The 130,907-nt window shown below is 36.5% G+C and overlaps 4 protein-coding genes and 2 pseudogenes across 4 annotated transcripts; 5 read left to right on the forward strand and 1 right to left on the reverse strand.

Annotated features, from left to right (window-relative positions):
- Window positions 1-7,958: 7,958 nt before the first annotated feature.
- LOC127966341 (leucine-rich repeat transmembrane neuronal protein 4-like) lies at window positions 7,959-48,385 on the forward strand. The gene is made up of 3 exons (XM_052567253.1): window positions 7,959-8,549; window positions 20,721-22,366; window positions 47,299-48,385. The coding sequence occupies exons 1-3, from the start codon at window positions 8,546-8,548 to the stop codon at window positions 47,362-47,364; spliced, it is 1,716 nt and encodes a 571-aa protein (XP_052423213.1). The 5' UTR covers window positions 7,959-8,545; the 3' UTR covers window positions 47,365-48,385.
- Window positions 48,386-58,820: 10,435 nt separating this feature from the next.
- LOC127966092 (probable flavin-containing monoamine oxidase A) lies at window positions 58,821-95,446 on the reverse strand (annotated as a pseudogene).
- On the forward strand, window positions 81,302-83,707 carry LOC127966349 (uncharacterized). The gene is made up of 2 exons (XM_052567265.1): window positions 81,302-81,928; window positions 82,642-83,707. The coding sequence occupies exons 1-2, from the start codon at window positions 81,371-81,373 to the stop codon at window positions 82,765-82,767; spliced, it is 684 nt and encodes a 227-aa protein (XP_052423225.1). The 5' UTR covers window positions 81,302-81,370; the 3' UTR covers window positions 82,768-83,707.
- Window positions 95,447-100,798: 5,352 nt separating the features above from the next.
- On the forward strand, window positions 100,799-102,931 carry LOC127966093 (coxsackievirus and adenovirus receptor-like; annotated as a pseudogene).
- A 748-nt stretch (window positions 102,932-103,679) lies between these two features.
- LOC127966342 (V-type proton ATPase subunit B, brain isoform) lies at window positions 103,680-118,526 on the forward strand. Its single transcript, XM_052567254.1, has 14 exons — window positions 103,680-103,880; window positions 106,403-106,458; window positions 106,781-106,879; window positions 106,983-107,076; window positions 107,159-107,236; window positions 107,346-107,485; window positions 113,176-113,277; window positions 113,359-113,456; window positions 113,574-113,697; window positions 114,239-114,389; window positions 114,483-114,565; window positions 114,666-114,770; window positions 115,257-115,386; window positions 117,472-118,526. Exons 1-14 carry the CDS (start codon window positions 103,748-103,750, stop codon window positions 117,606-117,608), a joined length of 1,530 nt encoding a protein of 509 aa, XP_052423214.1. The 5' UTR covers window positions 103,680-103,747; the 3' UTR covers window positions 117,609-118,526.
- Window positions 118,527-122,808: 4,282 nt separating this feature from the next.
- LOC127966338 (uncharacterized) lies at window positions 122,809-126,048 on the forward strand. The gene is made up of 3 exons (XM_052567249.1): window positions 122,809-122,936; window positions 123,026-123,078; window positions 123,164-126,048. Exons 1-3 carry the CDS (start codon window positions 122,917-122,919, stop codon window positions 125,977-125,979), a joined length of 2,889 nt encoding a protein of 962 aa, XP_052423209.1. The 5' UTR covers window positions 122,809-122,916; the 3' UTR covers window positions 125,980-126,048.
- Window positions 126,049-130,907: the final 4,859 nt, after the last annotated feature.

Here is a 130,907-nt window from a genome sequence, read left to right on the forward strand (position 1 = left end):
TTTTTACATTTGACCAAATAAATGCAGCCTTGGCATAAGAGAGCAGCAAAGGACATTTATTTCATATATATATATATATATATATATATATATATATATATATATATATATATATATATATAAAAGCCTTACTGCGCCCAAACTTTAAAGACATATAGGTTAATATGCATCTGAAACCACACTACTGACACAATAACTATTGTTAGTAGCCTAAAGTACAACACTAAAGCTTGACTAGTTAGTTAACTATAGCTTGTAGATTGCACAGCAAACTATTTTATTTCCATAAAAAAAAAAAAAAAAACTGAATATCCATCAAGAAAAAAAAAATCCAATAAAATGTAGGGTGGGACTTTTATCCACTGGAATAAACTGAATTGTAAATAGTGCATGTTACTAAATACACACTAAAGATGGATGAATGGGAGGACTGACATTTCAATTAAAGGTTACTAAGACAAAACATTTATTTTTTATTTGAAACAACATACTCTGCCTGATGAATTATGCACTATAAGACCACAAACGTGCATTAAGGACATTAACAGAGTCATTTCGATGTCATGCTGACAATCAGAAAGGCTGCTTGAATCTCACGGGGATGTACTGTAAGTGTTCAGAGACATGTGGAGAGCGGCTCCTTAGAGTTAATGTCTTTATCACACATGGCGTCTGCTAAGATCCATATCTGTAATTAAGTCCTTTTGCCAGATGAAGGGTCGAGCCCCAGTGCCGTTACTCTTTGTGCACCTGCCGTGGATTTAGAGATGGTACACGGCTCTGAAGTCACGTGTGTACAGTAGATCACTGCGGCTGGTCCCTGGGGTATTAATGTAATAGCTGAGAGTGCAGACAGCGTGTGTTTCTCAGTCTTTGTATCTCAGCGTGATGTGCTTTTTAAATTCCTCCTCAAGCTTCATGTCTAGCTTTGCTGTTGCCTTTTAATAAGCTCAAACTCAAGGACAAGCTCTATATAACTTTCAATTGTTGGCACCAAACAAAAATGGCCGGTACGGTTTATTGTATTTTTTTCAATTCATCACACCGATTTTATCATATAACATTCCTGTTTTTGATTGTGATACATTTGTGTATTTTTTTTTAAATACTGTCATAAACTGAGACATAAACACTTTCCTTACCTTTCCTATAGTTGTGTTATATATGTTATTTGTGAAGCATATATATATATGTATATGTATATGTGTGTGTGTGTGTGTGTGTGTGGATGACCCTGAGTCTTCTGAATACTGTGGAATGTACAAGAATAAAATAATAGCAATAATGTATTTGACCATTTTTTTATTTTTTTACATAGTGTGTTTTTTTCAGTTCAATAAAGTTAGATTTCTTAAGGCTCATATGACACTGAAGACTGCAGTAATGATGCTGACATATTTGAAATAATTACCATTTTTACTGTATTTTAAAATCAAATAAATGCAGCCTTGGTAAGTATAGAAGATTTCTTTCAAAAACAGTGTGAACTTGCTGAACTCAAACTTTTTGAACAGTAGTGTGAGTGATCTCATTAAAAGTGGACAGATACATTTATATTAGGTTTAATATAGATATCCTCTTTAAAAATTTGTCTACTTCGTCACTATTCCTTTCAGCTTCTTAACTATTGATTTTAAGGCACAAAGTGGCTGACCCAAACTTAAAATCATTGCTAAGACTGATGTGCTCTTTTAAACATAAGATAGATCCAAATGCCAAATGGGTTCATTCAGCTCAGATCTTGCAGAAGTGAGACCAGTCTGAGGGCATAACCCATCCCTTTAGAAAATACAAAAAAACTATTTTATCTCAGTGATATGAGCAAAAAGATTTTTGATCTGTATTTGGGAAGAAAGTGGCCTGTAATGTGCCTGACTTAACATCTAACCGATATGACTTTGTGTAATGTGAGATAAAATGTATGGTAGGAAATGTATATTGAAGTTATGTGATTCATGACTATTTTACAGCATGTAGGCTTCTAAACCTTCTAAACAATTAATTTCCACAATCGTTCCATGACTCTTTCATGACTTTATAGTTGCCTGTGATAACAAGCCGAAGAGCTAAAGACCTGATAAATGACTACAGAAATGTTCAGGATTTGTCCAAAGCATTTTTTGATTGTTTGAGAATTTATTAATTGTAATTACTGTTCCAATTCTGGAAATAACACTTTTGAAATTCCCTGATACCTTAAGGCTCCAACATAACATATCAAATAATTAGACACATTGTTGGCTACATAAATGTGAACATGCTGAACTGTGGCATAGGTTCACTTAAGAAATAATAATAATAAATCTCTATTAAAAACACTTTATGCATGATATATTCCCCTGTAGTTTGTAAGAAAAAGAAAAAAAAATGTTGCATAGGCTTTTTTGCATACAATATTAATAAAAAAGCAAGAAGCTAAACAAATTCTGTGATGCCCATTGAATGTCTTGATGTTTAATAGTGACTCTTTAATAATGAATGTTGTTCTAAATTATTTACCTTTTTTGTCTTGGCAGAATGCTTACAGCATGGTGTACTGTGTTTGTGTTTGACAGCTAAGTTTGCTTTTAATTGGCCAGTCCAGTTCCAAACTGTTGACAAAAAAAAAAAAAAAAATGTTTCAACTGTACTCGCTTCAAGAGAACAGAAATCAACCAACTTTAAAACGTCCAAAACAGCAACTATTAGCAATCCCAAGCTCTTTCCTCGTTCAAGTCACAAGTTAATAAAAAAATCATGTGCTTGGCACCACCAGAAGACAACTGTTAAATGGGTTTCCATGTTTGTTAGAAGTCAGGTTTTCTTTTGATATAAATAACTGCGACTTGTGTCCATTGGAAGGTCACATGCTGGCCTCTCCTGCTCTCAATATTAATGCATTCACCTTTAATCGAACAGACCCATTCGAGCAGCACACTCCAGAGAACTACTACCATCTTCAAGAAGATGGCATTAGTGATTAAGTCTTTGACAGGTGACTATTAGGCTGTGTGTACTAGTGCTGCCTCTTTGCTCTCTTTGGATTTGTTTTCCATCCTTATATCTCTTCTCCTATTATTTGATTAGCATCCGAGTTATTGTGCTCACAGTGTGGTGTAGTGGGTGTTATGTTTGGTTGATCAATACATACAAGACAGCTACAGAGCAATGCAATTAATGCCTTCCCTGCTTTTTCAGCAAGCTGTTGAGAGCTGTAAATATCCTCCTTTTTCCATTGCCAAGTTTAGTTACACTTCACCGCCCGTGTTAATTTGTGCGTGAGCTTGTAGCATGTGCATGTTTGTAAGTTTAGGTGTCTGTGCTTGAAATGTTCTTATATGAAATGCATAGTGCAGAGTATAGACTGTTATGCAGTACATATCCTGAATTATATATTCTTATACAGTTATTTCAAATTTGATTGGTTGGGTGTCATTCCAAGAGTGCTGATATAAGATTGCATTGCATCACTCTTGTCTTTGTTTGCAGTTCCCACATTCTGTGCATTAGCAATGGAAATTATGACTGTTGAGTGAGTCATTGAATTATTCACTCAATCAGACTGATTCATTTATCAGTGCCACAACTGTTTTTGTTGCCAAATGTTAACAACACCTGTTTGGTGTTCTTGTAAGGCCCATTAGCAGTGTTGGGGGTGGGTCGTCATGATTTTGCCAATACATGTTCCTGAGCAATATCTTTAGTCGATCCTGGATCAACATTAGTGTCCAAAAATATAGACTTAACCCAATCCCTACCCCTAAACCTATCCCTACCCATAATTTATTTCTAAAATAAGTGGGAAATGATAGCTAATCGACCTGATCATAAGCCTAAAACAGATATTTCCTGAAAAGTTATCTCTTACAGCTGGTGTATATGGTAATACAGTACATCAGGCAGGAAATCCAAACTCTAGACTATCATTCATTAACCTCAAATATGGCTCATCATATGTAATATATAAGTAGCAGCAAGTTTACATGGCCGCTCAATCTAATGTTATCCAAGAGAAATTTGTGCTGTTCAAGTGTCTGTGTGGAGTGTGTAAGCTGAACAATAGCTCTCACTGCAGGACAGATGGAGGCGCTGCTGCAGTCATTTGCTATTAAAGAAAAACGCTACTGTTTTTCCATATTCCACTATGTTATTCCATCAACTTAGACGATTTGATACGTACCTCTCACATCTCAGTGTGCACTCAATCGCTGTAGCACACGGCACCACTTTGCAAGCATTTAGCTTAGCAACATTCATTCATTAGGATCGAAACAGGGATGAAGCCACCAAACACTTCCATGTTTTTTCGATTTAAAGATGGTTACATGAGTAGTTACACAAATAAGTATGGTGACACAAAATAAAATGTGGTGATTTTCTAAGTGGACAAAAAATTATAACTACAGTGTATGGCGGATGAGCAATTCTCCGCACTTTGACTTCGGCACAATAATATCATCACTCCTGAAAAAAAGTTACAAGTTATGTAATAAGATTACTTTTTCAAGTAACTTGTAAAGTAACGCATTTCTTTTAATTTTACAAGGAAATATCTGAGTTACTATTTCAAATAAGTAATTCAAGCTACTTTGTTTTACCATTTATAAACTGCACCTATCATGTTCCCATGTTCAGAAAAATTGGAAGTGAGGTGCAGAGGCAAACGCACTTCCTTCAGCCTGAGGCTTATTCAATTACATTTTGGTGTAAAAGGGCTTTGCAGTTATCTAAATACAACTTTGGTTTTTCTTTTAATAAAAATAAATAAACAAGCCCAGATTAGGTGACAAAAAGTAACACAAAGTAATGCATTACTTCCATGAAAAGTAACTGAGTAACACAATTCGTTACTTTGAATGGAGTAACGTAATATTGTAATCTACTGTATTATTAAAATTAACTTTTCCCAACACTGCCTGTGGTTAATGAAAGTATTAAAACTATTGATACAGATATCTAATTTCTGTTTGATTCCAGGTCCAAATCTGTCTTGGTTCAGATTCCGATTCCAATTTATTTGGGTTATGATGTCCATTTTGCTTACATATGAACCATTTTTTTGCTAATGCTAATGGTGTATTTATAAAGGGCGGTGTTGATACTTATTCAAGAAATGTTTGAATGGAAAGAAGTAGCAACAAATATTCGCATCCATATATTTGCAACTTGGTTCTAAGATTGTTGATCAGATTTTAAAATGCGGGCGTGGCATTCAAAAATAAATGCAGATAAACACAAAACTGCAGAGGAACTATGGTTAAGCAGTCAAAATGAGTGGAGAAATTTAGCATACATCACCAGAGAGACATCTGTCTGTTCGTAGAAAGACTGGGTGAATAATAATTTCATGAGGACTTTAACAGATCCAGCTCCTAAAGGTAATTTGCTTCAAGAATTATACTGTTTGTCATGCTGTATGTTTCTGATTCATGCTGTATTTTATTTTTATTCTGAAAATAACTCATAATCATCATTTGTTCATTCATTTGTTCATAAATCTGTCTGAATAGCATTGTCTGCTTTCAATTCACAAAAAAAGAACCAGTTATAAAGATTTGTTATGGGAATCGAGCTACACTGGTCATGCTATGGTTTTGATTGTGAAAAAAAAAAACAACAGGCACAAAAGTTATTATTAGGTCTGTATCTTTTCGAAAGTTACAAATTTGCACCGTTTAGGTACCAATATGTAACCTTTGGGGATAAATTGGGTACAGAGGTGTACCTTTTGAAAGGTACAGCCTCAGTGACAACTTTTGTCCTTTTTTTTTTTTCTGAGAGAGTTTCATATATGAAAACTTGACTTTCACTTGTGATGAGCTGTTGAGCCTGGTAAAACAGCAGATTCCCTCCAGACAGAAGACTATTAAAGGCAATCAATAGAAAGACAACTAAGCCCGAGCCATGTTAAAGTTCTAAATCACTCAAACGGAGCAGGCAGAAATGACCAGTTATGAGACATTTCCTTTATTACTCTTAAAATGTCACATGCTTATTGAAGATATTCCCAAGGGAACGCCTTTCATTTATTTTATTCTTTTTTTCAAAACAAAGAAAATCACACACGGCTAGAACTTTTTGTGAAGCTCACCATGCTATTTAATTTGTGAACTTCAATCCAGAATGCCTGTTATGACGTCTCATAATCATGAAATATTTATGATGCCCTGAGAGAGATATTGAGAGCCATGTAATTGGCTTACATCAGCATAGCAGAAGCTCTTGGTGTTGTTTCAAGATAAATGGGTGACAATTGGTTTCCTGTCTGGGCTCAGATTATTTTTATCAATTTTTTTATTATTATTATTTTTGCCAATGATTATCACATTCCTCATTCACTCTCTCTACTTACTTAAAAGACAATCTGCTTTTTAACTACTATATTTGAGAAGGATTTTTCATTTTGGGGTAATCTGTTAGTTTAACCATTAATACATTTAATGACTCAAATATTTAAGAAACTCTCATTACAAATCCTTCTGTTCATTTAAAGTCTTGCTAATGTCAGTGGTTTAGTTAATAAATAAATAAAAATTCTACACAGCATCTAAAACAATGCTGAATTAAGATATGCTGCTAGCAGTGACCTTGTTTTGCTGTCGTCCATCCTTACATTGCCATGGGCTACTGCCTGTTTGTGCATGCCTAACTATTGCACTGCTTAAACTGGATAATCCTCTGCTAAAATATATTCCATTGCTTAAAATTATCTGCATGTCTTCAATGCGGCAAGAGATCAAATGAAGCCATAGCATCCTTAATCCACTCATATCAAGACTGCCAATGTGTAAGTTCCAAGAATTTTTTTTTTTTTATTGTCAAAATCTTGTATAAGACAGCCAAGATGGAACTGAGTTAAGAGAAAAATGGCTGTTCTAGTGAAATAAGCACAACATATTGTCTTTTTAGATAATTTGCCAGTTTGAAACGCATCAAGAACTGTAGTTGCACCTTGTTAACAGAGCTTGTGACAAAATAATTTACTTATGGAGCGTAAAATTAGATGGATTCACAGGTAAAGACCGGAAGAAAACTCATCAACATGTACGCATTTTATGTTCCCAAAACAGCTTCAAGTAATTTATATTTATCCACAAGGGTGGCTAAAAAAACAGCAAAAAAGAAAAACATTCCTACAGTACCATGACATTCCTATCAAAAGTAAATGAAGCTGGTATTTCTTTGTGGCTTTTAACTATTTGCATTGCTTTGAAGCATAGACATCAGGTCAGGCAGAGCACAAGAATAGCTTGTAACAAACCTGTTTTTCAAACCAGAAGATGAATCAGAATAATTGGTTTATACAGATTATATGATTTTTTTTTTTTCTTAGTTCAGCTGCTACTCTCTCTGTGTTTTTTTTTTTGTTTGTTTTGTTTTTTTTTTACAGTAAGTGCTCATACTAATCAAGACTTGAATAAATGATTGTGTCAAAGAACATCAAGAAGAAAAAAGAAAGAAAAAAAGGATCTGGACATAAAAAAACTGAAATATTTTTCATATGCCTAAATGAACCTGAATATATATCTCATAAAATATTGAAATATTTACTTTTTAAATATGTTATGTATGGTTAAAACGTTTCAACAGCGACAAGCATCTATTTCAATTCATTCTGTGGAGTATGGTCTGGCTGAATCTTCCTAAATCATAAATCTTTCTGTCAGACAATAATTCCAGACATTAGAATATGAAATGTAATTGAACAATTTGGAACTAGAATCTTATTAATGGAATATATATATATATATATATATATATATATATATATATATATATATATATATATATATATATATATGTATATATATATATATATATATATATAGTGTTATAGTATAGTATATTATAAAATTAGTCAAACAGTCGTTGTTGGTGACCAGACCTTTAATGGTGATCTCTCTTGCTATTGTGTAATGATTAGCAGGGTGTCATTTACATTCTTCAACAGTCTTGGTTGGTAGGGGGGTGTTCTGGCATTCTGCTAGTGTTTACTGCAGCAGGTTTGCCTTCGGGTCACCTTTATTATGACTGTAGAGAGGACCTGAGGGCGGGAGCGCGCAATCATCACGGTCTGTGATATTTCTTAGGGACGGAGCAGCTCTTATAGACTCTCTACTGCGGCGGCGAGCACGGCTTTCCTCTCACACAAAGACTCAAGACTCAGTCTTTTCTGGCTTTGCTTACCTCTGTTACCTCTGGTCGATAAGCTCCGCATGATTTAAACATCATTGTTCCAGTTATGCGTCCCAGAACAACTTTTGCCCTCATCTTCAGTCAGTTGCTCGCTGCGTAACGAGAATTCATTCATATTCCGTTTGAACGACGGATGGCAATCATGTTAATTGCTGTTGGATGTATCCTGGTTTGCCGTGCTGTTGGATTAAACGGGGCACGCAGCACGTTCTAAAGTGTCTTGCGACATGGAGTCGAATCGATAATGATTTTAGTTGGGCTGTAATACTGCTCGGACTAAAGGTAAAAGTCTTCGTTTGAGTGGATCCTGAGAGACTGTGCAGTAACCGCGCGGATAAAACGCGAGTGGAATCAAAAGCGCGCGGCTGACATGGGTGAGTTCTTGTCATTCTGGGCTAAAGTTTATCCGTTAGTATAGATGAGGATTCATTCATTTTATATTTCAAATAGATGTTATATCATTTGCAGAGTGAAAACATTTAGTCGGTCCATTTGTGTAAAATGAAATAGGGCTATAAAATGCGCTCTTAAATCTTAAAATCCCAAATTAGGAAATTACACATTTAATTCTTCTGCATTTGTTAGACAGGTATTATTAATGGAAATATGAAAATCATCCCAGGCACAGGTATTATAGCGTCGCATGTCAAATAAATGTTGGATTGTCTGTCAAATATGTGATGGGAAGTTCGATTTTCTTGAATCGGTTCAAGCTGTTCGAAAAACTGCTTTTACGTAAGCACGTGGTATCTGACAGTATGGTTTAGCCTATTGCAACAAAAAGATCAATCTCTTTTTATGCACATATTGAATTTTTGTTAATATGTGTATTTATTTTTATATCTTGTCAGAGTTTAACTTGCAGCAAAAAATACCCTAATAGTATGTTTTATTGTAAATTTTATTGTTTAATTAGCAATAAACTGTAACAAAAATAGTCTTCTATGAAAAAAGTTATAAGTCGTTACAAACCCATAATAGCTTTGCTCGTCTTCGGAACACAATTTAAGATATTTTGGATGAAAACCGGGAGGCTTGTGACTGTCCTATTGACTTGCTAAGTAAATTACACTATCAAGGTCCAGAGAAGTATGAAAAGCATCATCAGAATAGTCCATCTGCCATCAGTGGTTTAATTGTAACGTTATGAAGCGACGAGAAGACTGTTTTTGTATATGAAGAAAACTAAAATAATGACTTTATTCAACAATTCGTCTCCTCTGCTTCACCTTAGCACCATTTTAAAGCAAATCTGCTGAATGCAAACTACGTACGCTATTGTGTTAGCTGCGACACAAGAATACGTTTTCTACATGTGTTTACACTTTGATTTGAAAGAAAATGTGGATGACACATAAAAGCATATGCAGGAAATAAACTGTTGAACAAAGCGTTTTTTTTTTTTCTTTCTTTTTTTCTTCACGTACAAAAAGTATTCGCTTCGCTCTATCATTTTACAGTAGAACCATTAATGGCAGAAGGACTATTCTGATTATGTCTTTAATACTTTTGTGGACCTTGACAGTGTAATTAACTTGGCAGTGAATGGGACAGTCACAAGCCTCCCTGTTTTCATCCAAAATAACTTAAATTGTGTTCCGAAGACCAAAGTTTTTATGGGTTTGAAACATTATTAAGTGATTAATTAAAATATGTTCATTTTGGGGTGGAGTACACCTTAAACCTGATCACTGGAGTCAGATAGTCCAAAATATCCGATGTGACCAGTGATCTTACTGATTCAGTTCGTGGTCAGACCGATTTTGTCCACTGTCTAAACGGTTAATTGAAAGATCTAGCTATGAAAACAATCCGTTCACAAATCTGACATTTAATGTGTAGTTGACAGATGATGAAATGTAGGTAATAAAGCAAAAAAATAAAGAAAGAAATAAAGAAATAAATATAATTATAATTAAATATAGTAGCCTAAGCTCACCACCACCTTTCCTTTTTAAATAGAAGAAATGTCCTAAATGTGTTTAATAGTTCAGAGGAGCTTGCCGTTATTAAAGGAAGATATTAGTCTGGTCCATTCGCTCTTCATTTTCTAAACTTTTTTTTGCCCTAAGTGTGATATCTTAGTGTGACTTTAAAAATATTAATATTTCATGAATGTATCTTTTAATGTAGATTTAGATATAGATTACCTGGCAAAACTATGTTTTCACACTACAGGGCAGAGCTGGGGCTAGTTGTCACACTTTATACACAAGTGATTATTTCTCATGGCAAGTTTATTCTTTAAAAAGACAAGTTGTGAATAGTTGCTTTAGAGCCGGAGCCACACACACACACAAAAAATATATATATATAAAAAATAAAAAAAACAACCTACAACAACCAACCTTCAACATTTCCACTGTTATTGCCCAGAAATAAAACACCCCCGACACACTGTAAAGACTCACTGACCTTTGCCAAATAGTAGCCTATACATTTATAACATAAAACACATCTTGCCTGATTTGACATTTATGAAAAATAACTTGTCCTGAGTTCCCAGTTCAGCCTTCTATATTTGAGTGCTTTGTTTACTGTAGTTGATCTTTGTTTGAATATATGTCAACGTGGTTTTATTTATACATAATCTGTTAACTTAATGAGATATAGACCTTTAAAGAACTTTCTTGTACTGTATGTCTATATGCATATTATATAAATTAAATTTTATTATGGCTTGTAATGCTTTTACAGTGAGATTAGCGACTCTTACATGGTTCTTCATGTTTAAAACATTCTAATTCTCTATCTATTTCAGTATTTGATCCCAGAGTCCCAAACTATACTAACCAAGCTAACATGATTTCCCATTTATTCCTGCTGAGTGAAGAGTAGAGATGGGCCATGGCGGGCTCGGGATGATGGATTGCACTTAGAAATTGCCAGTTGTCATGAAAATCTACTACGTCTACTAGAATCAGACCCATTCTTGAGGCCATTATGTTGATAACTAGCTCTACATACATACTTCAAAAGCCTACAGGGAAGGTTAATATTAACACTACAGTGCTTTATCACTTTACCATACTGATATGATTTTTTAATATGCCAGCCCATGCATTCTGTGTAGATCCAAGTATTTTAATCCAACTGTAGACTAAAGATCTCGTGTCGAACATAAGAAAAACCTTTAGGTATGTAAAGTGATTTGCATTTGTACTTTGCTCTTATTACACAGACAGACACTGTTCCTTTCTTGGCTGGTATTTCTAGCTTGATTTGGTTTTCAATGAAGGCACAAATATTTTAATTTCACTTGGTTACATCATCATACTTATTTATCCCTTTAATACAATACCTTAAGCTAATATAACTGAGAAAGGGGGTTAAAATTTGTGCAAGCCTTGCTAAACATAAAGGGACAGTTAACCTAATAATGAAGATCCTGTCATTGTATACTCATCCACATAAGGTTCCAAACCTGTATGAATTACTTTCTTCAGTGGAACAAAAAAAAGATGCCTCATTAAAAATAATGTTGTCCATACAATCAAAGTCAATGGGGTCTGTTGTTTAAGTCCCCAATGAATTTCACTATATGAACAAAAATAGTGAAAACAAGAAGAAAAGATGTCATGGAAGTTTGGAAAAATGACAGAATTTTCACTTTTGGTTGAATCATCCCTCACAACAAAGTGTACAGCTGCACAGACAGTGAAGTTTCTCTTCTTAATATAGAAAGATGACTGGTCTCTGCATGCTTGCCTTTACAGTCCTGAGCTTCTTTGTAATCTTATCGGAGCATGTTTAAATTATTTGTGAACAGTCGCCACCAAGCTTTTAGCATTTTTAATCCTGAGCACCATGGTGAAACCTGTTACTTACTGTGTAGAATTCAGATGTACAGTAGGCCTATATCTGTCTCATAGCATTGGATTAATTGGATTTTTCAACCACAATTATGCTGTAAATAGTGCTTGAAGTATAAATCACACTTTTGTTTGGCGCTCCACATCCTGACTGAGGCACAGACACAGCACTCTTCAATCTCACAATTAATGTGTGTTGAATAATGTGCCTTAAGTATGCAGGAGGTCCATCATTTCATTATTGCAGCTTTGGTTTGACCGGGTGAGTTATGCGCTTGAGCTGTAGTCTCATATGGATTGAATCCATTATCCCAGCTCTGGAATTAGTTGAGAGTTGCTGTCCCTTGTTAAATACTGGATGTATCCCATCCTGCTGAGTGATCTCTTATTTAACCACCCTGAAATTTCATTATCCTAAAACTTTTTATGATCTTAAACACATTATGCAGGTGCTTAACATTGTTATAGAAGAGCCACTGTGTGCTCCTTCCAAATAAAATTGGAGTCCCTCTCGAGATGTTGTTTTGGAATCGGTTCAGGAATTCTTTGGGTGCAGAACATATGCATTTTTGTCTTAAAGCATATCCTGCAGTACTTCCCCTGCCGTTACAAAAAATATACTATTTTATTGGATTTTCTTTCTTCTTTTTTCAATTATATTCTCACTCACCCCTAAAACTACTTGTAGGACCAAAAACGAATACCTCATATACATTAAACATGTTTCACAGCCTGTCTAGTCCTGGTACTCAAGAATCAGTGTAATGAAAGGATCATCACTGGACTTTGACTGTTTAGTCTTTCTATGTTTGTATATTTTTTATAATTAGAACCCAATCATGCTCAAGAGAGGGATCCTGTAGAGAGGCAAACAACTTAATAAGGGCTCAAACCCATTATGCAGCAGCTGTGTGTCATATTTAATCATACTTATACTACGAGGGGAAGCTTTGTAAGGAAAATAACCATTATTTTGCATTCCAATAATAGACATTTGCATGTCCTGTGGCCACTTTGGTTTCAGGTAAGTTATTAATATTGTATTTGCACTTAATCTGCTCAAAGTTTAGTGTAGAGAGATATAAGTGCAGATTTTCATTAAACATTTACCCAGTCTATCTATCATACAGCTGACGTGCCTTTTAAAATTAGTGTTGATTTGACAGCAGAGTTTGATGCAAGCAGCAGGAAGCCGGCTATCGATTTTTTTTCTTTCTTTTTTTTTCTTTTTTGAAGTATTAGTCTACTGAATATGATATAAAAAGGCAAACTTATGCGTCAAAACCATTTGATTCCATTCAGTTACAAAAGTTCACGTTTAATCCAGGTTTTGCCATTATCTTGGCACTTTGGGTAATAGCCTTAGCTTCACCATGGCATTTATATTAATATCAGGCTTGTCACAGTGCCAAGGAATACGGCAGCTGACTGTGCTGTATGTGCCAGCGTCTTCCTAGCATTTTGAATAGGAGCCTGCCACAGTTGTACAATGTTTTAAATGAGTGGCTTTTAAATGAACTAACCTTGGATGAGCTATGGCGCATGGACCTTCAAAGTATTTTAGTTCGCTGAGTAAAAAAGTGGTGTCTGGATCGATTTTTTTCTGCAGTATTACTCACAGGTGGCAGACTCGCCACCACTGTCTGCCATAGATCTCTGATTCGTTCAACACCAAATGACATTTGCAGTCAAACACTACTGTGCCGCTGCATCTGTAAGTGGCTCGTTCGTTGTTCTCTTGATTTGAGTTGGATCAAAGACAGAGTCTGAGGGTTGGTTTAGGAGGGGTATTGCAAATATTTCCACTTGAGTGCCATTGATTGACACTACCTTGGTAGATGAGGATTACATATAAGAGACTCACTGCAATCAGCTGGCAGTGTGTTGGGTTGAATATCAAATGTCACACAGTGACTTGCTGGTTAGCACTGTTGTCTTACTGCAAGAAGGTCCCCGGGTCGTGTCCCGGCAGAGATAGGAGGGCTTTCTGTGTGGAGTTTACATGATCTCCCTGTGTCTGAGTGGGTTTATGCCGAGTGTTGCAGTTTCCTCCCACAGCCCAAAGACAGGCAGGTTAGGTTAACTGAGCATTTTAATAAATGGTCCCTTGATGTGTGTGTAAAGACAAGACTTGTGTATGGATGAATATAGCTATAGATGCTGGATTGGCAAACAAAATCAAATTTCACAACTACAATATGAAAATATTTGATACCAAATTGCTGCAAAATGTGAAATGGAGACCAAGATGATTTTTGCATTGCAACATTAAACTCAGGCTTATGTAATCATCAAGATTGGTAAAAATGTAGTATCGCAATATTAAATACATATACTGCCAGAAGTTTAAAATAGTTAAGAAGTTTTTATGCTTTTTAGTTTCTCTTATGCTCACCAAGGCTGCATTTATTTGACTTATTAATGGTAATAATTGTGAAAATGTAAAATAAATGATTTTTGTTTAAATATATTTTAAAAATTAATTAATTTTGAGCATCCTAACAGTCTTCAGTGTCACATGGACCTCTAGAAAAGATTCTAATAAGCACCAAATTAGCATATTAGAATGATTTCTGAAGGTACAATAATAAATGGTAATCATTTTTCACATTGTTAGAGTTTTAACTTTATTTTTGATCAAATGAATGCAGCCTTGGTGAATATTATTTATTTATTTTTGCAATAAATTATTTATCAGTATTTTGTTATTATTCAATAAAAGAATAGCCTATACCAGTCATCTGTCATGAATCAAACTACAATGCTCCTTGCAAGGATATCTCAGTAAAAAGACAAAGTCCTTCTTTTGTCTTGCAGTACAATGTCTTTTTTAATCTTATTGCATTTAATTCAACTCACATTTCACAACTTATGTAATTTATGATTTATTTTGCTGTTAAACTAAAGAAATCAGGAGAAATAGGTTCTTTTGCAGCCAGATGGTCTAGTAAGGGCACGTACGAGCCGAAGATAACAGGGCCATGCTTTCAAGCAAAACTCTGACCCCTTGGGTTAATAATGTCCATAACTGTAGGAAGCACACAAACAGGTAATTCCTACACTTTTTCATTTGTACTTAGAGTTTTTCCTGGACTTTGAAGCTGGGTATTTTAGGACTACATTAGTTTTCTTCTTCCTGCAGTATGTGGACATGTCAGTGTGTTTGTAGGGAACCATTGTGAAGGTTAATCTGCTCTTGTTTGGCTTACATGGACACTCAAGGAAATGTGACCCAAACATAGTGTCACTTCACAAATGTGTGTCCTTGTAGAGAGGGATATTATATGTGTAATGGCTACCAGTGAAGCATAGAATTGATAATAGATAACAAGTCATTTGGAAACACAGAGAAAAGGCCCTGGGTCCATTTTTATCTCCTCAAAAAGCCTCAGAGGACAGTTAATATAGCTGGTATGATGGCTTTCATTGTCATCCATATGTTTACTTGGAAAGAGTCACTGCATGCTAACTACAATGAAATACAATTATGTGATTCATTGTTCAGACACTGAATTGTTTTTTATTTTTTTCTTAACCTTAAAAAGACGGCACTGTTTGAAGCTAAAATGACCGTGATCTCTAGGTATTTTTCTCCATTCTTCCTCTGAAATGTTCTTAACAGCATCAGTGGGATTCTAGTCTGGTAAAACTGATGACTCTGTAATTTGCTGTGTATGCTTGGATGGCCTCCGTCCTCCTTTTTTACTGTAGACAATGAGTTCACGGTACACGCAGTGCAGATCTTCAACTGAAAGCTTATACATTAAAACTCTGATCAATTTTTTTCTTCTTTGTTCTGCATTTTGCTGTATTCTCTTTCCTGGCAAAGAAAACTCCTGTTGCACTTAAAACGTATGAGATGCAAAAGATGGTAATGAAATTGTCCATTTTGCATCATCTTTTCTGGCATGGATAACACAATATGAAACACATTTCAGACAGGAGAAGGTAATAGCTTCAGAGTAATTATGTTTGACGTAATGATTCAGCTCCAAATTGACTAATCAATTTCTATAGAACAGTATAAAATATGGTATTAAAGATATTACTGGACATTAGTCACATCTTAAAGTTGATTAGTGCATAGGTGATGATTACTTTAAAAAAAAAGCTTTAAAAATGGCCCCTAGTAAATTAATCCAAATGACTCTCTTGAGACTCCTTATGTAATTCTAGTGTAATTCAAAAGCGAGTGCCAAAGGCTAAATAACAGATTTATAGTGATTATAGAGCTGTGAGCTGTAGAACTTCTAAATCCTGGTTGTTATGTTACTGAATAATATATGTGCAGATGTCATGACAACTGGATGTGTACAACATTGGTCCCTTTGAGGTCTTTCTAGAATATGAGATCATAATGAGATCTATATGATCCTATATTCCTATAGAATATAAATATGTGATCTCATATTTTGAGACAGATGTCAGATGAATGCAATTCAGATGTATAAGAGGCTGAGCTGTGTGTGATAATCTTGACGGGGAGTGGGAAGGTTTTATTCATGATAATGAATTAATCTATTACCTCTCAGTTTGAAGAGACAGACAAACCGCAAATGCAAATTATGCCATCAACCAATCCTGCAATAAATAGCAAAAAAAAACATTTTGTATTTATGAAGAGAATAAAGATATAATATTTAAGTATATAAATATATTTATGCTGTTATATTTAATGTATATGCTATAATATATATATATATATATATATATATATATATATATATATATATATATATATATATATATGTATATTTATATATATATATATATATATATATATATATATATATATATATATATATATATATATATATTTGTTCTCTCTCTTTTTCATTTAATAAAATATATATTTATTTGGTGAGTAGCCATCATGTACAATCAGCTTCTCACAAATCTGCAATACACTAAAATAAAAAAAAAATTCCTATCAATGACCATTTTTCTTAACTACTATTACCATTAAAGTGATAGTTCACCCAAAAATGAAAATTCTGCCATTACTTCTTAACCCTCATGCTGGTTCAGATACATAAGACCTTCATTCATTTTCATCTCAAATTAAGATATTTTGAAAGAAATCTGAGAGCTTTCTGACCCTGCATAGACAGCAATGCACCTGACATGTTCAAGGACCGGAAAGGTAGTAATGGCATTGTTTAAACATCTTTTTTTATTATTATCATTGTTTCATAAATATGATAAAATACAATAGAAGGAAAAATGACAGCCGACATAATAGAAGGTAACAAAACGACAACAACAATAAAAACGGACAGATACATAGCAACAGAGAGAGATAGATATAGACACATTTGTTATGACATTGAGTGCTTAGAAATATTTCCAGTGGATTTGGTAAATGCAGAGAAGAGAGAGAGAGAGAGAGAGAGAGAAAGGATTAAAAAATGAAGCAGAAGGATCACAAACAATGATGTATGGAATATAGTGTTTCAAAAAATATAAGAGGATTATTAAATATTAGAGATGATGACAGACAGGAGATACATTTCCTCACTTGAATATTTATATAAAGTTAAAAAAAATAATTAATTATTGTTGACATTGGTGTTGCGTTGATGTTCTTTAAAAACAAGAAAAAAACAAGCAAACAAATAATAAAAAAATAAATTTCAATGAATGGGGGGTCTAAATAATTACAAAGCAATGGATGTTGAGATGAGAGAGAGAGAGAAGGGAGAGAGAGGAAAGTTAAATTAAAAATGGATTATTTAATTATAAAAAGGATATAAAGAAAGGGAGGTGGAGTATGTGGAATGATGATGGAAGGGGGAGAGAAATATTGAGATACCGATGGTTTGACAAACTGATGATGGAGAGAGATGGAGAAAGGCATAGTTTAAATACCATTCAACCGTAATGTTATGAAGCTATGAGAATACAAAGAAAACAAAAATAAGAACTTTATTCAACAATTACAGTGGACAAAAACTATTTAAATATGCATTGTGTGAATTTGAATTATTGACAAGTGTCATTTAATAAAACTGAATATTAATAATATAGTTCCGAATTAATTTCTTTAAACTTGAATATTTAACATTTTAAATGTAACACAATTAAAGTTTTAGTTTTATATACATGTATTTTCAAAAAGCATGTTTTGTTTTGAATACTTAGACTGCAAATGTCCCATTTTATATAATACAGCTTCAAGTTTTCAAGATAAAGAGGACATTCAGAACTTTAAATGTAATATTCTAAAATTCAACAAAGCATTTTGGCCAACTAGTAGTTTTCTGGCATGAGCGTAGGGTGCAAGATCTACCTGATCATGAATCGGCCAGAAATAGCCTAATCTTAAACATTTATGATTTATATTTATATGTTAGGTTAGCATTCTCAGCATGTGAAACATCTAAGCCAATAGTTCCAAACCTTTGTACTCCAAGGTCCCCCTCCTCTCCAATACTGCAAACATACTTTACAAAAATGTCACTGCAGATATTCTTGACAACTTAACAGTTCTAAAGCTCAATTATACAGTAACTTTACCAAAAAAAAGCAAGTCAACCTGCCATAACAAACAAGACCACAGGGAGATGACAAAGGACTGCATAAACCACTATGAGGATCCATTCAGAATCAGTAAACATACCAAAACACAAATGAAAAATGACAACATTCTGAATGTGTGGAAACACAGCGATCGTTCCTCTTGTCAGAACAAGCTATTTTGGAGCGTTTGATGCCCATATGTACATAAACACCACTGATCCTCACAAACTTCTCCAAAGCACGCAAGCATCCATTCTACAACAATTGCTGTACACTATTTTTGAAAACTACATGAATATACAGCACTGTGTTCAATCACATAAGTTAATCTGTGCAACTTTTGTTTGCGAATCAATCAAAAACACGGCTTCAGCTGCTCTCAAACACGGAATACGTCCAAGTTAGGTGGTGGTTTTATTTATTTTATTTTTTTATTGTAATTGGTCTAAACAGTCTCTGGTGTTTGTTTTAAAGTACTTTTGGTTTGAGAGTGATTAGCATGCCACACAGGATGCAAACAAAAGCAAAAAATACAGACGAGCCCATTTATTAATCAGTGATAGTCTATTACCTACACTGGATGCGGCGCAGAGCAACACCAGGTCTATTCTTTATGCGATTACAAAGAACTAAACAGGACTGCAGAAAGCATGAACCCACCATACAGCCTATATAAGTTTATGTCTATGATATTGAGTGGAAATAAATGGTCTATACTGTAATCGTGACTCCAAGTTACAGGTGTATCTAAATAATTATTCACGATGCCACGATGCTAAAAACACAGTCTAACAAACATCAGAGTGGAGTACTATCACGGAATGAATGCAGCAGAAATAAGAGTTACATATGACGCTACACCATGTCTACAATGGAGGCGAGCGGTGCAGTGCGACACAACAAAAGACAGACATTATAATTAATACTGTCTACACTGAATGCGAAATTCCCAACAGCAAACAGATTCGCCGTTCTATTTCTGACGAAGTACAAGCTCTTTGCAATGGCTGCTTTGTCGCCTCAAGCTTCAAAATACGCTGTGCCGCATCGAGTATAGGGAATATCACTGATTATAATGAATGTTCTACTGTCTACTTTGCTTTCACTCGCATCATGCAGGCTATAGCAGGATGGCATGCTAATCACTTTCACACCAAATGTACTTTAAAACAAACAACAGAGTGCTCAGACAAATGTTTCACATGCTGATTGCTAACCTAACATAAAAATATAAATCATAAATGTTTAAGAATCACTTAGACTACCTCTGGGTGATTCATGATCAGGTAGATATTGAACCACACATTCATGCCAGAAAACTACTAATTGGTCAAAATGCTTTGTTCTATTTTTCTGAGATCATCTACTCTTCTATGTGGATGGCCTCTGACCTACTTTCTGTGAGATCTGAATTTCAACATACTGAATTTTAGAATATTCAATTTATAGTTCCGAATTCCCTCTTCATCTTGAAAACTTGAAGCTGTATTTTTAAAAACAGATTTTTTGCAGGCTAATAATTCAGAGCACGAAATCTGCTGTTTGAAAATATATGTATATAAAACTAACAATTAAAACTGTTAAATTTCAAATGTTCAATATTAAAGTAAAAACATACAAAATCTAATTCAAAACTGTGTTAAATGCCACAAAATATTCAGTTTTGTTAAATAACAGTGGCAATAATTAAAATTTACATTATACAAATTCAAATAGTTTTGCCATATTATAAGCACCATAAATGTCCACACTGTATGCATTACACCACAGCATGGTCGTTGCATTGTTGCCTATGCAGGGTCAAAAAGCTCTCTGATTTCATCAAAAAATCTTAAATTGTGACGAAGATGAATGAAGGTCTTTTGGGTTTGGAACAACATGAGGGTGAGCAATTAATGACTTTCTTTCTTTGGGTGAACTATCCCTTTAACAGTTTTGTAAATGACAGCATTCCAGTCCTGGGAGATATTTGACTTGAAATTGTTGTTTCACTTGAATGCTTATTAAATTTCACCAAGATTGCAGATGAGTCAAATAGAAGAGTATCAGACAGTTATGTCAAATTAGATAATGACCTCTTGACCTAAGAAAAATATTATAGGTGTGGATGGTAGCAGCAATTTTATCATGTGAGCCTCGACAGCTGAATATTTTGCTAAGTAAATTGGTCTTGTTGAACATGATAAGCTGATGTTGTGCTCTCTCCCTCTGCAGGTTCTGTTATTTGTGACAAGAGATTAGCGGGCCTCTTCCTCCTTCAAGCCTCCTCCCTCCTGCTGTTCAGTTCAGGGGAAAGGATGTGCCCCTATAGCTGCCGTTGCGAGGGAAAGATTGTCCATTGTGAGTCAGCTGGCTTCCAAGATGTCCCAGAAAATATTTCAGTTAGTTGTCAAGGTCTATCCCTGCGTTACAATGACCTGCACACAATGCTCCCTTACCAGTTTGCCCATCTTAACCAGCTACTGTGGCTGTACCTGGACCACAATCAAATCATGTTTGTGGATAGTCGTGCTTTTCAAGGGGTGCGGCGATTGAAGGAATTGATCTTGAGCTCCAATAGTATTTCACAGCTTCATAATGTCACTTTTCACGGAGTACCTAACCTACGTAGTCTTGACCTCTCCTACAACAAGTTACAGGAGCTGCAGCCAGGCCAGTTTTTTGGTCTTCGAAAACTGCAGAATCTGCACTTGCGCTCCAACGGGCTGACAACAATCCCTGTCCGGGCATTTCTAGAGTGCAGAAGCTTGGAGTTTCTAGACTTGAGCTATAACCGGCTTCGGGTTCTTACTCGTACAGCATTCCTGGGTTTGTCTCGACTGATGGAGCTCCACCTGGAGCATAATCAGTTTTCACGAATAAACTTCTTTCTGTTTCCTCGCCTTGCTAACCTTCGTGCCCTGTATCTACAATGGAACCGTATTCGAGCTGTCAACCAAGGCCTTCCATGGAGCTGGTACACCTTGCAAAAGCTTGATATCTCTGGCAATGAGATTCAGGTACTAGATCATGTAGTATTTCAATGCCTCCCCAATCTTCAGGTCCTTAACCTAGAGTCTAACAAACTGGCCAATGTGTCTCAGGAGGTTGTGGCTGCCTGGATTTCCCTAACAACCATTAGCCTTGCAGGCAACATGTGGGATTGCGGGCCAGGTATTTGTCCTCTTGTTGTTTGGCTCAAGAATTTCAGAGGCACCAAGGACACTAGTATAATCTGCAGTAGTCCTAAGCACCTTCAAGGAGAGAAGGTTATGGAAGCTTCAAAGACCTACATTGACTGTGATGACTACGAAATTACTGCTCAATCACCTTTGTATCTGCAGACCTTTGATCCAAATTTTGACCTTGCCCTTGAACCGACTGACTCGACAATGGCTCCTACAACACCGCCTCCACCCTTGCCTTCACCTGCCTCTGAGGCGCCATTTCCACCTCCCCATCCTCAACCACCTCAACGCCCCACCTTCCCCAGCCATGCAAATCCAGATCCCAGAGACTCCCATCAATGGACACCCTCATCATCTGACAGCCTATTAGTCACACCAGCTCCTGAGCAAGACAACGTGTCGTTTCACAAAGTGGTGATGGGTGGGGTGGCACTGTTCTTCTCAGTGTCCCTTGTCTTGTCTGTAATTTATCTCTCCTGGAAACGTTACCCTGGTGCCACCCGGCTTTTGCAGCAGAGTACAGTGGGCCGTAAGCGGAGGAAAAAGAGTCAGGAGCCAGAACAGAACCTGAGCTCCCAGCTCCAGGAATATTACATGAGCTACAACCCTGCAGCCACACCAGAAGCCTTGGAGGTGCTGGGCAATGGGACAGGTACCTGTACCTGCACCATATCCGGCTCCCGGGAATGTGAGGTATGACATGTGAAAGCAGCCTAAAATCAAATCAGATCAAAACAAATGAACGACTCAGGAAATAGAGGTAATTCTTCATTGTGCATGGTGCAAATTTCCATCAGAGCAAGGGTAAGCACCCTTGACTCCTAAGGTTTTTGAAATTTCTCATTTAGCCTACTTTCCTTGACTCCACTTTTTTAATTAATAGACACAATGTCTTGATATACACTTATTTGGGCATTTCTGGTTGATACCAATAATTATTTATATTTTGAAGCTGATAAATGTTATATTGGATGATATTAGCTAATGGTTGACATCTAACGTTCAAGATCCAGACATCTGCATGCTTAAATTGATACCAAACAGTCACATTTATTGAGTGATACCAGTATGACCACAGAAACATTGTGCATCCCTAATGTTGTCATACAATGTAAACCCCTAAACCAGGAGTCAATGGTTTCTTTACCAAAAAGCACTGCCCTGCAGCACACATCTGCATCTTGGTTTTGGCCTCATTATTTCACTTGCGAAAGGCTTATTCATTTTGTTTGTCCTAATGATTATGATTAGTATGCTTTGTGTTTGGGACACTGATATTCACTTGAGATGCAAAAGGGTTTTTGAAAACCTCTGATTTGATTATTATTATTATTATTTACTTGCAGACAGTCAAAATCCAGCATGTTGCATTGGGAATGGGTTTGCATCATCTAGCTTCTGAGAGTACAGCAGAAAGAACTTTTAAAAAAGACATCTGCCGATAATTAAAATTGCAGCGCAGGATAAATGATGTATTCATTGTCACAACCCATTAGAGCATGCAAAATGGCTCCTACTTTACTCTCTTAATGTCATGTGTTTAAAAGCATCTTTCTCCATGATTGGTTTTTATTCAGCTCTTTTGAAAGATTTTGAAGGCTGCATTTTAATTTGGGATATATTTAATGTGCAAAGCAATGACTGTTATCTTTTAATCATACTGGGATGACATAGGTGATGAAAGGGAGGGAAATAATAAAGTTTGTCACCAACGTTCGTAGTATGAGGTGAACATGCTGTTATAAAACAGTCATGCAAAATCCTATGATGTGGATCTGCTTCAGGTCAGCCAGAAATAGTCTGTAAAAATCTGTAAAAACACAATTTCTGTCTCCCCCCCCCCCCCCCTTTGATGTTGTAAAGAATGTCTCACCGCAAAGAGATCAATCTTATCAATGGACATGCACAGCATGTTTGAACAAAAAAAGGTTTATTTGCCCTTATACAGAGGATCTGTATATGGCAAGGAAGCCAAAATACTCAACTGGAAGTAATCTACTTATTCAAATTAGCTAATGGAAGAAACCAAACATCAGTGAATGAGAAAAGCTATTAAACTCTGTAAATGTTTCGTTTGAGCAATGAAATCACTGAGTTGAATTAATGAGACAATGAACATCCTTAACAGAACAAACAGTAAGAAGTGCTAATACAATACCACACAATACAAGTTTGCTTTTAACAGATGCTTCAGAATTTTTCAGTTTTCAGTGTTATTTTTGAGATTCTGTGTAAAACACCACCTCCATAACAAGGTGGGTGGTTGCATGGCAGATTCATTTGCACCTTGTCAATGCACTTGGTGTTACCCCAAGAAGATATGTCTTGTTTTGAATTGTGAGAAAGCAAGAGAACATTTTATTGATCCCAAAAAGGTAGTTCAGTTATTTCAGCAGCTATACTTCTTTCTAAACATATTCATCTGAGAGAGTTGCACACCTTAGTGGCAGCAGGGAAGAAGGCACTGGAGCCCCATGATATGAAAGCTTTCAACCTTCAACCACCACCTGTAGAAGAATGAGGTTTGGTCTTGGACTGAGGTACCTTTCTTGATTAAGACTTGTGCCACTTCCTGCCTAGGTACTGCAACCCCTTCTTATATAAGGAGTTTGTTTTTGCATGCAGGCCAATTCCACCCCAATGTCTTTTCCTCACAATGTCTCCTACCCGTTCCTTAGTTTAAGACTTAGAAGAAGATTTTAAATAGAGGCAATGGATTCCCATGGAGCTATTCACAATGAATATGATCTATGAGATCTATCAGACACTGACAAACTGAAGTCTTTTTGTTTAGTTTTTTCCTTTGGTGGTGTTATTTTTTTTTTTTTTTTTTTACTTGTTCAACATTGAAATGCATCAGGCATTAGGATGTCCTCTCACGGATGAATGCCATGCACAAACAGAACCAAAACAACATAAAATCCAGGCCTGGTCCTCTCTCATCTTGAACTGTCGTCATTCTTTCTTTTATCCTTGCGGGGATCCACCATGGGACTAGAGACTGGAGAGTGGCGCAGGTGTCACTCATTATCGTTTACTCCACCGACCTCGCTTCGCTCCCACAGCCCTCGCCCCCCGCCCCACTCGTAACAAAGTCATTTTCACAGTGCAGAACCAGAGCCAGAACATCTTAGCCTTAATTTTTTTTAATTGTTTTATTTTACTTGATAAAACCTCTTCTTCCACGCCTCATAGTCCAGTGCCTCCTGGCCCACATCACTTTGATCCAAATATCCATTTATTAATAAAGAGTCTTTCTACAGAATAAAAGAAAACATGATCCAACCTGAATTATTTGGCCAAAATAAAAAATATATAGTCGCTGCAGGGTAACCAGTGCATTAGAGCTACTATTAGCATCATAATACAGAAGCCAATTTGTAAGATAAATACTATGCTTTTACTCAAAACTCACTTTAAACACATTATTGAGTGTTTGTAATATCTTCCGGTTGCGATCTAATGCAACCTTTGGTCATGTAATGGTGTTAAAATGTTATTAGGAGCCTTTCATAATCAGCTAATCACTACACCTGCTTAGTATTTCTCTCATAAACATCCTTTATTGTAATGAAAATACCCCAAATTGCATGAAAATCGTATACAAATCACATACTATCATAATCATGTGTTTATTAGCTTATTAAGGGTTAGTTCCCCCCAAAATTAAAATTAGACGTTGTTTTACTCACCCTCAAGGTATCCTAGGTGTAAATGACTTTCTTCTTTTCAGACGAATCCAGTCAGTTAAATAAAAATTTGTCCTAGCTCTGAGATATGCTAGTATTGCAAGTTTGTTTATAGGAGCAAAGGAAGCTACTTTTTCTTACTTTAGCGAAGGAAAACCAGTCTCCTCTTGGTTTACATCGAAATAATGATGAGCTTGGAATAGCCAGGACAAATTGTAATATAACTTTGACTGGATTAGTCTGAAAGAAGAAAGTCATACACTTCTAGGATGCGTTGAGGGTGAGTAAAACACAAGCTATTTCAATTTTTGGGTGAATTAACCCTTTAATGTTTCACATACATTTCTCTCGGTTTGTTATATATGAAACAACATGGAAGTTCAACGTGGAAGAGAAAGGGGGTTACAAACACATAATATGAGTGGCGTGAACAGCAAATTATCTTCATCTGAGTCATAACAGCGATAGTGGAAGAGAAAACAGGCAGACAGCACTAGAAGCCGCTAATGCTCATCAGATCACAACATTAAATGGAAAATGAACAGAAATTATGATTCTGTCTAAAGAAATATGAGATAAACTTATTTTTTTTTCAAGTGTGCAAACTTTTGGAATAAAAGCCCTAATGGATATTGTCCAGTGCAGCTTGTCTCTGTATTGTCAACAGCTTCTGTTAGCGCCTCATAATTTTCTATGCAGGAAAAACTATGTGTTTTATTAAATAAAAACAAGAGCTGTCACAAGTTATTTTAGTCTGTAAAATATCACACTAAATCCAGCCTTGTTTATTTTATACTTAAACACTTCTAAACTATACTAACTCAAAAAGTGGTAAACTTAGTCATGTTAGTCATGTATGGAGTAATGTTGCCAGTTATTGCTACAGTAGCAAACAACCCCCTACCCCCCCACCCCACAAAACAAATTGCATTACTCAAAATAAATTCAAGATAAATAAATAACTAACCCTGTAACTGTAACTTCCCACTTTAAGTTTCTGAAGCATCAAATTAAGTGAAAAAACAAAACAAAAATAACTGGATCTGGCAACGTAGCCATGACGTAGTTCTTTATTGCCTAACTTTAGCTTTTTACTTCTACTGATTGTACTTAGGCATTAAAAATCATAAAAGTTTAACAGAATTTGGAGGGTTTTTTTTTTTTTTTTTTTTTTTTTGCAGCTTACTTTGCCTTATGTTTAGTCTTTAAGTCTTAGTCCAGGTGCCATCTTCTGGTTGGATGTCTTCATTCTTACAACATCTCATTATGACTCAATAATAAACATACTGTAACCTCAACAAGAACAGTAAAACTTTTAAGGAATGCAGCATTATAAGGAATATAGCAGCATCACTTACTAGATTGTTAAGGTTCTTAGTCTCAGTAAAACTGTTGTTTTTGTTATTGCACTGGTTTCTTGCAATGTTTAATAATACAAGAGCAGGCGTCTATTCTGCTTATGTGAGCACAGTGTTGCTGTGTCGGGTTCAAAGCTTTTCATTTCAGGCCATGCACAGTGTAGGCTGTCCCTGTGGATGCTGGTATGACGTGCTGATCATGAGCAGTACCCATGTATCACAGTGGGCTGAAGCTTTTGGTCTGTAATAGAGTCTGCAGTGGCGAGCAGGAAGGGGAGAAGGAATGAAAACCCAGGCAGCTCTTTGGACTTGAATGAGCTTATTCATCTCTTCCTTTCCCACAGAATGCATTAGTAAGATTTACTGTAAATATGCTAGCTGTGAATTTTCACTACGTGAAAATAAATTCACAGTGTGGATGGGGAACATGGTTCAGTTATCTCTGGGATACATTCAGCTGCTCTTTAGGTTCCTGCATGATTTAATAAAATGTGCCGTAGGATTTTTGGTGAAACATTAAGTTAGATGTTGCATTTTGAAGCACAAAGACTGAAATATTCTGCATAAGCTCATCAGAAATGCATGCCTCTAAATAAATGTCAAATGTCAGCAAAAAAAAAAAAAAAAAAAAGTACCTGCTCTATACATATGAATCACCGCAGATTCCAGTTGATAAATTTTATATATATATATTTATATATAACACTAGTGGCAGTAAAACTCAGACAACTTTTATTAGTTTTCACACAAAGTATGATTTGCAGGTTCACAGTTTCGATTAATACAGCTTAATTTAACAAATACTGCTGAAAACTTACTTTTGAATGTTAACCTCCCATATCTAGCTTCATATGTGTGGGTTTTTATATTCAGTAAGTTTGTTCAGTAGCTCACGTAGTATAGAGTTCTACTTGAGAGGTGAAGAGCTTGGGTACAAGTATCTGGGATATAGAGTACCATCAAGACAGAGCATTAAAAAAGGCCTTTATTCATGCCTTGGAGTGTGTGAGACATATTATTATGGATGTGTGCACTTTATTTGACGTCTTGTGGACTGTTCAATTGAAACACTCGCTCACTGCAATGAAAGACAGAAGCATAGAAAAGCCAGGACAAATTTGAATAATCTGATAGAAAAATAGTGCATTGCTTTTTAATTTACAAGAAAATATTTTTTCAGAAAAGTAATGCTAGTTACTTTGTTTTCCCATTTATTAACTGCCAAGTCTCCTGTCCCCATATTGGGAGAAATTGTAAGTAGAGAGGCGTTGTGTGCGCTGGGTGAACACGATGTAGTTCTAGACTAAATGTGAATGTGCATTAATTCATCCCACTCACAAAAAAACTGATTTAGTATTAATCAAAATTAATTAAAAACAATGAAATGTAAACTCAGAATATGACGCAACCTGTAATAATTAAATATGATAAATAACTCAAATGTACCTAATCTCATTGTATTAACTAATGTCTTTACTGCTGACTTTTAAACAAAGTGATGTACAATAGAGGAATATACACAATTTATAACAAATCCAAGCCAACAGTGCCTTGTTTAATGGAAGCTGTTTCATACAGCTAGTTTATTTTCTGATTTAACAGTCACTCACCCAACCTTTTCCATACATATTTAAGATGAAAATTGCATAGATACACTTGTCTATAATACTTGTTGATAATACTCGGGTTATAGGTGGTGTACTGAACTCACTGTACCTCACATCTATTGTGTGTTTAAATTCAGTCCTTGGGAGACAGTCTGCCCAATAACATGCAAGGTCACTGGCATATTTTTCTCGCTCAAAATCATGGACTACTGAATAAATAGACTACATGAACAAAAGATATAGCTAAGTCAGTAATAAGGACAAATCCTTACAAAAACATGGCCATGATGTGATAAATAGACATCTGCCTTGTCCAAAAACCCACACTTGTGGTCTTGGCCACTTGAGAGCATGTGTGCGTGACAAGAAATAAGTGCACAAGACTGTCCAGATCTTAAAGGGGGGGTGAAATGCTATTTCATGCATACTGAGTTTTGGTCACACTTTATTTTAGGGTCCAATTCTCACTATTAACTAACCATTAACTATGACTTTTGCCTCAATTAACTCCTTATTTGCTGCTTATCAATAGTTTATAAGGTAATTGTTAAGTTTAGGGTATTATGTAGGATTATGGATGTCATGCATTATATGTACTTTATAAGCACTAATAAACAGCCAATATGTAAATAATAGACATGCTAATAAGCAATTAGTTATTGGTGTGAATTGGACCCTATACTAAAGTGTTACCTGAGTTTTTTACACTGTTAAAGAGTTGGATTCCCATGCTAAACATGGATAAAGTTTCAAAAATTAAGTTGTACGTTTGAAGGAGTATTTCTGTTCCAAAAATACTCCTTCCGGTTTGTCACAAGTTTCGGAAAGTTTTTTTTTTTTCGAGTATGGCTCTGTGTGACGTTAGATGGAGCGGAATTTCCTTATATGGGTCCTGAGGGCACGTTTGCCGGAAGAGCGCGCGCTCCCGTATAGCAGAGCAGAGAGAGGCTGTGCACAGACAATCACTGTTCAGCGCGAGAGCGTCGCGAAATGTCACAAAAGGAGTGTGTTTTTGGTTGCCAGGGCAAGACAACCCTGCACAAATTACCAAAGAAAAAACAGCATTAAGGGACCAGTGGATGGAGTTTATTTTTACAGAGCATCAACGGAGTTGTGCAAGTGTTTGTGTTTGTTCCCTGCATTTCTAAAATGGTTGTTTTACAAACAAAGCCCAGTTTGACGACGGATTTGCGTATCGTTTATTTCTTAAGGATGATGCAATCCCAACGAAAAAGGGTCACGATTGTGTGTTGGAACCGCAGGCGGTGAGTAAAACTGCTTCAAATATCTCTGCCTCCTTGTTAGTGCGTCCGCCTCCCATCGGAGACCCGGGTTCGAGCCCCGCTCGGAGCGAGTCCTTGCTGCTGCTGCTCTCGTTCAGTTTCAGCCTTCACAGCTGTCACAGCTTCCACATGCTGTCAACGCAACTGGCGCTCGTGATTCTTTAGCTCCGCCCACACGTCACGCCTCCAGGCACTCGTGTTTTTCCGGGAAAAATCGGTACAGACTATCTTTCTCTTATGAATATAATAAAACTAAATACTTTTTGGAGTTATGAAGGATGCAGTACTACTCTATAGGTACTCAAGATTAACAGGAGATTGAGTGAAAACGAGCATTTCACCCCCCCCCCCTTTAAAAACACCAAAGCGCAGTGCCCTTAACACATACTAAATCCTCACTATCTCGAATAATGCTTTTGCATCATGCATCATGTTCTGTAAATAAATCGTGAGATTTTTTGGCAAATTTGTGCAAGAGAGCACAGAAACCTTTGCAATGTAAGTTAAATATTAATAATACTAATAATGAGATATTACATTTAATTACTCTAAAATAAAGTGTTACCCATTTTATTTTTTTATTTTTTTGCTGCAAAGATTAGTATATTTATTCGTAGAACATTTGGAACTGCTTTTTATCACTTAATTAGAAGCACCCCAAATGAAAATTATGTCACGTCATAGGGACTACTGATAAGACATTTAGAAGTTGATTTTATATTTAAAAATGCAAAGTATTTAAAATTAAAATAAAGCTATGCAAACACTTGCATTTTAACAAAACTATAAGTGTGTCCCATCAGGCAATGAAAAGTTCTACACGCACTTGTAGTCTTCATCCTCACTTAAACACTTGGGCCAAATACAGAAAATATGTCATACAAGTAATCGAGTGCAAAGATCGCAAGTATGGGTATTTGGACAAGGCGTTTCTGTCAGACTCTGTTCCATGTCTTGTGTTGTGTTTTCTCCCCCCACGTGCTCCATATTTATGATTGTGCCCATATTTGGTTTTCCTGTTCCTGTTCCCATTCGAGTTCCATTAGTTTCAGCTGTGTCCCATTTAATCACCATGTTAATTCATTGATTAGCTTCTTTACTTAATGCACTTTAATTCAAGTCCAACTAAAGATATTATGAAGTATATTTGATTGTGCTAAAGTCGAACTATTGCAAGTATACTTCAGGTACACTTTAAATATCTTGCATTTAAAGACCAATTGTATTCAAATATCATACAATCATTTTCATTTCATTTCATTTATTTATTTTAGGACAGTGCACATTAATCAACATTACTGTAAATGTGCCAGTGTTAGCCAGCAGGCTAATTTTCAACTGTAGTCCATTGGCAAGATGTTAGCTATACTAGGCACAAGATAACTGACAAATAACATATTAAGGCACACAACAATTGATATACAACAATAAAACATAATGCCATAGCACTGGCTACATCAAAACATAAAATCATAAAACATAAAACATATAACCATACAGCCATACAGCTGTTTGGAATTTATAAAGAACCATGTATCCATCTATCTATCATACATATACCATAGGTTATCATCATCAATAGTGACATTAAAACACATCTTAGGATAAATAATAAGAAATTAGTTCTCCAAATAAATTGTTATGATCATTTTTATCAGTAAATAAGTGATGTGTCAGTAAATGTGTTAATATATTTTAATTATACTTAGGATGAAATAAATGTATTTTAAATATATTACTTTTTCCACTATGTACTGTAGAAATATTTTCAAACTATTGAGACAATAGTGACATACTTTATCATTCATCTCTCTACTGTAAGGCATTTTTTTTTACATCATATGAACCAGAAACTGCAAGAGCACATTGATTCTCATTTTCTCATCAGACTAAAATGTCCATTAAATACTTAATGCCTCTAGATGTCAAAACAGGGCGTCATTATGAATGTTACAAAATTAATGATTCACATTTGTTATATTTGTAAAAGCTTTTCTATTAAGATCAGTTTCCTTTCACACCTCCCCAAATTACCCATTGATGTGTTAATCGATCATCTGTGGAGATTAATAGTAGACTGGATTTTTAAGACGCTTGAGACAGTAAAAGCAATTGAAGAAAGAGTAAAAATAGTTCAAAGTTCAAAGGTAACTAGAGAAGTAGAACATGTCTTTCAAACTTCTGTATCCTTTTCCTTCTCCCCTTAAACAGATGTCTCTTCAAAAATAAATACAAAACTAGGACACGTGGTAAGTCAGGTGTAGGAAATTATTATGTGTAGGATGAATTTAACAAATTAGGCCAAACATAAATACTTTTCCACTTCTAGTGAACCAAGCGTGAAAGTCTTATATCATCTTGTTTGTACATTGAAAATTACTGTAGGCTTGCCCCAAATGGACATTTTATTGTACAAAAGGTCTTGCGTTTTATTAAAAGCCCCAGCTGGAACCATGTACAGTCCTCAGGCGAAGACAACAGGGGAGTCTGATTTTCTTTTTCTTGGTAGAGCTTTAAAATAAATGTGAGACAGCAGCGACTTCAGAGAAAGAGATGCTCTTGATCTACTGCGGTGGCAGAATAAACAGACAAATTAGTGAACTGACATGCTGCTTTTACTCTGGGCATGTTGAAATATTTATAATCTTTCAAAATGTCATTCACATTTTCATTTGACAAGTTCACAGATGGAGGATGCACACGTTAGCACCATCATCATGCCAATCTAACAATCCGTTGCAGCTTTGTTGATATAGTGGAGCCTCTGGCCCATACATATTTCTTATTAAATACAGGAATCATATTTAATCATTGACTTCTTTTATCTTCTGTTGGTACATTTCCTAGCAAACTTTCATTTGAACAGGACAGTGAAATCTGATGGCTGCACAGTTGGATTTTTGATATCTTGGTTTTCTGGATTTCAAGTTATATAGCTTCCAACCATGAGTTCACAGACTGAAGGCCTGTTCACAAATGAAAATCTTTCCCAATATTAAAGAATGGCAGAGTCTACACCACAGCTATAATGATGAAGCTGATGAATGATAAAAACATTGGCTACTTTTACATGCAACCAAAAAATCCATTTGTAAGTGGATTGATAGCTCAGTCGGACTGAAAAGCCTTCATGTAAACACCTTTATCGATCCGATGGAGCTCGATCAGGATGAATTTTCGATCGGATTGAAGGGGGCGGTTTATTCCTTTTCTAATATGATTGATAGTGCATGTGAACACTCGATCGGATTGAACAACGAAACTGAAAGAACTGCGCATGTGCAATGACGCAGAAATAGTAATTACGTATGACATTCGGAACGAGCAGCTCTTACTTTTGAATAAAGTGCTGTATGAATGTGTGTCCTGTCTTTATAAAACTTTTCACTATGCAACTGTGTACTGGAGCAGGACAACTTCCCAAGGTCCCACCAGTCCTTGCTTTGGATTCTCATTCACAGGCAACCCGTTTTGGGCTTGGGGAGGGGCATTTTTACTGCGTGATAAATATGAGCAGCATGGCATAGTGGTTTATATGTATATTTATCCATAAATGCCCATAAATGGATAAATATTAATTCTACAGTTAAAAACAAATAAAGAAAAAACGTATTGAAGAGCGGTTATTATGTGCAAACGGTGAGAAACTCTATATATGTGCAGTGCATATTTGTGTCAATTTGAAGCTTGTGACATATAAATGTGCATTTAAATTAACCCGATCACTCTAATTAGTGTTCATGTAAACATTACCGCTGACAGCCAGTCAGAATCTATCCTGCTGTAACGAGCTCAAGAATTTAAAGCGGCAGATGAGCGAGCACTTAGAATAAACAGACGATATCGTTCACTGGTGTGGACGCTAACATCGTTATCTTTATAGTTATCATTCTTGGTGTAAACAGGGCTTTAATCCTTACCAAAGAGCTTCAGTGAACGTGCGAGGATGGAATACAGAGAGAGTGAAAAAGATCTCTAATCTCTGTAGACTTGGGTTTACTTTAGTGCAATTGAAATTGTGTGGAGTGGTTGCTCTACCATGTAAAAGTCTCAGCTTTTGTCTTGAGTACAGAGTACAAATCAGCTGATCTGTGCATCATTCTCATGGACAAGATTCAGTTTTTACAAACAAACACATGTCCCATTGAATGACAACTAAAACAAGAACCTTTGAACTGAACTTATTACATAGTCTATATTCCTCGATTCAGTCAATATACAACTTGCAATTTTTATTTTATTTTATTTCTATAAGATATTTAATAGATTTATAGATTCATCTTTTATTTACTCATTTCATATAGCTTAACATAAAGAATAAATGAATTTTAGGAAATGTATAGTTATTTCTTTAGTTGAAAAAAAAAAAAAGATTATTAGTCATATATTATATGATTATTATTAGTCATAAGATTATATTAGTCATAGAGCTACATTTTATCAACTTTTTTCACAAATCATTGAATTATTTAAGGCCGATGAGCGGTGAAAAGATGGTTGAAGAGATGCTTTTTTATTGCCCGTGGGTGCATGTATGCATGTTTCACATATGGAGGCTGCAGTCCAGTGAAATGAAACAATCCACATTCTCTCTCTCTCTCTCTACCTCTTTTCATATTGTGCCACAAGGGACAGAAGTACTTTTTATGAAATAGTTTCTTTTTCCGGCTCTTCTCACACTGAATGTGATTCAAACACAGTTGAAAAGACTAATTGGAAATAATCCACACTCTTTCCGTAGCTGTATGACATTGGTCTTTAGGGGTTCATTACTGTATATGTGTATTTGTGAGAGTCGTTCAGCTGTATTTTACTTTAATGTTTATCTGAAGGTTTTAATTTGGGAAAGCCAATTACTGTTCTCGAAGTCAGATTTTATGCTCTTTTATTCTCTTTGATACAGTACGTGCAGCAAGTATTGCTTTTGATTTGGTCTCCAGTCAATCTGGTCAAGAATGTTCAGTCAGAAAGTATTTTCAGATAAGTGATTTAAAATAAGTTCAAGAAAGGAGCTGAAGAAAGGCTTTTTTTTTTCATGTATTGAAAAATGTTGGATTGCTCAGAGACACAAATACTGTCCCCAATATTTTAACACATTAAAATATATAACATTATGGCAAGATTTGTAGAAAAGCACACTAGTCTGCATGTTATTATCAGAGCAGGGTAATTTGAGAATCCCCTACCACTGTAAAATAAGATTGTTCCATGATGCAGCTGACCAAGAAAATAGCATTTGATGGAAACCATGACACATAATTCAACTTATTAGCATCACTATTATTAGTGGAAGAAAATGTGTCCAGTTGATATCATAATAACCCTCTCTACTGAATTTCAATATTGCATTTCTCAAGATTAGGAAAGAAAGATTAGCGATATCCGTCTTCTGGTGAATAATGTGCCAGTGCGCTCAGATGTGGCTCAGCAGTAATGAGCTCAATAATGCAAAAATATATAAACACAGCCCCAGGGTTCAAACCGACCGCTGCTGTCCTTGGATCAGAGAGATCAGAGAGTGGAAATGCCCTGTGTAATGTGATTTGTCATAGATAGTGAATGAGTCCAAGGGCACAAGAGCAGAACGAAGACTGAACAATTTCTCCCTCTTATAAGACACTATAGGGCTGTGAGTGATCAACTGAAAATTCAGGATATATTCATATATTTGGCCATTAAGTTTCTTAAAGAGAGATTGATTTGGTTAGTTTCATTATTCTTCCTGATTTAAACTTCAGTGTCCAAAAGTTTGATTCATTTCTGATAATTATTAGGAACTAATCTTTTCAAAACTTTGAGTCAATAATAAAGCTCGTAAATACATAAAGAGAGTTTAATTAGATTAACTTTATGATCCTTAAACTTAATTGGTAAAAAAAAATCAATCAATCAATCAGTTGATAAGTTTGATTAATTTCTACGATTTATTTTAAATGCATTGATTAAAAACAAGTTTAATGTGTAATGTAAATATGATTACATATTATTTTACTGATTTAAACTTCAGTAGCCAAAATGCTGTTTAGAGTTGGTAATTTCGGTCCATTTTAGTCAATCATTTCAACAAATCAATTAAAAATTTCAGTAATTCAGTAGGCTAATTCAGCTCTCAAATAATTTATTTGATCATTAAGAAATGTTCATGCAAGGCGCCACTTGATTTGGTGTTATTAACTAAACTAAACTAAAACTTTTAGAACTAAACTGAAGTAATTTCCAGTAGCTATATATATATATATATATATATATATATATATATATATATATATATATATATATATATATATATATTAGGGGTGTAACGGTACGCAAAAATCACGGTTCGGTACGTACCTCGGTTTTAAAGTCACGGTTCGGTTAATTTTCGGTACAGTAAGGGAAAGAAATGCAAACATTAAACTGCAGGTTGTTTATTACTATACACTTTTTTATATACTTTTTAATAAAATATATATCAAATAAAAAAAGAATAAGAAATAAAATACTGCTGCAAAGTTATCCACTAAATAAAATGCTCTTAGTCTCAAACCAATATCATATAATAAAATATAATGAATAATATAAATAAATAACTAATATATATATAAATTAGAAATGTGGGCTTAATTTGCAAATTTTGTCACTTTTTTTATTAAATAACATACATAACAAAAGTACATAAAATGATTAAATGTAATACAAAATAGATAAGTATATTGACAAAAAGCAAATAAAATTATTATATGTAAAACCAAAAAAAAGCTAATTCAAAATAGCAATAAATACCAAAGTTGTATTAAATAATACTAAAATAACAATGCCCGTTATATTTACCTAATTGTCTTATTGAAATTTTTACTTATATATGTAAATAATTATTGCTGTGTATTACTATGTATTTTATACTTTTATTGGACCATATAAATTTACAATTACATTTAGTAAAACAGTGTCTTAGTTATGTTTATTAACTACATTGTTAAAGTGATTTTACTTCTTGAATTAAACAATTTGAATGTAACTGGCTCAACCTGACTCTTTGATTGAAATGATACTTATTCAAGTTTCAGGATTTTAAGTTTTTCTGACAAGTCACATACATAAAACCTACACATCTATTTGAAAAATCAACAAATGATCACACATCTTGATTTTTATTAAATAACATACATAACAAAAGTACATAAAATGATTAAATGTAATACAAAATAGATAAGTATATTGACAAAAAGCAAATAAAATTATTATATGTAAAACCAAAAAAAAGCTAATTCAAAATAGCAATAAATACCAAAGTTGTATTAAATAATACTAAAATAACAATGCCCGTTATATTTACCTAATTGTCTTATTGAAATTTTTACTTATATATGTAAATAATTATTGCTGTGTATTACTATGTATTTTATACTTTTATTGGACCATATAAATTTACAATTACATTTAGTAAAACAGTGTCTTAGTTATGTTTATTAACTACATTGTTAAAGTGATTTTACTTCTTGAATTAAACAATTTGAATGTAACTGGCTCAACCTGACTCTTTGATTGAAATGATACTTATTCAAGTTTCAGGATTTTAAGTTTTTCTGACAAGTCACATACATAAAACCTACACATCTATTTGAAAAATCAACAAATGATCACACATCCAGTCATCAGAGCCTCAGTTCAAAGGCATCAGTTCAACAAGAGCAAAACTCACTGTAAGGTTGGAGCACTTTTCAAAGGCAACCTTTCTCCTCATTCTAAAACTTCTCTCATTTGCTCACTATTTCATGTTTGCGAAAAAGGGAAGCAGGAGACCCTGTACACAGCAGCTGACCTCCCGTTGTTTATGAGACACAATGGTATAATTGGAGCCTTGGGCTGGAAACTAGTTGAGAAACAGCAAGGTTTTACTGACAGGTTTAGTCTGACATATGTCTCACTTAGCGCTTCATACTCCTGACACAATACAAGCTTATTACTACATATTTCTGCTCCTAATTAAACCTCACTAATATGATCTAATTACTGCTCTGCCCATGAGGAAGTGAGGTAATTTTATTTTCCTAAATAAAGACTGAACGCAGTCTAGTTAATCACCCTGGCCTACAAAGTGGAAGTTTAAGTGATCATCCATTATTTAACTTGGCTTAAACCGCATGTGTTGGGATAATTGGAGGTGCTGAGGGTTCAGCCAGGCAAAACTTATTAGCACACTAATTAGTTAAGTCAGCATTACCACAGGGGGTTTCTGTGTGTCTCTTTGTTGGAATTTCCAGTCATGCTCATCTCCGTGTTAAATGTCTTTCACCTTGTCTGATTTATCGCATCTTTGCCGCGTAATTTTGGATTGGTGACTGGTCTGTTGTCAGTAATGACAGGACTGTGCTGTCATTGTTACTGCTATCATAACAGTACATATGTTTCCAGTCGCGTGCTACCGTATTGCTATTATTATTTCTGCATTGTGAAGCATGTATACTATGCATTAGTAAACAATAACTATTTTAATATTTGATTCATTTGTTGACTGTGTCTTTGATAAACTGAACAATTAATTTTTCCATATTGAAGTCTGTAATTTGTGCTGTATCGTGTGCTGAAATAATAAAATGAAGGGGTGTAATGGTACGCAAAAATCATGGTTCGGTACGTACCTCGGTTTTAAAGTCACGGTTCGGTTAATTTTCGGTACAGTAAGGGCAGAGATGTATAGTAACGAAGTAGAACTACTTCACTACTGTACTTAAGTACTAAAAGGCGGTATCTGTACTTTACTAGAGTATTATTTTTTTCCCCTACTTCCACTTTTACTTCAGTACATATTTTCGATGAGTTTAATACTTTTACTCCGTTATTTTTGTTATGTGCTGCATCGTTACTCGTTACCCACATTACCACTGCCAGAACTGTAGATGGCAGGTTTGATGAAGCTGGCACATCATTGAGCGAATCAAGCGATTAAGAAGACTGTGCGTGCTGACTGAACTGCTGTGAAGAGAGAGATGAACACCGAAAAGGAGACAGATAATGAATTGTTCACGAGCCAAGAACCTGTTGCATCGGTTTACGGATAACCAGTAGTTCTTTCTGACAGTTCGATTCAATAAACCGGTTGAAGAAAACAGTTCACCGGTTCTTTTGCGCTCGACGTAATGACGTCATTGGCGATGATTGCAAGCCTTCGGTTTACCTGGGCTTCGGTTTACCTGGGTAACGATTTACTCAAACAGTACACTGTCTGAACTGATGTGAAGAGAGAACTGAAGATGAACACCGAGCCGAGCCAGATAACGAACAAAAGACTGACTCGTTCACGAGTCAAGAACCATTTACGAATTCGTGTCCGATTCGAGAACCGAGGAGCTGATGATACTGCGCATGTGTGATTCAGCGTGAAGCAAACCGACACACAGAGCGATGGACCGAACTGATTCTTTTGGTGATTGATTCTGAACTGATTCTGTGCTGATGTTATGAGCCCAGGTAAACCGAAGGCTTGCAATCATCGCCAATGACGTCATTACGTGGGGCGCAAAAGAACCGGTGAACTGTTTGCTTCAACCGGTTTATTGAATCTAACTGTCAGAAAGAACTGGGCATCCGGAAACCGATGCAACCGGTTCTTGACTCGTGAACGAGTCATTATCTGTCTCGGCTCGGTGTTCATCTCTCTCTTCACAGCAGTTCAGTCAGCACGCGCAGTCTTCTTAATCACTTGATTCGCTCAATGATGTGCCAGCTTCATCAAACCTGCCATCTACAGTTCTGGCAGTGGTAATGTGGGTAACGAGTAACGATGCAGCACATAACAAAAATAACGGAGTAAAAGTATTAAACTCATCGAAAATATGTACTGAAGTAAAAGTGGAAGTAGGGGAAAAAAATAATACTCTACTAGTAAAGTACAGATACCGACTTTTAGTACTTAAGTACAGTAGTGAAGTAGTTCTACTTCGTTACTATACATCTCTGCGTTACACCTCTAATAAAAAGTAATATAAAAGTCAGTTCAGATTAAATTGCAGTTTAATGACTACAGCAAATTTCAGTCACTTCATTAATTTGCTTAAAATGCTCACAATGTAAGAATATAACTGTAAAAAAATAGTCTTTGTCATAGAAATATGCGTAGTGCAAAGACCTTAATAATTGCTAATAAAACTTGTTGATTGTAATCATTATGGATTATTACAATTTAAAAAAAAATGAATTACCATACTTTATCCCACAATGCATTGTGTTTCACTTTTTCTTCATTTGTGACTTTTTGTTACTTTTTTTGTTATTAGTGGACTAGCGTTAAACATGAAATTGGATTTCACGGTTTTTATTTTTGCAAGTAAATAAATGAACAGTGCTTGCTGAATTAAACATGCAAAAGGTTTCACATTGCAGTTTAAAATGCTTATTAGGGCTGCATGATTTGGGGTTTTAAAATTGTCTTTAAAAAACACAGTAGATCAGTAGATCCTTCCTCAGAGGAATCTTCCGGGGAGGGGCTGTTGCGAGGAGCACTAGTTTGGTGAATCATGTCTGAGGGGCCCAATATGGCGCTACAAGCATAGCCTACTCCCCGACCTCTTTGACCTTGCACAGCATATGTGTAAGAAGGATCATTGGGAGAAACTCATATTTGCGAGGCCCCCGCAACCAGCTGTGTGCCAATGTGTCCATGCCAAGTGTTCCCTCGGTCAGGGAGTAGAACACCTGTCAGTGAGAGGTCACTGGAGAGGCAAACAGGTCTACCTGAGCAGCTTCGTAACATCTCCAAATCAGATGGACCATATGGGGATGGAGTCACCACTTTCCCGGGAGCGTAGCTCATGACAGCTCATCAGCAATACAGTTAAGCAGGCCCGGAATGTGAATGGCATGAAGTGACCTCAGGGAGCGCAGACCACCTTGTCGACTGATGTATGCAATGGTTGCTGTGTTGTCTGTTCAGACCAGTCTGTCCTTGCCTCGAAAGTGCCTTTTGAGATGCTCCAAGGCAAGACATACTGCTAATTGTTATACTGCTAGGCAGTTGATATGCCAGTGCAGATGGGGGCCCATCTATCAAACTACAGAAATGGTCTGTAGCACAAAAGGATCGACACATGAAACTGTGTCCTTCAGGATGATTGCTGCAAACCAATCTCAGGGACGGACTCACTCTGCGGGGCAGCGAGGTGGAATGCAGGGACCCAACTCAGGCGGCTTGTGAGCAGACCAAAGAAGGGTCTGAGTGTGCTGTGCAATTCTTACCTGTTTCCACAGGTTGACTGAGGGTTCGTGAGTAGGGCCTTTGTTGATGGTGTTGGGACGTCTGCAACTCTCCTTGCCCTCCTGGGACCCAGAGATAGAGAAAACCGCTCTCATGTCAAGATTTTCCAGATTCTCCACCCGGCCCTCATCTGAGGAAAGGGGAGGTGCCTTCACCATCAATCAATGAGAAGCTTCCTCCCTCTCTGGGTCACCTGTCCCGGGACCTCTCGCTCTTCCGCTTGCTGCCAGATTTGAAGGGGGGCAGGATGAGTAGGGTGGCCTGTCTATGCCCAGCTCCATGGTAGAAGCAGGGGCAGCCACCACAATGAACTCTAGATCGCAGCAGAGACAATGGAGCTTTGAGAAAACAGAGCCTGGCTCGCAGCTCCAAGATGGTCATCTTCCCGCAATGGGAACATGATTCATATGTGAAAGCCACCTCAACGTGTTTAATGCCCAGACACCTGAGGCAGTGATCGTAGCATCACCCGGTGCCAGGTAACGACTACATCCAGAAATGCACAGGTGAAACGGCCTCTTTAAACAGAGGATCCGTTGTCTAAACAAAGACGCACCGTGTAACCTCTTTTAAAGAAATGTCTCTTTCAGGGAAAGGCTCTTTTAGTGCTGAGGCACACAGGGGACTTGCCACTTGCAGAGGGGGGTGGGGGTGGTGGGCTTAGTTCAGCATAAAGTGCACAACCCTCAAACACAAAATGATAAAAAAGTATAGTTAAACTTTCCTAAGGTCTGTGATTATTTTTCAGCAATTTGCAGCAATGAAGTAGTGCCAAGTTATTCAACCATGTTAGTGTGCCATACCACTTCAAAGTTGTTTTAAAGGTCTTTTCAGCCTGCAGCAGCAAAAGAACCAAAACCCACAATGACATTGACCAAGCAAGTATTATTTTGTGTAGTTATTCAACAGTCTGTCTTCAGTTATTCCTTATACAATCTTTTCCAAACACAGCCAACAACAGATATGTCATCTATGTTGCATTACAATCCTTCTGAATTAAAAGGTCAAGCCCAAAGTTTGCCAATTGAATGCTGATTTCAGTTGCACAGTGCAAGGAAATAAATGGTATCTATTATGCTTATCTATTTAGTCTGTTTTTAGCATTCTAGAGTGTGCATCTGCTCCCAGCTCTTGTCTTGAGTGTCTTGAAGTGCTTGTTATTTTGTAGGGATACTTCATTCCATACATTACAGGGCCCTTAAGTCAGAATTGTTTTTTTTTTTTTTTTTTGCGTAAGAGCATTTGTTGTTCTTAAGTGATTAAAATCTGCGGACTAAGATAGATAGATAGATAGATAGATTATTCAAAAACAAAGTATATCATTGGCCTACAGTCCACAATAATGCATTTTGCAATCTGTCTGTGGTAGATTTCACATTTCCAGGTGTTTGCAAAACCACTCACTAACTAATAAATATTTATGCTCATGAATATTTAATGAGTTACTGGACACTTTAGGAAGGTTACCCATCAACATCTGCATGACCCAAATTAATATGCACGCAGTGTGCTTTAAATTTTGCATTGGAGCGTACATACTTAATGCTGTTTTAAATGGAGCAGAGTGCACAGTTGAAACATTATTTGCATTTAAGGTCAGATAAATTATGGAGTTTTGATGACATATCAATCCATTAATTTTATCGGTGTGGCTCAATAATTTTCCACATACACACCCAAGTAATTTTCAATGGCTGTTGAGCCCTTTAGAGCCCTGCATTGGCTGTTGTATCTCAGGGAAAGAACACACTGAAAACACTTGCAGCCTCACCAGAAGTTCATTTCAATTGTAAGTCTGGGGTACAGCTTCTGTCAGCCAGTATGACTTCAAGAAAATCAAAGCTCATCCTCAGGCAGCTCAAACGTAGTCTTGCAATGGTGGTAAAATCTGCCATTTTTAGTTTTCTGAGGTTTTAAACATAAAACTTGTCTGTATAACTAAAAAAAAACAGATTGCATTACGTTTGCAATTTTTCTCTCTTTCTGAGAGCTTCTTCCTGAAGAATCTGCTGCTTGCGCATTGTTTGCAGAAACTATGAAACCTATGTCCCATTTTTCTGTTCAGAAAACATTTAAGTGATCATCGTTTTTGTGTGTATGACTTTTCTCCCATGGCTTACAAAACCAGTATTTTCAAGCTGCACTTTCCATATAATAAAAGTGTCCATTGGAATAAGCTGCATCAACTTACCCTTAGAAAAATGACAAACATGCCATTTACAATGTGTGTGTGTGTGTGTGTGTGTGTGTATACAGTACATAGATAGAAAGTTTTCATCCATGAAGATTCTTATTCTCAGAAAATGCAGCATCCCTTTTTGTACTAATTTTAGCAATTAATTACTTCAATCTTTGTATGAAAAGATGTCTTCAAGTTGACTCATTGGACAGTATAGCTGTTATTCCCATGATTTCTGAAAGAACCTTAGTTGAACTTGTGGATAATTGAGATAATGATGATTGTGCTCAATACATATTGTTAATTAGTATTCGCAGTGGTTTGTTTAATCCATTTAAGACAAAGTGCTCATGACAGCAAGGTCACTTGAGCTGAGTAAATTCAGTGGTCTCAACTCTAATTAACATCTTAACAAAGATGGCACACAATGTGCTGCCATGTTTCGATTTCTGACTTCCTTAACTGATAGCTGACAAATCATCCAGTACTGCTTCACAAACTATTTTTTGACCATGCATGAGTGTTTCATTGGTAGCACTTTATTTTACAGTCCTGTTCCCCATGTACATACTATGTACTTATTATAGTAATTACAATAACTATGTAAAAACTAGGTACTAACCCTGAACCTACCCCTAAACCTAACCCCACCCCATGTAGTTACCTTGTATTACCAGAACTTTCTTAGATAAATACACTGTAAGTACACTATAAGTACATGTTAGTACACGTACTGTAAAATAAAGTGCAACCATTTCATTTTATACAAAAATTGCATGTGGCTGAATTGGTGTGTCTGTATTATTATCCTGACACTTTTATATAATCAGATTGATCTTTAATTAACGTTTAGCTCTGTGGGTCATTGACAAATAAGATACAGAAAATGGAACAAATCTAGTTTAGCTAATTTTTTAGAAATGTGCTCTCATTGGATTCACGTGGTACTGAGAAACTTACATTTACATCTTTTATGTTTACATTTATTACCTAAATAGAAAAGGGAAAAAATATTGTGTTGTGTAACCAACAGGGATTTTTTCCACACTTGCATTTGAATACATAGTAGTGTACTGTGCTTGTTGCAGAAACCAATTCAAAGTCGTGAAACAATTTTGGTAATAATAAATAAATAAATAAATAAACATATATATAAACATATATATATATATATATATATATATATATATATATATATATATATATATATATATATATATATATATATGTTCACCCAGACTGAAGTAGTTTAACTCTTTGGGTCTTTTAATTGTGATGATTTTAGCCAATTCACAATCTCAACAAATTAGAATACTTCATAAGACCAATAAAAAATTGTTTTTAATAAATTGTTGGCCTTCTGGAAATATGTTAATTTATTGTACATGTAGGGGCTCCTTTTGTTTTGTTTGCTGCCTCAATTTGGCGTGGTATGGTGGTGATCAGTTTGTGGCACTGCTGAGGTGGTATAGAAGCCCAGGTTTCTTTGACAGTGACCTTCAGCTCATCTGAATTTTTTGGTCTCTTGTTTCTCATTTTCCTCTTGACAATACAGGTCTGATGAGTTTTTCTGGCCAGTCAAGCACACCAACACCATGGTTATTTAATCAACTTTTGGTGCTTTTGGCAGTGTGGGCAGATGCCGGATCCTGCTGGAAAATGGAATCAGCATCTTCAAAAAGCTGGTCAGCAGAAGGAAGCATGCAGTGCTCCAAAATTTATTGGTAAACGGGTGCAGTGACTTTGGTTTTCAAAAACAAAACAAAAAAAACAGAATGGACCAACTCTAGCAGATGACATTGCACCCCAAATCATCACAGACTGTGGAAACTTAACACTGGACTTCAAGCAACTTGGACTATGAGCTTCTCCACCCTTCCTCCTGACTCTAGGACCTTGGTTTCCAAGTGAAATACAAAGCTTGCTTTCATCTGAAAAGAGGACTTTGGACCACTGGGCAATACTCCAGTTCTCTACTCTTTAGCCCAAGTAAGACACCTCTGATATGCGGTTCAGAAGTGGCTTAACAAGAGGAATACAACTGTAACCAAATTCCTTGACACGTCTGTGTGTGGTGGCTCTTGATGCCTTGACCCCAGCCTCAGTCTATTCCTTGTAAAGTTCACTCAAATTCTTGAATCGATTTTGCTTGACAATCCTCATAAGGCTGTGGCTCTCTCAGTTGGTTATGCATCTTTTTCTTTCACATTTTTTCCTTCCTCTCAACTTTCTGTTAACATGCTTTGATAAAGCACTCCGAAGCACTTCTTTGGCAATACATCTTTGTGACTTCAGATCAGCAGTCTTCCCCATAATTGTGTAGCCTAGTGAACCAAACTGAGAGACCATTTTGAAGGCTCAGGAAATCTTTGCAGGTGATATTCTAATGTATATTCTATTTTGTTGAGATAGTGAATTGATGGGTTTTTGTTAAATGTGAGCCAAAACCATCACAATTAAAGAACCAAAGACTTCAGTCTGTGCGCATTAAATTTATTTAATACTCAACTTTCACAATTTGAATTGAATCACTGAAATAAATTAACTATATATATATATATATATATATATATATATATATATATATATATATATATATATATATATATATATAATATTACAATTATTATATATTACAATTATATTAAAGAAAATATTACAATTATTTTCTTAACTCTTTCCCCGCCAAACACAGAATTTTCCGTTTTTTATGAAAAAACACATCCCCGCCAAACACGGAATTTTCCGGGTATCCGTGTTTTAGGTGGTATACGGTAAGGAAGACTCTTGCGCATGCTCTGAAAGAGTACGTAACTTTTTGATCAAAGAAACCGACTGCAATCGTCTCTAACATGAATGGAGTATGTTAGCGAGAATGTAGGTCAAAATATCTGACGGACAAATGAAGAGGTATACGGCTGATCAAGTACTGGAGGTGTTGATGGACTCAGAGTCCGATCGCTCCTTATTTGATCATTCTGAATGTGATTAGGACGAAGTAGTCAGTGAGACAGATGCACATGTCGTCACAGAAAGTTCTAGTCACGGACGAGCAGCAGATAGTTTGTTCACCCGTCGATCTGGACGAAGACATAGTTCACCTGTGTGTCGAAGAGTGGACAGTGACAGTTCAGACAGTGATACTTCGGACAGTGAGTGGACACATTCAAGGCCAAGATCATCTCAGTCGTCTTTCCCAGGTGGCAGAATGTGTAAAGGTAAGATAAGAAAATATATGTATATGTGTATAACAAATAAAGACTTGAAATATCTCACTTTTTGTGTGCATGTTTTCATATGTGTATGTATTTATGTCTTTTTATTGAAAGTAATTCCAATTATTCATATAATTATTTACAGGTAGAACACAGCGAGGCAGAGGCCGGATGCGTCAAGTACATCGACATAGTGCTGCTGGTGATCAAACTAGGGCAGGTGTGAACCGTCCAGCTGAAGATACTGAACCTGATGATTCTAAGTGGCATGAAATTAACTGGCAGCCAAAAAACAGCCCCTTCACTGAGAATCCTGGGCCTATTGGTGATGCTGCTGCTCTTGAGTCAGAACAACCTGTAGACTTTGCAGAGTTGTTCATTTCTGATGTACTGATTCAGAACATTGTTGATCAGACCAACCTGTATGCAGATCAGTGTATTCAGGCTATGGATGAAACTTCAAAACATGCTAGATGTCATGCATGGAAGCCTGTCACAGTTTCAGAGATGAAAACTTTCATGGGCCTCCTTTTTCTCACTGGTATCATTCATAAGCCTGAACTTTAAATGATTTATGTTTAATTGTAATATATTTTGGAAGGTTTTATGTATGATGAAAACGACATCTGAATGTATTCTGCTTGAAAATGCACTTGTTTCATAAAAATGGCTTTTTCTCAGCTTTTTGTCCAGAATGTTGTGTTTTTGACAAAACCTATCTATGTTCAGGTGGCAATAAAAAAAGAAGATAAAATAAAATAGTTTTTTTTTTTGTTTAAAAGCAGAGGCTCAGATCTTTATTTTGATATGTAACATGTTCATATATTCATAGAAGAAAATATACAGTGGGCCATTAAAGTTTAGCGAAAATCGTCAAAAACCCTGGCGGTGGCTGGCAACTTTAAAAAAAAAAATGCTGTCGGGGAAAGAGTTAATCTAGAAATTATGAAATATCTCTACAAAAAAGGCATAATGTCATTGACCCCTGTATCAGTACTTAGCTGAACTTCATGTTTTTGTACTGTAGTAATCGTCTTATTTCTTGTTTGTTCCTGCAGAATGAATACACATGTCCCAGACCATTACCTGGAGCTTGGATTGGAGACATACCCACCATACACTGAAGGGACTGTTTTGTTCCTCAAAATAATCCACCGGCGGGTGGATTTGTGCCTACCTGCATTTCATCTGTTGCATCAATCTTGTTTCTCATGATACCATTCATGCTTTCAGTGCTTCTTTAATGGATTCTGGTGGATAGTCTTCAGTCAGACACTGCAAACGGACATCTGAGAGACAGTGGGAACAGGTGCATATTTTACTAAAACATTTGGATGCCTCACTTTGTTCTTTAATGCACCTGAATGTGTCAGGTTTATTTGGGAAGCCTTCGGTGGAACATACCAATGAAAGTTATCCAGCCTTTGATGAATCGCCCAGCGTCATTTGACGTTTGTGTGGACCTGTACATAAACAACAAACTTTGTTAATATACCCTTGGATTTAAAACAGAACTTGCCCTTTCCTTTGTTATTTAATGTATATCCTTGGAAAGTTTGTGTAAAATGACTGAGTTAAAACCTTTATCTTTGCTGCCTAATACTGGATTTGTTATGCTTAACGTTTCTGTAAACACCTCTGTACAGTTTTATTTGTAGAGATTATCAAGTTTACCTGCCCTTCATAACAGTAATAAACTTCATACTGTTATACTGCGTTATTTAAACAAGAGCAGTGATCTCACTGACTATGCTAACACTGTTTGAAATGTTTGAGTGTACATACAGTATGTATTCTCATTTTATAGGAGTGTGTAAGGAAATTTCAAGATCTGAATATATAAAAAAATGTTTTAAGTCCTAGTTTAAAGACAAAGTTTTGATATTTGTTCAGGTTCCAGCAGGCCCTCTATCTTCAAATATTGCAACTTGAAAGTGTCATTTATTTATATGCATTTTAATTTAATAATTATATTTTATAACCAAACTTGAACGCCACCAAGTTCTGTTTTATAATGAGAACATTGTCAAAATCAATGGTGAGAAATATACATTTGTCAAAAGGAAATTAGTATTGATCAACTTGTTAATTTTTTATGCATTTATTATTACTTTATTTAACAATATGGATTTTCCTGTAAAAACAAAAATGTTTTATTTTATTTATGAGTTTATTTTTCACTAGTTGAACATTTCATGTAGCTCATTGGTACATACCAATTAAAATAAACAACTGTAATGCAGTACAATTAAGTTTTAATTTAAAAAAAAAGTTTGGGAATAATTACGATTATTTCTGAAGTTATATTTATAACCGCAATTAATCCTTGAAATAACTAAGGTAAGTAGTTGTTTTTGTTTACCAATGCTGTATTTATTTAATATAAATATTCTGAATTATTATTACAATTTAAAAGAACAATTTTCTATTTGAATATGTTTTAAAATGTAATGTATTCCTGTGATTGCAAAGCTGAATTTCCCTGTTTAATCAGAAAAAAGTAAATGTGTTTCTGTTTTAGAGCTTATTTGGCCAAGTCTGAGTCTCAAAACTTTGTTGAACTAAAGGGGCTCTTCATATTGGCCATGAATTGCAGTGACAGAATCACCGTAAGTCATTCCCTTTAAATACGAGCTGGCAGTTTTTGCCAGCACTGGTGACGATGTAGGCAATATTCTCATTTGTGATTAGTTTTCAAAATCTACAGCCAATTCCACACTCCCAGCAGCGTAGTCTGCAAGCGACCAGCAGTACTGCAACCTTCAGCTATGAAAATCTGTCATTGGGAACAAGTTAGTAAAAGAAAGTTCAAGCTACTTGGCTGCATCCGCACGCTCAAGGAAATGTCTTTCCTTGTATCTCCTCTTCGAGATGCTGTCAGATCAATATTGGCCTCATAACCCTGAAGGAGTGCCTCTCAGATTTGTGTCAACCCTGCCCTCTCCAAAAAAACAAAGCTCTGGCTGTTCAAACCTCATTCCGGCATGTCATAATTAGTGCTAAACATGCTATTTCTCAAGAGGGGGTTAACATGAAGAGTTTGCCCTGCGTCGAGTCCTCCAGGAACACGTCAAGCTGTCTGATATGAGGTCCAGATGGCAAATTAGCTCCGGTGTTTTCCTACAGTGTTGTATCTCCCCCTTCTCTCTCTCTTGCCTGCTGAAGCGACAGCTTAACAGACACAGCACTGTGTTCGACCAAACTCCCCCCATGAATTATTCATAGGCCCCCCATCCCTTATCGTTTGGAAAGGAGTCTTGACATTTCGCCCAGTCAACAGCCTCCTGGAAGAGTGCTGTGTTCAGAGGACCCGACTACATCCAGTTATTGGCTGTTGTGTGCTCTATTAACCCCAATCATGAAACCCCAGGAGAGCACAGGCACAAAGACCAAAAAATCAGTTTTGTGAAATAGTCTGTATGAGTTGCAGGCATGTTAAATGTCAAACTAAAACATGGAATAATACATTCAATTTGTGCATTAATTTGGTTTCTGTTTATATGCTCTCTATATACATCTACTGTATTTCTTAAGTATTTTCTTGGAGAGCGCAGTCATATTATTGTTTTTAAAATGCAAATCATACCTAGTGAATAATGCAGATGTCACTATCTGTTGCATGTGTGCTACTGTAGAATTTCTTTTGAGACTGCTTATATAGATTGAGTAAAACTACTTGGTGTAAAGAATCATTCAAAAGAATATTTAGATTAGGAATCACTATTCACTATGAACTAGTTGTTTATTAACATGATTATTTCTAGCATATTGGCTGTTTATTAATACTTATTAAACACATGTTAATGCATTATTCAGTATGATGATGTTCTACATACCATAACCTTACCAAATACCTAAACATTACTATTTGTCTTACAATTTTCTAAGAATTCAAAGATACTCAGAACTGGAGGATTCAAAAAAGGGTCACAATTACACACTCAATTATTATTATTATTATTTTCAGAAAATTGTTAGACGTTACAAACACACACACACACACACACACACACACACACACACATATATATATATACAGTATTGTTCAAAATAATAGCAGTACAATGTGACTAACCAGAATAATCAAGGTTTTTAGTATATTTTTTATTGCTACGTGGCAAACAAGTTACCAGTAGGTTCAGTAGATTGTCAGAAAACAAACAAGACCCAGCATTCATGATATGCACGCTCTTAAGGCTGTGCAATTGGGCAATTAGTTGAAAGGGGTGTGTTCAAAAAAATAGCAGTGTCTACCTTTGACTGTACAAACTCAAAACTATTTTGTACAAACATTTTTTTTTTCTGGGATTTAGCAATCCTGTGAATCACTAAACTAATATTTAGTTGTATGACCACAGTTTTTTAAAACTGCTTGACATCTGTGTGGCATGGAGTCAACCAACTTGTGGCACCTCTCAGCTGTTATTCCACTCCATGATTCTTTAACAACATTCCACAATTCATTCACATTTCTTGGTTTTGCTTCAGAAACAGCATTTTTGATATCACCCCACAAGTTCTCAATTGGATTAAGGTCTGGAGATTGGGCTGGCCACTCCATAACATTAATTTTGTTGGTTTGGAACCAAGACTTTGCCCGTTTACTAGTGTGTTTTGGGTCATTGTCTTGTTGAAACAACCATTTCAAGGGCATGTCCTCTTCAGCATAGGGCAACATGACCTCTTCAAGTATTTTAACATATGCAAACTGATCCATGATCCCTGGTATGCGATAAATAGGCCCAACACCATAGTAGGAGAAACATGCCCATATCATGATGCTTGCACCTCCATGCTTCACTGTCTTCACTGTGTACTGTGGCTTGAATTCAGAGTTTGGGGTCGTCTCACAAACTGCCTGTGGCCCTTGGACCCAAAAAGAACAATTTTACTCTCATCAGTCCACAAAATGTTCCTCCATTTCTCTTTAGGCCAGTTGATGTGTTCTTTGGCAAATTGTAACCTCTTCTGCACATGCCTTTTTTTTAGCAGAGGGACTTTGCGGGGGATTCTTGAAAATAGATTAGCTTCACACAGACGTCTTCTAACTGTCACAGTACTTACAGGTAACTCCAGACTGTCTTTGATCATCCTGGAGGTGATCATTGGCTGAGCCTTTGCCATTCTGGTTATTCTTCTATCCATTTTGATGGTTGTCTTCCGTTTTCTTCCACGTCTCTCTGGTTTTGCTCTCCATTTTAAGGCATTGGAGATCATTTTAGCTGAACAGCCTATCATTTTTTGCACCTCTTTATAGGTTTTCCCCTCTCTAATCAACTTTTTAATCAAAGTACGCTGTTCTTCTGAACAATGTCTTGAACGACCCATTTTCCTCAGCTTTCAAATGCATGTTCAACAAGTGTTGGCTTCATCCTTAAATAGGGGCCACCTGATTCACACCTGTTTCTTCACAAAATTGATGACCTCAGTGATTGAATGCCACACTGCTATTTTTTTGAACACACCCCTTTCAACTAATTGCCCAATTGCACAGCCTTAAGAGCGTGCATATCATGAATGCTGGGTCTCATTTGTTTTCTGAGAATCTACTGAACCTACTGGTAACTTGTTTGCCACGTAGCAATAAAAAAATATACGAAAAACCTTGATTATTCTGGTTAGTCACATTGTACTGCTATTATTTTGAACAATACTATATATATATATATATATATATATATATATCAGTTGTGAGATTCTGTGAGATCTCAGTGTGCTGCTTTTTCATTGTTTTCTATGTAAACATGCAGATTTGACATTGTGCACATCTCATATAGAGTCTTGCACATGGCAGTAATTTAAAAAGTGTTTTTAAAAAATCACATTGAAAACATTTTCTAACTGTTGTTTTCCCATTTCTGTGCCGTGTCTTGAATTTATGTGCAAAAATATGTTTTCTGTAGATGGCCCTGAAAAGGTACTATTAAGATGTACAATAGCTGGGTTACTGCCAGATATATATATATATATATATATATATATATATTTTTTTTTTTTTTTTTTTTTTTTTTTTTTTTGAGAAGCAATGTTTTGTTCAAACTGATTTTACAGTATTGTTTCATATTTTATTAGTAATTATACAAAAGTTGGTTCCAGTCCAGTAGCACTGGGACAATTCACTGATTATATCACTTCACTTGTTTGTGTTTCTTTCTGGACGTGTGTTTGTACTTTTACTTGTTTTCCAGGTTACACTGATGCACCACTATGAGTAAGTCATTTTAGCATTTATTGAACCGATTTGGTTAAAATGCTCATTCAGTTATGAAGGAAAGTAGTAGGTAAATCATTTACGCAACTGAGTCATTAAAAGCACTGTTTGTTTTTTTATTATTATTATTTTATTTTACAGGAACACCACTGCTGTGTTGTTTGGCTGCTTTGACAGCATCAGCATCTTTCTCTGGTGACGCAAAACTTACAACAAGCAAGTCTGTAAAATGTAAGTTGCTTAAGTTACTGCACATGGATGGAAACAAAATAATTGCAGCATTAGAATATTCAGTGATTGTTGTTTTTGACGTAATCAGAAAAAATATATATGTATTCATTTTGTTACACAAAAAGGGAAGGTTTCAGTTACCTATAATAGCCATTGTAATAATTGTCCATACAATAGAACACAATAGAAAACCAAAACAATTTTTTGTATAGGTAATATTTTAGTTTTTTTTTTAGTTTTTTATAAAAGGTACTTGGTTTGATATTTACTTATATAATGCATAGGCATTCATATATTTTACATGGAACCACTGTATATATGTTAATTTGCGGTTTCAAGTACATTTTAGTTAATGCTTATAAAAGAATAAAATCCACTGTGTGATAAAAATGCTTTTTTCTTCATTCCATAGGTACAAGAATAGACAGACATGATCATGTCATAGTTTAAAAATACTCTTCATTATGGATGGATGGATGAGATTTCAGAGTATCATTGAAAAAGTGTGATTGCATCACAGATGATTGACAGATGATCTCAGATTGATGTGGGTGTCAAGAGACAGTACTGCTGGCAAAGATTAGGCCTCGAGGGAATATATCTAGTAGGAAAGAAAACTGCCCCATTCTTGATCTTTAGCAGCACATGGTTGCACTCTCTCCAGGAAATAAAAGGCTGGAAAAACCTTCGTAACATCCAGACAGAAATTGCCTTTCCAGAAAACATAGCTAATTAGAAGCATAGCAAAGATGATCTAGACTGCCAAGTTCACCCATACAGTACAAGATATGGCTAAAAAAAGACCAAAAACCTATTAATTAATATGAAAACCAGTAGTCTGTTTTATCCACAAGCCATCAGATAAAGTTGCAGTAGTTAAAGGAACAGTTCAGCCCCAAATTAAAATCAGATGTAAATTTGCTCACCCTCAGGTCATCCAATATATAAATTAAATTGTTTCTTTATAGGAATAGATTTGGGAAAATGTAGTATTACAGAACATCACTTGTTCACCAATGGATCATCTCCAGTGGCAGTGAATGGGTGCCATCAGAAAGAGTTCAAACAGGTGATAAAATATCACAGTGTGTTTTTTTATTTGTTTTGGACTGTTTTTGATTGTAAACGATTCTTGGTCTGTGTATATTTCTCGCCTTATTGAGATGAGACAACTTTTTTTGTATTTAAGCCTGAAGAAACCATTTGAAGTTAAAATGTCTTAATAGATTGTTTATAAAAACATTCAGCTTTTCACTTGACAAGACATGAAGATGATCTGTAAGATGATCTATTATCATTTAAGCAAAGTTTAAATTTTGGATGAGCTATTCCTTTAACATGGGGAAAAGATGAGCTCTCGCTAATATCACAGTGAGATTAAATGTTTAAATCCCTTGAAATAAAGGTTGTGTGATCATTTGCTCACCCTCGTGTTGTTTCATCCTGCTATGACTTTGGTCCCACTTTATATTAAGTGGCCTTAACTACCATGTAATCACGTTTAAATTACTCATTTGGGACAATGCACTTACTGTGTAAATACATGTTTTTACATTTTTACTAAAATTTTAAAAATACCTGCATGTAATCACACATGTAATTAATTGAATTACATTTATAGTTACATTGTTGACCCATCCCTTACACTTTAACCCACCCTTAAAGGGACACTCCACTTTTTTTGAAAATAGGCTCATTTTCCAACTCCCCTAGAGTTAAACCGTTGAGTTTTCCTGTTTCAAATCCATTCAGCCAATCTCTGGCCCTGGTAGTAGCAATCTTTGAATCTGAATTGAATCTTCTGTAGTTACATCGTTTACTAAGATCAATGGAAAATGAAAAATTGCCATTTTCTAGGCTGATATGGCTAGGAACTATACTGCCGGAATGAGAGTATAGTTCCTAGCCATATAAGCCTAGAATGTCGCAACTTTTCATTTTCCATTGATCTCAGTAAACAATGTAACTACAGAAGATTCAAGTTTTAAATAGGAAAATATTGAAACTCTTTGGTCATTTTTGAACTATTTTCAAAAAGTGGAATGTTCCTTTAAACCTGCCAATACCAACAAACCTGTCCCTAACCTTACCCGTATCCCACCTATAGCAGCAAAAGTATATTGCAACACAGTATCAACACAATAAGTACATTGTACATAGTAGTTAAGGCCACTTAAAATAAAGTGGGACCCTTGTTTAATTAATAAGTAAACATACATCACAATATTAAATAGAGCTCAAAGCCTTTAATAATTCTAAATGATTTCCATATCCCAATCCCTGTGTTTTTTTTTTTTTTTTGAGCATACATGTAATTATTGATTTAATAATTATTCAAGAGAAAGGGCTTATGGGTATTCCCTCCAGTCACAATGCTCACAAAGTAACAATGTGCAACTTGTTAATCATGCTAAAAACAAGAAATTCAAGTGCACTTTTTATTTTTGGAATTTTCTGTCTGAACACACTACTTGTAATATTTATACTAAAAAATTGTCATAGACTAGTGCATAACTATGGTATTTGGGATGCATCTACAGTATGATAACTATGCAAAACGTGCTAAACACATGCATGCCGATCATGCTAAAAACATCATAGGCTTGTAATATGCCAATAGCAACATGCCAATCATGCTGGACACATGTAAGAAAAATGTTAACCACATGCTAATCATGCTAGCGGCATGCTATCAAGATCTATCTAATCTATCTACTCTTTCAACGTTTTTTTAAAACTGCCAAAACATTTCAGTCAAGGCTTTTTCAAGCCAACTTCAAAGTTTGAAAATTTTATTCATCTGATTTTAAAGTGTAAAAATATTTCATATTACTAATTTAAAGTGTTTTTAATCAAATGCAGTCTTGAGTGAGCATAAGAAATGTATTTCAAAATTTTTTTTATCTTTCTCACCCCAACATTTTAAACAGTAGTGTTTAGAAATCACACAACCTTCAACTGAACGTTACATCAGGCGTTTAGACTGTATATACACAGTCTGTTTAGTTTTGTCTGATCTTCTGTTCTTTTTGATTAGTCTTGCAAAGTTGGGTTCTTTGACAACTTTGTGTCCCCACTTTATGGATTCCTGCTGCAAGACCGGCAGGTTTTAGGCATTGCTGCTTCTTTCTGCAGTTAAAATGCATGGAGTGTTTCCAGATCGGCCATCGGCTCCTTGTCAGTGGAAGAGGGTTTGCAAGGCTAGTCAAAAAAGAAATACGCATATAGGCTTTCTTTTGAAAACCAGCTTTGTGAGCTGTCTTTTCTATGGGTCTTTGGCATCACAAAAAAAATATGATGATACAGTCATTTGAAGAGTCCTGAGTGATTTAAACTTTGTAAAAAGATTGAATGGTATGGAATGTGACAATAGGCCTTTATGCAATATTAATTTAAAATATTTACATTCAAACTATCAAATCTTTTTTTGATGGAACATCAATTTACAGGTTGAATATAAATATTTTTACTACATTTTTCATTACATTGCATGAAATCTAAAATGCAATGAATTAAAAAAAAAAACATACATCACTGTAGGAGATTGACTCACACGTCAGAAAGTGTCTGTGATTGCTCTTGTGTGCATGCTTGAGTTTAACCCCCCCGAGACATTCATAAGCTTGTCATTATGAATACTACAAACCAACATGTGGTGCAACACATATTATCCCAAAAGAAGAGGCCAAATGACCCTACGATTCTCCTCAGGGGCCACCTTCAGTCTTGGCAAGGGTACACCTAATCTGAAGTTGGTGCTCTGCTTTGAATTACACATCTTCAAACTGCAAACCAACACGGGCAATCTGCCAAAGACTGGGACAAGTTGTTACATTATGCAATATTTAGGCGGTGGATCCTTTGAGACGCATGCAGCTGCTTGTGGGACGTCCAAAATAATAGCCAATCCACACGGCGGAGTGGCTCTAAATGAAGACTTGTGGTCGGACGTGGAGGTAATTTAGCAAATGGAATGGAAAATCAGATTCACAATCACAAGAGACTCATCTTTCCCATGGCTTCTGGCCAGAGCAAGCGGAGGAAGTGCTGGCTGTGGAGCCCATAAATTGGACGCTTACAAAAACAGGTCGGACAGGCTAGGGATTGATCTTGATGGGGTGGGCGTGCAAGCAGGGAAAATGAAGAGTTGATCCCCCGCGAAGCGGTGATAACGAAGACAAATAATGCTTGGTTAGGGGCCGCCGGAGGAGTTAAATCGCTCCTTGGAGAGCATCTGAGCTTGAGCTTTTTCTATCATCTGTGTAATCAAGCACTAGCGATTAAATCACTTTCACAGGGACGTTCGTGCAGTATGAATGGCTCATCCATCTCTCGTGCATGTGTGGGCGGCCACACGTGTGTCCACGAGTGTTTGATCTGCTATGCTGTACGGATGACTTTATTTCAAAGTCGCAGTGGCAAGATTTTCTCAAAGTTTCTTCCAGATCTGGCTTTGTCTATATTTAAACCCCTCACTGTCCTTTTTTTTTTTTTGTCTGCATGCAACTAGAGCAATTACACACATTTAAAAAGGACTTGACAAACTTGTTGCATGTCTAGCGTGTTTTTTCTACTAAAGCACTGAAACCAATTGACATTTCCATGGGGTTGACAGAGAGAGCACTTACTGTGCATGACAATAACTTTTATAGCTCACGGTGTTTGCTTCAGTTCTGTGCTTTGATGTTTCATATTCCCTTCACATAAGAACATCGTAATTATATGGTGGGGCACCAAAAGAAGCTTAAAAGATCAAATATGGAAATTTCACAATATAATAAGATAATTTAACTGATGTTCCGGTTTAAGCTGATTTGGAAGTCAACAATCAAGTTAAAGTCAACAGTTTAGGTTGCTGCACATCTTAAATTGTTTCTTCTTTTAACCATTCTTTTAAATCTTCTAAATCGTTAAAAGACAGACCTATTGAAAGCTACGAGGTTGTTAATCAATGTTTTTGCTGAAGCCGTCGGCCCACTAAACTTTTTTATTCAATTGTCTTTAATAGTGGGATTCTTGCTGAAAATCGTCTCCGATTACTTACATAACCATGGTTCCCTGAGTAGGGAATGAGACACTGCATCCTCTAGGGGTCACTATGGGGAATGCCTCATCGTGACCAGTGTTTGAAGCATACATTGAAAAACTAACAACATGTTGGCCGGTGACAGCCCATGATGAGTATAAATAGGCGCCAGGAGAACACATCATCCACTTCTTCATCTGAAGCTTGTGTCCAAAGCATGGCAGGAAACTAGAGGACACCGTGTCTTGTTCCCTACTCAGGGAACCATGGTTCGAACTGCGTCCTCTAGGGGTTGTTACGGGGAACGGTATACCAATGCCACCATGCTGAGGGGAGTGCAGGCAAGAACCATGATGAGCACTAAGTACTCATTTGTTACATATCCCTTATGGCCAAAGGCCTAGGCTACATACCCAAACTTACCTGTTAGGGCCAGACTCCTGGGCCAGGGGTAGAGCTCAAGACTTGGGATCAAGAAAAGATTCCTTTAAAGGGATTCGACCAAGAGCCTAGGATCATACTAAGTCTTGGCCTGACACACAGGGGCACTACCGCATGCTCTCACATAAGCTTGCTGAAGGACAGATCCCTAGTAGCAACACCCTGTTTAAACGGGTATCCTAAGGATACATTGGCGGAGTGGCGTCCAAGATGAACGTGGCTTATCAGCTCAAGAAAGGGCAGAGTACTAGCGTGCAAACTTAACACAGTCTGGATTTTAGAAAGTGCGCGAAGACTACATGTGCACACTGACCATAACATGAGCAGTGAGTGATTTTCTTTCATTTTCTTGGATTAACATTACAGCAGCCAGTAGCTAAATTAGACGCGGTCACTTTAAGAGACGATGTACGCATCCAATATAATACACATCCCAATTTTTTTCCTCAATTGTTTGCTTTCATTCAAGAAATAACTGACAGTTTATGATGATATTGTATGATGTTGTTTCTGGGATACTATTCATGTTACCATTTAACGTTTATAAATTTTTCGAGACTGTCTGGTCGCAATTTGGCTTATTTTAGTTTTAATACATTTTCGCTGACCGTATTATTGTTATTAACTAAAATGATGTGGCACAACTAGAGCCATTAATCTCATTTGTCATGTTTAAAGAGGCTTTGACAAAATTCAGTGTCCAACTGGCAATATTTTCCTAAAAACAACAGAGATGGAGTTCACGTAGCTCATGGTGCGTTTGCTTCACTTCTGTGCTTTGATGTTTCATATTCACATAGTTACAATTATATGAGGCACCAAAAGCAAATTAGAAAATCAAAAAAGGAAATTTCCCAAGTCAGCTTCATTATTAAGTACAAGATACAACAAGTGATTATACTGTAATGGTGTTTGATTTAAGAATACTGATACTGAAACTCAACAGCCGAAGTAAGATTCAGTAAATGGGTCAAGTTGACATGAATCTGTAATTTTTTTTTTTACTTTTGTATTTTAAGACAGTGGCTAAGTGTGGCCAATAATCCTTTTAAATCCATTAAAATCCCAATTCTGGTTTGGCCAACAGGAATGCCGTCACCAGAGCAGCTGCTGTCATTACCACACCGAAGAGATAGTAACTCTTGGACTACTTGCACTTTGAACACTTTCTTGGGTCACAGTGTTTCAGGGAGTCCAGTTCCTCCATGGACAGAGAAGAATGAAGAATCTGAGCCAGGACCGCAATAGCCACCCGCTGACCAGCCTGAATTGCCCCATTAATGTATCCACACCATTGGTTAGCCGTCTCTGTGCCTGCCCAATGAATCCTGACAAAAGAGACGGACAATTAAGAGACAAGACAATTACAAAATGAATCATGTTTAAAGTGTTTAATCAAGTATTGTAACTTCCTCTATAATTTAAAACCACTATGACCCGGGAGTACTAAGACCTGGAATGTGGAAAGTGTCAAGGTGACTGGTAAAATAAAGACTTCATGGTTGATGCCTATCGCCTATCAAAAATGATTAATGGTTATATTATTTTGTGCTAATAGCATTCATGAATCTTTAGGTAAGTATGTCACTGAACACTCAAAAGAGCTCTAGTCTATAGTAGTATCTACTACAAAATAAATAAACTATATATACAATGTATATAGATGCATTTTTTTTTTTTCACAAAACAAGATTCCATCAAAATCATTATTGCATCTGGACGGGACTGAAAAGAAAATTCTTAATTTTAAGCAAAATGCAATATATGCAAAGTTAATAGGTCATGTTTCTCACTTTTATTCCAAACTGTGACAAACGCCAGTCGCCCTTTTTTGCAAAATGCGATATATCCACTCAACCAATCACAGTGCACCATTCCACGCAGTAATGGTAATGCTTTGAATACGCCATGCACCCTATAGTTTCCCTCATCTACTTTGTGCATTCATGTCCGCTGTGAATTTAACAGAAATAACTTTTAATTGGGTTCTCAAAAATGCTTATCGCTGCATTCAGCAACATATTTCCCATGCAAGGCTGTTTCCCATCCACCACGCAGTTTAGTCTTCATGCATTATGGATGCGTGGACTTAGTTGTTCACGAAACCCTGAGGGATATCCTTTACCCACAGTGCTTTTCACCTATGCTCTTTGTCAGTGTGAATCACTAAGACATAAAAGCAGTTTGTTTTCTATTCCACCATCTATGGCAGGCAAGATATGCTCTTCTAGCTTTGGAAGTACTTCATCAAAAGAAGCCAGCATAATATCTTAGAGTGTAGTCCTACAGTTTTTAAACTTTTCAGCCCCAGTATCACTTTAAAGCAAAATCAGAACATCCAAGAACCACCTTGTCATAACATTACTCGCGCCAGGGTTATTATAGTTAACTAAAACTCAAATCATAAAAAGCATTTATTACCTTAAATAAAGCAGTAACTAAAACTAAAATTTAACAGGAGACAGAGACAGTTTAAACAGCTGAGAAAGATGTATTTCTTCATAAAATTTGCTCACAGAGCAGAACACATTAAATTAATGTTAAATTGACAGCCCTAATTTTTAAGTATTATAATTTTACAGAACCTTTTTATGTATTACAGTGTACTACAGAACTATCTTGAGACATCTTGACTGGGATGCTTCAGAACTCTGTGCTAGTGGACCAGTCATTAATTAATGCTTAGGCCTTTTAATTATTCACATCTAATAGAAATCATTTAAATTTTCAGAAGCTAGAGTGAGGAAGAATGGATTGAGATTTAATGCATGAAAGAGTCTTGTAGAATCCCAAAGATCAAGAGCTTCAAGATCTCGTCTGTTTCAAAGTGGGTCAAGGGCAGATTACAGCCCTCCTTCAGGAAACGGCTCATCGCCCGCACAGGTACCAGACAAAATGGGAAGTCTGTACATGCCTCAGCCACCTTTATATGATGAACTCATTCCTCTCCTTATGGATTTAACTCTATTATGGAAATTTCCCCTGCTCTCTAGTCACCGCACACTCTCGCTTTCTCTCTTTCTGTACGTTCTCCTTGGGCGAGCATTAGTTCAGCCCTGTCAATCGCTTAACCGGGCCATTTCAAATAGCTCTTGTGATATTTTCCCCCAAGAGAGCTGTCCTTTTGACATCTAGTCATGCATTCAGGTAGCATTCGCATTTTAAGGTAAAATGCTAAAGGTAAAATCAACATAAAATGTATGTATTCTCACTTTTGTTTTTATCTACAGGTAATGTCTTCTAAAGTCAAGGCGATAGGTGATGAAAGCAATAATGGTAGCACTTTATTTTACAATACGTGTACTTTCATGGTACATGGTGAATATCTTGTACCTACAAGTGAGTTGTAACACAACACATGGTACTTACCTGAAGTGAATGTACATGGTGTCAAAATAAGAAACAGGGCCGCACATAACAGTCGTACATGCATAGTAATTATTTTGTACATACGGACAAGTATGGGTACTTACAGCCAGTGACCATACATGGTAACTAATTCGATACTTTACTGTACTTACTAATGTATATACATGGTAAATATGAATGTAGGTAAACCGCAATGGTTTACCCAATAATGTACATTTACTCTTATTCATGTCATTCCAAACTTGTATGCTGTTATATATTAATATTATCAATTTTCTATTTTATATATACACAGTTGTGGTATAAATTATTAATACCCTTGATAAATATGATCAAAGAAGGCTGTAAAAAATAATCTGCATCATCAGTCCTTTAGAATTTTTTAAAATATGTTACTAAAATCTAACCTTTCATTGGAGAATAAGAATATAAACAATTAAATGGGAGATAAATGTCAGTATAAATTAATTTTTTATAGTTTTTTTAATTTATTTATTAATCTAATACACATTGGTCACAATTAATCATACCATTTTATCCAATACTTTTTGCAAGAGAACAAAAAGACTTGAGTCTTCACCTACAATGCCTGAAGCGTTGAGAGAACATCTGACAGGAGATCGGAGACCATTCCTTCATCCAGAATCACTCCAGAGCCTTCAGATTTCCGGCTCCATGTTCACCCCACTCATTTTCTATAGGTTTCAGCTCAGGGAACTGGGTTGGCCAGGGCAGAAGCCTGGTTTTGTTCTCAGTGACCCATTGTCCTGTTGGAAGATCCACCCATGGCCCATTATAAGATTTCTAGCATGGACAGTCAGTTTTAAAAAATTTTATCCATTAGTATTATTATGTCATCTATCTGAACAATATATACAGAAAAATAGACCAACAACATTAAAGATCCAGCAGTATATTTTACTTATACTTCCCACTGAACCCAGTCTTGTTTAATGTTTCAGTAGTGTCTAGCAAATACATATGCTGAAGTTTGTTTTTGGATGAAAGTGTGTTTTTTTTCTTTCTTGAAACCCTCCCAAATTGAGTTTTTTTTTCTTCTAGGCCTTCTGAGCCCAAGACTATTTTCTGCAGTTCTCCAGCACTGATCCTTTGACTCTTTTTCCACTCAAACTCTACTCATCACCATGCATTAGGACGATATAGACGCATGTCCTGTTTTGGTTTCTGGACTACTCTTGTTATTATTAATATTATTATAGAATTATTATTATTATTAATCAAAATTTATATAGTATATTTTACTAAATATTTTGGTGCCTGGACTACTGTTGTTATTATTAATAACAGTGTTTATTATTAATAATACATAGTAGTAGTGTTAAATATTCTAATACTATAAAAAAGTGCCTTGAATAGTGTCATTATTAATAATAGTGGTTAATAATAATAATAATAATTGTTGACGTTGTTATCAAATATGTTGTACAATGTTTTTGGTGCCTGGACAACTGTTATATAATATAATATAATATAATATAATATAATATAATATAATATAATATAATATAAAATAAAATAAAATATAATATAATATAATATAATATCTGAGCCCCTTTTATTGCCCAAAAAGACCCTTTTATTGCCCAAAAAGAACTGGATTTCTTTTTCTTTTTTTCTACTTTTTCACTCCAAGACCATAAAGGTAATCTATATGACACTTTTTCTGTATTCTCCAGAAGGTGTTCAATAGCTTTAATACAGGCTTGGAGTCGAATAGACTACTTTTATGGTGCTTTTTTTCACAGCCAGACCACTATGGTCACTCTATGAACAGCCATTGTATGGGAAAGAGCAAAACTCCTTTTGTGTTCTGTAGAAAAATACCAGTGGGTTTGTAAAGGCATGATGGTGAGTATATAATGACAGAATTTTCATTTTTGTGCGAACTATTCCTTGGACAGAGAATGTGAAGGAAATTAGGCACTGGAGCTTTGAAAGAGGCTTGAAGGGAATATGGCCAGTGCAGTGGTTTGGTTTATCTGCCGAAAGGCTTTCGAAGACTCGGGTGGTAATACGTTAGCATCCCAGGGATCATTACATTCACAGGACAGCCTCCGCTCCACTCCTCTTTTGCCCAGTCCTGAAAACACAACACAACAATTAACATTTTCAAGAAGTCAGAGTGAACTCTAATTTTGGGCTAAAAAATTCTCTGGGAAATATTAAGATTTCCCAAGAGAGGCAGATTTAAGATGCAGGTGCTATTTGCATTGATACTGACAAAATGTTTCGATGTCTGCCAGACAACATTTGGCAGACAGTCTTCTTGTTTCTCTTCACAATGAGCAGGGTATTTTTATATTACTGCAGCTTCACATAATCATAAACTCCCTGCAACCTCCTATTTCTCTCTTTTAATAAGGTCACCTCAATGAATTTTGTGTGGATTAGACTAAAATGTTCCCTTCAGTTCATGTCCAAACTGAATAAAAAGGTGTAGAAATTATTTATAATTTAATTTAATGAAGACGTGTTCATTATTCATGGAATTATTCATCATTAGAGCCCTGCAGCCTTTCTTCATGAAATACCCTGATGGTCTAAAGTGGGCATCTTGGTTAATGTTGAATGTTCTTAAATGTGCCTGTAGATTTTATAAAAGTACTTGAAGCAAAACCATTAAACTATTTAAGCATCTTAGAATGATTTGCATGTTAGTAATGTATTTTTTTACTTTTTTGTTATTGTTTTTTTTTTTACAAGCAAATTGAATTATTGTTTATTAGCTCTATAACACGCATACTGGTCTTAAACATATCTGTAGCCATCTGACATTACTATAGGCAGCCACTGCAGTTTAATCATGATCCAAATAAAGATATTAAGCTACTTTAGGTTTGAATTATTATTATTATTATTATTATTATTTTATATAAAAAAATTCATTTTAATTAAACTATTCTTACAAAATTTAAAGCAAAACAGAACATCTTTATCATTGTGAAATTATACTACATGAAAACATTTGAATGAAATCGAAACAAATTCTCTCTCTGACAGCAGGTCGCACCTGTGGAAAACCAGAAGTAAATTGTTTCCTTGGTTACAGGTGTAAACAAAGCAGTGCAGTACTTCATACAGAGGTAAGAGGAAAAGAAAATGTCATTGCCATTGAATGCAGTCAATTCCTTTAAAGTGATACATTCATACAACTCACCCCAATTCAATATTTATATTTACTTCCTATATTTTGCGCAGCGACCTTGCTCTGCTTGCTACAGTATTCTTATGCATCTTCAGCATCCCTAGCCTCTGTTAACATCCGGTTCCAGATGTATTTTCTGTATTTTCTTTTTTTCTGTTCCACTAGCTTCTGAAAATAACAGAAAATAAGTTCAAAGTCTGAAGTAATGTAATGTTTTTTGTACTTATTTTTTTTTTGTTATTTTCGGGAGCTACTGGGACAGTGATTACGATCTAGCAGTTGATCGCAATTCTATCATAAAATTTCTATCATAAGACAGAGTCTTTGCACAGTCCAAAATTTTCATTTTCATCATATTTTCCTATCAAAATGCTTGCAATGTGTGCAATAACGCAGAGACTCAAACCTGTTCCGATTTGTTTTTATGATTGACGAAAGTTACGGAGGCGGTATTTAAACGTGATTAACACAACATAAGGTCAAAGACCTTCTAATTATATATATATATACACACACACACACACACACACCCACCCACAGTATTTTGTAAAAAATAATAAGCACACAAACAAAAACAATAGCAGACACAGCAATGGTAAACCTATGTAAATAAAACTGCCTGAAAGCAGGAAGTGGGAGTTATTTACTAATGTAGATAAAAAAATATTCAGGGGCAAAAATGGATGTAAAAATAAATAAATAAATAAATATAATGCCTCAACTTTATGTCTAAATACCAATTATATCTAAGCCCATTTCCACTACTAATAAAAAATAGTTATGACATAATTTGAAATTGTCATCATTTACATAAATCAAAATGATGACATAAAGTCAAAATAATGAGATATAACATATGAGTTATATAGACGGTTTCATCGGGCGTACGCGTTCATCGGGCGTACGCGCCTGGACCTAAGTTAACTTCCGGTCTGTGTTGTGTATATCGGTCTGGCTGCGGTGCCTTCTACAAACGCAGTTAAAGTCAAGGTGATGAGTAGACTGAAGTTGGGCTCAGGTGGTTGTGCTGCGGGATGTGTTTCCTATACATTTATTTATTTTTGGAGACTCGCCATAATTTTAAAACTGATCGATTTTCAAAAAGGCTTCGTTAAATAAACACGAGTAACGTAACATTACGTAACGTGCTGCACGTTTAATAATAATAATAATTCCTTACATTTATGTTTAAATATCAAAACGAGGCACAGGTGTTTTTATATCGCTGTATTTCTGAAGGAAGACTTGCATGTTATATGCCTGATAAAGCAGCGTATGAGCGTACCAGCTCTGCTTCGTTTACAGCTGTTACTGGGGAAACCTCTATTTCTCGCGCTTTATGTCTATGCTTTAAAACATCTCCTGCTGGCAAAGAATGAATTAGCATTTTCATTAAGTCCGCCTGATCCACGCAGCAAACATATTTTGTTTGTTATCAAAAAATATCTACTCTAGAGGTACTTGGCTGTTGTTATTGATTCTATTTGGAGTCTACCGGAAGTTAAGTTAGGTCCACAAAAGCGCTCACGCGCATTAACGTTTGTTTATGTTGATGCCGTTGAAACCGTCTATATGAATATGATTCTGTGAAAGAAAAGTTGAAACTGACATAGTCATAATTAACAAGTCATAAGTATGAGATAAAAAGTTGAAATTGTGAGAGGAGTAATAATTATGAGATAAACTGACCATGGGTCCAGAGTTTTTTTTTCTAACCTGTGGCCTAAAACTGGGATAGACTACAACAATTGAAATGATTAAAAAAGTCATAATTATGACATAAAAATATGTTTTGTCATAATTATGTCAGCCTTTTATTTCGAATGTCAGCTTTGTGCAATAATTATGATTTAATTAAATATTTTAATTAAATATGTTAAGATTTACCAGAGCCATATTTTTTAGAAAACATTTTGAGATAATTATGATTTGTTGTAATTATGACACACAAAAAAAGACACACACAAAAAACTTTCTTATTTTATTTTCTTTATTCAGGTTAATTCATTTTGTTTTCATTTTAAATTACATTTTAAAATAAAAATTCATAAAACAACAACTCATAATTATTATATAATTATGTATTGCAAAAAAAAAGACAAAAAGTTGAATTTGTATGACTCTTTTTAATTTAATACATTTTCTTTTCATTTTTTTATTTAGACTTTAGATTTTATTTAGAAATTATGACTTAGTGTTTAATAATTTATGTAATAATTATGATTTACCAAAGCATTTTTGTTTTTGTGGTGGAAATGGGCCTTCATACAATGATGTTTTTATTATTAAGTTATTTAAAGCCTATTAAGGGAGAACGGATGTGCTTTAGCTTCTTTACACTATATGCATTAAACACCATCTGGATCTTTTTGAGTTGATGTGCCTTTGCTTTCCACAATGCACCTATAAGCCCAGTGCATGAGACCTCTCAGGGCACTCTTGGTAATTCTCTTGTTGAAAATGTAGCATATTTCCTTTCTCAGTTGCAGCTCATTGGAAAATGGCCTTGCCATCGGTAGTTCCATCATCCTCTCCCGCTCGCTCTATCCACAGGCCACAGAGTTGCTTAAGGCTATTCTCCCTTTTCACTTACAGTGCTAAAGTGGTCTGACACCCCATTTGCACCATGGCGGTAAAGTGTTAACATACTGTTGAATCTGATGGCTGTCAAACCAATGTGCCCATTTGTCAATCTCATTTACGCCTCCAGCATGGTCTATGGTGCCTTTTTACCTCTCAGGGCAAATAAATTCCCATTTTGTTTGTGAAATGGTGCGTTTTAAGTACAATGGAGGACTGGCTCTCAGCTTTGGTCACGAGGAATAGAGGTGGCCGCAGAGATTTCCATTTTTAGTTTATGCTTGTGGCAGGTGTCACCCTGAAGGTTTTCAGAGTCATGCAGGAGATTTGACAGAGGTGATGAACTCTAGCAGGTCTTAATAGGTTTCATGCCTGATTCTAGACAATGTGTGTTATTTTCACATGCTGACTCATTCAGTGAGAACAGGAACTGCAAACTGAGAGCTTTGACATTTGGATCCACTCAAGTCTAAAAGATGTTTCTTCCATCCATTTTCCAAAAAGCTCACCCAATATAGGGTCGTGGGGATACTGGGTCTACCTCTCTATGTGTTCATAATTTTTTACAGCTGAGTTCATATACAAGAAAATCATACTTCTTACGGTATAAATTATGGGTCTGACCCATACAACCCCCCCCCCCCCCCAACCAATGGAAGACTGAACCAATCAAAATAAAAGGTTGAGTGAGTCTTAAAATATATCTAGATGGCAATGGCATTTGTAATATAATTTCCAAAAATGGAACTGGGTCACGCTGTTGACATTGCCTGAGGTCCAATTCATAAATGTATGAAAAACTAGTTTCGCCATCTGAATTTGCATTCCATGAATGCATCTTCAATGTTGTTGGATTGAGTTTACTGAAATTAACTTCAGTTTAAATTATTTTTAACTCACTATTGTACAAATTATACTACTTGTCCAGGGAGATTTGTTCCCCTTATTTCTTCACTATTTTTTGTATATAAAGGATACCTACATTAGTGCTAAATTAAAGAATTAGTTCACCCAAAAATGAAAATATGCTGAAAATGTACTGTTCTTACCTTCAGTTAGCAGCAATTACCAAAGTGGGTGCAGCTCAACTAATAATCAATTACCATTTATTTAAACAGTATATTTAATAAATAAAAATAAAAGTAACCACAATTTCTCCGCAATCCAAGATTAACATAAGTTACTCATACAGTTGCAGAGACAAACCTCCACACACTCAGTGGTGTCCGCAAAACCTAAAGACTTAAAATAAAAAAGCTTCCCGAGTCTAGTTTCCACATTTTTTTCTGCTGCGTCTAACAACGCAAGACGCCATAAAATATTTCTCTGTAATATTTTTCCATTTCTTCCATACACTCCGGGTGCCTCTAGATGCTACTAAATAAAGCTGTAGCTAAGGGTTTCGCAAGACAATGACTTTACTTTCTGTGACTCAGCGCACATATTTGCTGAAATTCGCCACATACCTTTTCTTCATTGTGAATGTAGGTGGACGCCTGCGGACCAAGGTACTTCACCAAGCTGGAGATCACAGCATCTCTTCTCTCCTCCATCTAAAATGAGCACAAAAACATTTAATCATCAACTTATCACAAAAAAAGTATTAATATATATGTGTGTAATTGTGCATCCATCCTTGTGAAAATGTACACTTCTAGTGAACTTTATATCCTAAAAGTATGTATAAATATTTAAAAAAAATTGTACTTGCAGATTATATAATATTAATGAAATAAAAGGCTACATGAGTGTCGTAAAATATTTCTTACATATAAAAGTGCACGTCTTAAGAGGATCAAAAAAAGCACTCTTTAGAAATATAAATGTTAACTATAATACATTTTCATTTAATTGCAAATAACATCACCAAACACATTACAATACACTTCTAAAGTACATAGTCTCCTTAAAAAGTACTATTCTCCAAATTATGCTAAACTGTAATTCTTTTTCCCAAAGGGCGAGAACTGGGCTGAGTCTGGTTCTCAAACCTCCATCGATCCAAATAACTCAATCCCTCTTTGGTCTCTGTTCTCAATGAGTTATGGGCAGAAAAGGGCCAGGCCGCAAACCCTTGCTGTTACTACGTCAGCGAATGACAGATGTTAAGGGAACGTATAAAACCCTGCATCTGCATGTTGTGCACTTCCACTTGAACCGAGTGTCCCAGCCCATAATTCAGCCTACAGTTATGGCTTCGCACCAGGCAGGGGGTGGGGCGGCCGAGGCTTGCTACTTTCTCTAATGCCTGGCCATAAAACAAACCGCACAAAATTACACTTCATGTCCACACTTCATAGTTTGGCGGCTCATTCATGTGAAGGTAATGTTGAAATAACAGCAGAAAGCACACAACTCTGGCAAATTGCACTGAGAACCAGATCTGTAAGAACCAGAGCTTGTCGACAAGTGCATTACAGTGTAAGTGACTCTTCTTCATTTTATGGACAAATCTCAATTAATGGAGGTGACAATTGGATATTTCAACATAAAACACCACCAAATACAATCTAGTAATGCTGTATTAGCAAATGAGAACCAGAGCTGGCTTGTCCATTTGATTCATTATGAATGACCGACCATAAACTCACTGCTCTTGTCTATTATGAATGAATACAGACGGTCTGGGAAGAAGCGTGATGGAAACGTGTTCATCAGACCAGTTCATCTCGAAAAGGGAATTCTGGTCTCATCTGGTTTTCATGGATTTTAGCTGTAGGCTAGCAATTTTCTGCACGCAAGATGTGTGGCCATCTTTGTTTGATTGAGCGATGAGTGACAGATGAATCAATAGTTGGCCACATTATCAGCGAGGAAAAGACTCTGTGAAGACTCAGAGCTGGAAATATTTGTTTCCCCAAGATAACAGCTCCAGGTAAATTTGTCCCAAAGACATTTGGCTAATCGCTAATCTGATATTGCTTGTTTACAGACAATTTGGTCACTGAAAGACTAGCATACAGTACAACTATTATTTATATACTATTACAGTATTTGTAATAATTTTTGTATTTTAGGTTTTCATTTTGATATTTAGTTTAATAATTTAATTATTAATTTTATTTGATAATGCTTTTGTAATTGTTACCAGCGTTTATTTCTTTTTCATTTTTAGTCATTTTAGTACTTAAACTTAAACTCTAAATTGCATTTTATGGTGACATATTTTGTTTACCAAATTATTTTAATAGCTAACAGTAATAACGCTGGTGCAGGTCTAGCTGCGGGACCAAATAGTCATTATTTTCGCCAGCAAAATGTAGCTCATGCTGGTTGAGCAAGAGCATTTTGCTATTTTGGATACAATAATTGGTAGCATGGTTAGCAGTTATTCCCCAGATGCTGTAAGTGGGATCAAATGACTTTTTAAAAGTACATACATAAAGCTATTATTGCATCATTTTCTTTTGCAAATAATATTATTATTAAATGGCTAACCACCCATTTGTTATGGTACATGGTTTTGAAGGCTCCTAAAAGTGTGAAATGAACTTTGAAATGGTAATGCTAACAGTTTTCTCCACATATGGTAGAACTTCAAGCTCAACTAGATGAAGAAAACCAGCACATGAGTTTCCAAAACACAACATATAGTTATGAGCAACTCTGCCAGTCTCTTCAGCAGGGTATTGTGACTGTTATGCTTTACTAAGGCGGTTTATGAGCAACTAAATGTCAATATATACTTTTATATATATATATATATATGTATTTCACCTCTTGACTCACGGTCCCAGTATTCCCTGAAAGTGTGAAACTGAGAATAGACCTGACATATTAAACGTCCTTCTCTGTATCTCTCACTTTCCCTTTCCATTTCTCACTCTTGCGATATGCTATTAAAATGCATTGCTCTCTTTCCCAAAGCCTGAGTCTCATTCTCTCTGTCTGTCTCTCACCTTTCTGTCGCACCAGTCACAGGCCTGTACTTCAGTGATGAACCCCACCAGCGCAGGATTGCCCCTGGGGGCTGGTGGCATCAAATGTGACGCTTAAAGGGCAGTCCTCAGAGGGACGTGCTACGATTTCCCAAGAGAAACCTTTTTTCTTCCAAAACGCCTGTGAAGCAGATGAAAAGAAAACAGATAACGAACAACCTTGAAAATTAAAAGCATTCATTCTTTATTTAAAGAGACCAGCGCAATGCTGGAAATGGGCATTATCTGCATAAATGTCAGCTATATTTGCATAAATTGTAGATTTATGGGCAGTTATATACAATATCTTCATACTGACTAGCAACCAAACATCAAACAGGTTTTTCAAATGATATGAAGGAACTAAATGATGACAGAATATTCATTTTTATGTGAACGATCTCTTTAAGTAAATAAAACTGTTCTATTAGACTAAAATATTGAACACACTAATGCATATAATGAACTAATTTGTCGTTAAAAAGTGTTTTGCTTTTTCTGGAAAAATAAGTGCATACCATGCCAATTCAATTAAATAACTAAATATTGTATTCATTTTTTTTTTCACAATACTTGCTATTTAAACTATATATTTTATTTCAATCACAACATTTTAAAACAAAATGTTTTTTTTTTTGTGTTATTTGTAAATCGATTTTGTGAAGTGATTAAATTTATGATTTATGAATTTATGAAGGTTTTTTTTTGGTTTTCAGTGGGCTCTAATTGTGTAAACGCATCGTTACTTTTAACATTTTATGCACAAGTAGTGAGTGAATAAAACCTATTATCTTATTATTTAATATGCAAAAGATGTTCAAAAAACATCTTTCACTGTTGACAGACAAATCTTATCCCCTGATTAAGGTGGCATCTCCAGTCACTGCAGAGCCAAGATTAAATATTAAATTAAAGGGAGGGCTTATACTGAATATGCTAGTCAGAGCACTAGTAGGCAGCTCTCCATGCCTCTGCACATTTTAACTTCATTATAGAGTTTAATGCAATAGAGCTGTAGGGGAAGTGACTGCACTGTGCTGGAAAAGCCGGTAAGCCAGTTGTGGGTAAGTGGATGGGTTATGCATGTTACTCACAGTGGGGTACGTGACGATAAACTTCGTCATGTAGCCAGTAGGCAGGCACTCGGTGAGGTGCTGGCACTCAGCCGGCAGGGCAGGCTCGTAATTGATATGGGCTTGAAAGAGAGGGCATAATCAGAGAGCCTCTGAATTAAATAAGAGCCATTAAGTGCTAGAAAACAACAATGGAGTGACACTTGTTCTTACTATTGACCCTTCACAAAACCCGCCCTCCTTAGTTACTGCTGCAGTGTCTGACCAGCCATGCCTCTCTCACACTACACAACATGTTGTTACAAAATAAATTGTGGAGCAAAGAGGAAACTGAAAACGTCCCAACAGACAAGACAGAGCAGGATACCTCTGGTGTGAAACGAGGTCTCAGTTTTCAAATGTTGTCTTTTTTAATAATAATAATACAAAAATCTAACAATGAATACAGTGTTGTGGCTCTTTAATGTGTCTTGACAGATCACTGTATTGCCCCAGTTAAAGCTGCACACGTGAAACAATCATCTTCAAATCATCAAAGCATGAAATTAACATGAATGAACATCAGTACTAATTTGATTTCACTTTTTCAAGTCTTCACAAAAAAAAAGAAAAGTGTTGAAGCAATTTTCACTCAGAAATTCCAAGCAAATTTCCCAACTCATTTTAAAGAAATAGCAAGTAACACATTGAGTTAAACATAACATTTTGAAGTAGAAAGACTGATAGAAAGACAAAATTACCTGTCTAATTATATTTCAGTTATCTTTTGTTTTATTTACAACTTGAAAAAAACAGCAGTCAACGTGGACTAAACTGTAGGCCATTTTTTTTTTTATTTATCACAAAATACATTTATTGTCTTTCAAATTACATTAATTTTATTCATACTCAGACACAACCACCGCCATTTAGCCTTCAAATTTGCACATTTACCTAACATAATACAAAACCGACTATGACTGCATTGTGCTACATTTGTACACTAAAACTATGTTGAAATAATTCCACATCTAAAAAAAATAATAATAATAAAAAAAGAAAGTAAGAAATTCTATCAAACAATTAGTAAAAACAACTGTTTAACACCAACACAGATTTTAGGCTTTCAGTTTCATTACCATCTCCACAAAAGGGGACTTAAGCCCTTATGAAAATTACACTTGAACTATGATAAAACCATGGTTTATTTTCATAAGGGTGGTTATAATTTTTTCACCCTAATGTAAAAATGGACCATGTAAAATATACAGCATTAATTCCAAAAAGTAGAGAGACGCAAAGAATAACTTTACAGAAGAAATCACCATATAATACTATTTTTATTGTTAGTGTTTTTAAGGCATTGTTTTATGGACAATTTATGACAAATTATCGCTTGATTTGTGACATTTATGAAGTGTTTTGGTAGTTTAGTGGATGTGAAATTACTGAAAGTTGGTAAGGAGAGTTTTGAAAAGGTCGCCTAAGTATTGAGAAGTACGTCCAAGTAATAATAACAAAAAATTAAATAAATAAATAAAAAGATGTAAAATTTGTGAGCTGTCTGATTGGTTACTGTCTTCATAGGCAGTTACCTTCTGAGAAAACATCCTGACCACATTAGAAAGCATTGGAACACTTTGGAAACATTGTACTCCATATGAAAGAAGCAACTCATAATTGAATTCAATAGTCTGATGTTAGCATGTTTGCTAAGCTTATGCTATGAGACTCTAACAAGCTTAAAAGATAGATAGAAATATTGGCTAAAAATGTTAGCTAGCTTTATAATTTTTTTAAAGTACTGAATGAAATACAGTATATGTTAATAAGCAACATTTCAACAATCACATCAGCAGCCATCTTGGATTAAAATTTTCACAAAGCTCTTCGCTGTGTTTTTCTTAATTTTTGTAAATTTGGTAAATTGGATACAATTTCTTAGAGTGTACATTTTACTATAGTCTCAGAGTCAGGTAAACATCTACTATGCCTTAAAATTCTGCCTACGTAGGCAGCTCACTAAGTTTTGGAATGTCTCGCTGACACTCTTGATCATAGGGGATTCTGGGATACTGTTTATACATTTGATTTAGGGGACGTTATAGAGGACATGTCAGGGCTGAATAGAAATATGTGCTTTAAAGAGAAATGGAAAACAGCAAATGAATTCAAAGATATGAAAGGGACAAATGGTGACTGTAGGAACACAGACAGGAAGAATATGGTATAGAACAACTCATAGGTCTCAGATCATCCTTTGGTATTGATTCAGGTGGCTATACAGTACCTTCTAATCAAGCAGCACTTTCACAAATTGGATCTAATACCCCAGTGACTAGCTCTCCATGGAATTGCCAATCTAATAAAGAATCCCTGCGATTTAAGACTACTACTTTGTTTTCCTAAAAGCCGTAATTATGGCTTAGCCATTTTGCGAGTGTAAGTGTGGGGTATCCAATAACTTTATGTGCAGCCCTCAGGGCCATCTCTGCCTGAGTAACACAAACAGTGCCAGAAGGGACACTGACCTCATTTTTGACGAGACAGCCATCTGGCGACAAGCCAACATGTCATCTAGCCTTTTGAAGAGGGGGCACATAAATAAATTGTTGTCTGCTGCCCAGTTGGTCACTTACATAACAAACATAACTCTATAGCCTAACAATAAAACGTGTATGAAAATAACATATTTATGTGCAAACTGAACTAAATGTTTATATATATATATATATATATATATATATATATATATATATATATATGTAACTGCATGTTTTTCATAATGAAATGAAAACGTATTTTAGTTTACATTAAAAGCAATTATTTGTTAAGAAATAGTCATAAACGTGCACTTTTATTTAGTTAATAATATATTATCTGCAAGTCAAATTTTTTAATAAATATATACTTACAAGCGCACATTTTACACAAGAGAAATCTGAACCAAGGTAGGGCACTGTTGGTAGCAATAGCAATCTTCCTTTGAGAGCATAAGATCCCACCCTCCCTGCAAATCACTCTCCAAATCCAAATGTTTTTATTTATTTTTTTTTGTTGTTCTTGTTGTTGTTTTTTTTTTTTTTTTTTACCAAATCACCTACACTGGCTTTAATCAAGAAGCACACTATGAAAATAAGTCTTTCCTTGCAAATAAACAGGGCCGCTGCTGGCCAAATGGGTGCCCTAAGCAGAATAGTATTGTTGTGCCCCCTCCCAAAATAAAATAAAATAAAATAAAATAAACACCTACTATAAGGGGTCAAAATAGAACTTTAATAAAATATAAAAGTAAATAAATAAATTGCAATTAAATTGTATTATTTATAAATTACAAGTGTTGCTCTAGACAGTTAACTGTGGCTATGATTGTATTAATAGAGTTGTCTGATTGATTTTATAGTCTCAAGCATTCAGAAATCACCCAAAATAAAAATTAAGCAGTTTCACAACTATAACCATGGATAATGTTGGTAAGTTTTGTGATGTCCACTTTTTTCTTATTGTTGAAGAAATTAAAGAGGCTGTGGCATTTCTGTCGCAAAAACGGTGGCCAAAAATTCAATTCAATTCAATTCAAGTTTATTTGTATATCGCTTTTTACGATACGAATCATTACAAAGCAACTTTACAGAAAATTATGTTTCTACAATATTTAGAATATTTAGTAGTAGCTTATGGTGGTGACTGTCAGTTTGTGCACGTTTGGCAGGATTTTTAGAAAAAAATTAATACAAGACGTAGTCAGCCAGACGATGAACATTATTAATATTATTAATTAATAATTGTTATATGATGCAGTCACACTTGTAGCAAAATTAAGTGGATATTTGATTTAAATGTTTGGTCAATATTAAACAAGGATTTGATCTTCATGTAAGTGTAACAACAGCAGTTATCGGGCCTTTTGTGTCCTTTTCAGGCATTTGTAATAATGTAAATTGTTTATTTTGTATTGCATTATTTATTTTAACAGGGTTATTCAATGAAAACATATGATTTTTTTAATCGCCTAACCAATTGCCTCGTTGTTTTATAAAAATACATTTTAAGTCATGGGAACTAGAATATTAAGTCAGATGTGACTTAATATTCAATGTGTTGGTGGGGAAATTATTACCGACATGAAAAGACGTTACTAATGTAAAGTTTCACAGGATTGTGAATATAGCTAGGCTACCTGAAAGTGATGCACGGGCTTCATCTTGGGCTTTTTAATTGTTCTTTTCTCTGTGCAGGACTGCACTGATGTCTTTTCCCTGATATAGCCTAGATGTCCATTAATTATGATGATCATTTGTATTCAGCCACAAACATGATGTGAGAGCGAGCACGGGCGCAGATGCAGGGATGGTGCATCACATATGCTTATACTGCCTACTGCATTCATCACAAAATGCATTCTTTATAATTATCTATATATGTTTAGATTTTTATTTATGTATATGTACATGTATATGCTAATATTAATATAGAACTGGGATGGTGCCCCCCTGGGAGTTGGTGTGCTAAGCAAACTGCATGCTCTGCATATTGACAGCAACGGTACAGCAAATAAAATATGATTTCCCTCAAAGAAAAACTGATTTTTGTATGTATAAACCTTTTCACACTACTCTTAGCCACGAATCACTTTTAAAGTACTTCAATACCCACATTTTTTAATCAAGATCAACCAATCAGAGAATCAGAGCACAATTAGCTATTAAAGGGGTCATTAAGTGCCTTTGATTTTTATTGTGTACTCTTTGTGGTCCACTTATAATTTTATCAAGATTTTTAGATCAAAAAACAAGAATACTGTAATTTAGAATAAGCTATTTTCTGTCCAGTTTTTAAATCCCACATCAAATTGTGCCTTGTTTGTAAACAAATCTGTGGTTAAATGAAGTAAACAAAGGACCAAGTTCTGACGCAGTCTGGACCTTTATTTTAACTGAAGTTAATTACTCTTTCCCAATGTTGGGATCAGAAGGAAGGTAATGCATAGACTGTTTTTCCACAACTTGGCACTGCATCTTGTTGTCTCCAGAGTTATCTTTATCATTTGGTTTCTGCATTGACCTGTGTGTTTGCCTCTCTATAAACACAGACATTTCTCAAATGGAAGGCTAAATCTTATGGTGTTTGCAATTAAAGGCTGCATACGTCTTCAAGCTTGGTTTATTTTAGTTAACTAAGCATTACATTCGCTACTCATAAACATATTACAACAATATACGAAAAACTAAGAATAATGATCAAATTTATAGCCTAACTTTAAGATACTTTATGATATATGCAGCCTACAAATGTGACCTCCAGAGGATGCAGCCTTCCATTTGAGAAACGGCCTACATGCATAATAACACACATTACAACGTTTTATATATATATATATATATATATATATATATATATATATATATATATATATATATATATATATATATATATATACATATTTTGTTTGGGATATTTCAGAAAAACACATCGCTAGACAGGTAATGAACAACATCTAGTTAAAATGTATAATTAATATTTGCCTGAAATGTTATAAGAACATGCAACAGAACAACATGTTTAAAGAGAATAAAAATTAATATCAAAAAGAGATCGGTCCTGCCTGTTGTTTATTAATTCCAGTGGTGACGTTCTACTATGTTATCATTTTTTTCAGATATTGTATGTAGTCATGTCACCGGAAACTGAGTGATCAGTGTCCCAATGTTCCTATTTACCGAATTTGTGTACAAGATTTAGTGATTCATGAGCTCGGGAGCTGATTGAGATGCACCCAAAGTTTTGAGTTCTGAAAGTTATAGGATTTTTTTTTTTTTTTATTGTAAATATGACCTCTTATATGTCAAAAGTACAAGGCATTTTTTGGTTTCTCAGCCCTTTAAAACAAAACCAGGTAATGCAAGAAACATGAGAGTGTTTCTCCAGTTTTGACACCAAATGTAAACAGACATAAGCAAAACACATGCGCACACTAAAAGCCAAACAAACACTGAGTGAATACGGCCTAGTTTATTCCCTCGAGATGTTATGTACACAGTCTTATACTTATATCTTATACTATACTTATATTTTCCAGATTTCAAATAGTTTTTAGCTTTGAGTCAAATGTTTTAATGTTGTTATCCATTTGGGAGCTGGCTTGCATGGTTCATGGCTTCAAACTGTTCATTGAAGATTAAAAAAAAAAAAAAGAAAAAAGGAAAATGAGCAGGAAAAAATAAATAAATAATACTTCCAGGACCAACATTACTTAAAAAGCTGCAGGTCACTGTTATGCCAGCTGAGTGTTTTAATATATCAACTAAATGAATATGATTATCTTATAAGCCACAAATACAAAATACAAGGGTTATTGCAACAAAAGGGACATAAAAGGGGGCTTGGATACTGTTGGGAAGGAAATTGTCACTAAGTCCATCTGTAAAATATTTAGCAGATAGCACAACATCATTCAAGTGGATCCGGTGCTACGCAGAAAAGCATTTTAATTGGAGCGGATGTTAACAAATGTCTCTATCCTGACAATGAAAAATCAAACAAGACAAGCAAAGCGGAGAAGCGCCATGCGTGTAATTTTATTAAGCAACGGCAATCAGAAAATTATATTTTGATTACATTATGTTTCATGAAAGTTGCTAATTGTACAAGAGGCTCTGATTAGCACATTTCCATTGGGTTAAATCTCTCCCAAAGGACTTTCCAACAAACCACACAACATGCCAATGCATCTTTTCTTAACCATAATTTATATGTGCAATTGTTTACATGTGACCGACAATCTCATGTCAACCCACATGAATCTGTTATTCTGAAGGGCTGTGATAGCAGACGGGGGAAACGGATCTAATTTAGCTGCAGTGACTGAGCAGTGGAGTTGCTCTCATTGATTGAGAGCAATCACTCTGGGCCAGGCAGTCCATCATAACTATGTGCTTGTAAGTGACAGCGGCTGTCTGCTTACTACAATTTACTAGACGTTAGGAAATAGCATTGCCACAACACCACCTTTCTGGCAGCTAAACAGAAGGACAGAATGTTGAATTCATTTGCGCAGCTTAAAAAAAAAAAAAAAAGACGTTTGTGTATGTTTTACATTGTTTATGGTAGCAGTAATTCACCTAACAACAATCAAATGATGGAGGGAGTGTTAAATGGACATAAACTGTATCGAAAAAGTGCAGTTCCGCTATTTTAACGAAGCATTTAATGAGTGATGCTGTACAGGCCTGTAAAGTACACCAGATTGTTGTAATCTGCTGTACCATCCACAACTGAGCACTCAGAAGCAGCTTGGAGGATGGAAATTGTTTTGTGCAAATTACATTCAGCACATTATTTGAGAATGTTGGAAATTTACCTGACTGGCATGATTCATTTAGTGAACTGTGTGTTAAAACGACACACTAATGCAAATAAATAAATAACACGCACACGCTTTGTGGCAGCAGTTCATGCTTTGGTGAATTCCCTGGATAGTTTTCAGCCCATATTTTTGTTCCTTTCACTTCTGTCAGTCTATCCCTCTCATTCTTGCCCTCAGGATTTTTATTTATTTATTTATTTTTATATTTGTGTTGTCTCTGTTCCACCTCACTCGTTGGTATCTGTCACCTCTGTTACTCAGGTAGCAGTGAGTGGTGGAGCAGACATTTATAGCATAACCTCAGGCTAATGAGCCACAGGTGCTCCTCAGCATTACTTGCCTGGAGCCTTGGGGAAAGCTGTACTTATAAAAATAAAAATAAAAAAAATAAATAAATAAAAACATTGGTTCACACTACTGTTGCACCAGAACAAAATTCTGAACATACTGGGCTGAATGCTTGTTTTCAATTAGCTTTTGTTTTGAATAACTAAACTAATTATACATTTATATTATAAATATAAAATTTGCATACTTCCTATAATTAAAAAAATAATAATTTCAAGAATATTTGACAACTGTTTAGATATAAAAACACAGACCAAAATACTGATTCATCCATCTTATTTTACAGAATTCTGTCCAAAAAAATGCATCCTAGAATGACAATGTCTCTCTCCCAATACCAATTCTTTCACACAAAAATATTTAGGCTTACATATTATTATTATTTTTAATATATAATATTATTTAATAAAGTATATTATTTTTATACAACTGAATTATATAGTTTTAACAAACAAATCAATAAATGCATGCTTAATGTGATGCATATGTTTCCCATATGAAACCAGTAAGATTGCTGTAATAGTACCAATAGATTTTAAATACACAATAAGGTTTATATAATTTTACAGTATGTCCAAAATTTAATACATTTGAACTAACTGAATATTGCTTGTTCTACAGTTAGTCACATTCATAAAAATGTTCATGTTTTCACAATCAACAAATGCATTTATTGTAATTGCTTACAAAGTTAGATAACTAAAACAGTTGCATTTAGAAAATATGATCATTTAAATAAAATTAAACACATGCAAATAAAGGTAAACTATGCTATGATTAGTTTATTAGTAAACGGTAATTAAAGTACAAATGTATGGAACAATCAGAAAAGAAAACTGCACCTGTCCATCAACGTCAAAGCATTTTTAAACTTTGATATTTCCAAGTGAACATAGCTTCACCCATAAAATGCCATTTTCAGCTGCAAACTCCTGGCCAAAATCTGCAGCATCCTTTGTTCCCATTCACACATCCACCTGTCACACACCTGGACTCATTTAATGTGTTTTTGCCCGTGACCCAGTTTCTGTCTTTCCGTGTTTGATTAGTTCCCAGGTGTGTCCATTATCTTCCTCATGTGTTCCATGTCCCTGTTAATTTCATGATTCCATCCACCTGTGTTTCCCCAATTATCTGTTGTTCATAAGCCGTGTCCCTTCAGTTCTGTTTTGTCGGGTCTTCTCACTTGTGCTCACTTGTGATCGCTTGCTACTTACGTGTGTCTACCTCTGTGCTCCATGTTGGATATCCCCTGTGTTGGATATATTAAAAGCCTTATTCCGTTTATCCTCGACTCCGTATTCCTTCAGGCAGCGTAAAACCGTGACAGAAGACCCGACCTCAAAAGAGAAAATAGAAAACTGCGTGTTCTTCCCTCCGTTTTGCTTTTGTTTTTTCACAGTCTTTTCTTTTCTTAGGGTCTATGGATCCCCTCTATCGTCCCGAATTCCTCATCCTCCTGCTGAAGCAGGAAGGGCGTTCTCTCGAGGACCATACCAGACAGTTTTTCCTATTAGCTAATGCCACCAGCTACCCGGACGGCGCGCTCTGCACCTTCTACAACACCAGCCTGAACTCCAAATGCAGAGCGTTGTCGTCCGAAGATGGTCCTCGAGAGGATTTCGCCGCATTCGTGGAGTGGACTCTGGCGAGAAATGGGTCACCTCTCACCGTCTGCCCCATAGAGGACCTCGCCAGCCCCACTCCCGACCCAGAGACCAGCCAGCCACCATCACGCCGCACGGAGCCAGAGCCCACCGCAGCCGCAGAGTCCGAGCCATCCACTGACAGGGAGCCGGATCTCGAGAGCGCGACTGACCAGGTGTGTGAGCCGGCAACACTGTGCATCGTGGGAGTCCTCGTGGAGATCGAGGGCGTGGAGGAAAGCCCTGCCCACACTCCTGCGACTGAGGGTGAGCTGTTTGCAGTCTCTGAAAGTCATATGGAGCAAGTTCTGGATCTGATGGACTGGTCTACGGAGGTAATCCCTAATATTCCTGTTTCCCCGCTGGTTCCGTCCAGCCCTGATTCCCCTGTATACCCTCTCAGTCTCCCACTCCTACCTCCTCCAGTCATTTCCTCTGCTCCATTTCCGCTGGTTCCGCCCAGCCCTGAGTTTTCTGTTTCTCCGCTGGTTCCGCCCAGCCCTGAGTTTTCTGTTTCTCCGCTGGTTCAGCCCAGCCCTGAGTTTTCTGTTTCTCCGCTGGTTCCGCCCAGCCCTGAGTTTCCTGTATCTCCGCTGGTTCTGCCCAGCTCTGAATCTTCTGTTTCTCCGCTGGTTCCGCCCAGCCCTGAGTTTTCTGTTTCTCCGCTGGTTCCGCCCAGCCCTGAATTTCCTGTTTCTCCGCTGGTTCCGCCCAGCCCTGAGTTTCCTGTGTCTCCGCTGGTTCCGTCCAGCCCTGAGTTTCCTGTGTCTCCGCTGGTTCCGCCCAGCTCTGAATCTTCTGTGTCTCCGCTGGTTCCGCCCAGCTCTAAATCTTCTGTGTCTCCGTTGGTTCCGCCCAGCTCTGAATTTTCTGTGTCTCCGCTGGTTCCGCCCAGCTCTGAATCTTCGGTGTTTCCTGTATTCCCTCCCAGCCTCCCTCTCCCGCCTCCTCCCAAACCTGCTGGTCCCTCTACTCCTCTTTCGCTGGTTCCGTCCAGTCCTGATCCTCCTGTCCTTCCTCCCATCCTTCTCCTCTCTCCTCCTCCTAGACCAGCCAGTTCCTCGTCATCCCTGCTGGTGCCAGCCAGTCCCGCAGCTCACCCTCAGTCCGCGCCATCGGGGCGCGGTGGTTCGCCGCTGGACTGCCAGTCTCCAGCTCCGCCTTGGCGTGTTAAGGCCCTGTCTCCGCCTCCAGCCTCCGAGCCCTGGACTCCTCCTCGGTCCTTCGACCCAGCGGCTCCGCCTTGGCTCTTAGCTCCCTCGTCTCCACCGTGGCCTGTCATCCCACCTGCTCCACCGGGCTCCCTCGTCCCTCCGGCTCCACCTTGGTCAGTCGTCGACCATCCGCCGCCTCGGGACTCCACTCCTCTGGTTCCACCTCGTCACTCCATCCCTCCGGCTCTGTCAGGCTCCTCCTTCCCTCCAGTTCCACCTCCATCCTCGGTCACTCCGGCTCCACAGCGGTCTGCCAGGACCCCGCCTCTGCCTTGGTCGCCTGAGCCTTCAGCTCCACCTAGGCCCTCCGGATCCTCGACGTCACCCTGGCTCTGCGGCTGTGCTGCTCCATCTTGGGCTCCTCACCCACCGGTGCAGTCTCCGCCTGTCGGCCCCCTGGTGTCGTCGACCCTTCCTTCACCATGGCTCCTCCCGCCGTCGACCCCACCTTGGATCTCCGTCCTGGCTGGTCTCTGGTGGACCATCTGGCTCCTCCTGCTCCTGTCTCCTCCCTGGCTCCTTCCTCCGTCGTCTCCTCCCTGGCTCCTCCTTCTGTGGTCCCTGTCTGCTGGCCCCCTCCTGGAAGTCCGTCCTCCACCGGAACCTCCTCCCAAGTTCCCACCTACGCCTCCCCCTGTTGTTTCTACGGTGCGAGGACGCACCTACCGGGAGGGGGGAGTACTGTCACACACCTGGACTCATTTAATGTGTTTTTGCCCGTGACCCAGTTTCTGTCTTTCCGTGTTTGATTAGTTCCCAGGTGTGTCCATTATCTTCCTCATGTGTTCCATGTCCCTGTTAATTTCATGATTCCATCCACCTGTGTTTCCCCAATTATCTGTTGTTCATAAGCCGTGTCCCTTCAGTTCTGTTTTGTCGGGTCTTCTCACTTGTGCTCACTTGTGATCGCTTGCTACTTACGTGTGTCTACCTCTGTGCTCCATGTTGGATATCCCCTGTGTTGGATATATTAAAAGCCTTATTCCGTTTATCCTCGACTCCGTATTCCTTCAGGCAGCGTAAAACCGTGACACCACCCTGCCTTCATTCATCTGTAAATGGCAAAGTGATAACAGAAATTTGCTAATTAAAGGTTTAGGCGTAAAACCTGTGCTTTTGAACTCATTCCCAAAATGCTGGGAAACTGGAAACAATCCGGCACTTTTAAACCAAAAAAAAAAAAAAAATCTGCTTAAACTTTGTTGTAAACTCCCTTAAAAATAGGTCATGGCAGTCAAACGGATGCTAATGCTTCCCTGCTTTCTTACAGTATAAACAGACCTCTAAGCAAAACTCTGAGTGACGCGCCTGTGAGGTTTCTTGCCACCGCTGTAGTCCGCTGTCACTGGAGATGCTCTCTCATCAAAGTGGAGTCGATGGGAGGCCGGGCCGGGGACCGTTTTCTCTGCCAGTCAGCTCAAATTGCATGCAGCTGCAGTGCCAGCTTAGTCAGGTACAGCGTTTTGGAGGAAGACTTGAGTTAAATATAGCATCTAACCAGCTGCAACCATTTATGCTTCGACATGCCGCAAACCCACCGAAGGAACGCATCCAAACTCGATTGAGCATCCGCACGCCAACAAAAATGGCAAGACAAAAAGCACATACATCCCACAACCTGACTAATCGCGGGCATATTGTAGGTTTGGTGCAGCAAAGCATGAATGCTTCATGGGTTTATACAGCTACACGCGCCCACGCACAACAATCCCAGCAAACACACACACACACACACGTCCTTTTCTCATGGTTGCCCACGCACACCCACACTTCATATTCTGTCCTCTCCCCAAATGACAGAGAAATCCAAGATTGAGTATAAGGTTTAAAACGTTCACTGAATTTCTCTCATGACAGGCATTCCCTGTGATTTCTCAAGTAGACAAATGTCTTAAAGTGATGACTGTAAAGCCAGGGGAAGAGTGTCAAATTTACATTTAGTCCTCTTAGGGATAGTTCCTACCAAACCTAATATTCAGGGATTGTTTATTCACCCTTATGTTGTTCCAAACCTGTATTTAGTATTTTTTTTTAAATCATTGGAACAGAAAATGAATACTGTGACATTCTGAATTTTTGGATGAACTATTCCTTTAAATGTTTAATGTAATATGAAACTCAGTATTGAGAATATGCAGGGAGAGGCAGCTCTTGTGGGCTGCCAGTAGAAGAGAAGTCTTCTATTACCTGGCATGGCAAAATGAAGCATAATAAAGTACTGTCAAGTCAAGCAGTTCATTAATCATTGAAGTGGAGGTGGGGGAGTGACTTCACTCATTATAAAAGATAGATGGATGGGAGGTTAAAACATTGGTCTCCATCACACAAGATGACAAGACGACACAGCGGAGCATGCTAACACTCCAGTGAGTGAGTCAATAGGTGTTTTAAAAAAAACCCTGAAGGGTGTTCAATTCCATGAGCGGACCAGTTTGTACATCACACATAGAAGTCAAAAACTGAAATTAGATGAAAAAATATTTTAATATAATATACTAATATACACGCACTGCCCACTTTATTAGGTACACCTTGCTAGGACCGGGTCAGACCCCCTTTTGCCTTCAGAACTGCATCAATTCTTCATGGCATAGATTCAACAAGGTGTTGGAAACATTGCTCAGAGATTTTATGATAGACATGATAGCATCACGTAGTTGCTGCGGATTTGACTGCTGCAGATCCATGATGCGAATCTCCTGTTCCAGCACATCCCAAAGCTGCTCTATTGGATTCAGATCTGGTGACTTTGGAGGGCATTTGAGTAAAGTGAACTCATTGTCATGTTCAAAAACAAATCTGAGATTATATGAGCCTTGTGACATGGTGCATTATACTGCTGGAAGTAGCCATCAGAAGATGGGTACAATATAGTCATAAAGGGATGGAAGTGGTCAGCAACAAAATTGTAGGCTGTGGTGTTTAACTGATGCTCAGTTGGTACTAAGGGGCCCAAAGTGTGCCAAGGAAATATCTCCCACACCATTACAACACCACCATCAGCCTGAACCATTGAGACAAGGCAGGATGGATCCTTGCTTTCATGTTCTTTAGCCAAATTCTGACCCTACCATCTGAATGTCGCAGCAGAAATCGTGACTCATCAGACCAGGCAACATTTTTCCAATCTTCTATTGTCCAATTCTGGTGGGCCTGTGTGAATTGTAGCCTCCATTTCCTGTTCTTAGCTGACAGGAACGGCACCCAGTGTGTTCTTCTGGTTTTGTAGCCCATCTGATTCAGGGTTCAACGTGTTACATTACATTTTTAGTTCTATATATCGCTTTTCTAGGCACTCAAAGCGCTTTACATTGTCAGGGGTATCTCCTCATCCACCACCAGTGTGCAGCATCCACCTGGATGATGCGACGGCAGCCATATTGCGCCAGAACGCCCACCACGCACCAGCTTACTGATGGAAAGGAGACAGAGTGATGAAGCCAATCAGCCGATATGGGGATTGTTAGGAGGCCATGATGGTCAGAGGCCAATGGGCGAATTTATCCAGGATGCCGAGGTCACACCTCTACTCTTTTCGAAAAACATCCTGGGATTTTTTAATGACCACAGAGAGTCAGGACCTCGTTTAACATCTCATCCGAAGGACGGTGCTTGTTGACAGTATAGTGTCCCCATCACTACACTGGGGCGCTAGGACCCACACAGACCACAGGGTGAGCACCCCCTGCTGGCCTCACTAGCACCTCTTCCAGCAGCAACCTAGTTTTCCCAGGAGGTCTCCCATCCAGGTACTGACCAGGCTCAGTCCTGCTTAGCTTCAGTGGGAAACCAGTCTTGGGATCCAGGGTGATATGGCTGTTGTGCATTTAGAGATGGTATTCTGCATACCTTGGTTGTAACGAGTTGTTATTTGAGTTACTGTTTCCTTTCTATCATCTCTAACCAGTCTGCCCATTCTCCTCTGACCTCTTGAGATCAACAAGGCATTTTCGTCCACGCAACTACCGCTCACCAGATATTTTCACTTTTTCGGACCATTCTCTGTAAACCCTAAATATGGTTGTGCGAGGAAATCCCAGTAGATCAGCAGTTTTTGAAATACTCAACCAACAACCATTCCACATTCAAAGTCACTTAAATCCCCTTTCTTCCCCATTCTGATGCTCGGTTTAACTTCAGCAAGTCGTCTTCACCACATCTAGATGCCTAAATGCATTGAGTTGCAGCCATGTGATTGGCTGATTAGCAATTTTTCCTACTATAGTGCACTCCATAAGTATTGGGACAATAAAGACAAAATTGCTCTGTTTACTGTTGAGTCAAGAAACCTGTAAATATGATTAACACATGAATACAAGACAAAACTACAGAATGTCACATTTTATTATTCTGTGATTAAGCACAGAAATGTTTTACCAGCTAAGAAGATCAGCACTTTTACAGTGCATCCCACTATCTGATGTGAGCATAAGTATTGGAACAGTTGCCTCACAGGTCTTACTAAGTGATCAACTGTGTCCTGTTGCATAAATTATTCAGATATTAAAAGCAGGGAATGTGTCCTAGCAGTTATATCCATTGCTTCTGCATTATGGGTCTAGCATTCGATGGTGACACACAAGCCAGTATGAAGTCAAGGGGGCTGACTTTGAGAGAAAAGCAAGCAATTTGGATGCTAAAAGAAAAGAAGTCACCTAGAGCTATAGCAAAAACAGATCAGCTGCCAACATCGACCTGAGTGGCTGAGAAAAACAACTGTAGTTGATGAAAGACGAATCATAAAAGCTGTGAAAATGAACCCTAAAATACATGTCTGTAAAATCAGCAACAACCTCCAGAAAGCTGGGGTGATGCTCTAAAAATCTACTGTCCGCAGGAGACTTTGACATAGAATTACAGAAGCTACACAGAAAGATGCAAACATCTGACCAGCACCAAAAATCGAAAGGTATAAGATTAGAGTATGCAAAAAAAAAAAAAAACAGAGAGTAGAGTAGAGTTTTGGAACTACGTTTTATGGAATCTTATCTGTAAAGCCTGGTGGAGGTGGTGTCATGGAATGGACATGCATTGCTGTCTCTGGAACAGCCCCTCTCAATTTTAATGATGACTTAATGTATGATGACAGTAGCAGAATTAATTTGGAAGGGTACAGAAACATCTTGGCTACCAATATTTAAGAAAATTCAACCAGACTCATCAGAAAGTGCTTTATATTGCATCCTGACATTGACCCAAAACACCCTTCCAGTTCAGTCAAGGAGTTTATCAGGGCAAAGAAATGGAAAGTCCCAAATCAATCTCCAGGTTTAAATCCGACTGAAGAAGAATTTTACAAGCAGAAGATAAGACTAAAGGCAGAAACTCCCCAAAACAAGCAACAGTTAGAACTTGCTGCATTAAAAGCTGGGAAAAGCATTTCAAAGGATAAGCCCAAGAGTCTCGTGATGTCTGTGGGCCACAGACTCACTGCTGTGATTAAATGTAAGGGATCTGCAACTAAATAATAGTTTTTAATCTTTTACATTTGCCATAAGCAGCCTTTCCATTCAATTAAAGCAGATAAAAGCCAAACTCATAAGCAGTATGATAAAAAGTACCATAAAAGTTATCTGAATGACTTGTATCACTATATCCCAAGTCTGCTTAAGTTATAGCTTTGTTAGAGTAATTGACACAAAAAAAAATATTTCCTGTTGTTACTCTCAAATATAATTTGCGTAACTTTAATAACTTTTATTTTATATATATATATATATATATATATATATATATATATATATATATATATATATATATATACACACACATATATATATATATATATATATATATATATATATATATTTTTTTTTTTTTTGGCATCAAATCAAATTGAACTGGACATTCTGTTTAAGATTTAAAATGATTTTGCACTAAAACAGCATTTCGGATTAATATTTTTTTTTTTATGCATGTCACAAAAAAAAAAGAATAAATAGGTAAAACTACGTAATATACACAGGTGTATGTGTACAGATTGTATAATGCATTCTGATTCCCAGTAAGGCTGTTAAAAAAAAAAAAAAAGTTTTTTAGTTTTTGTCTTTTGTTTTTTAACAGGAGAAGACGAGCCCAAGTGTTGACTTCAAGCCATGCTGCCTGCCTCCATTATTTAATCGCTGAATGCATTTTGGACGGCTGTCTAATCTCAACAGTGTCTCCAGTTTTTAAGAGCTCGCCTCACCTGTCAGCTTGTCGTCTGCAAATTCTGATTTAGAGCCAGAAGGACGATGGCAGTTCAGGCACTCTGCGTAATTCAGAGCTGTCCTTAGATCTGTCACATTAAAAGTGTTCTCGCCAGACTTTGTGCAACAGACTGCGTCGCACTATCTGTTAAACAAAACGTGGCAGCCAAACTTGCAGCCAGGATGGCGGTACTCCCAGAGGAAGTGCACTGCAGGGGGCACGTGATTGACTGCTGTTTTGGGGTCAGCTCGACAGACTGTTTTATACAAACCATGTGATTCACATAGACTCGTGTGTTTGTGCACTAACCTGCCAAGTGAGAAGGACACGCAACAATGACAGCTTTACAAGTGACTGTGCCTGCCGAAGTCGTAACTTTTATGTTCTCTGAATTCTGTAAGAGAAAAACGTATTAGAATTGATTAAAAACTGAAACCCGGTAAAGGCTGGTATTGTGAGGTTGAAACTAACTAGAATGGCAAGGACACTAATTAAGGCCTGTTGCGAAGGAAAATGTACTCAACACAATAAGGGAATTGTTATGTATTGATCTCTGTGGTGAAATACATAGAATTATGGATTGAAGATGGAGAATAAATACATTAGATACACACACACACACACACACACACACAGAAAGAGAGAGATCTAACACTTGGGAGGCTTGTTGGCATTATTATGGCTTCCTGTCATAAAGCCGTCCCAAACAGACTGGACTAAGATATAAATGAATACTGGCTGTTAGAACTCCCAAAGGTGCCATAGATAGAAATAGGAGCACTACTTTTAATAGACAACTATTTGTAATGGAGAACAGCTACCAAATCTATGGCAAAACGCCTGGATGTTTCATCATCTGAGACATTCATGAACGTTACCCTCGACTATGGGAAGGGAGGGGATGGCTGGGGGGTGCATTACAGGCATAGTTCACCCAAAAATTTAAATTTTGTCTTTAATTACTCACCCTCATGCCATTCCAAAACCCTTCTTTGGAACTCAAATTAAGATATTTTTGATGGAATCTGAGAGCTCTCTGACCCTCCATAGACAGCAAGGATATGACCATGATTAACGCACAGAAAGGAAGAACATCAGTAAAATAGTCCATGTGACATCAGGGGTACAACCGTAATTTTACGAAGCTACGAGAACACTTTTTATGCGCAAAGAACATAATAACTTAAATTTATGCGTAAATAACATAATTTATTCAACAGTTCTCCTCCAGGAGCTACTGTCTTCTGCTATTTTTATATTTCTGCTATATGTAAACAGCGATGATTACTTTCTGTGTGTTGATTGTGGTAATATCCTTGCTCTCTATGGAGAGTAAGAGAGCTCTCAGATTCCATAAAAAAATACCTTAACTTGTGTTCTGAAGATGAACCAAGGTCTTACAGGTCTGGAAGGAGATGAGGGCAAGTAATAAATGACAGAATTTGAACTAACACATCTTTACTCTACTGAGCCCCATATTGATTCAGATTTTACCTGGAAAATCAAGACATGGTTTTCTAAAAACATAATAAAATGCTCGAACATCCGCCTGAACTGCTTCCGCACATGAGAGATAACATAAGTGAGAAAAAGAAGTGTTTGTTACATTTGAAATATGGATATTTTTTTCTTAAAAAACAAAACAAAAAAAACATGCATTCACCACAGAAGTCCTTTATCTACACCCTGGAGCCGTGTGAGGCACGTTTTATTATGAATGTGCACGCTTTATTTGACGACTTGTGGACTGTTCAACTGTAACTCCGAATGGATTCGTCTGAAAGAAGAAAGGCATATACTGTACACCTAGGATGCTTTGAGAGTGAGCATTTTTGGGTGAACTAACCCTTTATGGCTTTAAATGGTCTCGCACCTCTATATCTATCAGACCTACTTCACCCTCGGCATCTAGGATCATCTAAACTTGGCCTATTGTCCGTTTCTAGAGTCTGACTATACTCTAGGTGGACAATCTTTTTGTGTCATCACTTTCAAGCTCTGGAACTCTAAGGTTTGTCTTTGTAATCTCTTATATCTGCCTTTAAGTTTTAGCCTAAAACATATTTGTTTGATGACTTTTCATTGAATTGTATTTGATGGTTGTGTGTGTGTTTGTTTTTGTGTGTGTGTGTCTGTGTGTGTGTGTGTGTATTTTTAGTATGCTTTAAGTTTTCTTCAATGTTCTACCTCTGGGAAGCGACCTTGTGGCACTTCACAAATAAATTGATCAAAAGTTGCAGTAATGTTATAATGTTAGATTCTTATTTCAAATAAATGCTGTTATTTTGTACTTTCTACTCACCAAATAATCTGGAAAAAAAACATAAAAATACTGAACTGCACAACTGTTTTCAGTAATGATTCTAGAGCAGCACATTTGCATAGCAGAATGATTTCTGATGGATCATGTGACACTGAAGACTGGAGTTAGGATGTAAAATAAATTACATTTTAACATTAAAAAATAAAAAAAAATATGTTATTTGAAAAATTGTAATAACATTTCGCAATATTGCATTTTTTTACTGTAATTTAGATAAAATAAATGCAGTCGTAATGAGCATATAAGAGTCTTCTTTTAAAAACATATTCCAAACACAGACTCCAAACTAGTTCTGCTACTGTGTTAACGGCACAAAAGGTTGTGGGTTTGATTCCCAGGGGAAAATATTTTAGGTAAAAAAAATAAAAATAATTCTGATTGGCTCAAAATAAAAACATGGGAACATTAATAGTTTCTTCATATTAAAATATCTGATACATTCATAATAATTTTTTTGTAAAATATTCTATTGCCCAAAAGTGCTGAAATTGATGTTAGCCACTTAATTCGATTCCATTTCATCTGATTTGCTAATTTTCTGATTGGCTTAAAACAAAAACATGGGTACACTAATATGTTTTGATTAATATTTAAATATTTTATGAATTAGTAATTATTTTTAGTAAAATATTATTTGCCTAAAGGTGCTGAAAGTGATGTAAGCCATTTAACCCATTTCAATTTCAACTGATTTTGTAATTTTCCAATTGCCTTAAAAAAAAAAAAACATAGGTACTGTATTTTTGCTGTTTTCAGAGCCAGAGATAATTGATTTCATAGCTATTTTTTCAGGAAATTGTTATTTTATACATACACTATATTGCAAAAAGAAACTGCATAATATGCATTTAAATACACATTTTTATATTTATATTTGACATATATAGCAGTTTTAAAGTAAACAGCTATATATTCAGATGTGCCATGAAAGGTTTATAGGTGCTGGTCATATAATTAGAATATCATCAAAAAGTTGATTTATTTTACCAATTCCATTCAAAAAGTTAAACTTGTATATTATATTTATTCATTACACAAAGACCGATATATTTCAAATGTTTATTTATTTTAATTGTGATGTTTATAACTGACATCTAAGGAAATTCCAGTATCTTTCAGTATCTCAGAAAATTCAGTATCTCAGAAAATTCTAATATTGTGAAAAGGTTCAATATTGAAGACACCTGGTGCCACATTCTAACAAGTTAATTAACTCAAAACACCTGCAAAGCCGTTAAACGGTCTCTCAGTCTAGTTCTGTAGGCTACACAACCATGGGAAAGACTGCTGAATTGACAGTTGTCCAAAAGACTACCATTGACACCTTGCACAAGGAGGGCAAGACACAAAAGTTAATTGCAAAAGAGGCTGGCTGTTCACAGAGCTCTGTGTCCAAGCACATTAATAGAGAGGTGAAGGGAAGGAAAAGATGTGGTAGAAAAAAAGTGTACTGAGTAGTCCAAAGTTATGTGCTCTAATGAAAGTAAATTTAGCATTTCCTTTGGAGATCAGGATCCCAGAGTCTGAAGGAAGAGAGGAGATGCACACAATCCACGTTGCTTGAGTTCCAGTGTAAAGTTTCCACAGTCAGTGATGGTTTGGGGTGCCATGTCATCTGCTGGTGTTGGTCCACTGTGTTTTCTGAGGTCCAAGGTCAACGCAGCCATATACCAGGAAGTTTTAGAGCACTTCATGCTTCCTACTGCTGACCAACTTTATGGAGATGCAGATTTCATTTTCCAACAGGACTTGGCACCTGCCGCATTGCTGCAGTAATTCAGGCAAAAGGAGTCCCAACTAAGTATTGAGTGCTGTACATGATACTTTTCATTTTCATACTAGTTATTTAGGATATTTCTAAAGATCCTTTCTTTGTATTATTCTTAAGTTATATTCTAATTTTCTGAGATATCGAATCATCAAAATTAAAAGAAATAAACATTTGTAATACATCAGTATGTGTGTAATGCATGAATATAATATACAAGTTTCACTTTTTGAATGGAATTAAATAAATCAACTTTTTGATGATATTCTATATGACCAGCACCTATGTGTGTGATAGAAGTCAATGAGTTCATGTGGATAAACAGTGGGGGTGAGTAAAACTTTCTACTCAGGCAATGGCATGTCGATGTAACACCATTAAGATGGCTAATGGATTTACCTCTCTATGTGTGAGAGCGACATTATAGGCTAATTCCCCGACGTTAGGCTTTCAAAAGATTTTGTGTCACCAATTCTCAAATGAGAGCTATCTAATGGAGTGGATTTGATTTAGCTCATCTAAATATTTTAGTCATGACAAGCACTTCAGCGTACCATAATGTACAATACAGAAATGGGAAGGAAGAGGAAGAGCAAAACAACCGAAAGGCACACTGTGGGACCCAAGTCTTGGTTTCCGAATAGTATCTTGTTTAAAGGAAAGGAACTTATCACTCGCACCGCTGGTGGAGAAATGCTCGTTATCTCTGTGTCAACCTTACGCTGATGGAGTCGTTACCTGACATATGGGCGTTACGGCGGCACCCAGCCGGACCCGTTCTTTGCCGATCTGCTCCACCAGCTTCTCTCACAGCTGCTGAGTGCCCCCCTGTGGAGAGAGATGGGCATCACACTGAGCTGCTGCTGCTGCTGCTGCTGCTGCTGCTGCTCTCGACACACACATAAAACACCACAACACCTCCTTACAGATGTCTGTGTGTTGTGGCACGATGCCCCACTGGGTTTCTTCTCTGCCACAGTGATTGTGAAATTGCTTTCAAATATCTGCTGTACAAAAAAATGATCATAGCATGGTGATAGATCTATGTTTTTTTTTTTTTTTTGAGACTATGAGATTGTATTGCCTGTTATGCTAAGGCAAAGATGCATTGTAATAATAATGGATAGATCTAATCTGGTGGAGAGATAAACAAAACAGTCTGTGCTGACAAAAAGTTGGTAAAAGAGGAACAGAAGATAAAAGCTCTTCTAAATTAGCTGTTTTCTTAAACCTTTTTACAGAGCAAACTAAAATTGATATCTATATATCTATGTGTGTGTGTGTGTGTGTGTGTGTGTGTGTGTGTGTGGGATTATTCAGAAAATTGTATTTTCTTTCATTTTTTTTCTCACCCTCAAGTTGTTCTAAACTCATATTCATATGCTTTTTAGTGGAACAAACAAACAAAAAAATTAACTAAAAATTAATTATTTTCCATACATTAGTCAATAATAACCCCAGCTTTAAATCACCCCAAAAACATATTTAAAAAAGCCCCAAAACATTTTTTTTTTCATAAACACTCAGCCCAACGCTGAAATGTATATATTTTTTGTTCTTTTATAATACTTATACAGTGTTTTTTATATATATTTTTGGAGGCTTGACAGGTCCCTGGTCAATTCTGTATTCAATGGAAGAAAACAATCATTAATACATAAGAGGCAATTAATGATGACAAAATGTTATAATAGTCTCTGTATTATTTATTCCTTTTAAACCAGTTTGTATTAAAAAATCTGGGATTTCAAGCCATGACTGAAACAATACGGCTACACAAGGCCAGTTCCTCTTTACCTCTATAGGACGCACAGATACAGTAGATAAGTATTGACAAATGTCAAGTGAACTGAAAATGCAGGAAATGCTTGATGCTCACGTCTGGTCCAGATATGTTTATCCATGAATGCGTGCAGCGTCATGCCATCATAGAGCTGGGCATTAGGAGAACTCATTGGGTCTTCAACTGATAAGGTCTGAGTAAAATGGATTATTTAGGCGGTATACACATTTCTCACCTTATGGTTACGCTTGAAACTAGCATGATGTCGAAAATGACCTCAATAGATTGGAGAAACCCATCAACCCATTAACCACTCTTAGAAATAGCAGCTAAAAATACATCTATACAGATCTACAAGATCTATCGTGGCTGAATGTACAAGGTAAATATGCATCTTCGATACAATATGGAACCTGAAGTCTTCATCCATCAAGATATGAAATGATGGCTATTAGTCACGTTCTAGCACTCAGTAAAAAAAAAAATATTATGGACCGGCACTTTGTCAGATGAGATAGTGGTGTTCCTCATGATCTGGGTGAAGTCCAGCAGGGTGAGCAGGGAGTATGACGGCATGCTAGTGGTTTACGTTTTGATTTTGGCATGTGGAGCACCCACGTGATGCACCTTCTTGGCCTCAGTGTATTGTGGAAAGACCTCCAGACCAAGCTCTCAAATAAGCTCCATGACATGGGTCTGCGAGCTACAAATAAATTACCAGTAAGTGTGTTTCTGCACATACTGGGACATCTAAAGGCAGCCAGATGCATCATTCAAAATCGACTTTGTGTAAGTTGATGAAAACCCTGCTTGCCCTCATTTAAAGCGAAGGCTTTGACAGCCCCAGGCAACGGCTGTTTATTGATCCCGGTGGACGCTGAGAGTAGCTCGGGGTATTTCTCAAATAGTTTGGTGAGTGGATTACAGCAATAAACATCTCGCTTGAAAACACTTTTTTAATGCTTGTGGGCTTAAACAAGCTTTTGGGATGTTCCAATTATCACACCTCAAAAACAAGCAAGTTGGGACTAGTTGTCACAAACACTATATTTCAGTAAGGTTTTGGTTTAGAAGGCTAGTTACACAAAGTGTGTTGTTTCCTGTTTTCCTAGAATTAAAAGGAGAGTTTTAGTTTTAGAGAGCTTTTTTACCCTGCAGAAAGCAAGAAGCTACGACAATACTTTTTGTATGCAAAGAAAACAAAAAAGCGACTTTATTCAACAGTATTTACATTTATAGGCCTTGAATGTGATAGTTGTGTTGCTGTCTATTCAGGGTCTGAAAGCTTTTGGATCTTAATTTGTGTTACGAAGATGAATGAAAATCATCTGGGTTTGGAACGACATGAGGGTGAGTAATTAATGACAGAATTAATCAAATGCACATTATTATTCTTTAGCTTGGGTTAAACGAATTAATTTTACTTGGTTGGAACAGTATATATATATATATATATATATATATATATATATATATATATATATATATATATATATATATATATATATATATATATTATCTTTGTTGAACAGCGAAAATTGCGTTCTTTTTTATGGAAATATAGGCTTAATATTATAATTTGCAGAATCTAGAATATAATAGTAAAACGTAAAAGCTGGGCGCTGCAGAAAGTATTTCTCAAGGCATTGAAATTTGAAAATAATAATGGCCACAACTTCCTGCATTTGGCTTTTGACAGGTTTTAATTTTAGACCTGGTTTGGGGTCACACAACTCTTTTGGCGTTTAGCCCGAGCCTTGGAGGATACTAACTCAGACCTTCCACTTCTGTTTAGGTTATGTGTGCCCAAAAAGTGTGAGGTAAGCCTATTATATAAAACACCCCCCAAAAAATAAGAACAAAAAGACATGACAAAAAGTATTGCATGCATTAGACAACAAAATATCAAACCAAATGGGGATTACAAACATAAAAGTAAAAAAATAAAAATAAATAAATGAATGATTTATACAATAAAATCATGTTTCCTAGCATTCTTACTGAACTACATATTTGCCATCCGTTAACCATTTGAGTCTCACATGTAAGGCCAAAGTTGCCATAGCAGCTGTTAAATGTACTAAATGTATTTCTTTGACATGAAGTTTTATTCACAGTTTCATTATGTTGATAATTCTAGTTCGATTTTTAAAAAGCATGGACATTTCTTGAAGATAAGGTTGCAGTGGCCTGTTTAGGTCGGCATGAGAGAGCCTCACTGTTCTTTGCAAAGGAACCACCTTTAGACAAACTTTCACTGCATGTTAGTTTGGTAAAAATTCACTGAGCACAGCAAGAAATAAACTCAGTTTATTATCAGTAAACATTATTGCATTAAACATGATATAATGAAACGTTCCAATAATTTATTATTCTGTCCTTTGTATTTCTGAGTGGAGTAACCTGAGAACAGTCTCTGTGGACCACATCACCATTGCACCACCTTCACTTTATACCAGAAGAGGCTTGTTGTCTCACAGTAGAGCCATTCAGAAGTGAGTGGTGTGACATGACATTCAGCCAAGTATGGTGACCCATACTCAGAATTTGTGCTCTGCATTTAAGACCCAGAGCAGTGGGACGCCATTTATGCTGCGGCGCCAGGGAGAGTTGGGGGTTCGGTGCATTGCTCAAGGGCACCTAAGTCATGGTATTTCCAGCGCGAGATTTGAACCCACAACCCTAGGGTTAGGAGTCAAACTCTCTAACCACTAGGCCACGACTTCCCAGAAGGTGAGGTGCATGAAGACTAAAGCAGAGAGTGAACTGACCCTCCATGTGTAAGTCTCTATGTACAGTAAAATTGCAGAAATATCTGTTTTTTATGGCCCATTTTCTAGCTCAGATAAACCTTTGCACACAGAGGAACCTGTTGTTCTGGTCAATCAGCATGAACAGCCAAAATTTTTCTTCTTGTGTTGTATAATCTATGGTACAGGATAGATTTTGCTGATCAATGAGGTTACAGCTCTCAAAACAGTGTAGGAGGAAGAATGGAGTGTGTTACAAAAAGAAAAGCAACAAAGATATGTTCCTTTCTCTCACCACAAGGAGGTAGATAAGAAACGTTTCACTTTGTGATTGTGGAAAAATGTCTTGAGGTCACTACAGGTGCGTATTTTGGACTTTTGCTGTGGTATAACGTTTTTATAAGATTTGTGTCCTATTTTTACTTTTTATATGTAAGATCAATGTTCACTACCAGTGAGGTGCTTTAAAACAAGCTGTAATGTTTTGCTAAAGTATCCAAACGTTATCTGAACGTTTAAAATGCAATTTTTTTTTTCTTTTTTTTTTTTCTGTGTTCCAGTCATTTTGACCCAGCAGGGGTATTATTTTTCCCAAAAATGCTAATGTCTTCACATTGGACTTAAACCTTCTAACTTTGTTCAAAGAGAGTATAACAACTTCCTAAAATGTCATCATTTTGGGTATTTCAACAACTTATTAACTTTTTGTGAATTTGTTTACCAGCTCAGATCTATGAGGCCTACAATCAATCAGTACCAAAAAGCCTGTGTAAACTGAAATAAAACAAGCTGACAAAAAGATTGAATCCCAGGCTGCGTTTACATTTGGCATTAACCTGCGATCAGACCATGGCGCGTTTATACTTGGCAACATCAATTGACTTTTCTATCTGGATAAACAATCTGATCTGTCTTTCCAGCAAAATATTTAAGTCTGCTGAGAATGGCCTAGTCCAAAGGCATCTTGAAGTGGTGGGTTTTCTTTTGAAAAGATTTTCAGTCAAGGGACATTTTACAAATCAAAGATAAATGTAGGAGTCTCATAGTCTCCACACGGGTGTTCTCCGTCATTTTTCAGTTTGCGGGCGACGGGGTGGTGTTTTGCATGATGTTGACCTGCGAATGCAGACACGATGGCTGGTTTGCGTTTACATTACACTGAGATCCAATCACAATTTGTCCTCAACTACCTCTGGACCAGGACACGCATCGATTTACATTCCGATCAGAAGTGCATTAACACTTTTCAATGTGTCCGTGGACAACATACGGATACAGGTCGCATGTTAATGCTAAGTGTAAACGAAGCCCCAGATTTTGTCAGGATTGGACCTGTAGCATTTTTGAAAGCCAGCTTATTTTTCACTGGGAACACCGGTGTTTGTGCTAACATTTGAAGAATATTGTTAAAGACCAGATAACAATATTACAACAAACATTATTGGAAGAATGTTTGTTCATAACTTTGAGAGAACCTAAAAGTTCTAAAAACATTCCTTGTAGGGATCATTGATATGAAATTACATCATCCATCGTACATCATACTTTACAGCCATTTTGTTAAAATTCACTAGTAAAGTTAATTGGTGTAAAATATATATCCTTTTTGCAGTTTCTTTTCATTTCTGGGCACAAGCGTGTGTCTTAAAAACGTCAGACAGCTGAATGGGAGAAAGTGGCACAAAGAAAGGTGTTCAAACTGGAATTTACAAAACCGCTTCTGCAACACAAGGTTTGTGTGTTACCATTGAAAGTTCAAAATATTGTACCCAGCAAGACATGCTCATTATCTTCTTCACAGTCTCTCTCAGTCATGTTCTTTTATAGCGTTTGCTGTCTTTTTGCCTTCATCTTTTACAGATGTAAAATAGGCCTTGTGTTAGACTTACAAGTTTGTCCCCATCGTCCTCATTTATGATATTGACTGTGCTCGCCATGCTTTTGCTCAAAGCAAGTAAGTTTCACCAAAACCTGATGTACTTTGAAACTTGAATTCCAGCACTTTCTAGACCAGGTTAATTTGACATTCTGCTCACAACACAGCTAAAGTTCCTCAATTAGGCCTGAAAGTTTTCCATCATCCAAGTCATGGATGTATGATGGGAATTATTCACAAGCTTTTGGACCAAATCCAGATATTAGTCATTTGGAGGGTTTCATTATATGAGCTCATATGAATCATTCATGAGTGAGCACCAGGTCAGACTGTCAGCATGAAACTAGGACTATGAGAGATTTGGGAATAACAGGCTAATTGAAAATGATCATCCTTGGACTTTGACAGACAGAGACAAAATATACCTAGAAAGAACAGAACAACCCGAAGACTATAGTTATGCTAATAAATTAATTCTGGTTTGAAGCTTCAATATCACATTTAAAAGAAAATGATCTGTAAACTGCATTTACATGAACAGTTTGAAGATGTTTGTAGTCCATTGTTAATTTATTAAATGAGACAGGTGGCATTTTCAAGCCATGGATTCCTTCTGATTTTTATTTTTATTTTTCAGAATAGCAGTTTTTAATTTATGTAAAGTTTATGTTTATGTTTAAGTTACTTCCATGTCTGCAAGTATGTGATGTTTTGTTGTAGTCAGTATATTGTAGGTGTGAATGGATTTATTACGGAAGCCAATTTCTTTCATGTAAGAAAAAAGTCATTTTTAATAAGATACAGTCAATATTATTAGAAACTAAGGAATAATGAGATTAAGAAGTCAAAACAAAGTCAAAATTATGACCTATAAAGACACATTTAGACATGTAGAAAATCTAATTTTAGGTTTTTATGACTTTTTTTTATCTCAACATTTTTTACTGTCATAATTGTTTTTCTTTCATAATTATGACTATTTATCTCATAATTTTGACTTTATGCATTAAATATAAATACTTTTTTCCAGTTGTAAATAATAATAAAAATTACTGTATCTCATAATTATAATTTACCAAAGCATGATTTTGTTTCTCATGTGGTGGAAATGGGCCTCCAGAGTAAATATGTAGCACAAAATTAAAGTTTATTCACATAATGTTAACCACAACCCTATTTTACTCAATAAATAAATAATAAAAAGAAAACCTAATTCAAAATGAATGATATTAACTTGCAGGTTGGAATATAAACCAACGTCATGACTGAACAGCTCTTCAGAGCATTTTGCAGTGGATGCACATGAATCTCAAGCCATATTCTGCAGATGTGACAGCAGCAATGAAAGTGACCTCCAGTGGGCCACAAACTCTTCAGATGGCTCAAGGGGATCCGGTTACTCTAGACTGCACCTACACGTTGAGCCAAGCAGACATAGGCGATTGTGATGGGTAATGTCACATATACTGTATATCCAGTCTTTTTTAGCAACCTTATTTTGCAACATGGAAGTAAGCTATTTTCTGTGTGAGATTCTGAATCATTAGCTACTATGGGTATGTTTCCATTAGGGATCTTTAAATTTCTTTCAGATTTTGATTTGGCAATACTTTCCTCTTTCCCCGTTTAATATGCAAAGACTACATTTAAGTACACCACTGTTCTACTATCAAAGCAAAATGTTACGGCAACAAAGGGGCTCAACCAATGGAGTGTGAGTGGGGGCGGGGCTGTCAGTTCATTTGACCAAAAGAAACGGAGATGTGTTCAGGCAAACTCAGAGCTGTTGAAAAGGGCCAAACAGTTTGAAAATGATTTTTTTCCTCTGAAAAGGTTTATTTTAAAGAGATGTCCTTGAAGATAATAGCTGTGTACCACTTCTCAGAAGTTATTTTTGCTTCCTATAAAATTTCACAATGCAATTTATAAACAGTCTTGAATTTGTATGGGTGAATTGTAACAGTTGTTGGACTCTCTTTGTGGCAGTGAAAGGACTATTTTCACTTTCACACAGATTGTGCTGAAGTATTGAGTTGATTGTGAATGCAAAAATTGTTTCGCCTCTCTTTGTGGCAGTGAGGCCGTCTGTGCCCACGTTTTGGGTCGATGGTGGTGAAGCAGCATCTCTCCGCTGCAGGTCAGATGAACGCACTGCACCTCTGCTGTATTCATGGAGGAGATTCAATTCAGAGTAAGGGCTACCTCAGCTGGTAAAGTGTTATAATGACATGCTTCTTGTCCAGTGATTCCCTAGTGATGTTTTAATTTCTAAATTATGGCTTTTGCAAAAGAATGTTGAGCCTATGATATAATATATTATGCATTAGAGAACAATTTATTTGAATTATGTCTAGTGGAGAGAAATATTGGAAATGCATTCCATGCAGGACCTAATTAACCTAGTTAATTAGCACCTATTTAAAATAAAATAATGTAAAATGAACAAACAAAAATAAATTAATTTTTTTGTAAAAAAAAATTATAAATATAATTTGTTTAATAAAATATTTGTGTCATTTAAGCCATTTATTGTTTTTACATGGGGGAATTGGTTAATTGTTGTTGAAAATCAGCAAGGATTAAAGAAGTTATTTATGCATATAATTGTACATAGAAAGTGTATGTATATATATATATATATATATATATATCAAAATTAAAACTAAATTAAACATAAATATGTATTGATGTTGTTATTCTAATAATATGAAATATAATAAAGCACCTTGTACTTTCACAGATGATGCATTATAATAACATTTCTACATATTTCTACATATGAGAAAAATAAATATATATAAAAACCTATAGATTTATGGACGACTGACATTTCTAAATAATTTAAATCATGTTTTTTTGTTGTTGTTGTTGTTGTTGTTGTTTTCTTCCATACCTTTAGACTCCGTCATTAGGAGAACTTCTGATCAGTAATCACTCCGTAAGCCACTCCGGTGTCTATTCCTGTGCAGTTTCCATTGCTGTTGGGAAAGAGAGCTGTCGGCTTCACCTTCAATCTCTGAAGCATAAGTGAAGCGTATAGACACACTCTGTGGTGATTTTATGCTAACTGATTTCTCATAATTGTTTTCTCAATCTTCCAAAGCTCCTAAAAGAGCGGGGGTCATTACAGGAACCATTGTTGGATGTTTACTGATCATCATGATCCTTCTGATCATTATATATCTTATCATCTTCAAATGTAACTGGAATCAACATGAGAAAGAGTTCTCCAATGAGATTAGGTGATACCAACCCCTCCATTTTTCTTCATGAATCCATCCATTTGCTTCAATGATGTGAAGTTTGATGTTAATAATGAGACTTTCTGGCTCTGTTTTCTTTTATTTTTCTTTCTGTCCTTAAAGAGAGGATGCTCCTGCACCCTCAGGAATACAGCCTACAGGAATCAAAATGTTTTGCCTTGTAATTATGTAACGTTCAATGTAATTATACAGTAGGTTTAATGTGAAAGAAGGATATTATGTATAGGATTAATAATGCACATATGATTTGGTAAAATCTCTTAACAAGACCTAAATTCTATATTTGTGTGTGAGGGGCTTCCATTGTTGATGTTTTGTTAAGATTATGTAAATACAGTAAATATGGAAATTGTATGGTTGTTCTATGATATTTGGATGTTGATGGTAATTTTTAAACATCAATAAGCTGTAATGACAAGAAATGTAATGACAGAAAAAAAGGGAAAACAAAGGTGATGAAATTGGATGTGTATTTATAGTTGGATGTAACAATTAACAAAATCATAACTTTTTTTAATAATCCACATTTTTTGTTAAAATACAAATGGAAGTCTATTTTTAAGCATTTTGTAAAAAAAATGTGTAAATGCAGTCATACATACTGCTTCTTTAATAATTGTACAATAATTGTAAAAATAATAATTATATGTTATTTAAACTAATTTTGAAGATATCTATCTATCTATCTATCTACATGATCATCGGGATTTGCACAAAGATCATTTAGAGCTGGTATCATTCAAGCAAAGTAGAAACGTAAAAACATTTAAATTCTGAAATTAACATATCACGTTGTTATTCTAATAATATGAAATATAATAAAGCATATCCTATTATCCTGTCTCTAGTGACACCTCTAGAGGGCGCCATTGTTCACTGCGTCGATTTTGAAAAGGGGAGGGGGAGAACCACATAAACACTATTGCGCATGATCAGTTCTGATCTCACGCTTAGCTTACAGTTGTGATTTTTGTGTAGTATAGTCATCATGAAGGCTCTTAGAGGAATGGTGAGTGGAGCCGTGAGTGAAATATCATCTGCTGTTACCGGGAGCAAACACGTCGCCGTTCGGGAAAATGTCCTCGCCGTGACTCGTGACTACATTTCTCAGCCGAGATTAAGTGAGTGACCAGTGCTGACTATGAAGGGCCCGTACAAACAGAAACCCATCCACGTAACCATCAAATGATGTGTCTATGTCGCAACGAATGAATGACGCGCTCTGTATTTACACTGCATCTTCTAATCATCATCATCATCATCATCATCATCATGTTACTTTCAGCTGCAGACATTTAGCTTCTAATTTGTAGCATTTCTGATATTGTAACGTTAATTACGCCTGATCCAAAATATGCAATCAAATGAATTCAGGGTCAGCTTGAAGAATATGTTCCTTGCAACTGCATATTGTTTATGTCTAATTGCATGATCTTAACATCAATTTAGAGGTTTGGTTTTCACCACATATGTCGTTAAAAAAATCAACATGATGCAGGTTTTATGCACGATCTGCATCGTGATGGCTTCGTGGCAAGCCGTTTTAACATTTAGAGTAGTCCTTTAATATATATAATTATGTTACTAATTATTTTTCATTATTATTTATTACGTTATTACAGTAGTACAGAAGTACTACTACCAATTAAAAAGTTGTTACTACCAGAAAAAATTGGAATACATACTAGTTTAAGTTAATCTGTTTATTCAGAGCTTGTACACCTGAAGTGTGCATACACTAAAAGGCTGGTCAAATAGCACCCGATTACTTAGTTGTCACCTAATTGCACTAATATGGTTAAAACACATAAACACATACAGTTTACATATAAACACAGTTAATTATGTCTTAATTGAAAGTAAACAGTTGAGAGAAAAACAGATGCATGCTGCTCTTAAAGCAACAGTACTAAACATGCTGCTGATTGTCATAAAATTATGTCATTATTTAGCTACTCTCTGTCATGTTGTACCAAAACTTGTGTTAGTTTCTTTCTGAACACAAAAGATGATGTTTTGAAGAATGTGGGTAACCAAACAGTTGCTGGTCCACACCACTGATTTATATATATGACTGGATCGCATATCGCGTTCTAAACTGCCAGCAGACAGTGAAGCCACCGGAAGTGTTCGATCCTTACTAGTCCCTACCAGCAGAGAGCACCATTTGGTCGCATTCAAACCGCTGTCCTATTATCACTCGATTTGAAGCAAATCAGTCAAACGGGACTCAATTTTATGTTATGTGTATATAAATTAATGTTTACTTCAGATGTTATCTGCAGTATTTGCGGTCTTTAGCGGCAGGATAAGCGATATATTTAAATAGTTTAGGTGGGTGTGTCTGCTGCGCACTGACGATACAGGTAACTGATCCAACACAAAATATTGCTTATTTCTTTATGAACATAATTATTCAGTAATTATTAAACATGAGCGTATTAGTATCAGAAATTGATTTGAGTATATTAGAATGAATGATACAATTATGTTGTTAATATTGCTTAATGAAAAGCTTAACTTACTATCTTGGAAATAAAGCTTTATGTCTTTAAATCCGTACTGTATATAGTCAGTTATTTATCTGAATAAATTCAGATTTCAGAATGAGCACTTTGTAGTTTTTTATATATGTTGAGGTCGTGTTCATCTGATGTTTATCGTGTTCATGATGTTTGCTACTGTAATGAACCTAGCTTTTTAATAAGTAGGGGAAATTTGCGACATTTAAAAAATATAAAATAACCAGCAGCTCGTTTCACACATTTTCCAAAATAACTTTTATGTTCAACAGAAGAAAGAAACTCATTCAGGTTTAAAACAACTTGATAGTGAGCAAATGATGACAATTTTCATTTTTGGCTAAACTGTTTCTTTAAAATTAATAAAATAAAACACAAAGAGAAAAAATCACTCATTGTTCTTTACTGAAGAACTTTAATACAGTTGCTAAAGTTCAGCATTAATAAAATAACTTGATATTTTCAACATTTCACATCGTATCTTTTAGCACCACATAGTATCAATAACAGTATCGATAAGTACCTTTATCGATAAGCAGTATCGGTATCGGTATTGATAAAACGTAATCGATCATAGGATCCTGGTTAATACTTGTGATGTTGTTGTTTTACTAGAACTAAAAGTAAATAGTAGTAACAAAATAAACAGATTAATTATAAATTGGCTTGCCACAGATGGCCCCATCATCAGCTGCACTGATGACATCACAACATGCTAGGAGCTTTAACAGATTTGATATTTAAACTGGTTAATTCTTAAATATGGTAAAATAATTTTTTAAAACTTAAGCAAATAAATAAATTGTTAGGAATAGCACATTTGTGAGGCATAATGTCTTTTTATTTACTGATTATGAGCATCTCTGTTATTTATTTCCTTTTAGGATTCATGTTTTTGTATGTTATGACATTCTCATTCTTTTTCTTTATTTTTCTTTTAAAGACACTTTGAGCATAACATGATGTCATTTTATCAGGTGATATGTGCTTTATTTTTTACTGTATTTATTTTTCATAATGCAGAGCTTACTGATTAAAAAAAAAAAAAAAAAAAAAAAAAAAAAACTTCAGAGACTAAGTTGTGTTTGTATTTGACATTGATTTTTTTATTGTATGTAAAGCTTATAAAACCGTGGCTGGTGTTAATGGACCCCTGGTCATTTTGGATCAAGTGAAGGTATTGTATTTCTATATTATTTATCACCATTGTTACATGTCTAATTTTTATTGTGTTTTAGAAACATTATGCATCCAAATATGGCCCCACAGCTGTCAGCTTGCTTATTGAGTATAAAGTACAAAATAAAAGTCAATATAAAATATTTTCACATAAATGGTAATGATGACTTGGCCACTTCTACTCAATAACAGATTTTCATTATTGTCTTTATAACCATGAATTCAGAAGTGAAGACATTCATCTCATTTGTTTGGAAAGTGCTGGATTACACTAGTAATTGATGTAATGTTAACTGGTTGTTTAGTAGCATGTGCTTCAGTTCCCCAGGTTCGCTGAGATCGTTCATCTGACTTTGCCTGATGGCACCAAGAGGAGCGGACAAGTGCTGGAGGTCACGGGTTCCAAAGCTGTGGTACAGGTCAGTGAATGAGACCTTTTGAAATACCTATGTAAAAAAAAAAAAAAAAAAAATTCCACTGCAGAAATCTGATCAGTATCATCCCTTATTATTTAATTTTTAGGTGTTTGAGGGAACATCTGGTATCGATGCCAAAAAAACTTCATGTGAATTCACAGGGGACATTTTGCGCATTCCTGTGTCTGAGGATATGCTGGGTAAGAAGAAAAAAGGAGACATGCTGAAGCCATGTGATATTTTTTATCATGTGTAATTGGTAAAACTAGAAGTCTGTTATAGGTCGGGTTTTCAACGGCTCAGGAAAGCCAATTGATCGAGGACCCGTGGTGCTGGCGGAGGACTACTTAGACATTAATGGTACATGTCACTGAGGCCACATAAATTATGACACTCACAAATAGTCATCGGTGGCATTTTTGGGTATTGATGATATGTGTACCATCCAATTTCCTCCTGCTTCCTGTAGGTCAGCCGATTAATCCTCAGTGTCGTATTTATCCTGAGGAAATGATCCAGACTGGCATCTCTGCCATTGATGGAATGAACAGTATTGCAAGAGGCCAAAAAATTCCCATTTTTTCTGCAGCTGGTCTACCCCACAATGAGGTGAGACTGCTGTTGTTGTTTTTTAAACGTTCTATTTATTTATTTATTTTAAAGCATGATTATATAAAAGGTGATTCTGCCTGAAGAGACACACACACACTGGATATTTTGAATGAAATTTTTACCTTTATTCAGTAAAGATACATTAAATTAATCAAAAGTGACAGTAAAGACATTTATAATATCACTTTATAATTATACTTTGTTTCAAATTGTTGAATTTGTTTAAAATAAATTCTGTTATTTTGAACCTACTATTAATTAAAGAATTCTGAAATATTCCACAAAGGTATTATGCAGTGAGTGCAACTGTTTTCATAATTGATAGTAAAAAAGAGTCAAAGAGTTTCTTGAGCAGCAAGTCAGCATAATAAAATCATGTAACACTGTAGACTGGAGTAATGTTGCTGAAAATTCCAGTGCAGAAGAAAGTACAGACATACAAACCCGATTCCAAAAAAGTTGGGACACTGCGCAAATTGTGAATAAAAACAGAATGCAATGATGTGGAAGTTTCAAATTTCAATATTTTATTCAGAATACAACATAGATTACATATCAAATGTTAAAACTGAGAAAATGTGTATTTTTAAGGGGAAAATAAGTTTATTTTAAATTTCATGGCATCAACGTATCTCAAAAAGTTGGGACAAGGCCATGTTTACCACTGTGTGGCATCCCCTCTTCTTTTTATAACAGTCTGCAAACGTCTGGGGACTGAGGAGACAAGTTGCTCAAGTTTAGGAATAGGAATCTTGTCCCATTCTTGTCTAATACAGGCTTCTACAGTAGTTGTTCAACTATCTTTGGTCTTCTTTGTCGTATCTTCCTCTGTATGATGCGGCAAATGTTTTCTATGGGTGAAAGATCTGGACTGCAGTCTGGCCATTTCAGGACCCGGATCCTTCTTCTACGCAGCCATGATGTTGTAATTGATGCAGTATGTGGTCTGGCTTTGTCATGTTGGAAAATGCAAGATCTTCCCTGAAAGAGACAACGTCTGGATGGGAGCATATGTGCCACACGCACTCATGCAACTCCATACCATCAGAGATGCAGGCTTCTGAACTGAGCGCTGATAACAACTTGCGTTGTCCTTGTCCACTTTAGTCCGGATAACATGGCGTCCCAGTTTTCCAAAAAGAACTTCAAATTTTGATCGTCTGACTACAGAACAGTTTTCCACTTTGCCACAGTCCATTTTAAATTAGCCTTAGCCCAGAGAAAATGCCTGCGCAACTAGATCATGTTTAGATATGGCTTCTTTTTTGACCTACAGAGTTTTAGCCGGTAACGGCGAATGGCACGGTGGATTTTGTTCACCGACAATGTTTTCTGTAAGTATTCCTGAGCCCATGTTGTGATTTCCATTACAGTAGCGTTCCTGTATGTGACCAGTGCCATCTAAGGGCCTGAGGATCACTGGTACCCAGTATGGTTTTCTGCTCTTGACCCTTACGCACAGAGATTATTTCAGATTCTCTGAATCTTTGGATGATATTATTCACTGTAGAAGATGATGATGATAACTTCAAACTCTTTACAATTTTTCTCTGAGAAACTCCTTTCTGATATTCCACAGCAGCATTGGGGGAATGGTGATCCTCTGCCCATCTTGATTTCTGAGAGACAAGGACTGTGTAGCCCTTTAATGAAATCCAAAATGAGCCAATATTTGGCATTACATTTCAAAATGTCTCACTTTCAACATTTGATATGTTATTTATATTCTATTGTGAATAGTGAAATGTATAGTGAAATAGTCTAATGTGAAATATAAGTTAATGAGATTTTTTAATTATTCCATTCCTTTTTTACTCACAATTTGTAGTGTCCCAACTTTTTTGGAATCCGGTTTGTATATAGGAATAACACAGAGATGGAATATAACCTTAAAGGGTGCAGTCTGCCATTTTTAGGAGGATCTGTCCACAGAAATGCAATATAACATACATAACTATGTTTTCAGAGGTGTATAAAGACCTAACTTAATGAACTGTTATGTTTTTATTACCTTAGCTTGAGCAATTTATATCTACATTCAAAGGTTCCCTTACCTGGAAGTCTCCACCATGTTTATACAGTAGCCCTAAACAAACAAACTGCTCTACAGAGCATGTTTTGTCACTTTGTTGTTCTTGCAAATAAAACACTGACACAATGATGAACAAGTGCATTAATATTCGCAATAACAATGATTCATTGAATAATTAAGTAAATATAATTCCTTAATATATTTTATATTGAAGAAATCTCATTGCTTTCTGCTGTCTTTACCGCCGACATCTTAGTCCTGAAGCAGCCACCGTAGCTTCTCTGAAGGGAGGGGTGAGCGGGGGACAGAGCCGTTGGTTGCAATTTCGCAAGCTCACCGCTAGATGTTAAAATTTATACACCTCACCCTTTAATTAAAAAAAAACATTAAATAATAATGCACTATATACAGAAGTAGAAGTGTTGAAGTAAGGAATAATTGACGATGGGCCGTTGAATTATTAGAAAAATAATGCACACCCGAGGTGGAGATGTGGCCACAACGCGAAGCGTCAAATGATAAAATCGTTAGGGCAGCGCTGACGACATATTTTTGTGCAAACTGAGTGACTGTTATTACAGTTAACTATGCGAAGTGATATGAAACTGTAAAGCGGTCAAGAGAGCTGTCTGGAACTACGTTCACTGTGCGTTTCCCAGAAAATAATTGCACACCTCAGAACGTTCATCAGCCAATTAGATTCAAGCATTCAACGACCCCTGTAGTATAAATGTTTATAGATTGTTTAAATGGATATACAGATATGTTAATTTACAAGTGTGCATTTTACAAATATAAAAATGTTGAATTCCACGTATGAACATAAATGTAATTTTATGATTAACAATGTATAGTTATGGAATAAATGGAATTATATTTGCTTAAAAAAATGAACGTAACTTTATAAAACTGAATGTAACTTTTTCAGAAACTATCAAAAATATGCCATTACAAAAGAAGAAAATTACACATATTTAATAGGCTCTTCAAAAATGCTTCATTCTTTGTTAATGTTTTTTAAAGATTTGTTTTCTCTAATTGTGGATTCTGAATGCAGGGTATCCGCGGGGTCATAAAAAGTCATAAAATGTCATAAATTTAACAATAAGAATTTAAGGCCATAAAAAGTCATAAAAACGTCTGGTTTTTCCATACAAGGTCATAAAAAACATTTAGCCACGTCTTAAATTGATATGCTAGTCCATTAATTTGTTCTTCCATCAAAATGCGCTCGCAGTGGCAATGGCATTCATTTGTTTCACGTTCTGTATGAGGAATCTGGGTGGTATCACACTGGTATCACAGTGCTCCAGTACTACAAGGTCCATGCGGCAGCATACAGACTTGTCAGAAGGACTTTCACAGAAACCCGCGCGAACTCCGAACATACTGTATCATACTGAGTCACTGCTTAGATTAATTTAAATCATCCTGGCTATCACAATGGGAAAATGTACCTTTAACGATCTATGGCTCGAAGACGGTGCGTTTAGTAGCTGGCTCAAGCCCGTCACTTACAATCGGTATCAAGCATCCAAACACAAGACGCGGAAAAGCTGAACTGAGTAGCTGGTTACTCGCGCGCTCTGTGTTCGGTGTGGAGAGAGAGAGAGCCGCGTATCACGGACAGTCCCTCATGCACATGAACGAACAAATACTAATCGCAGTTTTGAACAAACAAAAGGATGTGAAAGAGCCCAATTCAGTACCACGGTGTTCAGGTGTTCAGGGCTCACGCTGAGAAAGGCGTCTCAAAACGCTTGTACACCGAATTTGCTTCTTTTTGCTCTTGTGCCGACAAATACATACAGAATATGTCAAAATACCCGCCTTGGAAAGTATGCTAGAAAATTTTTTATTTATTTGTCAGTTATTATTTTTTAAGTGAAAGTAAACGGTTGAGGAAAAAGATGCGTTCATCGTCTCTTAAAGTGACCGCGCCTAATTTAGCTACTGGCTGCTGTAATGTTAATCCAAGAAAATGAAAGAAAAATCACTCACTGCTCTTGACTTCATTACTTTGTAGTTTTAACAAGAATTTATGCACAGTCAAACCAAAAATTATCCAGACTCCAGATATATAATTTTTGATATACATATTTTACTAGTAGGTAAAGGACACTAATACATTTATGTAAGTGAGTATAAGCAAACTGTGAAATGTTATACCCAAAGAATCTTCATACAGTGAACTATTAGTGAAATAGATAGATATAAATGTTTTATCTATCAATCTATCTATATATATATCTATATATATATATATATATATATATATATATATATATATATATATATATATATATATATATATATATATATAAATTGGGAACAAAAATTATCCAGCACCTTATAAAGCACCATGCATTGCTTATGTGTTTTTTGTTTTTTTGTTTGTTTGTTTCTGAATAGCTAATGAAAGCTTTTCACCCCACAGTCTGAACAAAATGAAGCATTGCTTGGTAATTGGTCAACAAAGTATTGATAGTTGTGTAAATATTGTCATAATAACAGTTGTCTGTAGTTTTGGTTGATTACGTAGATTTCTATCAAAGTTATGACATTATCAAGACGAATTTGTTCTGACAGATTTTAACTCTAAGTTCTTGTCATATTTTATAACCATTTTAGAAGCAATAGCAAATAAACTAATAATGTGAGAAATGTTCAAGGTGTCTGATTTGATTGTATATTTCATTTTTACATTGAAGACTATCAAGTGCTATTTTACATTTAATTATTCAGTTTCTGTACATTGACACCTACAAACTTGAAAAAAACTTAAACATTGTGTAAATAGCACAAATAAATAAAAATGAACGAACATACAAATTAAACAATTTCAAACAGGGCCCACTCGTACCACCTTCACCGGTGCCCCGCTGACCCCAGCTACGTCCTGTGGTTGTTTATTACTGTGACTAAACAACAAAAACATTTGTTATTTTGGAAGTAATGCCATAAAATAATTTTTACTTTACAATTTTACAATTGTTTAGTGTTCCTGCGTTCTTGATACTCAAGAAAAAGAAGGCGAAGGCTTCAGTTTCTTAATCTTAAGAAATAATAGAATAACTCTTTTAATAATAAAACTTGTTACTTTCAATGAAAGTCAATAATTAAAAAAAAGACTTTTGAAAGGAATTTAAAGACTGAAGTTATTTATCGTAATTCGTGTAGGTCATAAACTCAAATCCTAATTGTCATAAAAAGGTCTTAAAAAGTCTTAAATTTGACTGATTAAACCCTGCAGAAACCCTGTGAATGCATTGCCACAGATTTCGCTTACGCTTCACAGTTTTTCATTTGGTGTTTTGACAAACCTCTCGTGGGGGCGGGCTTAACAGTGATTTACTCTGATTGAATAGTGAGCTTTTGATGGACAGGTGCTCTCTGACTTGGAAGTACAGACGTTACTCAGTGGCGCGCATATTGGAAAGCTCTCGCGGTGATTTGTATGCAATGCGTCGTGCTTTGTATTACTAAATATGTAAATAATATTTGACTTTCGATCGTCTCAGTCTACCTAACAAATGACATTTACATTTAATCATTTAGCCGAAGCTTTTATCCAAAGCTACTTACAAATGAGAACAATAGAAGCAATATTGGACCCAATTTTTTTTTCTCACTTTAATGTAGTTGTGTTGTTCAGATTGCTGCACAGATCTGTCGTCAGGCGGGATTGGTGAAGAAGTCCAAAGATGTGATGGATTATAGTGAGGACAACTTTGCCATTGTGTTTGCTGCCATGGGGGTGAGGAGCACTTCTGATTAAAAGAAAAATGTCTACATCCATACCAATGGGAAATCTTAATGAAGTTACTTGTGTCATTAGGTCAACATGGAGACTGCAAGATTTTTTAAGTCTGATTTTGAAGAGAACGGGTCCATGGACAATGTGTGCCTCTTTTTAAATTTGGCCAATGATCCCACGTCAGTATCCTCTCAAATATTCTTGAATGTTTAAGGCATTTCACCCAAAAATATATATTTTATTTATAAAAGTATTTTAATGTGACTTGGACTAAAATGTTTGATTTCCTGTTGCAGGATCGAACGCATCATTACCCCTCGCCTTGCACTTACCTCAGCTGAGTTTCTGGCTTACCAGTGTGAGAAACACGTGCTGGTCATATTGACTGACATGAGCTCTTATGCCGAGGCTTTACGAGAGGTACAGTGTGTTAATTTTCGGGCTGTCAAATGATTAATTGCATCCAAAATATGTTTTTGTTTACATAATATGTGCGTTTATTCTGTATATATAAAGGCAAACACATACAGCATATATCTTGAAAATATTTGTGTATATTTATATATTTATATTCATATAAATTATATCATATATCAATATATGTAATATATAAAAATAACATATTTTTCTTAAAAATACATGCATATGTTTATTTATATATCCATAATAAATGTACACAGTGCACACACATATATTATGTAAACAAAAATTTATTTTGGATTAGATTAATCATAAGACAACACTAAAATATACATAACATATTTCTTAAATGCATGCACGTGTGTGTGTGTGTGTATTTATATATGCATATAAATATATACAGCACACACACGTTACATAAACTTTTATTTCGGTTGCAATTAATCGATTTGGCATACCTAGTGAATTTATACTTACAGCCATTAGCATCAAGGCTAAACATGCTACTCCTGACTTTGCATGAATCCCTATCATCTTGAAGGTCTCAGCAGCTAGAGAAGAGGTTCCTGGTCGACGTGGTTTCCCAGGTTACATGTACACTGATCTGGCAACAATATACGAGAGGGCTGGACGTGTGGAGGGACGCAATGGCTCCATCACTCAAATCCCAATCCTCACTATGCCCAATGATGGTTAGCAAACCTACAGTACTTGTTCCTACTCCTCTTTCATTACTTTAATCATCATAAATGGTTTACTTGCTTAATTTAATCTCCTGTCCACAGATATTACACATCCTATTCCCGATTTAACTGGCTACATCACCGAGGGTCAAATTTATGTGGACAGGCAGCTTCATAACAGACAGGCGAGTAATGGAATCAAGCTCACTGGATGAAAATATATTTTTTAGAACATTATTGAATCCTTTATGCTGTTAAATAGCAACTGTTGATATTTCTATACAGATCTATCCTCCCATCAATGTACTACCTTCTTTGTCTCGATTGATGAAGTCAGCCATTGGTGAAGGAATGACACGCAAAGACCACTCAGATGTCTCTAATCAGCTGGTAAGTATGGACATCATTTTAGATCAGCTAATTATGTCTAAAATATTTTCAATTTTGGTAACACTTTATTTTAAGGTGTCATTGTTACACATTACATTTTCTTACTATATAATAGAAATAAATAATGCATAATTACTAGTCCCATTACTGATCGGCTACCAGTCACCATTGGCCACAAATTGCTTTGGGATCTTTGATTGGTGGTCTCTATAAAGGCCAATCTCATAAACCGATCTCAAGCTGATGATTAGTCTGACATGCCGTGGCACGGTCTCAGTCTCTGTCTGGTGCAGGTGAAATAATTATAATGCTGAAGGTGCGGTACGATTCATATTTCTTCATCAAATAACTTCTAAAGAAATCTGAAAACCTTTTACTGCTATGTAGGAGAACTCTTAAGATAAAATGTTTTGTGAATACGGGCCTTGATGTTTTGGGCACATAGAGATTTAAATTTGATTTAAAATTATTTCTAATCTTTTGCAGTATGCTTGCTATGCCATCGGGAAAGATGTGCAGGCAATGAAGGCCGTGGTTGGGGAAGAAGCACTGACATCAGATGACTTGTTGTACCTGGAGTTCTTACAGAAATTTGAGAAGAATTTTATTTCCCAGGGTAAGTATAGCAATAAGAGCTGACCTGTGGAATGATACCAAAAAAAAATCTTGTCTTAAGGCCCTTCCAAAAAAAAAAAACTTAAAAAACGCATCTATTCAGCTGCCCTCAAATAAGTCCCAAACAAAGTTTATACAAAAAAAAAAATATCTTTCTCTGTGCATTATCAGTTCACAATATTGTTGATATCTATATCCAGCCATAAAAAAACAATGTTTTTTCCAAACATTTTGAAAAAAAGCTTGATTTCTGTCTTCAGTTAATTCTAATTCTTTATCTCTTGTTAAGTGCTCAATGCTTGGCAAACAGTTTTCGAGGTGTAAGCACTTCAATGATTGTAACTTATCTTTGCCAACTGGTTTTCAGCACCATACAAAGAAACAAAAACTTTAGTTTGTCATCAAGCATATGTTTACCTCAGTGTAAATGTCACCTTAGGAATGCATTGATTGTATTAAAAAATACAATCGTTATTGCTCTCGTTATTTACATTTGGCATGCAAGGATGTTTAGTAAGAAGGAAATGTGGATAGGAAAAGTAAAATTAATTAAATGTTTACATTTTTTAAAAAGGCAATCCAAAATGTAGGTGAGTTTGTTTCTTCATGGGAACAGATTTGGAGAAATTTAGCATTACATCTCTTGTTCCCCATCGGATGCTCTGCAGTGATTGGGTGCAATCAGAATGAAAGTCCAAACAGCTGATAAAAACCTCACAATCCACAATTAATCCACACAAGTCCAGTCCATCAATTCATGTTTTGTGAAGCGGAAAGCAGTGCTTTTTTAAGAAACAAAGACATCAATTGATGAACTAGAGTCGTGTGGATTTCTTGTGTTGTTTTTATCAGCTGTCTGGACTCTCATTCTGATGGCACCCATTCACCGCATTGGTGAGCAAGTGATGTAATGTTAAAGGGGTCATATGATGCGATTTAAAATTTCCTTTCTCTTTGGAGTGTTACAAGCTCAAGAAGATATGTAAATTTGCAAAGACTAAAGTCTCAAATCCAAAGAGATATTCTTTATAAAAGTTAAGACTCGTCCACGCCCTCCTAAAACGGCTCATACTAACACGGCCCCACGTCTACATCATGATGTGGGAAGATTTGCAAAAAGGGTTTAACTTTTATTCTCGCTGTTTTTGCTGGTGCCATGTTGTGAGTTTTGAGCAGTGTAGAGTAGGCTTGTTGTTTCTCTGATGAAAAATGGAGACATGGTTTTATTTTTACGCAACACAAATCGCAAAAAGACAGTATAAGTCATTATAATCAGTAATTATGTTCCCACTGGATGCAACAAATGCCTCATTTGTAATGGGTTTTGTTGGTTTTGTCTCGTCTAGTGATGTCTGGACGGTGAATGAATCAATTTAATCGGATGGTCTTAGTGAACCAGTTCACCAAATCAAACTGGATCATTTGAAACGGTTCACGTCTCCAGTACGCACTAATCCACAAATTAATTTGTTTCGTTCATAAACATGCCTGACTCTCCCTCTGACGTGAAACAAAACCAATATCCTAAATTAGTCAGTTACTCCTAACTGAACCACTAAAGAGAACCGATGATGGGATGTGCATGAGCAGAGCAGCTGGACTGAGTCTCGTCCTGCTGGGAGAAGGCATGAATGAAGGAGGGTAACACTTCCGTCACACGCTTGAGGCATTCGGCAAATCACAATGCACGGGATAGCTGGCCAATCACAGCACACCTCGCTTTTTTTGAACGATGAGATTTGTGAAAAAAAAAGTCACATTTCAGAAAGGCATTATATGGAAAATAATTTGTTTAAGCATTAAATCGCATTAACACATTACATTACATCAAATACACAAAATTAAGTTATTTTTTGCAACGTCACATGACCCCTTTATATTTCTCCAAGAAACAACTCCCTTCCATCTTTGATGGCATGTAGTTGATATCTAATATGTAGTTTTATATATATATATATATATATATATATATATATATATATATATATATATATATATATATATATATATATATATATATATATATATAATATGGGTTGCACTATTTTCTAACTTCAGAATGAGCCTAACATGTTTTGTGCCACAGGTGCATATGAGAACCGAACTGTGTTTGAAACACTGGACATTGGCTGGCAGCTGTTGAGAATCTTCCCCAAGGAGATGCTGAAGAGGATTCCTCAGAGCACTCTGACTGAGTTTTACCCCCGAGACTCCAAACATTAGTGTTGCTTCCTTCTATGTTATTACTTTTGTCTCTCAACTAGCTGTGAATCTGTCCTCTACACTTCTAGATGTTACTCGCTGTTCTCTGCTCAGATCAAGTACACAGAGTCTACATTGATGGAATACTACGTTTTTGTTTTTTTTTCATCGCTGCTCTTGGTATTTATTTATTTATTTACTATGTAAGTGTTGCTGAATAGTAAAGCAAATATTATATGAATATTGTTATTACACTGCAGTGTGAAATTATTGTGTGTGTGTGTGTAGCTCAGTGGGTCAAACTTTGTTCTGAACAGTGCAGGAAAGGACAATATTTCTCTTTGCTGGCAACATTTTAGAGCAACTGACAAATCTACTACAAAGCAGCCTGTGTTTCAGAAGTGCCAAGTTAAATGTATAATAGCTTGATGCATTCTATGAATATTTTATTGTAATAATGAATAAACTATCTATAAAAGTACATATTTAACATGAAGTATGAAAAGAAGCCCATGTTCATAGAATGAATTACAAAGGAATAGAAAGGCAAACACTGAACAGATTTATCATTTGTGGTGTACTGTTAATTATTTTACAATTTGTATAAAAGTGTGTAATTTGTTTGTGTAAGCAATATGTTTATTATAATTTATTTTGGTGCCATGAATATATGTACTGTGTTAAAGTGTGTGATATCAAGTGAATTCATAATGAAGTGATTGTTGTCCTAATGCATGAATGCTATATTGAAAATGTATGTGAACACTGGCTGAATAAAAAAAAAAAAACCTTGATGTGTTATAAATGAATTGTCATTCTGATAGTAATCAAATATACAGGTGCATCTCAAATTAGAATGTAATGGAAAAGTTAATTTACTTCAGAAATTCAATTCAAATTGTGAAACTTGTGTATTAAATAAATTCAGTGCACACAGACTGAAGTAGTTTATGTCTTTGGTTCTTTTAATTGTGATGATTTTGTTCACAAATTCACCATATCAAATTAGAATGCTTCATAAGATCAATAAAAACAAAACAAAAAAAATAGTGAATTGTTGGCCTTCTGGAAAGTATGTTAATTTATTGTACATGTACTCAATACTTGGTAGGGGCACCTTTTTGCTTTAATTACTGCCTCAATTCAGCGTGGCATGGTGGTGATCAGTTTGTGGCACTGCTGAGGTGGTATAGAAGCCCAGGTTTGTTTGTCAGTGGCTTTCAGCTCATCTGCATTTTTCGGTCTCTTGTTTTTCATTTTCTTCTTGGCAAAAGATAAATAATAGATAATAGATTCTCTATGGGGTTCAGGTCTGGTGAGTTTGCTGGCCAGTCAAGCACACAAACACCATGGTCATTTAACCAACTGCAGGGTGTTTTTAGTTGATTTACTGATTGTCATTTAACCATATTCTACTGGTGGGGTTTTTTTTTAATGTGAGCCAAAATCACCACAATTAAAAGAACCAAAGACAAACTACTTCAGGCAGTGTGCAGTGAATTTAATACACGATTTTCACAATTTCAGCTGAATAACTTAAATGATCTTTTTCACAACATTTACATTTATTGAGATGCACCTGTAATTAATGGTTTGGTGTTGATTTATTTTGAAACTGATGTAATTTGCACAACAGCACTTTACAAAATATTAAGTGCATACTCATTTAACCGGAAAATATGTCTTAGCAAAGTTATACTAAGTGAGAGTCAGAGAGAGAGTGAGAGATCTATCCATATGTGGCAGGGGGACGAGCGGTCATGAAAGTCGTATAGACAAATACGCCACCCGTAATATACCGGGACATAACATCCCTAAGCAAAGGACACAGGTTTGTTCCCAAAGGCAGGGTAAGTATGAAGATGGACAGATATAAAACAATACAGACAGAAGGATAACCCAGCTGCTAGCATTCATTCATAGTGCCATGTCAAAAAGGGGCAGCACCAAGGACGATGCAGCCCAAGAAACCAACCACTTCCCCCTTTTTAATCAGAATCAGAATCAGAATCAGAATGAGCTTTATTGCCAGGTATGTTTACACATACGAGGAATTTGTTTTCATGACAGATGCTCTGCAGTGCAACAGAATGACAGCAACAAAAATAAAATAAAATAAAATAATAAACAATACAAATAAGTAGGTAAGGAATGACAATATACAAATTGATAATTGTATGGCAGGTATATTACAATAAGCAGTTATGCATGTACAGGTATATTATGTGCAAAAATGTAAGTGTACACCAAGTATGTGTGTTAGATAAATAAGTGTGTATGTAAATATAAATAGTGTAGTGTGTTCCACAGTTATTATCAAGTGTTCGAAGTCAAGTGTTTATATGCACAAAACGGGACTGACCAATCATGATCTAGCTGTTTGGGTAATGCCAGCCAATCTTTTAGGGTCTATACCACACTCTGCTACATTCCACCCTAACATCAGGCATCGTCACCCCAACGATGAACAAACCTCAGAAATTGTCCAAAAGGCCTGACAAAAACTGACATGGCACTGGATATGACACCAGAGGGTGACATTGCACTGTTTACCACTTTGCCCACAGCCCTTGACAAGCAGTAGACATTCAGAACTGACCAGTTATTGGCCTTGATCTTCATGAACCCTTGAAGGGAAACTAGGAACATTAATGCCACTTAAGTTGACTAACTGAATTTTATACACGTGTTACCCACATTCAGCGGCATCGAAAATGCCCCAACTTACCTACACCAATGACAATGAGGCAATCAATCCCACTGGAAGGCCATATTTAGAGGGGGTTAACAAAACATAAGGTCATGCAGAAACCACATTGACCAATTTACTGGTACTAATTGAAAATGCCATATCCTGCAACTGTATACCTTGACAGAACATTGCAGTTATAACAAGGACAACTAGCATGCAAAAGACTGCTCACTTTAAACCATCAGAGGGACCTTACAAGACATAAGGTGAGGTGCAAACCTACCCGTTACACTTCCTGGCAAAAAGGCCAGGTCACAAACATTCAAATCATCCTTGGATTTACCACAGGAGGACCAATTCCATGATTAAGAACCATGAACACGATGGGTATAATGACACTTTATGGCCTAAGACCCTTACCACAAGTTCCAAAGAGCTGATCCAATTGGACTTTCTGCCATCTCGACAGTTCCTTTGATGGGCCTAGCTCTACTTGGGCACCATGGGCCTCTAAAAATATTCTCCCGTGCACCCCATACAACATTAATGGCACAGAGAACTAACCTTGATACCAGGACCCCCTCAGAGTTCTCTCCCATTCTCACCTAAGGAACTCCAACAGACATCCAGTGAGCAAAACTTAACGTATTCCAGCTTGATGCAACCACCTTTTACCTACCTCCTTTTCAACAATTTCATGCCCAGGGGTTTCCGAATTTTACATAACATGCATTATATAAAAAGGAGCTCCTCTTCCCATCAACGCTTACCAATTGTAGATTGGCCCATCCACGGAGAGCCCAACCCCCCCACACACTCACAAAAATGACCTGCAGTGCTGCTCTGCCTCTAAAAGAACACAACATGCAAAACATTTCCATACAAAATAAAGTAAAAAATGCCCTTCCCACATCTGCAAAAAAGAAAAAAATGGAAAACCAAAAACAAGCTTACCCTGAGCTATGGCAACCCTGCCAAATATTCCAAATGTGGCAGGGCGAGTGGTCAGGTGGGTGTGAAGGTAACCAATAAGAGAAACCCTATAGTCAACTACACCAGATTGTGGCCAATGCTGGATTTCAATAAATTAATTTAAATCGAAGAATGCCTGACTAAGCCACCTTGGTACTTTCACCCAAAGAATCACAAACTTTAAACAGGTCTCCTGCCCAGTGACAAGCAAAACATGTAGACACTGGTATCAATCACCAATCTTTTATTGAAGTAGCATAACATTTATTAAAAGAAACATCAACTATTAGAAACACTTAAAATCAGTCATTCAAAATGTCACAGAGCTGCGGCCTAAATTACAGGGAAGACTCTCCAAAAGGGGCTCTTAATCTACATAACACACTCACATACCAAAATAAAAGACCCCAGTGCATGCCAAAGGCCACATCACACAGTGAAGAAACACCACCACCATCTAAAGAGGATGTCATCAACCCTGGTCATTGAAGGCCATCAGCTCCAACTGAAGAACTCACTCACACACACAGAGAGAGAAATTAACAAGTTGTTCCAGATCACAACCTACACAAGTCTTAAACAATACACTTTAACTCAATATCAAATAACAACAAAAAATGATTAAATCAAAAGATTTCACAATGTTAACAAAATATAAAGTAAACCACTCAAATGAATATAGTGTATAAAGGAAATGAACTAATTTGAAAAAGATGAATAGAATAAATAGGTTGTGCCCTAACACACACACACAGACTCAATGATGTTTGACCTGGAACTAGACAGCGGTGCTGCCACTGCGAGGATATTATCCACCCAAACAATCACGAGAAAAGTAATGAAGTAAGGAATGATTTTAAAATCAGTTTACATTTCAATATGTGCACTTCGATAAAAAAAAAATGAAATACTATTCGGCCGTGGAAAGGAAAGAGACCAATTATATTCTATTTATCTGAAAACTATTATAAACAGTTTTGTTTTTTGGGATTTTTATTGTCAAATATTTATGCTAAAAAAATAACAAGGATACTTGGATTAAATAAAGAGATTTTTGTGCCTACGTACACTTTTAGGATGAAATCTACGGAGAGTTTTGTAAATGAGACCACAGGTTCTTCTTCATCATTATCTTCTTCTTCTACTACTTCTTTCTTCTACTGATGTTTTATGGCAGTATGCAAACCACCTTTTGGTGCTTATTCTGCCACCTACAGGGACGAAGTGTCACCTGGCACGTCCTAATAATTCAATTTGGGAAATCACGCCCATCTTACCTAAATCATGCCCATCTTACCTATTATGCCACAGATACATACATACAATCATACATACATGATGTGGAATATTTTATGTAAGGTGTCTTACACATTTTATTTAAACATTACACAGTGAAAGTAATGTTCTGGGATTAATTAGCTATATAAAAAAGTTTAATTTGCAGAGGGTATCAGAGCCTTCAAAACACAAGCCTCAATTATAGTTTAACAACCAGTTTCCCAGGTGAACAATATTTCATGTAATTAGTAATTTGCTGTGGACTTGTGAATGCCTATAAAATACACATACCTCCTGCAACATGTATGCTGGTAAGTGCAGTTTCTGTGGTGTGAAAACTTGAACTTTGTTTTTTATTATTTATTTGAGTACTTGTGAATATTTGTTATGGGTCAAGGATGGAAAATGTGAGTTTATTCACTTGCTTTTTAATGGTCAATGACTGCAGACACCTGTTAATGTGTGGGGCTTGTTTTTTCTTTTTTTTTTTTTTTAGGTTACCCTTGATAGTATTCCTACTACTTTGGAGGACTGCTGATGGACTTAAAAGTGAGGTGCCCCACGCCACATTCCCCCTGTTTTCCAAGAAAGATTAAGCCTTGTGTATGAAAGTAATCTTTGTTTTATTCTATAGGGGGTGTTTATTCAAATTCTGACATCTCGGAGTCCCACTTGACTGAGACTCTGCCTGTTGGAGAAGTGGGCTCCACTTTGTTTCCTGAAAAATCCTTTAGAAGCAGGTCAAAGTTGAATCTACTCCAGTTTGTCAAAGGTGGTTCTAGTAGCGATCAGTCAGTATCCCATGACCGGACTGCTCCAAGCAGCTATGCTTCGGCTTCCTTACCTCCGCCCCTAGTTCAACGGCCTTCAAGCAGTTTGTTGTCTGGATCAACCGTTCCAGGTGTCGCTAGTCAATTAAATTTGGGAACCCAGTATGCTGCAAGAGATTCTGGACTTCCGATATATAGAGGGAGTAGCTACCCTGCTGTGCCTGGTATTTCTGGCCACTCCAACCGTGATACTTTGCAGGTGGCCAGCTCCAAGGGAATCTTAATGCTTCAATCAGCAGAAGCCCCTTTGCCAGTGTTCTCTCAGAGTACCTCTTACAGCAGTTCATCTGCTCCAGGTGCTGCTTCCACTTCTCAAAGTACCCCTGTACTACATTCAGAAAGCTCAGGTCAACCTTTGTACCCTCAGGGTGAAGGTAGTTTGTCTAAATGGGCCTCTACTCAGTATACCTCAGACTCCAGTACAAAGCTCAGTTCAACAATTTCTCACCTATCCTCTGGTAAACAAAGCACCCCGAGTTGGTTTAATTCCAGATCTCCAGGAGTTTCTGGCACATTTTTATCTTCTGGTTCGGTCCATTCTATACCTACACAAGTTGGAAGTTACAGTGGCGTGTCCCAGTCTCTCACTCCCTCTAGTCAGTATACTCCAGGATCTTTAATGTCTAACAAGCTTGATGCTAGCCGGTCCACAAATTCTCAAAGTTCACCTATTGTTTCTACATCAAACACCCAGAGCAGGTCTGGCATGCCGTTAGTGACTTCTAGTCATGTCCCTGTACAAGGCAGTAGTAGCTCTACCAGGTTATCTCTTAAGCCTCCAGGCACTCTGGGTGAGTATACTCCAATATCCCCTACCAAATATATAAGCGGTCCCACAAGTAGCAGGACTTCCCATAGTGCAGTTTCACCGGTTGGCTCTCTGTCTCAAATGGAATCTTCTGGTGTATTTCCATCACGTGGAGGGAACTATTACAGTGGGTTGCTTCCACAGTCTCAAGCTAACTCTGGGAAATATGCTCTCGGATACTCATTTCTTTCTAAGCCCATTTCTTCACCCCAAAGCACTTCCAGTCAGTCTGCTAGTGTCTCAAATTCCCGTAAACCATATATCTCTGCATTCCAGGATACCACTGGGGCTCAGTTTGGGGCCTGGCAGGAAATGAGCAGCCCTTCCAGTGGTTCTGTCCCGTCTTCAGTTTCCTCAAGTGTATATTGCAAGTGTGCATTGTCACCCCTAGATGTAGACAGTCAGACTACTACAGTTCACCATTCAAGTGAGCATTTTACCTCTAACTCTGACACCCAGTCAGAGTCGTCTACCCCCTTCACCCTGCAAGGAAGTATCACTTATGATGGACCCCCACAGCAGAAAGCTATTGCAAGTCAGTTTGCCCCTGTGTCCCACTCCTTTTCAAGTGCATCATCCCAATCTTCTACTGTTCAGGATTTACAAGAGCCGCTTCCATCTACTGACACGGGCAGTTCTGGCACCCAGGCTGGGTCCTCCACTCCCTTTACCCTGCAACACACCATTTCTGATGGATCACCTCAGCCTCAACATACTAGCCAGTTTAGCCCTGGGTTGCCATCCTCCTATCCAAGTTTATCATTCGCATCACCCCTAGGTGTTGCTGGTCAATCTGCTTCAACGAGGCAGTTTACCTCTGCCTCCCGGGGCAGCTCGATGGCTCCGCTTGGGGCCTCTGCTCTTTTTGCACCAGGAAGCACGAGTAGCCGTTACAGTGGTTCTGTCCAGTCTCAAGATGCTGCAAGTCAGTTTGCCCCTGGATCGAAACCCTCCTACACAAGTTTATCAGTGTCCTTCCCCAAAGCTGATTCTGGTCCTTCACTTCAGAGTTCACGGAAACCGTTTACCTCTACCTTCACAGGCAGCTCTGGCACTCAGGCAGGGTCCTCGACTCCCTTCACCCTGCTTCACACTGCTTCAAGTGGATCATCTCCACCTCAAAATAATGCTAACCAGTTTAGCCCTGGGTGGCCATCCTCATATCACGGTTTGTCCTCATCCCTAGGTGTTGCCAGTCCATCTAGTTTACGGAAGCCATTTACCTCTACCTTCACAGGCAGCTCTGGCACCCAGGCTGGATCCTCTTTTACACTGCAGGGAAGCAGTGCTTCTGGTGGATCATCTACACAAGGTGCAACAGGTCAATTTGTCCCTGGGTCTTCATCTGCAAGTGTGTCGTCCTCCCCACAAAGTGTAGGCAGTCAGTCCAGCCAACCACAACGGGGCTCTTCTGTGTCCCAAAGATGGCAGCCTTCATCCACTCATTGGACACAAGGTGTTCCAACTTCAGATGCTGGTGCTCCACTGGGTAGCTCTTCATCTCAAAGCTCTCCAATACGGTTCTCTTCCCAGTCATCCGCAGGAGGCTCCACTTCAAGAGTTTCTAGTCTGTCTGTTTCTGCATCGCGTGGGAGCACCAGTCATGATGGCTCTTTCCAATCACAAAGCTCTTCTACAAAGTATACCACTGGATCCCAGGTCTTGCCCTATGATCCAAGTGTTGCTGCTCAAGGTACATCCAGTGTTTTTGCTTCTGAGGTCTTAAGAGGGTCCAGTTCACTGAACAACCAGAATGCTCCTGCTCCATCCCGCAGCTCTTCCTCAAGACGCGTCTACTCTGTCAAGGGCTGAGAGACTCCAGTAATCTGCATAATGCAAATGTCTTCCAGATCTGAAACTCCAATAAATGGTTTAAGCAAAGTAGTGTTTGGGAGGGTTTTTTTTTTTTTTTTTTTTTTTTTTTTTTTCCACAAACCATACCAACATGTGTTTATCTAAAGTCAGTAACAATTTACATAGTTTGCAATTTACAAAATAATCTAGAGGATAAAGTTAAATGCTGAGTCTCAATATGGTCTATTTCAATATTGACCACCACTTAAAAAAAAAAAAGCTAGATAGATATCTTTAAAACATTTTGTGCAAGGTTTAACCCTTATGCATTGTTGGGGATGTTTTTGTCCACTAGGGGTTGAGTTTTATTTTGGCCACAACTTTCTCGTTGTTTGAGCTAATGGAATGATTTTTGGTGACAAATCTTATTGACCCATATTTTAGGAAAATGCTTTGAAATTTTTCAAAAACCGTACACTCTGGGACAATTCACTACCCTTTTGTTATTTTCATGGATGAAAACATCCACTAAATTAAACCACTGTAAAAATGTATCAATTTTATTTTTTTGCATAAATCTGTTAATCAACCTTAGTCCTGATCAAAACTACCAAATGTAAAAAAAAAAAAATCAATTTTAACACCTTAATTACCCAAGTTCATAAATGATGTCACTGATTTGGGCAAACACACATTTTCAATTTAAAAAGTGATTGTGGACTGGATTTTTTTTTTTTTTTTTACCTTTTATCACAGTCTTGGGCACGTCAAAGATAAGTAACAAGATTGGCTGTGATGCATTGTTAGTTTTTGTGCAGCATTCGATTTAAAAAATTTTCTCCCTAATTTGTTGTTGGTGGCTGTTTTTGCCCCATTGACTTCCATTATAACGACATTTTTTGATTGCAAAGCCATGACACCATATAATCATGCATTCTTGATTGTGGTTTTCCCTTTTGGGAAAAGGTAAAATTTATTTGTACGGTTGATCACTAGATGGGGCCATTAACCCTTTAGATTAAAAAAAATCTTTTTAAAAAAAAAAAAAAAAAAAAAAGGCTTAGTTTCTGGCTTGTATATGAAGTTATATGGAGCATAACAGCAAATTATAGTGTTTGCCTGTGTGTGAGATTCTTGACTGTTGGTGGTTTTCCCTGTTGGGAAGAGGTAACATTTGTTTTTTGTTTGTTTTGTTTGTTTTTTTACAGTTGATCACTAGGTGGGACCATTAACCCTTTAGATAGGCCTGTGCAAAAAAGGCTTAGTTTCTGGCTTGTATAGAGAGTTATATGGGGTATAACAGCAAATTATGGTGTTTGTGTGTGTGTGTGTGTATTTGAGAGAGAGAGAGAGAGGGTGTGAGAGAGACCTTTGTGCACTTACCTTGATGTATCTAAAAAAATCCAAACATGCACCTCATGCTCATAGAACTACATGGAGTAAACAATAAAAAAAGAAGTGTTTATGCACCTGCTGCCTTTTAATGGTGAAAAGTATGGATGGTCTATGTGTGAAATGCTCGTCTATTCTTGATGGTAGAGCCAGTTTAAAACCTTAAAATCCTGTAAAAAATATCTACTTTGCATCAAATTTATGAACATAATGTATAATGAACCAAAATGCAATACCAACTTCAAATAAGCTGCAGCTCGCTGGAGGGGTCAAGCTGCATAATAATTTCTAAAACTTCAGTACTTTGCTTTTGTTTAGTCTATACTTATCACCACCATCAAAAGGCAACAGTTGCATAAATACACTGTGCCGAGTGGGGCGGGGCCGAGAGGCGTGGGACTCGATGCCGGCGGTGGGGTGCAGGTGCAGCTCATCTTCAATCACTACACCTGGCCTCACTCCTCGTTCCCACGCCTCTCGGCCCCGCCCCACTCGCCACATACACTTTTGTTTACTTCATGTAGTTCTGAGAGCTGAGGTGTACATTTTGATTTTTTCAAATACATCAAGGTAAGTGCGCAAAGGTCTCTCTCACACACACTCTCTCTCTCTTTTTCTCACACAAACACATACACACACAATATAATATGCTGTTACGCTCCATATAGCTTCATATACAAGTTAGAAACTAAGCTTTTTTGGCACATGCCTATCTTAAGGGTTAATGGTCCCACCTAGTGATCAACTGAAAAAATAAAAAATTTTACCTTTTCCTAACAGGGAAAACCACAAACCATCAAGAATGCATGATTATATGGTGTCATGACTTTGCAATCAAAAAATGTCGTTATAATGGAAGTCAATGGGGCAAAAACAGCCACCAACAACAAATAAGGGAGAAAGAATTTAAATCTAATGCTTCACAAAAACTAAAAATGCATCAAAGCCAATGTTGCTACTAATCTTTGACATGCCCAAGACTGTTTTAAAAAGTAAAAGAAAAATCCAGCCACAATTTCTTTTATATTGAAAATAAGTCATTTTGTGTGTTTTTTCCCCGAATCAGTGACATCATTTAGGAACTTGGCAATTAAAGAGTTACAATCTTGGATTTTTTTTAAAAACATTTGGAAGTTGTGATCAGGACTGAAGTTGATTAACAGATTTATGCAAAAAAAAACATATTTTTACAGCAGTTTAATTGAGTGGATGTTTTCATCCCAAACATAACAAAAGGGTAGTGAATTTGAACATTGCACAAGGGTTAAGGTGAGCAATTCAAATTTCAGTATTCAAAAACCGTTCTGTGTCAGTTATATAAAGAAACTGTGTTTGTGGGGAAAATGTGTCATATTGTGTTCACTCATACAGCATGCATTCAGGAATCTGTGTGTAGCATTTATTTGTAAAGTGACTACTTGCTAGTTATAGTAACGGAACTATTCATCAAACTTCGTATTTCTCAATTTTAGGATTTATTGTTTAATTGCAGTATATTGTGTTGCTAGGGGCACTTTAAAAATGACCAGTGATCTTGGTATAGGTCCAATCTTGGTGATAAAATATTAGTTTTCTATGCCAGCCTCAGTTTTTTTTTTCATAAGTGCAACACTTTGGTAAAAAATCTGACCAGTAAAAGCAATGGCATTAACGTAGCTCTTTGGCAGTAAAAAATCAAACTGTACCGTTTGGCAAACTCTAGGACCGTGGTTCCACTTAGATCTGACAAAGCATCTGTAATATGATTTGCTGTAAATAACACGTAAAACAAACAGAGTTTCACTAATATATGTTTCTGTTGATGGATTTGCATTCTGGCTTTCCGGTACATTACAACAACAGCGATAAGAAAAAAAAAATGTGGTAAAATCATTCACTCTTAGGCCCCATTTACACGGCATGGTTCAAGTGACCCAATTCCGAGATTTCCTCTCATGTGGCACAGATCAGATATGACCGGTGAGCGTGTAAGCAGGAAAAAACGCATGGATTCCGATGTTCTCAGATCGGATTCAGGCCTCTTTCATATGTGGTAATAATTCAGATATGAATCGGATACGTGCATTTGCGTGTGCCATGTAAGCAGACAAATCGGATGTTCCCCAGTAAATGTGAGTCGTACGTCATTAGAAATAGTGACGTCAACTCAGGTGGACACCACCCACTGAGATTACATATTATAGGCGCAAAATTTGCACAGACTGCAACAAGGGCTCCTCTTTTTTCTCTGCTGTATGAAACCAATGTTTTGCAGATTTTTTTTGTAGACTTCTCAAAATATTGTGGAAAGCATAACACTGTATAATTTTATTTGCATTTACATCCATTGTATTTCGTGCTGTTTTACTTCCTTTTCGGCGTCAGAACGTCTACGTTTGGTAGTTTCAGCAGTGTATAGTGTAAATGCAAAAATCGGATACGGGATGCTTTTAAAAGATGATGTGAGTGGGTCGTCAAAAAAATCAGATATAGTCAGAAAATTGGATTTGGGCATCAAGACCTGCAGTGTAAATGCAGCCTTATTCAATGTGAATGCCATATGCTGGAATATAAGCAGTCATTTATTCTGTAATCACCGGGGTGCTGAAGTGTGTGTGCACAGGTGAGACCTGAACCGCACACAGTGATATCTGTGTTTAAATGAATCTCATTTAAGCTTTACCAGTTTAAACATTTAAGTAGCCAAGAATCTTTGCTTTAAAATGATGAGAGATATTTGTGCTGTTGCTTTTAGTTAGATAGATTATTCTTATTTTCCAGTAAGGTTTTTTTTCCCAAATATAGCATATACCAAACTGTACCAAAACCGTAACTCCAAAACCATGATACAAACTAATCTTAACCGAATCATGATTAAGTTGAACTGTTCCAACCCTAGTCTACAGCCCTTCTTACATTCCTGGTGGCAGTATGTTTGTACGATATACGACTAGTGAATGAACTTTCTCATCGACGGGTATTAAATGAGATGAATGTGGTACAATGTTGGAAACTGATATAGATCACAATAGTTCAGTTTTCACAGGGTAAATCCTTGTTTAATTTTATGGACTTTTTGGGACACTCTATTATTGTGGGATACTGTGACCTCTGAACTGTGAACTATGATTGAAGCAGACTCAACAAGTAATTTGCCAGGCGTGAATAGTTCACATGCAGTGCAGCGCTTTAATGGACATTTTCCGCCTATTTTTTTGGCCAGCGGGAAAAATGTTTTTCTTCACTGGTGCAGATGATTTGAAGTGATTGTGGAGGCTAGTGCTGATTTTGATAATGCCATGTTAGCAAAGTTTTTGCCAACTTGTCTTGGTGGTACTGCTTTTAACTACTCGAACAGTTTGACATCAAGAAAGATTGTGAACAAGTGAAAGAAAAAATCATCTGTCTTGATGAAAGTTCTAGGATTTCACTGGAACGTGGACAGTGCATTAAAGCTCGGGACTCTCTGGATCATACTTCTTGTTCAGACAATGGTTGAGGCGACAGGTAATCAGACAGCCACTCAAAGCAGCGGAGTCATTGGTCTCCAAGTCCTGGTCACGGGTATTTCCAGT

This window comes from Carassius gibelio, chromosome B10 (assembly GCF_023724105.1).
Source record: "Carassius gibelio isolate Cgi1373 ecotype wild population from Czech Republic chromosome B10, carGib1.2-hapl.c, whole genome shotgun sequence".
Lineage (NCBI taxonomy): Eukaryota > Metazoa > Chordata > Actinopteri > Cypriniformes > Cyprinidae > Carassius > Carassius gibelio.

Excerpts from the sequence above, each read along its gene's own strand:
- LOC127966349 (XM_052567265.1), top strand. The coding sequence starts at position 81,371 with ATGGATCCCCTCTATCGTCCCGAATTCCTCATCCTCCTGCTGAAGCAG. Across the intron at positions 81,929-82,641 it reads TGATGGACTGGTCTACGGAG|ACCAGCCAGTTCCTCGTCAT; the intron begins GTAATCCCTAAT and ends TCCTCCTCCTAG.
- LOC127966342 (XM_052567254.1), top strand. The coding sequence starts at position 103,748 with ATGAAGGCTCTTAGAGGAATGGTGAGTGGAGCCGTGAGTGAAATATCA. Across the intron at positions 107,486-113,175 it reads CTGGTCTACCCCACAATGAG|ATTGCTGCACAGATCTGTCG; the intron begins GTGAGACTGCTG and ends TGTGTTGTTCAG. Across the intron at positions 115,387-117,471 it reads GAAGAATTTTATTTCCCAGG|GTGCATATGAGAACCGAACT; the intron begins GTAAGTATAGCA and ends TTTGTGCCACAG.
- LOC127966338 (XM_052567249.1), top strand. The coding sequence starts at position 122,917 with ATGGGTCAAGGATGGAAAAT. Across the intron at positions 122,937-123,025 it reads ATGGGTCAAGGATGGAAAAT|GTTACCCTTGATAGTATTCC; the intron begins GTGAGTTTATTC and ends TTTTTTTTTTAG. Across the intron at positions 123,079-123,163 it reads GACTGCTGATGGACTTAAAA|GGGGTGTTTATTCAAATTCT; the intron begins GTGAGGTGCCCC and ends TTTATTCTATAG.
- LOC127966341 (XM_052567253.1), top strand. Across the intron at positions 22,367-47,298 it reads CCGGCTCCCGGGAATGTGAG|AATGAATACACATGTCCCAG; the intron begins GTATGACATGTG and ends TTGTTCCTGCAG.